The 144,179-nt window shown below is 44.3% G+C and overlaps 3 protein-coding genes, 1 long non-coding RNA gene, 1 other non-coding gene and 1 pseudogene across 10 annotated transcripts; 3 read left to right on the forward strand and 3 right to left on the reverse strand.

Moving 5' to 3' along the window:
• Positions 1–14,012: 14,012 nt before the first annotated feature.
• On the reverse strand, positions 14,013–28,551 carry LOC121273874. The gene is made up of 2 exons (XR_005942097.1): positions 28,343–28,551; positions 14,013–15,148 (listed from the first exon to the last, which is right to left on the reverse strand). It is a non-coding gene; the product is annotated as an uncharacterized LOC121273874 (long non-coding RNA).
• Positions 28,552–33,259: 4,708 nt separating this feature from the next.
• Positions 33,260–46,188, forward strand: LOC121273848 (annotated as a pseudogene).
• Positions 46,189–47,002: 814 nt separating this feature from the next.
• On the reverse strand, positions 47,003–62,069 carry LOC121273868 (zinc finger protein 239-like). 6 transcript variants are annotated; one of them, XM_041181023.1, is made up of 5 exons: positions 61,724–62,069; positions 55,250–55,368; positions 52,075–52,198; positions 51,603–51,991; positions 47,003–48,182 (listed from the first exon to the last, which is right to left on the reverse strand). In XM_041181023.1, exon 5 carries the CDS (start codon positions 47,816–47,818, stop codon positions 47,144–47,146), a length of 675 nt encoding a protein of 224 aa, XP_041036957.1. In that variant the 5' UTR covers positions 47,819–48,182; positions 51,603–51,991; positions 52,075–52,198; positions 55,250–55,368; positions 61,724–62,069; the 3' UTR covers positions 47,003–47,143. The 6 variants fall into 6 exon arrangements, with proteins under 6 accessions (XP_041036957.1, XP_041036955.1, XP_041036953.1 ...); XM_041181021.1 differs by having other exon boundaries at positions 51,603–52,198; XM_041181019.1 differs by lacking the exons at positions 51,603–51,991; positions 52,075–52,198; positions 61,724–62,069 and adding exons at positions 55,502–55,569; positions 57,995–58,038.
• An 853-nt stretch (positions 62,070–62,922) lies between these two features.
• LOC121273864 (zinc finger protein 229-like) lies at positions 62,923–67,276 on the forward strand. The gene is made up of 2 exons (XM_041181010.1): positions 62,923–64,028; positions 65,222–67,276. Exon 2 carries the CDS (start codon positions 65,585–65,587, stop codon positions 66,593–66,595), a length of 1,011 nt encoding a protein of 336 aa, XP_041036944.1. The 5' UTR covers positions 62,923–64,028; positions 65,222–65,584; the 3' UTR covers positions 66,596–67,276.
• A 5,207-nt stretch (positions 67,277–72,483) lies between these two features.
• On the forward strand, positions 72,484–76,392 carry LOC121273863 (gastrula zinc finger protein XlCGF8.2DB-like). Its single transcript, XM_041181009.1, has 3 exons — positions 72,484–72,533; positions 72,941–73,062; positions 75,166–76,392. The coding sequence occupies exon 3, from the start codon at positions 75,255–75,257 to the stop codon at positions 76,269–76,271; it is 1,017 nt and encodes a 338-aa protein (XP_041036943.1). The 5' UTR covers positions 72,484–72,533; positions 72,941–73,062; positions 75,166–75,254; the 3' UTR covers positions 76,272–76,392.
• Positions 76,393–105,108: 28,716 nt separating this feature from the next.
• On the reverse strand, positions 105,109–105,181 carry trnav-uac. Its single transcript has one exon. It is a non-coding gene; the product is annotated as a tRNA-Val (tRNA).
• Positions 105,182–144,179: the final 38,998 nt, after the last annotated feature.

Here is a 144,179-nt window from a genome sequence, read left to right on the forward strand (position 1 = left end):
TAGCATGTTTAGTTCAAACACAGAAGACTTGTTCAGCCAATAACAGCATCGAGTGTGTTAGACATGACCATGAAGTGAACAGTGAGGTGAAATAATGCCACAAGCTGTGGTTGTACAGCTTCCAATTTCCAAAACCCACCAACCTAATCAATGCGGCTCTACTGAAACTTTCAAGGCAAATATTGATTCTTTCTAAGGTGCTGTCCCCAGAACTATACACAGTCCTCCAAGTGTGATCTAACCAGGGCTTTGTATAGCTGTGGCAAACCTTTCCCTCCTTTCTATAACAGCCTCTGTTACAGGTTGAGCAGCAAGGGGAATTCGATTGTATTTATCGGCTGAGAAAAATGGGGACATACTTGATCAGAATAAACGTCATTTAAAAAAGTAAATTGTAAATAATAGCTTAAATAAATATTTTTTGATTGGAAAACAGTATAATAATCCCCAGTCCAACTATTTGTGTCATTGGGTCAAGGAAATTTTGTTAGCACTGAAGAGCTTAGCAGACCGGGAACTGCAGAAGCTCCTACTCATCTTTCAATGCTTTAATTTTTTTCAAACAAGTACAGAGTCAGGGAAAAGAGAGTGGGAAAGGAGGAAGGAACAAACGGTTTTGTGAATGGATGGAAGGCTGGAGTGGTTAAATGACAAAGAGGATGTTGGTCCAAGGCAACATTGGGTGATAATGAAATAAGGAAATAAACTAATGAGACAAGTGAAAGAAAGGACAGGACTAGAGGAGGGATAAATGTTCACAGCAGAAACATAACCAGCACCTACTGTCTGAAAAAAAATTGTAGTGATGGTTATTATCTGTAATTCTTGAAATGAATGTTGAATCTGGAAAGTTAACCAAAGATGTGCTGCTGTTCCTCGAGTTTCCTTTGAGATTCATTGGGACAGTGCAGGAGGCCGAGGACAGAGAGTTCAGAGTGGGACTGGGGAAGAGGAGAATTAAACTGGTAAATGATCAGAAGCTCAAGGCCACAAACACAGACCGAATAGTGATGTCTCACAAAGCAGTCACCCAATCAAGAGTTAGTCTCCTCAGTGTAGGGGAGGTCACACTGTGAGCAGTGAATACAAAATATTAAATTGCAAGGACAAGCAAATCACTGTGTCACAAGCAATTCAGGGTATCTCGGGCCCTGGTACGTGGGGTGGGAGGAAGGGAAATGGCGTTTGCTCCATCTGCTGTGCTTGAATCGAAATGATTCACAGTGTTGTTCAAAAAACACAAGAAATAGGAGCAGGGCTAGACCATACGGCCCCTTGAGCCTGCTCCACCATTAAACGATCTTCCACCTCAACTCCACTTTTCCATCCATCAATTCCCTTAGTGTCCAACAATTCCTGCATTTCCATGTGAATATACTCAAGATGGAGAATGATAGGTTCAATTCAAGTTTTAATACAGGAGATGCACAGTCAGTATGGAGATGACTTCCTAATTCTTCCTCTAACTACTCCTGCTCCCTCTCTCAAAGTTTACATTGTCAATTCTTCCCCCTCCTTCCAATTCCACAGTGAGATTTCTCCCCCAACCAATTCCACACTGACACTCATTCCGCCTCCCTCCAATTCCATAATGAGATTCCTTCCCCCTACCTCTAAATGCACTTTGACACTCCTTCCCCCTCCCTCCAACTCCACACTGACACTCCTCCCCCCTCTCCAGTTCCACACTGACACTCCTTCCCCCTCCCTCCAATTGCACACTGTCACTCCTTCCCTCTCCCTCCAATTCCACACTAATACTTCTTCCCCCTCCCTCTAATGCCATACTGACACTCTTTCCCCCACCCTCTAATTCCATACTAACATTCCTTCCCCCTCCCCCACTTTAATCTCCTGCTGTCACCTTCCTGTGCTCACCATTACTCACCACCTTCTTGATGTGGTTTAAACAACTGATTGCTCCTGCACACTCTGGGAAAGAATTCCTGTACACAATGCGGAGTTGTGTTTAATCACTTGATAGAGCAACAGGAGCAGGCAGGAAACAGCCATGGTGTGTGGGAGCACCAAAGGACAAGGAGAGGCCGGAGCTGTGCTGAGGGGGTGAAGAGCAGCCGACAATGGTGTTTCATGTCTGTGGATGTGTCATGGGCCAGATCAATGGGATGTTTTGTGGACTTCCCTGAACTCAGAGAAATATATTGCTGCAGAAAACTAATGCAACGTTTCATGTTTCAGACAAGAATATTTAAAAAGCTGTACCTCCAGCATTGTACTCAATAACCGACATCAGCCACTGATGTGTTCTTGTGTCATTATGTTAGCTCCTGTTACATGAACAATGAGACAGAGATTTTGCTGAGAACGAGTATCATAAAGTTTATTCATAGGGCAACTACATACATGACAACTCTATCACTGACATCTATAGGTCTGGGCTGTATCACTGAACAGGCTGATTGACAAACTGACTTTCCTGATGGATTCCAAAGTACAGGGGCTGTCATTCAAGGTGGGACTGGTATTTATATACAAGAATGTCACACGGTCTGATGTCACAATATCACTTGGTCTGACATCACAATGTCACATGATCTGATGTTACAATATCGCATGGTCTGATGTCAGAATATCGCATATGTATTATGTGACAATTAGCTCCCTTAAAGGTACACGCCTGTCTGATCATAGATACATGCAATATTACAACATGACCTTTCCAGCATAGATCATTTGGAGAGAATGGTGAATTTGATGTTCAAATTAGCTCGGTCCCCATGCTATAAAATAGATATAGGAACATTGTACAAGGTACAATAAATATTTGCTGGAATGATGCAAGGACTGGCAAGTCAGAACTATCAAGACTGTATATGTTGAATATGTTTTCTCTGTTAAAGAGAGGGCAGGATGGCCTTGTCGAGGCCTTTAAGGTTCTGAAAGGGTTTGACAGGGGAGACAAGTGGAAGATGTTTCTAGTTAATAATAAGCAAAAATAAAAATAAAGGCAAAATACTGCGGATGCTGGAAATCTAAAATAAAAACAAAAAATCCTGGAAAAACTCAGCAGGTCTGACAGCACCTGAGGAGAGAAAGACAGAGTTAATGTTTCGAGTCCATATGACTCTTCTTCAAAATAAAAATAAGTTAGCCACCAATAAATCTAATGTGCAATTCCAAAGCAACTTCATTTAACCAGACATAGAAATAGAAAATGCTTCAATTACTCAACATATTTGGCAGCATATGTGGATTGAGAAACAGAGTTAACGTTTCAGGTCTGTATACTGATGCAGTGCTTTCTGATGAAAGGTCAGAGATGTATCTACAGATACTGGCAGATCTGCTGAGTGCTTCGAGCATTGCCTGGTTTTGTTTCAGATATCCAGTATCTGAAGTACTTTGCTTTTTTTAACTGGGGAATGTTACGAATGTGGAATTAATTAGCAGAAGGTTCCTGTTTTAGCTGGAACTCGGATAAAATCCCGCCATGAAGAGACCATTCAGCAGCTGAAAGTGGAAATAAAATCACTGGATTTACTGACACAGCAGCACAGTCACACCGGAGGGAGACCAATCAGGTGCTTTGAGAGAGATGCTAGCGTACTGGTAATGTCATTATGAGAATTAATAATTGAGAGACCAGCTAATCTACTGTGGATATGGGTTCAAATCCCATCATGGCAGCCAGTGAAATTTTAAATTCAGTTAATTAATTCTGGATTTAAAAGCGAGTCTTAGCAATGGCAATTATGAAACCATTGTCGATTGTTCTAAAAATCTATCTGATTCACAAATGTTTTTTAGGGAAGGAAATCTGCCCTCCCTACTTGGTCATATGAATCCAGACACACAGTATTGTGGTTGATTCTTAAATACCCTCTGAAATGGCCCAGCGAGCTTCTCAGTTCACAGGCAAATCGAGATGGGCTTTAAATGCTGATCCTGCCAGCGACACCCACATCCCATGGAAGTTTAAATGTCTTCATGTGGACCGGCCTGTTAGCACTTCAAGTTTAGACATATAAGGATTTTGATCCCGAATTGGTGCATTATTAACAGGCAAGACACGGTTTAAATGTTCTGTGTATGGGGGGGAAAAAAAATCACTGGTTCATCCCACCTGCTGAGTTTCCAGTGAGTTCACATCTAACTGTAGGGCTTTGTTCTGCTCTTAAGGATACCCAGGGCATATTTAGATAATATCACCACCGTTAACACCCCTTTGTCCTTTTGACTATGACATCTTTGGCAGTCTCTTCTTGGCCTCCACCTATCACTGGCCCCCTATCGAGCTCTCCTCTCCCACCCCCTTCCACTAGCTTATATTTCATCTCATTTCTATATGTCTTAGTTCTGATGAAGGGTCATACGAACTCGAAACGTCAACTGTATCCCTCTCCACAGATGCTGTCAGACCTGCTGAGTTTTTCCAGGTATTTTTGTTTTTGTTCTAGATTTCTAGCATCTGCAGTATTTTGCTTTTAACCCAGGACATAAGTGCCTGTGCACTTTTGTTGCCGTATTCGTGTTTTTAATAATTTTATATCTTGGGCCTATGGCTCCAATCGTAATTGGGTCACAACATCTAATTTTCTATTGAACAAGATGAGGTGTCAATGGCAGGGCTCTTACCCAGCATTCGCGGCGAATCAGAATATGCCCTATCTTCACTACAGGAACGTTTGCGCAGACGCAGTGACGGATTGCAATCGGAGCATGCGCAATAGACGTTCCAATGGGCGCATGCACAGTGTGAGTGCTGCAGCTGCGGGGAGGTAATTGTCTCCGTTCCGGAACCAGAGAAAAAACGGCTGATTTTCGAGGGTAATGGAGCTGGCGGAGTGGGTGGGGGAGGCTCATAAACACCCAGTGGCGATTCAACGACCCGAAAAAAAAAACGAACCGATCCAGCGCTTCCAAAAAAACGGCGACAACTGCAGGGCCCCGTCTCCGCTGACAGTCCCGGGTTAATGTCCGCCATCTTTAGCACTTTGTGCAGCAGGGCGCATGCGCGGTCAATCTAGTACAGGTAGCAGGAGGAGAGAATGTTGTGAATTTCTACCCTGGACTGACGGATGGATTTTGGAAACTCGTTTTACAGGGTGTTAGAAGGGGAGGATTTACACACAGCAAACTCAGACCAAGAGAAATGTTTCTCTCTTCTCAATGTTTGTTCTTGACAGTGCTGTCAAGCACTCCCTCGCAAAAAAACTACAAGTCTCAGAGCTCAGAATCGGCCAAAAGGCTGAGAAACGATTATGTAACACGTTTATCACTGTGGGATGTTTAATATTTTGGGAAAAAAAAACAATCACACTTATTGATATGGAAGTATCTGATCTAACAGAGGATGTTGGAAACACTCCTCTTGTCAGGGTGTATCTGTGGAGAGAGAAGTTGAGTGAAAGTTTCTGTTCAATCATCTTTCATCAGAACATTCCTATTCCCAGCATCTCCACTCTTCTGATTTTCTTTAATCAGTTACAGTTTGATCTTCTGAACATTTATCTAACATCTTATGATCCTTTATTCACATGTGAATAAAATTCCAGTTCAGCAATAGCTAAAGTGAAGCCATAATGAAGAGGAGTCATATTAAACTCAAAGTGTTAACTCTGCTTCTCTCTCCGCAGATGCTTTCAGACCTGCTGAGTTTGTTCCAGCATTTTTTGTTTAAATTTGGATTTGCAGCCTCTGTCGTATTTTGTGTTTATTTCTTTGTGGTTAAGTTAGTCATGGGGAAGCTGGTAGGAGGAATAAGGGACTGAAGGAATGGTTGTTAAATTCGCTTACAACACAAAGGTCTGTTGGAAAGTAAATTGTGAAGAAGACATAAGGAGGCTTCAAAGGGTAAAGTGAGTGGGCAAAGATCTGATAAATGGAGTACAGTGTGGGCAAATGTGAAATTGTTTATTTTGGCAGGAAGAATAAAAAAATAGCTTATTATCAATTTGGTGAGAAATTGCAGAGCTGTAAGATTCATTGAGGGGAATTGATTCCAAATGTTGGGAGGTTAGCTTCAATTGTACAGAGCACAGGTGAGACTGCATCTGGCATATTGTGTACAGAACCAGTCTCCTTACTTAAGGAATGATGTAAATGTGTTAGAAGCAGTTCAGAAAATGTTTACGCAGCTAATACCAGGAATACGTGGGTTGTCTTAAAAGGAAACGTTGGGCAGGTTAGCATTGTATCCGCTGGAACTTAGAAGAGTAAGAGACAACTTAATTGAAACCTTTAAGATCCTGAGGGGTCTTGACAGGGTGGATGTGGAGAGGATGTTTCCCCTCGTGGGAGAATCTAGAACTAAGGGTCAGCGTTTAAAAATAAGGGGCCACTCATTTAAGACAGAGATGAGGAGAATTTTTCTTCTCTCAGAGTGTAGTGAGTCTTTGGAACTCTCACTCAATATGTGGTGGAAACAGTGTAATTGAATATTTTTTAGGGCAGAGCTAGATAGATTCTTGTTTGACAAGGGGGTGAAAGGTTATTGGTGCAGGCAGGAATGTGGGGTTGAGGTTACATTCAGATCAGCTATGACCTTACTGAAGGGCAGAGCAGGCTCGTGGGGTCGAGTGGTCTACTCCTGCTCCTAATTCGTATGTGTGTTTGTATGTAATTTATTACAGTGTGTGTGAAACAAAACTGATTTTGGACATATATCCAGAATTTAAACTCCAGCCCAGTTATATGGAGATTATTAACATCAGCAGCAATAACGACATAAGAAAAAGGAGCAGGAGTTGGCCATTCAGCCCTTGGAGCTTATTCTGCCATTCAGTGAGGTCAGGGCTGATCTTCTACTTCAACAGCATTTTCCTGCACTATCCCCATATCCTTTGATGTTTTAAGATAGAGAAATCGATGGACCTCAATCTTGAATATGCTCAATAACTGACAGTCCACTGCCCTCTGGGGCAGGGAATTCCAAAAATTCACCACCATCTGATTGAAGTAATTACTCCTCATCTCAGTCCTAAATGGCATCCCTCTTAGTATAAGACTGTGTCCCCTGGTTCTAGACCCCCAGCCAAGGGAAACATCCTTCCTGCATCTACCCTGTCGAGCCTCTTAAACATTTTGTTTGAATAAGATCCCCTCTCATTCTTCTAAATTCCAGAGAATGAAAACTCATTCTATTTAATATTTCCACAAAGGACAATCCATCCATCCCAGGAATTATTTAGTGAACATTTATCACACTCCCTTTATAGCAAGTATATCATTCCTTAACTAAGGAGACCGAATCTGCACACAATACTCCAGGTGTGGTCTCACCAAGGGTCTTTATAGTTGCAGTAAGACATCTTTACTCCTATACTCAAATCATCTTGTTATAAAGGCCAACATACCATCTGTGTTCCTCATTGACTGCTTGCTGTACCTGCAATAAACTCCCACTGTCAGAATGAAGATGTTTCAGTCCTGAATGTGATCAACAGCAGCAACAACTTGTATTTATATAGCACCTTTAACAGTCAAACATCCCGAGGTGCTTCACAGTTATCAAATAAACCTCAACACCAAGACAAAAAGAGAGATGAGGACAGGTGACCAAACACTGGGTCAGAGAGGTAGGTTTTAAGGAGCCTCTTAAAGGAGAGGAGAGGAAGTCAGGTATGTGGAGATGGTCGGGGAAGGAATCCAGAGCTTAGCACCCAGGGAGCTGAATGTACATCTGGCACTGGTGGAGTGATTGAATTCGGGGATGTGTAAGAGTCTGGAATGGGAGGAGCAGAAAGATCTCAGAGGGCTGTCGGGCTGGAGGTGTTTCCAAAGATTGGGAGGGACGAGACCAGGGAGAGATTTGAAGAAAAAACAATCTGAGAATTGTATATTCAGTGCATTGCCAGAATGGAAAGAAATGGTGGTAAGCGAGTAATGGGTGAAAGTAACTAACTGCCTGTTAGGATACAGGAAGATGGAGGCAGAGTGACAACGTCACTGGAGGAGTAATCCCAAGGTGCAGGCTGACCTTCTGGGTTCAAATCCCAGCATCGACTGGTGGAATTTACATTAGAGGAATAAAATCTCAAATTGAAAGCTCGTAATTGGACCATGAACCCAACATTGATTGTTGTAAAAACCTATCTGGTTCACTAAAGCCGTTTAGGGAATGAAATCTGCCATCCTCACCTGGTCTGGTCCACATATGACTCCAGACCCACAGCAATATGGTTGGCTCTTCACTACCTTCTGAAATGACTGAGGCAGCCACTCAGTTCAAAATACAATCAGGATGGACAATCTGTCCAATGTCCCATGGGAATTTTTTAATAAATGGACCAGTGTTCTGGACTGACAGTCGGTCGGGGTGGGTGGAGAGGGTGTGGGGGGTGGTGGTGTAGGGGTGGGTGGAATATGCGGGGAGGGTTAGGATAGGAGGCAGAAAAGGTAGGAATGAGGGTTTCAACAGCAAATCGGCTGAAGCAGGAGAAGAGATGGGATGTGTCACAGATGTGGAAGCTGAAAGAGAAAACTGTTCACAATATCAGCTCACCACCACATTCTTAAGGGCAACTCAGGATGGACAATCAATGCTGGCTGAGCCAGCGACACCCATGTCCATAAATGAATAAAGACAAAACAGTGAACATGTGGATGTGAGTGATCAGCTGTTGAGTGTGGGTAGGGAGTTAAGAGGTAGTTTGTCCCGGTGGGTTAGTGGGAGGGAGGGAAGCAGCAGAGGCAGCTGATCGGATTGTCTCAATCTTAGTGTCAAAAAAACTCAATGAGCTCCTCACACTTGTTGGAGGTGAGGATGGAGGAGACAGGGAGAGGGAGAGCCCTTCAAAAAGAACTAGCATGTTAGAGATATTAAAAAAAAACTTGACACCTTGTGTGTTTCACACAAAATTGGTTTATTTGACTTTTGTCAAGAGTAGTAACCGCTATAGTTTTCCTGGAGATAATTAAATCAGCAGGATCAGACACCGAGTAAATGATTCAGTCCTGAATGTGACTAAGAGAAACTGTAGTCACTATAGTTACTTGTGAACTTGTTGATGTCTCAGCAGATTGGATGACTGAGTGAATCTCTTCCCACACTTGAGCAGGTGAACGGCCTCTCCCCAGTGTGAACTCACTGGTGTACAGTGAGATGGGATGATTGCCTGAACCCAGTCCCGCAGTGAGAGCACCTGGACAGTCTCTCAGCAGTGTGAACACGTTGATGGTGCAGCAGGTCCCCGGAACTTTTAAAACACTTTCCACAGTCTGGGCATTTAAAAGTCTCTCATCACTGTGAACTTGCTGATGCATCTGCAGGTCAGATGAATGAATGAATCTTTTCCCACACAGGCAGCAAGTGAACGGCTTCTCCCCAGTGTGAATTCGCTTGTGCGTCAGCAGGTGGGATGACCGAGTGAATCCCTTCCCACACTCAGAGCAGGAGAATGGTCTCTCCCCAGTGTGAATGCGCTGGTGTATAGTGAGTTGAGATGATCACCTGAACCCAGTCCCACACTGAGAGCACCTGAACCGTCTCTCGTCAGTGTGAACACGATGATGGTACTTCAGATCCTGGGAGCTCTTAAAGCATTTCCCACACTCTGGGCATTTAAAAGCTCTTTCCAAGGTGTGAACTTGCTGGTGTCTCAGCAGGTTGGATGACTGAGTGAATCCCTTCCCACAGTCTGAGCAGGTGAACGGTCTCTCCCCAGTGTGATGCCGTTGATGTGTTTCCAGTTCACATGGGTAATGGAATCCCTTCCCACAGTCCCCACATTTCCATTGTTTCTCTCCAGTGTGACTGCATTTATGTTCTGACAGGCCAGATGATCGGCTGAAGCCTCGTCCACACACAAAACACGTGTACGGTTTCTCCCCACTGTGAACGGTGCTTTTTCCTTCCATGTTCACAATCCAATGATATTCAGGTTACGATAAATTGGGCGACTCCATCAGATCCTGATGTGATGTTTGGTTTCAGTTTCCCGACTGCAAATCCTCCCCTTCTAATACCCTGTGAAATTAATTTAAAACAGAAAAAAGGGAGTGAGAGAGAACCCACAAAAACACAAAGGCAGGTTGTGAAATTCAGCTGAATGAATCTGGGAATTTGTGGGGCTGGCACGAGGAAAAAGTGACCATGCTGACTGTCATAAAAATCCAACTGGTTCGCTAATGTTCATCAGGGAAGGGAAACCATCACCCAGTCTGGACCTACACAAAGTTCTGGCCTCTAGGGGAAGAGACACAGAGAGAGAGAGACCGAGAGAGAGAGACAGGATCCGTAGGAGTGACCACCGTACTCATTGTGGAGATGAAGTCGTGTGTTCACATTGAGGACACCCTCCTTCATGTTGTGTGGCACTACCATCGTGCCAAATGGGATATATTTTGAGCAGGTCTAGCAACTCAAGACTGGGCAACCATGAGGCGCTGTGGCCCATCAGCATCAGCAGAATTGTACTCAAGCGCAATCTGTAGCCTCATGACCGAGCTTCTCCCCCACTCTGCCAGTGCTACCAATCCAGGGGATCAACCATGGTTCAGTGAAGAGTGCAGGAGAGCATGCCAGGAGCAGCACCAGGCATAACTAAAAATGAGGTGTCAACCTGGTGAAGCTATAACACAGGACTACTGGTCTACCAAACAGCATAAGCAGTAAGTGACAGCCAGAATTAAGTGACCCCACAACAAATGGATCAGGTCAAAGCTCCACAGACTTGCCACATCCAGTCATGAATGATGGTGAACAATTAAACAATTCACTGGAGGAGGAGGCTGCTCAAATATCCCATCCCCAATGACGGAGGAGCCCAGCACATCAGTGCAATGTTGCTCTTCATTTACAGACCCTCCCTGGCAAGTCACATTGCTGTTCATCTATAGACCCGACCTGAGAAGTCACACTGCTGTTCATTTACAGACCCTCTCAGACAAGACACAATACTGTTCATTTACAGACCCTCCCTGACAATTCATGTTGCTTTTCATTTACAGACCCTCCCTGACAAGGCACATTGCTGTTCATTTACAGACCCTCTCAGACAAGACACAGTACTGTTCGTTTACAGACCCTCCCTGACAAGTCACATTGCTGTTCATTTACAGACCCTCCCTGACAATTCATGTTGCTTTACATTTACAGACCCTCCCAGACAAGTCACTTTGCTGCTCATTTATAGACCTTCCTTGACAAGTCACATTGCTGCTCATTTATAGACCCTCCTTGACAAGTCACATTGCTGTTCATTTACAGACCCCCCTGACCAGTCCACATTTCTCCTTCATTTATAGTCACTCAATAATCAGTCAACAATTCTCCTTGATGTTTGTGAATGGGAGCAGTTTAAAAGGAGTTGTGGTTAAGAGGTGGAAATTTTTTGCTAAAACGTGTCTTCATAATGAGTGGATTTGAGAGTCCAGTGTCAGCAGCATGAGAAACTTATTAAGAAATGTCAGCTGATCAGATTCTCTGTCCTCAACCGTATCATATAATAATCCATCAGTCAGAGTAAACATGCAAGTCTCGTATGTCCACAGCCACTTACACAAGGTCAGCCCGCTGGTTGGAATCTCAGGCATCCTGAGCTTGAACTCCGGTGTCTCCAGTCCCAACTGCCTCCTTACATCAGTATCCCCTCACTTTTATACCCTTTAATGATCCAGCTCTGGCCCCTGACTCTTCTTTGTCTTCTCTGCTATGTTTTGGCAGGAAGTGAAGAAAAGACAGCTGGAACTTCTCTAATCTGTGATTTACAAGGACACATTTCCTGGTTCCCAGCAGTTACTTTTCTTCAGGAATTTTCTCATTCTCCCTAAACTCCCCTGCCCACTGTTAATTCTGTTATTTTGAATAGTTTCACAATTAAAGGCATAAACATCACACATTATAGTCTGGTCTATTGTATTCCTCACTCTGGTTTCAGTTTATAATGTGATTACTAATAGACAAACTCTGTCCTTTTCCCTGATCTGATTCGAGTTTCCAATGAGCCAATTCTGTGCAATGGAATGTCTTATCAGTGTTGCCATGGTGACCTGTCTGCAGTGAAGAGCCTGTTTGTGTTTCTAACTCAGACTAAACTTCTCTATCTCATAATATACATTATATCAGACATTTTACCTCAATGGCTTTTAGCCATGTTACAAGGGGTTCAGATACACACATCTTTAAATTTGAAGGACAAGTTTAAAATGCTGTTTGAACCTGTTACTCCAATTTTCTATGTAAAATTAATTTGTAAATCAATGGTTAGGCTGCATTTAGAATATTGAGTCAAATTCTCGCATCTTATAACAGGAATGATGTCAGGGCCATGGAGAGGGTGCAGGAGAGATTCACAGAGATGATACCATGGATGAGAAGATACAGCACAAAATGAGGCCACTCGGCCCATCGTGCCTTTGCCAGCTCTTTGGAGGAGCTTTCTGAATAGTCCTCTCCCCTGCTGTTTCCTCATGGTCCTGTCAATGTTTTCTTTCAAGCATTTCTCCAATTCCCTTTTGAAAGTTACTGTTGAATCTGCTCCCACCAAACTTTCAGACAGTGTATTCCAGATGATAACAACTGATTGTGGAATGAAATGTTTTCTTATGGTGACCTGTCTGCTGTGAAAATCTTGCTTGAGTTTCTAACTTAGTTCAACTGTTTCCATTAAGGAGAGGCTGGAGAAACTGGGGGGTCTTTTCAATAGAATAAAGCAGGATGAGGGGAGATGTGAGCAAGGAGTTCAAAACTGGATCAAGGACATGGTCCAAAATATTACAGACACTCCTTGTCTTTCAGGATCTGTGTCTAGGGAAGAAGCTGATGGATTTATCTCATCATCATCGAGGTGAACAACTATTGTCAGAATCAAACACTCTCCAGTCAAATACAGCAAGGATTAGATACAGAGTAAACCCATCAGCCTGTCCCCCAGATACAGATACTGAGGGACAGGGAGTTTCTGGCTCAATGACATTTCTCACTCAGTAAGGTAGAAATTGATCCTGTATCTCTCCCCATTAATCCTGAGCTCCACACGGCTCGAAATCTCCTCCTGTTTCCCTCCCTGTAACAGCACTGAGCTAAAGCCAGCCCATAATGAGCAGGGCTCAGGGAGAATGGTTACTAGGCACTGCAGTGATGTCATAAAGCAGCGTCATTCAGCCCAGCTGGTCCTCTCCCTGTCCCTTTAAAGGTGGAAAACTGGGACATCCTGTCTCCAAACACATCCCACCCTGTTCACACTGAGAATCCCAGGGTGGAGAACTGGGACATCCTGTCTCCAAACACATCCCACCCTGTTCACACTGAGAATCCCAGGGTGGAGAACTGGGACATCCTGTCTCCAACCACATCCCACCCTGTTCACACTGAGAATCCCAGGGTGGGGAACTGGGACATCCTGTCTCCAAACACATCCCACCCTGCTCACACTGAGAATCCCAGGGTGGAGAACTGGGACATCCTGTCTCCAACCACATCCCACCCTGTTCACACTGAGAATCCCAGGGTGGAAAACTGGGACATCCTGTGTCCAAACACATCCCAACCTGTTCTTGTGGAGGATCCCAGTATTTGAGAGGTGACAGCACGTTCAAACAGTGTGCAGAAGTGAGGGAGGTTGGAGATGGGGCAGCAGTTTGCAAGTATGGATGAATCAAAGGTTTGTTTTTGAGGAGGGGGTGATGATGGCAGATTTGAAGCAGACAGGGACAGTATTAGAGAGAGAGAACTGTTAACAATTTCAGTGAACATGGGGAAGTTTGGTGATCACTTTAGTGGGATTGGGTCGATGAAGCAGGAGGTGGGTCTGATGGACAAGATGAACACTGGGAGAGCATGAGGGCAGATGGGAGAGATACTAAGAAAATATGTGGGTTCAGGGCTCAGACAAGGCGGGACTTTAGAGACAGTTTGTCCCAGTGGGCTAGTGGAAGGGAGGGAAGCAGCAGAGGCAGCTGATCAGATTGTCTCAATCTTAGTGACAAAAAAGCTTCATGAGCTCCTCACGCTTGTGGTTGGAGGTGAGGATGTAGGAGACAAGGGAGAGCGAGAGCCCTTCAAAAGGAACTAACTTGTCTCAGTGATATTAAACAGACTCAACACACTGTGTGTTTAACAGAAGGCTGATTTATTTGACTTTTATCCAGAATATTGTCCCCTAGAACTGGGCTGGAGTTTATTAACTTCAGTAGAAACAGAGTCCAATGAACATGGTTCAGTCCTGGATGTGATTAACAGCAAAATCCAATCACTGTGGTTACTTGTGAGCTCGCTGGTGTCTCAGCAGTTTTGATGATCGAATGAATCCCTTCCCACACTTGGAGCAGGTGAACGGCCTCTCCCCAGTGTGAATGCGCTGGTGTGACAGCAGGTCAGATGATGTCTTGAACCCAGCCCCACAGTGAGAGCACCTGAATGGTCTCTCGTCTGTGTGAACGCGTTGATGGCGAATCAGGTTCCCAGAACTTTTGAAGCATTTCCCACAGTCTGGGCATTTAAAAGGTCTTTCATCAGTGTGAACTCGCTGGTGTTTCAACAGGCCGGCTGAATCAGTGAATATCTTTTCACACTCGGAGCAGGTGAATGGTCTCTCCCCAGTGTGAACACGTTGGTGTGTCATCAGGTGGGATATCTGAGTGAATCCCTTCCCACACTCAGAGCAGGTGAATGGTCTCTCCCCAGTATGAATTTGCTGGTGTTTAGTAAGGTCGGCTGATCGCTTGAACCCAGTCCCACACTGAGAGCACCTGAACGGTCTCTCATCAGTGTGAGTAAGTTGATGGGACATCAGTTCCTTGGAGCTTTTATAGCACTTCCCACAGTCTGGGCATTTAAAAGGTTTCTCATTAGTGTGCACACGTTGATGGGATATCAGCTCTCAAGAACTTTTAAAGCATTTCCCACACTCTGAGCATTTAAAAGCTTTCTCGTCAGTGTGAACTTGCTGGTGTTTCAGAAGGCTGGATGAAATGAATCCCTTCCCACACATGGAGCAGATGAATGGTCTCTCCCCAGTGTGAGTGCGTCAATGAGTTTCCAGTTCAAATGGGTAATTGAATCCCTTCCGACAATCCCACATTTCCAAGGCTTTTCCCCACTGTGAACGGTGCTTTTTCCTTTCATGTTCAAAATCCGATGATATTCAAGTTACGATAAATTGGACAACTCCTGACTCAGATCCTGATGTGATGTTTGGTTTCAGTTTCCCAACTGCAAAACTTCCCCTTCTAATACCCTGTGAAACTGATTTAAAACAGAAAAAGGAGTGAGAAAGAACCCACAAAAACACAAAGGCAGGTTATGAAATTGAACTGAATGAATCTGGTAATTTGTGGGGCCGGAAATGGGAAAAAGTGACCATGACAGCTGCTAGATTGTCATAAAAGCCCAACTGGTTCACTCATGTCCTTCAGGGAAGGGAACCTGCCACGCAGTCTGGGCCTACACAAGACTCTGGCCTCTCTGGGAGAAGACAACTGGAGAGAGAGAGATATGTGAGAGACAGGGGGTGAAGGAGAAAAACTTCTTATCTCTACAACTCGACCAGAACTTTGACAGAACCACCCAAACCCTCAACTTCCATCCCCTAGAAGGACCAGGGTAGCAGATGTATATGAACACCATCACCTCCAAGTTCCCCTCCAAGTCACACTCTGTCCTGACTTGTCTGACATCCAGAACTAGATGAACAAAAATTTCCTCCATTCAAATATTGGGAAGACTGAAGTCATTGTCTTCAGTCCCCACTACAAACTCCACTCCCCAGATACTAACTCCATCCCTCTCCCTGACAACTGTCTGAGACTGAACAAACCTGTTCACAACCAAACTGACATATTTCACCCCAAGAAGAGCTTCCAACTACATATCCACATCATCACCAAGACCGCCTATTTCCACCTCAGTAACATCGCCCGACTCCACCCCATATTCAGCTCATCTGTTGCTGAAACTCTCATTCATTCCTTTGTTCCCTCCATGCTTAATTATCTTAACACACTCACGGCCAGCCTCCCACATTCAACCTCCCTGTAATCTTGAGGTTATCCAAAATTCCACTGCCCGTGTGCTTACTCACACCAAGTCTTGTTCACCCATCACCCCTGTTGTCACTGACCTACAAAGACTACAAAGACTTCTTTTTAAGAAGCACTAAAACATTAAACTTCCCATCCTAGTTTTCCTCCATGTTTGTGATCATCTCTATCTCTGTAACCCCCTCGAGCCACACACCCCTCCAAGATCTCTACACTCATCTAATTCCAGCCTCTTGAGCATTCCTGATTTTAATCACTCCACCATTGGTGAGCATTCTTTCATTTGCCGAGGCCGAAAGCTCTAGAATTTCTTCCGTAAATCTCTCCACCTCTTTCCCTCCTTTAAGATTCTCCTTAAAACCCCTCTCCTTTAAGATTCTCCTTAAAACCCACCTCTTTGACCAAACTTTTGGTCATCTTGCTCTAATATCTCCTTATGTGACTCAGTGTCAAATGTTACTTTGTGACATTACTGTGAAATGTCTTGGAAAGTTTTAAAATGTTAAAGGCAGAATATAAATATAAATTATTGTCACTGACCTAGACATATATCGTTGTTGTGCCTCATCAATAAGACATTGTAACTCAAAGCGTGAAGCAGTTTGAAGGACAAGTTGTTCCCATTCTGTCAATGAAGATTCCACAAGCATTGCCCCCTACAAAGATGGCGACCGCGCATGCGCCCCACTGCACATTGTCCCCAATAAAGATGGCGGCCGTTAACAACGGGTCTGAAACTGGGAGAAAGCTACGGCCTCGCTTGGTACAAACGGAGCGATGGTCCCCCGGGTACCGGGATGTTCTTTTTCGGGTTTTACGGCTTACACAACATGCTTACGAAGCTTCTCTGCCCACTCGCCAAATCCATCGCTCCCTCCGCCCCCAACATTCATTCCGTTACCTCTTTCAGATTCAACAGCGCAATATCCCTACATCGCCATTGCTTGCACTGCGCATGCTTCACTCCCAGTCTGGCCCCACCCTTCATTCACTTCGATTGGCTGGAGGATCAGCCGCACAGGCGAAATCCTCCAGGTCCGCCCCCTCTTCCTATTGGTCCGAAGGTGCCGTCAATCACCCGGACATTGTGACCGTTTTCAATCACAGGATTTTTCCGTGGCAGAAGGAGGCCCATCGGCCCATCGTGTCTGCACCAGATCTCCAGATGAGCATCATGACTTAGCGCCATTCTCCTGCTTCTTCCCTGCACCATTGCACATTGTTTCTATCCAAATAATCAGCTATTGCCCTCTTGAATACCTCGATTGAAGCTGCCTCCACCACACTTCCAGGCAGTGCATTGCACATTCGAACCACTTGCTGTGTGAAAACGTTTGTTTTTTCTCACATCACATTTGCTTCTTTTGCAAATCACTTTAAGTCTGCACCCTCTCGTTCTTGATCCCTTGGTGAATAGGAAGTTTCTTCATATCCACTCTATCCAGCCCCCTTATAATTTTGAACACCTCGATCAAATCTCTTAGCCTAAGATAAAAGCAAAGAGCTGGAAATCTGAAACAGAAACAGAAAATGCTGGAAAAACTCAGCTGGTCTAACAGCATCTGTGGAGAGAAAAACAGAGTAAAAGTTTTGAGTCCATATGACTTTTCTTCAGAGCTGTTTTTGCTTCTCTTAGCCTCCTCTGCTCCAAGGAGAACAGTCCCAATTTCTCCAACCTATCCTCGTAACTCAAGTTTCTCAACCCTTGAACAATTCTTGTAAACCTCTTCTGCATGCTCTCCAATGTGTTCATAGCCTTCCTATAGTGTGGTGCCTAGAACTGTACACAATGCTCCAGCGGAGGTCTGACTAGTGTATATATAAGCTCAGCATAACCTCTCTGCTCTTGTACTCTGTGCCCTTATTAATCAAGCCCAGGATACTGTATCCTTTATTAATTTTTCTCTCCATCTGTCCTTCCACATTCAATGATCTATTCACATATACACCCATGTCTCTATGCTCCTGCATAGCCTTAAGAATTCCACCCCGTATTTTATAATGCCTCTCCATGTTGTTCCTACCAAAATGCATCACCTCACACTTCTCTGCATTGAACTTCATTTGCCACCTATCTGCCCATTCCACCAACTTGTCTATGTCCTTTTGATGTCCTTTACTACTCTCCTTACACTGCTTCCAAGTTTTGTATCATTCACAAACTTTGAAATTGTCCGCTGCAACCAAGGTTTAAACCATTAATATATATTAGGAAAAGTAATGGTCCCAATACCGACCCCTGGGGAACTCCAATGCAAACCTTCCTCCAGCCCGAAAAATACTCGTTAACCATTGCTCTCTCCTTCCTATTCCTCAGCCAATTTTGTGTCCACATTGCTACTGCCCCTTTTATTCCATAAGCTATAACTTTTCTCACAAGTTGGTTGTGTGGTACTGCATCAAATGCCTTTTAAAAGTCCATGTACACCACATCAACAAGATTACCCTCATTGACATTTTCTGTTACCTCTTCAAAAAAACTCCAGCAAGTTAGGTAAACATGATTTTCTATTTTGAAATCTATGCTGGCTTTTCCTAATCAACCCATATTTTCACATGTGACTACTGATTCTATCCCGAACAATTGTCTCTAGAAGCTTCCGCAACACTGAAGTTAAACTGACTGGTTAGTGATTGCTGGGCTTATCCTTACAACCTATTTTGAACAATTACCCAGTTCTCTGGCATCTCCTCTGAGCTGAGGGAAGACCGAAAGATTATGGCCAGTGCCCCTGTGATTTCCACTTTTACTTCCTTCAATATTCTTCAATACATCAACCAACAGTTTATCCAACACTTTTTCTTTATGCATTTTGAACCCTTCTAGTGAGATAGTTTCCTCCTCTGTCACCTCGGTAGCATCGGCTTCCTTGGTAAAGACAGATGCAAAGTACTCATTTAACAACTCAGTCATACCCTCTGCCTCCATGTGCAAATCCCCTCTTTGTTCCTTCATCAGCCCTAATCCTCCTTTTACCGCCCTTTTACTATTTATGTGTCAATAGGCGATAGGGATAGGGATTGTCAATAGGGATTCCCCTTTTTGTTGGCTGTCAGCCTTTTCTCATGATCCTGCTCTGCTTCTCTAATTTGCTTTTCACCTCCCCTCTGAATTTTCTGTAGTATGCTTGGTTCTCACTTGCATTTTCTACCAGTCATCTGTCACAAGCACACTTTTTCTTTCTTTATCTTAATTTCTATCTCCTTTGTCATCCAAGGAGTTCTGGATTTGTTTGCCCTACCTTTCCCTTCTGAATATACCTTGACTGTGCCCAAACCATTTCTTCTTTGAATGGAGCCCATTGTTCAGCTACATTTTTGTCGCCAACCTTTGGTTCCGGCCTATCCAACCCAGCTCCATTCTTGCCCCAGGAAAGCCAGCTCTCCCACAATTCATCATTCTTACTCTGGATTGCACATTGTCCTTTCCTACCGCCATCCAAAACCTTACAATACAATGATCACTGTCTCCTAAATGATCCCCCACTGACACTTGACCTCCTTGGCCCACTTAATTTCCAAGAACCAGGTCCAACAGTGCATCCTTTCTTGTTGGACTGGACACATATTGCTACAGAAAATTCTCCTGAGCACAATCTAGGAACTCTTTCCCCTCTCCACCCTTTACACTATCACTGTTCCCAGTCCGAATTTGGGTATTAAAGCCCCCCATTATAACTAATCTATAATACCTGCATCTCTCTGCAATTTCCCTGAAGATTTGTTCATCTACATCCTTCCCATTAGTTAGCAATCTGTCGAAACCGAAGAATGCTATTGCATCCTCTTTGTTCCTTAGCTCTAGCCAATGATTCTGTCTTTGAACCCTCTGGGACATCCTCTTTCTCCAGCACTGCACTGCTCTCTTGAACCAACACTGCCACCCCTCCTCCTTTTCTTCCTGCCCTATCTTTTCTGAACACCTCGTAACCAGGATACAAGGTGAGTATTCTTGCAAAAACGTCATATTTCTATATGGCAATCTGCACTTGTAACTCCCCAATCGTATTTACTACATTCTGTGCATTCACATACATGTACAGTCACGCTGATTTAGTCTTCAAGACTTCCTCCCTTACTCCGACTCCAACTATGACCTTTCTCAGCTATCTGCCTCTCCCAGTATTTAGTGCACCCTGGTACTCCTCTCTGATACTACGTCCTGGTTCCCACACCCTTGCCGAGTTAGTTTAAAGCTCTCCCAACAACACTAGCAAAACACCCTGCAAGGAACTCAGTCCCAGCTCTGTTCAAGTGCAGCCCATCCAGCTTGTACAGAGCCAATCCCAGTGTCCTAGGAATCTAAAGCCCTCCCTCCTGCAACATCTTTCCAGCCACACATTCGCCTGTCTTATCCTCCTATTTCTGTACTCACTTGCACGTGGCACTGAGAGTAATTCAGAGATTACTACGTTTGAAGTCCTGCCTGTTAATTTTTGACCTAATTTTCTACCCTCCATAAATTGAATTCACCCAAAACTGCTGCCTATGTCTTAACTCATGCCAAGTACCTCTATCTCCCGCATACTTGCTGACCCATATTGGTCCGAGTCAAGACATGAATTTATTTTAAAATTCTCATTCTTCTGTTCAATGCCCTCCATGCCTTCACCTCTCCCTATCCCTGTAATCTCCCCAAACCCTACAAGTCTCTGAGATAGCTGTGCTCCTCTAATTCTGGTCTCTTGTACATTCCCAGTCAGACTTGTTCCACCTTTAGTGACCATGGTTTCAGTCACAGAGGCCCAAAGCTCTGGAATTCCCTCCCTGAACCTCTCTGCCTCTGTCTCACTTTCCTCCTTTAAGACTCTCCTTAAAACCCAACTCTTTGACAAAGCTTTTGGTCACCTGACCTAATTTCTCCTTATAATGCTCCTGTGGGATGAGCCCAGGTATCTGGGACGGATGTTGGTTGGATGATATTATAGAGATAGTGAGGGCCGAGGTAACTAGGATTTGAAAACAAGGATGAGAATTTGAACATTGAGGTGCTGCTTAACCAGGAGCCTATGTAGCTCAGTGAGCACAAGGGTGTTGGATGAACGAGACTTGGTGCTAGTAAAGACACAGGAAGCACCGTTTTAAATGACACCATCTTATGTGGGTGGCTATGAATTGTCCAGTTTTCGGGAATAAAGGAATGGATGAGTTTCAGCAGCAAGTGAGCGAAGTTAGGAATGAAGTTACACAAAGTCACTGAGGTGGAAATAGACGGCCTTAGTGATATGTATTCAGGAGCTCAGCTTGGGGTGAAATATGACACCAAGATTGTGAACAGTCTGGTTCAGCCTCAAAGTTGTCAGAGAGATGGATGGCAATGATGCTTAGGGAGTGGAGTTTGGCGCAGGAACTGAAGACAATGGCTTCAGCCTTCCCAATATTTAAATGGAGGAAATGCCTGTTTATCCAGCACTGGATGTCAGACAAGTCAGGACAGTGTGTGACTTGGAGGTGATTCACCTGCTACCCTGGTCCTTCTAGGGGGCGGAGGATGAGAGATTGGGAGATTCTGTCAAAGTTCTTGTAGAGTTGCAGATGTGTAACATCCCTCTCCTTCACGCCTTGGCTCTCCCATCTCCCCCTCTTTCCTCCCATAGATTTTGGAGTTTTATATGCGCCCCTTTGGTGGGTTTCCTTCCTTGATGGACATTAGTGAACCCCTTGGGGCTGAAAGCTTTCATGGTCACTTTTTCCTAGTTCCCATCCATCAACTCATTCACCTCAATTTCACAACCTGCCTTTGTGTTATTGTGAGTTCTCTCTCACTACCTTTTGTCTGTTTTAAACTACTTTCATAGGGTTTGCAGTCTGGAATCTCAAATCCAACATCACATCAGGATCTGACGGTGTCGCCCAATTTATTGTTACCTGAATAGCTTTGGATTTTGAACATGGAAGGAAAAACCATACAAGTGTTCTGTGTGTGGACGAGGCTTCAGGCGATCATCTGACCTGTTGAAACACAAGCACAGTCACACTGGAGGGTATCCATGGAAATGTGGGGACTGTGGAAAGCGATTCAATTCCCCATCCCAGCTGGAAATTCATCAGCGCACTCACACTGGGGAGAGGCCATTCGTGTGTTGTGTGTGTGAGAAGGAATTTGTTGATTCATTCACCCTACTGAAACACCAGCGAGTTCACACTGGGGAGAGGCTGTTCACCTGCACTCAGTGTGGGAAGGGATTCATTCAGTCATCCAACCTGCTGACTTACCAGCGACTTCACACTGGGGAGAGGCTGTTTACCTGCTCCGAGTGTGGGAAGGGATTCATTCGGTCATCCTGCCTGCTGAGACACCAGTGAGTTCACAAGTAACTACTCGGGTTGGATTTAGATCCTAATGGTATTCTTGTCTGAAGCCTGTTCATTGGAGTGTGTTTCTGCTGATGTTAATAAACTCCAGCTCACTTACAGATTCCGGATAAGATTCAAATAAATCAGATATATGTCAAGTTTTTTAAATATCTCTAACACAAGTTAGTTCCTTTTGAAGGGCCCTCCCTCTCCCCTGTCTCCTCCATCCTCACCTCCAACAACAAGTGTGAGGAGCTCATGGAGCTTCTTTGAAACTAAGATTGAGACAATCCGATCAGCTGCCTCTGCTGCTTCCCTCCCTACAACTAGCCCAACGGGACAAACTGTCTCTAAAGATCCATCTTGTCTGAGCACTCAACCCACATCTATCTCCAGTTTCTCCCCCATCTCCCCTCATGCCCTCTCAGTGCCCTCTGTGTGCATCACCTGCTCCATTGGCCCTATTCCCACTAAACTACTGACTACACAACTTCCCCATGCTTGACGTCATTGTCAATGGTTCTCTTCTTTCAGGCACTGTCCCTCTCTCCTTTAAATCTTCCATCATTACCACCATCCTGAAATAAAAAACAAGCCCTTCACTCCTCCACCTTTGCATGCTGCCACCCCAAATCCAGCCACACTTTCCCTTCAAAAATCCTTAAACATTTTGTAGTCTCCCAAATCTGTGTCTATCTTTCCCCGAACTCAACATTTGAATTCCTCTGATCAGGTTTCTGCCCCATTACAGTTCCAAACCAGTTCTTTTCAAAACCACAAATAACATCCTATAAGACTGTGACAAAGGTAAACTTTCCTTTCTTCCCAACCTGTATGCGATGGGACCCCACTCCCTGGCCTTGGCTTTCACTTGATGTTCTGAATGAACCTTCTCCCTAACCTGTCCTAACCCTTCTGCCCATTCATTTATTGAAACCAGAGACCCTCCTTGTTCTCATGGTGACTTTCCCTGTCTGCCCATTTATGCTTTGGACTCAGCCCTTAAATTGTTTGTACATTGTTTTAATATGTTCCCACATTTCAGTAACAGATGTTGAAATGTCCACGGGGTTTCATCTGTTTAAAGTCATAAACAGAAAGGTCCAGTTTTCTCCTGGAGTTTGAGACAAATCAGCTTTCGGAATGATGCAGAGTTTCAGCCAACAAGGGAGATCCTGGCTCAGCCCTGCCCCTCATTCACTCCGATAGGTTGGAGGACCAGCCGCTCCCATGCGGTCCTCCAGCCCAAGGGGCCTCCTTCCTATTGGCCTGGAGCTGCCGTCAATCACCTGGGCATTGTGAGAGGTCAATGTTGGGGGACAGGGTTTATAAATCCCGGATGTGGCCCCTGAGCCATGTGGTCCTTGCGGATTCAGTGGTTGGGGAATTTCGAGAGACTGCAATATGGACGAACTTAACAGTCACATGGCCAAATGTGGCTTAATTAAGGACAGCCAGCATGGAATTCTTAAGGGAGAATCATGTTTAACTAACTTCCGGCGGTTTTTCAAAGAGGTAACAGAGAGAATTGATGAGGACAATGCTGTTGATGTGGTGTACATGGACTTCCAAAAGGCATCTGATATAGGGCTGCACAACAGACTTGTGAGAAAGCTCCTGGAATAAATGGGAAAGTGGCAGCATGGATACGGAATTGGCTCAGTGAAAGGAAACAGAAAGTAATAGTTAATGAATGCTTTTCAGGCTGGAGGAAGGTTTGTAGTGGAGTTCCACAGGGATCAGTTTTGGGACCCGTGCTTTTCCTGATATATATTAATTACCTAGATCTTGATGTAAAGGGAACAGTTTCAAAGTTTGGGAGTTTTCAAAAACTCGGAAGTATTGTGAACTGTGAGAAGGATTGTGTAGAACTTCAAAAGGACAGAGACAAGTCAGTTGAATGGGTGGACGGGTGGCAGATGAAGTTCAATGTGAGGTGATCTTGGTAGAAAGAACATGAAGGGGCAATATAAATTAAGCAGTACAATTCTAAAGGGGTTGCAGGAGCAAAGGGGCCTGGATATATTATGCAGTATCCTGGGTTTTCTTAATAGATGCATAGAGTACAAGAGTGAGGAGGTTTTGTTGAATTTGTATAAGTCACTAGCTTGACGTCAAGTTGAGTGTTGTGCCCAGTTCTGGGTGCCACACTTTAGGAGAGACTTGAAGGCATTGGAGAGAGTGCAGAAAATATTCATATGAAGATAAATTGGAGAAATTACGACTGATTTCCTTAGAGAAAAGAAGGTTGAGAGGAGATTTGATAGAGGTATTCAAAATCAAGTGGGGTTTGGACAGAGTACATAAGAAGAAACTGTCCCCACTCGTCTAAGGAACGAGAACGAGAGGGCACAGTTTTAAAGTGATCAGTAAAAGAATCAACAGTGATATGAGGGAAAACATTTTCATGCAGCGAGTGGTTAGGGTCTGAAATGTGTTGTGTGGGACTGTTGAGGAGGCAAGTCCCATTGAAGCATTCAGGAGGGAATTAGACTGTAATCTGAAATGGAAGAATATACTGGGTGATGGCGGAAGGTGGAAGAATGGAACTGGGTTCGTTCTCATTCGAAGAGCCAGTGCAGACATGATGGGCCAAAAGGCCTCCTTATGCACCATACCAATCCTGTGATGTGGTAAAAATTGTTGGTTGATCCTGACAATAAATCTCTATCAATATGACTGCTGAAGCCCAATACACAATTGGCCTCCTAGTTTTACATTCTAAAAGGAAGTTCCAGGTGTTTGTAACACTGTGAGCTTGTGGGGTAGACAATAACATAGTTAATTTTCTCTGTCAATCTTGTGCAGAAGGGCTGATGTAGGTAGAACGACTAGGTCTTCTGTATACAGTCTGTGTGAGTGATTGGAATATGCTTGTGTCATAGTTCAGTGAAATATGATAATTTACTGAGTGAATGAGTCTTTATAAATGTAACTCAGATAGACACAGCTTGTGTCATATTTCAGTGAGACCTGATCACTTACTGAGTGAGTCTGTGTAAATGTAATTCAGGTAGACACAGCTTGTGTCATATGTAATGAACACATCCTTTTTATTTTTCTCTAATTCTTTTGGACTGTGGATTTAAAACTACAATGGCTGCAGTTTGAAAGACATGTCTACTAGAAAAGGAAGAGACGTACATAAAATGTTGCAGTTTTGAAACCGAGTGCGTCATGAAAGATAGGATGTTGCCTGAAAGTAGTCCTGGACCAAGGAAGGTGCCTGACAACAGCATTTTAATTGGCTCCTGATCAAGTGAGCAGGGTTTGTGTGGTTGCAGTGCAACAGAAAGCCCCTGACCTGCAAAGAGAAAATACATAAAATCACTTTTCCTCATATCTCTACAACCTGCTCTCTCTCTCTGAGGAAACTCCTGTAAAAAGGAAAAAGAAAAATCATCGTTAGAAACATTGAAAGGCAAGTGCTAAACCAGTGGACTAAAGGCTGAATGTGCTGGAAGACCAGCTTGTGCCATCAACAAACCACTGAAAGGAATTTGGAAGACACTGATCAAAATCAAGCCATTGAATCCTGTACTCCAGATTGGTGCTAGTGAACTGTTTTATCTCACCATTAAAATGCATGTTTTTGGTGTCATATGTTTGTGTGTGTGGGTGGTGGGGGGGTGGTGGGGGGGGGGGGGTGGTGGTGGGGGGCTGTGTGGTGGTGGTGCGGGGTGATTAAGGAAGGGTTCGAGTTTAAGCTATAGTGTTAGAAATTAACAGTTCATATTTCCTTCTTTTGTCGCTGGTTAAAGACAATTTGTTCCATGAACAGTTATTTGCTTCTTCAGCTTACTAAACTGGTACTTGTATTCTGTTTACCTAAATTAAACAGGTAGAATTGGGGTAATCTGGTGGTTTGGTTAAATTTTTCACAATTGTCGTGGCTTGGGGAACAATGGTGCTTTATATTACAATGCACGATCCCCAGTGAGTCACGACAATTAGCTCAGTGAGATCTGATCACTTACTGAGTGAGTGAGTCTGCATCAATGTATCTCAGATATCACAGCTTGTGTCATAGTTCAGTGAGATCTGATCACGTACTGAGTGAGTCTGTATAAATGAGGGTGAGATTATGCTAACATAGGGATTGCAAAGTAAGAATGGTCAAGGTCCATCTCCTACCATCTGCATCCTGCAATAATGGAGCTGTTGGCCAAGGCTTGGTAATGAATCTGTTTCAATAAGTCTGTCACAGACTAACACTGGTGTGCTTTATATTCTAATGGGAATTATCAATTGTTTTACGACTATGAATTTGGGTAGTGGCTATAATGTCTTCACTCTTCTCTGTTGATCATATCCAGAATGGCCACTGTAGAAAGATGCAGTTGGCCTGTAAGTTACGATCATTGTGAGAGTGATAACGAAACATCTGCATGTCAAAGTTCAGTGACAGCTGATCACTTACCGAGTGAGTGAGTCTGTGAAAATATAACTGAAATAATCACAGCTCCTGCAGGTGATTCTCTGGCGACAGTGAGATAGATAAGAAAGGAATCAGGAGCGTGCAGTCCCACCCAGCTGGACACCGGTGGAAAGGAATTGAAAGAAGGAGGTTTGGACAACGCTGACAACGGCTGCAGATAGGCAGAGAAGGATAGTGAGGGAGAGTTTACCTTTGTCAGTTTCACAGAGGATGTAACCTGTGACTTTGAGAAGAGCTGTTTCGACACTGTGACAGGGGCGAAAATCATATTGCACTGAATGAAACATGGAGTTTCAGGAAAGATGGGCATGGGTCTGGAAGGTGACAGGGATTTTAGAGAGCAAAGGATGTAGAGAGATGGGGAGAGAGTTTGCAAGGATATTAGGGTCAAGATTTGTTCTGATTGATGAGGAATTGATGATGGCAGGTTTGAAGGAGAGGGAGAGCCATTCAAAGGAACTAACTTGTGTTTGACATATTAAAAAGAATCAACCAACTGTGTGTTTAATACAAAGCTGATTTATTTGATTTTATTCAGAATATTAACCAGAATGACAGGGCTGGGGTATATTAACATCAGCAGAAACAGACCCCAATGAACATGGTTCATCCTGGATGTGATTAACAGCAAAATCTAATCACTGTAGTAACCTGTGAACTCGCTGGTGTGTCAGCAGGTTAGCTGGCAGAGTGAATCCCTTCCCACACTTGGAGCAGGTGAACTGCCTCTCCCTTGTGTGAGTGCGCTTGTGTGGCAGCAGGTGGGATAACTGAGTGAATCCCTTTCGACACTCAGACCAGGCAAATGGCCTCTCCCCAGTGTGAACTCTCCGGTCTCGCAGCAGATTGGACAACTGAGTGTCTCTGTTCCCACACACTAAGCAAGTGAATGGTCTCTCCCCAGCGTGAATGTACTGGAGATTTAGAATGGTGGATCAATCAGCAAATTTCTTCTCACACACTGTGCAGGTAAACAGCCTCTCTCCTGTGTGAACTCGCTGGTGTCTCAGCAGGTTGGATGACTGAGTGAATCCCTTCCCACATGTGGAGCAGCTGAACGGTCTCTCGCCAGTGTGAGTGCGCTGATGAGTTTCCAATTGGGATGGGTAATGGAATACCATCTCACAATCCTTACATTTCTATGGTTTCTCCCCAGAGTGGCTACAATTATGTTCTGAGAGGTCAGATGATCGGCTGAAGCCTCGTCCACAAACAGAACACGTGTACAGTTTCTCCCCACTGTAAACGGTGCTGTTTCCTTCCACTTTCTCAATCTGATGATATTCAGGTTATGATAAATTGGGCGACTGTGTCAGACCCTGATGTGATATTTGGTTTCAGTTTCCTGACTGGTTCATCTTCTAATCCTCTGTGCAATTGATTTACAACAGAAAAAAGGAGTGAGAGAGAACCCACAAAAACACAAAGGTAGATTATGAAATCCAGCTGAATGAATCTGATAATTTGTGGGGCCAACCTTACAAAATGACCTTGAAAGCTGACTGACCCAACAGGTTCAAAGATTGTTTTAAAAATTCTTTTTAAGCAGTCTTGATATGTCAAATGGATTCAAAGGCAGTATAGAAATACCTGTCGCTAAAACAGGACTACTTTACATTGAATGGATAGTGTCAGTGCAGAAAACCAATCTCTCCTGGAATCTACCTCCTTTGACAGTTCCACATCGGAAATTGCTGGGCCCGACTGGATTCCACTGTCCTCGGGGTTAAACTCGGCAGCTTCTCCCGCAGCTCCGCTCCAAGCCAAACTGAAACAACAGTAAACACCCACACAGGAGGCCAGGGACCGGCTTCCGCATCCAACATCCCCCCCCAGACTCCAACCGGCTCCTAACTGGTCCGCCTGTGTTTCTAAACTCGGTTACACAAAACAATAAAACAAATGCAAAATTCTGCAGAGGCTGAAGTAAAAAGATAAAATACTAGAAATATTCAGCGGATCGGGCAGCATCTGTGGAGTGAGAAACAAAGTTAAGCGCTCAGGTACCTGACCTGCTGTCAACCTGCAATAAAACAGTCAGGACACCCGCTAAATAGTGGCGGGCACAGTTCTCACATTTCTGTGAGCGCTAGAAACTGCTTTATCTAAAAGTTGTGCGCTATTATTTGGATGTAGGTTGTCACAATTTTATTTGATAACAATCAGGTGGGTAGAGATTAGAATGGGGACAACTGCAGCAAAATACAGTCAGACACAAATAGCTAAAAGCAAATATCGGACGCTGGAAATCTGAAATAATGGAAAATCTCAGCAGGTCTGGCAGCATCTGTGGAGATAGAAACAGCTAGCGTTTCGAGCCAATATGACTCTTCTTCAGAGCAGACACAAATAGGCAAAATAGACATAAATAGGATCGCCAACTAGACTGAGAAACGGAAAATGAAATTCAAAACAGTGAAATGAGGTCGGTTTGCGCTCCTGCTGATGGAGATGGAGCTTATTCTAACCTGCGAGGGATTCTGGGTAGATCATCCGCCATTATTGTAGAACAACAAGCCGCGCTACTGCTCTTGCGCACCCATTCCAAGGCCGAGACTGAAAACCGGAGTCACCGGAACCTGCAGCCTGGAAGTGGGAGTGGGAGAAGCAGAAAGAAAGAAGAGAAACAATATAATCTAACACACAGCAACCTCCAATCCACCACCATTCACGGGATAGTGAGACAGAATTTAGAAACACTCACCAACACGACTCCAGTGAAACTTCCATGAGGAAAGGGGAAGCAGTGACTGTGCTGCTGCTCTGATATAGCCCCAGACCGGTCACTCAAACCCTCGAACTCTGCCCAGTTCACAGCTCAACCTACCAGCCTGCAGCTTCCTGCACCTTGGCTCCGCCCTGCCCAGGTGTGGGACAATCCAAGGTGAGTCGTTTGTGTAACCAGGGGAGTGGTGAATGGGTGACTCCCCCGTGTTATGCTGTGTCTCAAATGGCTTCTTCCTCCCCTCCTCCAGGGGCCTCTGAACACTGCATGCAGAAGGCTGACGGATCTAAGGGGTCCTCACTGACCTGCACAGGTACATTAACCTGCACCCCACCCCGATTCACTCTATGAACAAGTTGCTTTTTTTTTTGCTATGCTGTCGCTTAACTAAGTCTTGTTTAACCCAAGCAGGAATATGCAGGGCTGCAGGATCATTGCAGGAGGTGACATTCGGTAAATTGTTCCATCGGGGGCGGGGCAGACAACACAGGCTGAACAGCCTCCTTCTGTGGTGTAAATATTCTATGATTCTCTGATTAAGATCCCACAGCTTTATTCCCTGTTATTCCCGTCTTCTGATGTTGTCCCTGGCTCCTTGTTTAACCAAGTTTCCCTTTCCCCTGCTCACCCTGTGCAGTGTGTGTCAGACTTCCTCCGGACACCTCCCCCCACCACCACCCAGGCCCTGTTAACCATCAGCAGCTTTCTGCTTCTCTGGTTTTAGTTAAAATTTACAGAATTTCAGGATTTACCTTCCAACTTATTTTAACTGGCTTCAAGAAATCTGAAAATGTTTGTCCTTCACACCAGGATAGATTATTTTGTATAAAGTCAGAATCCAAAATGCAGTTTCTATTCTTAAGCTTCTTCTTTTGATCCACCTGACCCGAAAATAAATGAATAACCTCAGCAGGTCAGGCCTGCACCTGTGAAGAGAGTTAACATGCCAGCTCTGTGACCTTTCATCTGAACTGGGAATAGATTGAAATGTAGCAGTTTATTACCAAGTGAAAAGGGAGCAGTTCACAGCCGTCAGGAATCAAAATTGAGTTGAACAATTTTATATCATATCTCTGCTCCCATTTTTTTTTTATTTCTTTCTGTCTGTGTTTTTCTCTCTCATTGATCTCTGTTTTATTCACTTTGCATTCAGGCAGTTGCTATCGTGACATTCACAACTCATCTAGACATTCCCACCCCCTTTGATCTTACTTCATGAAAGCTTTTGTCAGTTAATCTCTCCCACCCTGCAGTCTTTCACAGACCTTTCCTTCTTTCTTCCCACATCCACCTTTTCGCTTACTCACAGACTGGAAACATTAATTCTGTTTCTCTCTCTACAGATTCTTCCAGACCTGCTGAGTGTTTCCAGTTTTTACTGTTTCTAATTTCAGATTTTAATAGTCCACAGTATTTGTCGTTTCTCCATTCCAAATACCCTGTCTAGCCTTCAGCTGCAATTTATATCTTGTACTCTGATTAATTATTCAGCGACTTATCAGTTATGAGTGTCTTTAAATGTAGTTACAATTTCATCATTTCCCTGGTTTTCCTCAGACTTCCTGGCACTCATATTAAATCCTGACTAATCTTAAATGGAAGGATCAGCCCAGCACCGACAGACCAGTCAGTTTAATCTCGATGTGGGAAAGCATTTAGAAGCTGGGATTCAGGACAAAATCAACAGTCACTTGGACAAATGAGGATTAATTAAGGAAGGCCGGCACGGATTTGTTAAGGGCAAATCATTTTGAACTAATTTGCTTGAGTTTTTTGATGAGGTAATAGTGGAGGATGATGTGGGTAATATGGTTGATGTGCACATGATTTGATAAAGGGATTTGATATGGTACTATGTAACAGGCTTGTCAGCAAAGTTAAAGCCCACAGGGTGGACGCAGCATGTGTACGAAACAAAGACCGGCAAGATAATGGGAATTTCATGTTGTGGTATGAGTAAAATAAATCAGCTTTGTTTCAAACGCAAAGTGTGCTGTTTCTTTGATTTATCTGAAATGTCCATCGTGTGTTCCCCACAGCTTCTCTCCCATGTGTAAATATGGCATCACGCCTACAAACCTGGTTGAGATTTAAATCTGAATCCACTCAGTAAACGCGTTTAACAAAAGGTGAACAAGTAAACAGATCACGTCAAGCAATTGGCAAAAATACAGAGAGCAGAAGAGAAAACAATACTTACTCAGTGAGTTATGATCTGGAATGTACTGCCTGAAAGGTGGAAGCAGATTCAGTAGTGACTTTCTAAAGTGAATTGGGTCTGTAATTAAAGGGAAAAGTTTGCAGGCTTCTGGGGAAAAGAGCAGGGGAATGAAACTAATTGGCAGCTCTTTCAAAGATGATACCAGCCCTTCAATGCAGCTCTATACTGACAGGACACAGTTTGATGTCCAACTCACCTCGAGTAAAGAAAGATCCCAACTTTCCCAGATCCCCTTGGATTCTTTGTCAATATGTTTCGAACGCTGACAGATTCCTTCCTTCTTTTGAAATTCCACTTCTGTGTGCAGGGGCTGCAGACGTTGCTGGACACTGAGGGAGCAGCAATCTGGGCTCAGGGTGGATACACCGGGTTTGTCCTTGAATTGGGCTTCCTGCTGAGTGTGTGCTGGGATCCAGTGAAATTTCACTCTGCTGGGACATTCCTGCGTGCGTCACAGGACCATCAGCAACAGGAGGAAGGTATTCAGCCCTGAAAGCTGCTCCACCGGTCAGATAGACGAGGGCTGATTTGTATCAGAACTCCATTTACCCGCATTCATTCCATATCCCGTGAAACATTTAGTGAGCAAAAATCTATCCATTTCAGTCTCGTAAGCTCCAATTGGCCCTCACCATCAAGCACATTTTGTTGGAGAGAGTTCCACATTTCTACTCCATCTTGTGTGAAGGATCTCTGTTTGATTGTACTGCTGAATGGTCAAGTTCTAACATTAGGTTGATGACCCCTTTTTCTCGATCCTCCCACCAGAGGAAATAGTTTATTTATATCTACCCGATTGGCACATCGAGTATATTTTAGCTGATCCTCTTTAATACAGACACCAGTATAAATTTAATGAGTCAGGGCATGGGGAGTGACCTGAATGGACAATGAACACTCAGTAGCAAAGTCCCCGGTGTTAAGGTAAATTGGGAAAATACTGTGATTACCCACGAGGTGGAGACACCCAGTGTAACGGATGAAGGGAAGAGAGGGAACAGATGTATAAAACTCTTCTTCATCACCCTGCCCATTTCTCTCTCTCATCACGTAGGGATACAGACCAGGCACAGATTCGCCTCCCGTGCACTTGGCTGCTGTATAAATTGACTTAATTTTACATCTGCGCCTCCAATCCAAAGGGGATCACAAAATATGATTCTGTATTCGACTATTTTTCCCCTCAATGGCGGTAACATTACCCAGCATTCACGGAGATAACAAATATGCTCTATCTTCAACAGAAAATACTGGAAAAACTCAGCAGGTCCGACAGCATCTGTGGAGAGAGAAAAACAAAGTTAACGTTTCGAGTCCGTATGACCCTTCTTCGGACTCGAAACGTTAACTATGTTTCTCTCTCTCTCCACAGACATCATGTCAGACCTGCTGAGTTTTCCCAGCATTTTCTGGTTTTGTTTCAGATTTCCAGCATTTGCAGGATTTTGCTTTTATTTTCGATCTTCACGTTGGGTGGTGCTCGCGCAGGCGCAGCAGGGGCTCTAACCGAAGCATGCGCAGTCCGGTGTTGGAAGGACGGAGGCAGCCATGTCGGATCAGCGAGGAGAGCAGAGGAATCGAGCCAGCGGGTGGGTGAGGGAAAATGGAGCCGCCAAGTGAGTGGGGAATTTTCCTTAACACTTGCTGGAGACCTCAAGACGCGAATAAGAAGTTTCCGGTCCAACACCTGCACAGATTTGGCGGCTGCATCGTTTCTCTTGATCTCAGCCCCAGATTAACAGCCGCCATCTTTTTAATTATCAGCGGCGATGGACAGCAGTGCGTATGTGTTTCCGCCATCTTTATAGGGGGCAATGGGCAGCAATGCGCATGTGTCCGCATTCTTTATAGGGGCAATGGGCAGCAGGGCGCATGTGTCCGCATTCTTTATAGGGGCAATGGGCAGCAGTGCGCTCGTGTCCGCATTCTTTATAGGGGGGCAATGGGCAGCAGTGCGCATGTGACCAAAGCTGGAGCAATTAAAATTGGGAATTGTCAGGTATCCGGAATTAAATTAAGTGAAGATATCAGGAAGGATTGTGAGGCTGGAGGACATTACAAAGACATGGAGGGATTTGAAATGATCAGGAGTTCAAAATTTTGTTGCTCCTTTACCCGGAGCCTTTGTCGGTCAGTGAGCACAGGGGTGATGGGTGAACAAGACTTGGTGCGAGTAAGCACATGGGCAGCAGAGTTTTGGATCACCTCAAGATTACAGGAAGATTGAATGTGGGTGGCCGGCCGGGGGTCATTGGGGTAGTTAAGTTTAAAGGGAACAAAGGAATGGATGAGATTTTCAGCAGCAGATGAGCTGAGACTGGGTTGGAGTCGGGCGATGTTACTCAGGTGGAAGTAGGCGGTCTTGGTGACGATGTGGATATGTGGTTGGAAGCTCATCTTGGGGTGAAATATTTCACCATGGTTGTGAACATTCTGGTTCAGTCTCAGACAGTTGTCAGCGAGAGGGATGGAGTCAGTGTCTCAGGAGTGGAGTTTGTAGCGGGGACTGAAGACAATGACTTCAGTCTTCCCAATATTTAAATAGAAGAAATTTCTGCTCATCCAGTACCAGATGCCAGATAAGCCAGGATGGTGTGTGACTTGGAGGGGAACTTGGAGGTGATGGTGTTCACACACGCCTGCTACCCTGGTCCTATTAGGGGGTGGAGGTTAGTGGTTCAGGAGATTTTGTCAAGTTCTGGTTGAGTGATAGATATATGAAATTCTTCTGCTTTACCCAATGCCTCTCTGACCTATGTCTCTCACTCCCTTTTTTTCCCGTATTAAATCATTTACACAGGGTATGAGAAGGAGAGGATTTGCAGTCGGGAATCTGAAAGCAAACATCACATCAGTGCCTGAAAGAGTCATCTAATTTATGATAGCCTGAAGATCATTGGATTTTGAACATGGAAGGAGAAAGCACCATTCACAGTGGGGAGAAACCGTACAAGTGTTCTGTGTGTGGACGAGGCTTCAGCCGATCATGTGACCTGTCAAAACATAAATGCAGGGACAACAGGGAGAAACCTTGGAAATGTGGGGACTGTGGGAAGGGATTCAATTACCCATCCCTGCTGAAAACTCATTGGCGCACTCACACTGGAGAGAGACTGTTCAGCTGCTCCAAGTGTGGGAAGTGATTCACACAGTTATCCAACCTGCAGTCACACCAGCGAGTTCATAATGTGGAGGGGCCATTCACCTGCTCCGAGTGCGGGAAGAGATTCACTCAGTCGTCTGTCCTGCTGAGACATCAGCGGGTTCACAGTGGGGAGAGATCTTTTAAATGTCCAGACTGTGGGAAGTGCTATAAAAATTCCAGGGACCTGATGTCTCATCAGCATGTTCACACTGATGAGAGACCTTTTAAATGCCCAGACTGCGGGAAGTGCTTTAAGAGATCCCAGGAATTGATGTACCATGAACGTGTTCACACTGACGAGAGACCGTTCAGGTGTTCTTACTGTGGGACTGGGTTCAGGCGATCATCTAACCTCATTGAACACCAGCGAGTTCACACTGGAGAGAGGCCGTTCACTTGCTTCAAGTGTGGGAAGGGATTCGCTCGGTCATCCAGCCTGCTCACGCACCAGCGAGTTCACAATGGGGAGAGGCCATTCACCTGTTCCAAGTGTGGGAAGGGATTCAGTCACTCAACCACCCTGCTGATGCATCAGCGAATTCACACTGGGGAGAGACCATTCACCTGCTCCGAGTGTGGGAAGGGATTCACTCAGTCATCTACCCTGCTGACACATCAGCGAATTCACACTGAGGAGAGACCGTTCACATGCTCTGAGTGTGGGAAGGGATTCACTCGGACGTCCCACCTGCTGACACATCAGCGAGTTCACAGGGAACTACAGTGATTGGATTTTGCTGTTAATCACATCCAGGACTGAACCATATTCATTGGGGTCTGTTTCTGCTGAGGTTAATAAACTGAAGCCCAATTATTGCAGTTGTTATTCTGAATAAGGTCAAATTAATCAGCTTTGTATTAAACACACTCACGAACATATGAGTTAGGTGCAAGAGTAGGCCATTCGACCCCTTTAGCCTGGTCACCCAATTAGTAAGATCATGGCTGATATAACTGAGGCCTCAGCTCCACATTCCCTCCTCCTGTTGCTAACCTTTACTCCCTTAGTAGTAACTGGAAAGTACTGTGTAAGCATGCTAAGTTTTTTTTTTCTTGCAGCTTAGACTCATTCTCTGCTGTGAGAGCTGAGTAGTTAATTAGCTAACTGCTTGAATCTGGTTACTCTAGCCCCAGTTCAGTTGGCTATAAAAACAGGCCTCCATAGTGCAGTTAAGGCAAATGAGTGCAGTTAAGGCAAACGAGTACATACTTGGAGTTTGGTGAGAGCGGGAGCTTGGTGAAGTGGAGGGAGGAGATGTTCATTTCCTTTTTCTATCTTTTTCACACTGTAGGAATTGGTTCTTGCTCTATTACGGGGAAAGGAGCTAGCTGCTTGGTGAGTATCTGGTGAGTGCTTAAGGTCAGTTGTATTCTTAAGTTTTCAAATAGTATTCAAATTGGAGGTCAAGATAATAAAATGTATAAAAATGCAATATAAATAATGATTAATATAATTAGGTAATTATTGAAAACACATTCAGGATGGGTGATGTGTGAATCACAGATTTGTTATGGCATTACTGCCGCTGAAACTCCATCAACATCCTGGGGGTTACCATTGACCAGAAACTGAACTGGACCAGCCATATAAATACTGTGGCTACAAGAGCAGGCTAGGAATCCTGTGACGAGTAACTCACCTCCTGACTCCCCAAAGCCTGTCCACCATCTACAAGGCACAAGTCAGGATTGTGATGCAATACTTTCCACTTGCCTGGATGAAAGCTGCTCCAACTAGCACTCACAAGATGGCGACACAATCCTGGATAAAGCAACCCTCTTGATTTTTTAAAAATGATTCTTTCATGGGATGTGGTCTTCGCTGGCTGGGCCTGCATTTATAGCTCATCCTAAGTTGCCCTTGAGAAGGTGGTGGTGAGCTGCCATCTTAAACCACTGCAGTCCATGTGGTGTAGGTACACCCACAGTGCTGTATGGGAAGGAGTACCAGGATTTTGACCCAGCGACAGTGAAGGAACGGTGATATATTTCCAAGTCAGAATGGTGAGTGGCTTGGAGGTGGTGGTGTTTCCATCTATCTGCTGCCTTTGTCCTTCTCGATGGGAGTAGTCGTGGGTTTGTAAGGTGGTGTTGATGGAGCCTTGGTGAATTGACACCCCTTCCACAAACATTCACTCCCTCAACACCAACAGCATGTACCATCTACAAGATGCACTGCAGGAATTGACCAAGACTCTTTATACAGCAGCTTCCGAACCCACGAGCACTCCCATCTCGAAGGACAAGGACAGCAGATAGATGGGAACACCACCACCTGGAAGTTCCCCTCCAAGCCACTCACCATCCTGACTTGGAAATATATCGCCGTTCCTTCACTGTCACTGGGTCAAAATCCTTGAACTTCCCCCTAACATCTCATGAATGAATAAAAGAAATTGTAAAAGTTTCCAGCCAGGATTGAACCGGGGACTTTCTCATGTAAAGTAAACGTGATAATCAGTGCTCTAGGGAAATGAGTGTGAATCCCCCCCGGACAGAGGGGAACTGACCATCCATCTCTAGCTCTAATGCCCAAACAGAAAATGCTGCCAAGAATCAGCAAGTCAGGCTGAGTCTGTGGCCACTCTCACCATCTGAAACCGTCACAATGCCCGGCTGATTGACAGCAGCTCCAATAGAAAGAGGGGGCAGCACTGGAGGACCGGCTGGTCCTCAACCAATCGGAGTGAATGAGGGGGCAGGGCCGGGTTGGGAGTGAAGCATGCGCAGTGTGAGTAATGGCGATGGAGATAAGGTTTTTTCTCAGATCCGCAATCGGTGAGTGGGTGAATGGCGGGGCGGAGGGAGCGATGGATCCAGCGAGTGGGCGGAGCGGTTTCGTAAACATGTTGTGTAAACCGCAAACACCAAAAATCGAACTTCCCGGTTTCCCTGGGGCCGTCCCCCCTTTTGCAGCGAGCGAGGCCGCAGTTTTCTCCCAGTTGCAGCTCCTGATTAACGGTCGCCATCTTTATTGGGGGCAATGTGCAGCAGGGCGCATGCGCGGACGCCATTTTAGTAGGGGTAATGTTTTTGGAACCTTTTCAATGACTGATGGACAAGTTGTTCCCATTCAGTCTGCTTCACGTTTTGAGGTACAATGTCTTCTTGATGAGACAGAAACAACGATATATGTCCAAGTCAGTGACAATAATTTGTATTCATATTTTGCCTTTAAAATAATAAAACTTTCCAAGACATTTCACAGAAATGTCACAAATTAACATTTGATACTGAGCCACAAGAAGAAATATTAGGGCAGCTTGGCTAAAGAGGTAGGTTTAAGGGAGAATCTTAAGGGGGAAAAGTGAGGTGGAGAGATTTAAGGAGGATATTTCAGTGCTTGTGGACTATGCAAATGAAAGAACGGTCACCCTTGATGTAGCGATTAAAACCAGGAATGCCCAAAAGGCCGGAATTAGATGAGGGTAGAGATCTCAGAGGAGTGTGTGGCTGGAGGAGTTTACAGAGACAGGGATGATCACAACCATGGAGGAAAACAAGGATGATAATTTTAAAATGTTGGTGCTTATGAAAAGGAAACCTTTGTAGGTCACTGAGCACAGGGGTGAGGGGTGAACATGACTTTGTGCGAGTAAGCACATGGGTAACAGAGTTTTACATGACCTGAAAATTACAGGGAGGTTGGATGTGTGAGGCTGGCCAGGAGGGTCTTGGTGATGCTGTGGATATGTGGTTGGAAGCTCATCTTAGGGTGAAATATTTCACCATGGTTGTGAACAGTCTGGTTCAGTTTCAGACAGTTACCAGGGGGAGTGATGGAGTCTGACTAGGGAGTGGAGTTTGTAACAGGGACTGAAAATGGCTTCAGCCTTCTCAATATTTAAATGGAGGAAATTTCTCTTTCTCAGTATTGGAAGTTAGACAAGTCAGGATGGTCTGTGACTTGGAGGTGATGGTATTCACATACACCCGCTACCCTGGTCCTTCTCGGGATGGAAGCTGAGGGTTTGGGAGATTCTGTAAAAGCTTTAGTTGCATTGTAGATGTATAAAATCTTTCACCCCCGTCTCTCCTGCCCCTCTCTCCCTCCCTTTCTCTCTAACAGAGGCCAGAGTCTTGTGTAGACCCAGACCAGGTGGCAGGTTCCCTTCCCTGAAGGACATTAGTGAACCAGTTGGGCTTTTTCAACAATCCACCAGCTTTCATGGTCACTTATTCCTAGCTCTGGGCCCACAAATTCCCAGATTCATTCAGCTCAATTTCACAGCCTGCCTTTGTGTTTTTGTGGGTTCTCTCTCACTCCCTTTTTTCTGTTTTAAATCAATTTCGCAGGGTTTTAGAAGGAGAGGATTTGCAGTCTGGAATCTGAAACCAAACATCACATCCAGTTCTGATGGGGTCGCCCAATTTGTGGTAACCTGAATATCATTGGATTTTGGACATGGAAGGAAAAAGCACCGTTCACAGTGGGGAGAAACCGTACACGTGTTCTGTGTGTGGTCGAGGCTTCAGCCGATCATCTGGCCTGTTAAGACATAAATACAGTCACAACGGGGAGAATCCATGGAAATGTGAAGATTGTGGTAAGGGATTCAATTACCCATCCAAGTTGGAAACTCATCAGTGCAGTCACACCGGGGAGAGGCTGTTCACCTGTTCTGATTGTGGGAAGGGATTCACTGATTCATCGTCCCTGCTGAGACACCAGCGAGTTCACACCAGGGAGAAACCATTCACCTGCTCCAAGTGTGGGAAGGGATTCACTGAGTCATCCTCCCTGCTGAGACACCAGCGAATTCACACTGGGGAGAGACCGTTCACCTGCTCCCAATGTGGGAAGGGATTCACTGATTCATCCACCCTACTGAGACACCAGCGAATTCACACAGGGGAGAGACCGTTCAGCTGCTCTGAGTGTGGGAAGGGATTCACGCATTCATACAACCTGCTGACACACCAGCGAGTTCACACTGATGAAAGACCATATAAATGTCCAGTCTGTGGGAAATGCTATAAAAGTTCCCGTGATCTGATGTGCCATCAACGTGTTCATACAGATGAGAGACCATTCATGTGCCCCCACTGTGGGAGTGGGTTTAAGACATCGCCTGCACTCATTAAACATCAGCGAACTCACACTGATGAGAGATCATTCAGATGCTCTCACTGTGGGACAGGGTTCAGGCGATCATCTGAACTCACTGTACACCAGCAAATTCACACTGGGGAGAGACCGTTCACCTGCTCCGACTGTGGCAAGAGATTCATTCAGTTAAATTCCCTACTGAGACACCAGCGGCTTCACACTGGGGAGAAACCTTTCACCTGCTCCCAGTGTGGGAAGGGATTCACTCAGTTGTCCACCCTGCTCACACACCAGCGAGTTCACACTGGGGAGAGACCTTTTAAATGCCCAGATTGTGGGAAGGGCTTTAAAAGTTCCAGCGAACTGATGTCCCATCAACGTGTTCACAGTGACGAGAGACCATTCAGGTGCTCTCAATGCGGGACTGGGTTCAGGTGGTCGTCTGCCCTCATTTTACACCAGCGAGTTCACACTGGGCAGAGACCGTTCACCTGCTCTGACTGTGGGAAGGGATTCCTTCAGTCATCCCATCTGCTGAGACACCAGCAAGCTCACAAATGACTACAGTGATTGGATTTTGCTGTTAATCACATCCAGGACTGAACCATGTTCATTGGGGTCTGTTTCTGCTGAGGTTAATAAACCCTGGCCCAATTCTAGGGGCTAATATTCTGGGTAAAAGTCAAATAAATCAGCTTTTTTCCCCAAAAACACAGTGTGCTGAATCTTTTTAATATGTCAAACATAAGTTAGTTCCTTTTGAAGGGCTCTCCCTCTCTCCTCCATCCTCACCTCCAACAACAAGTGTGAGGAGCTCATGGAGCTTCTTTGTCACTAAGATTGAGACAATCCGATCAGTTGCCTCTGCTGCTTCTCTTCCTTCCACTCGTCCACCGGGATAAACTGTCTCTAAAGTTCCCCCTTGACTGAGCTCTGACCTCACATCTTTCTCTGTCGAGCCTGCATACCCAAGTTCAGATTGGAGAGAGGGTTTAAATGTTTAGACTGTGACAAGAGCTTTAACAACCCACATTCACTAATGGTTCAGAGCGGGGAGAGGTCATTCACATGCTCCATGTGTGGGGAGGGATTCACTGATTCAATCAACCTGTTGACACAGCAGTGAGTTCACACTGACAGAAGATCTTTTAAATGTCTGGATTGTGGGAATGTTATAAAAGTTCTGTGAAACTGACGTGCCATCAACTTGTTCACATTGACAACAGACAGTTTATATGCTTTCACTGTGGGTCTGGGTTCAGGTGTTCATGTGAACTCAGTGTCCACTAGCACACTCATGAGGGACAGAGATCGTTCACCTGTTCTAGGTGTGGGAAGAGATTCATTCAGTCGTCCCACCTCAATACACATCAACTTGCTCACACTGATAAGGAACCTATTCAATGTTCTGGCTGTGAGCGGAGATTTGAAAGCAAGATGGATCTGCTGAAACACAAATACAAATACTGGGGAGAGGCTGTTCACCTGCTTCGTGTGTGGGAAGTAATTGTCTCAGTCACCTCACCTACTGACAGACCAGCAAGTTCATAAGTGACTGAATGAGTTGGATTCTGCTGTGATATTGCTGCTGTTAGTCACATCCAGGACTGAACACTGTTCATTCTGACAATTGGGGTTTGGTTCTGCTGATGTTAATCGTGCTTGTAACCAGGATGGAGTTTAATATTCTGGATAAATTTCAAACAAATCAGCTTTGTTTTGAACACATTGTTGTAGTTTTTAGCCCTACTCACCTGAGTATTTAACAACACATTGTCACCACATTACCAGAAGGATATAGAGGTGTTGGAGAGGGTGCAGAGGAGGTTTACCAGGATGCTGCCTGGTCTGGAGATTATTAGCTATGAAGAGAGGTTGGAGAAACTCGGATTGTTCTCACTAGAGCGACGGAGACTGAGGGGTGACTTGATAGAAGTTTACAAAATGATGAGTGGCATGGACAGAGTAGATAGAAGCTTTTTCCCAGGGTGGAAAAGTCAATTACTAGAGGACATAGATTTAAGGTGAGAGGAGAAAACTTTAGAGGAGATCTGTGGGGCAAGTTTTTTACGCAGAGGGTAGTGAGTGTCTGGAATTTGCTGCCAGAGGAGGTGGTGGAAGCAGGTACAATAGTGGTGTTTAAGAGGCAGCTTGACAAATACATGAATAGGATGGGAATAGAGGGATATGGACCCCGGAAGTGCAAAATGTTTTAGTTTGACAGGCAGTATGATCGGCGCAGGCTTGGAGGGCCGAAGGGCATGTTCCTGTGCTGTGCTTTTCTTTGTTCTTTGTTATCACCTAGTTGGAGCTCAGAAAGGACAATCTGGGTTGAGGATCATACAGCAGGAACAGAAATTCAACCTGGACACAGTCCCCCAGGGTCACACTGAGAGGGACAAACAGCACTTTGGTCTTTCTCCTCTCTCTTCACTGACAGCAAAGTCCCTGTGTGGCTTGACCCTGAGGTGTGTAAGAAATGTGTCCCAGCCACTCTCTTCCATGATTCAGAGCTCCTGGACACAGATCAGAAGGCTCCTTTAGAACTGTGTTTAGGGTCAGGAAGAACAATGGTGAATGCTGGAAACGTGTTGTCAAATCAGAGATTGGTGTAAAACTGTTCCTGACTGAAATTGAAATGGCAGGCTTAAGTTTCCAGGCTGAAAATGATTGTGGTTCACCATTGAAAGGCGGGTGTTAACTCATTTATAATAAATCTATTTTAAATACATTGATTAAACTCTGCATTAAAGTAGCAGATGGACTATTTCAGAGGTACTTGTAAACTGCTGGGAGAATTATACAACATTTATCTCCAGATAAAGAAAGACCTGCTTTGTATTTCCTGGAGTGCTCTGTTTTATTGGTGTGTGTGTCTGTCTGTGTGTGTGTGTTAGACATATATCACCCACAATTGAGGTCTCCCTCAAAAGCAGCCATTAGAGAAAAGATCTTTGGGAAAGAAGGTAGTGAACAGTTGTGGGAATAACAGCAAAGCTTTCCCAGCTCCATCAAGAGTGGGAAGATGGTTAAAGGTGGTTTCGAGCCACTGAAAGACAGTTGAGGACAGATTGAATCAGATTGCCAAGTTATGACTGAGCTGTTAAATGACTGTTTCACATCAGTCTGCACGCCTGTGGATGATGCTCAGATTCCAGCTGTGGGATGTGCTGTCGACAATAACATCATCAATATTAAAATAGAAAGGGATTGTCACCCTGGAGAAAATAGGAAATCTCAAACTAGATGGTGCTCCAGGTCCAGATGATATCCACCCAAGGGGGTTTAAAGAGATGTGACGGGTGCCCTGTGAGCCTCTTGTCCGTATCTTCAGCAACTCAATAGAGTCAGTGATTGTTCCCTGAGATCGGAAAGTAGCTCATGGTGTTCCCACTTTCCAAATCGGGGTCAAATCAGAGCCAGGGAATGACAGGCCCATCAGCGTGACCTCGATCACAGGGAAGATGCTTGAAGGGATCCTAAGAGATTCTGTTTCTGATTACTGGGGAAGAGAAGGATCCGTTAGAGATCCTCAACATGGATTCCGGAAAACAATGTTGCTCCTCACAAGGAATTTGCAAAAGATCTGAGGATAATAATGAGGGGAAAGGAAGTGACCTGGAAAGCAGCAGATATTTCATGTTGTTCCAGGAGAAGTGGGCCTGGTTGTGTTGATGTCAGGTTTTACACAGCACACAGTCAGCCTGTAGTTAAAGAATATTGTCATTGTAATATTCACATCACTCGATGGGATTCTCAAAAGTCACGTTGTCTGTTTGGAGAAGAAGGTTTGCTTTACTGTGAATGAGAAGCAGCACACACACTGACCCAATCACAGAGACCCACATACACTTTGTCTGTCTGTCTTACACACACACACCCTCTCTCCACACACAACACACATACTGACATCTTCACACACAGATGCACACATACAGGCATCCTCTCGCCACACGCACACATGTATACATACTCAGTGACACATTCACACCAATACAAACAGACAGACATGAGGACACTTCCTGTCCTACTGGGTGGACAACACCAACCAAACTGACTAATACTGGGGATAAAGTATTGGTTCTTATGAGATCCACAATTTTTGGCCAATCCTAGTAAACATCACCCTCTATAGCCTGTGAGCAGTTTTGACCATCCAATCCCACCCCTTTCTCTTAACATTAAGTCTATATTGAACCACATCTGGGACAGAGGCAACAGCAAAATTGAGTGGCCTCTTGCCAGCCTTGGTGACAATGGGAGGTAGGGTAAATTTCAGAACAACATCCTGGATAATTACAGCCTCTACTTTCCTCTTGGAATTATTGGAAATGTTAATTCTCCTCATATTGATGGTCTGGTGATGGAAAGAATTCTGAGGCAGGTCACAAGGAGAAAGAATATAATTCTGCTTTGACTCAATAGTTCAATATTCCCCTGAGTTTGTTCATTGTTGCTCCTGGGACATGTATTGCACCATACCTAGCAGTACTGAAGATTTTGTTCCTCTCCATAATTTACAAGACTGTTCCTGATGTTCATGAGCTGCCTCACTTTCCTTCCCATTAATTCCATTTGCTGATCTATCAGTAATGGACTTGCTGCCATCTCGAACAAAACTGTTTTCACCACTAAGGCTCCGCTAGTATTTAATAGTCTTCATGACATCATCGCACTGGGACTGGATGACATCATAAGAGTCCATTGTTTCTTAATGATCCACATCAATAACAAGAGGAAATATTAATAAACCTGAGCACATTATCTAGGCTGACACTCCAGGGTGACATTGAGGGACTGCTGCACTGTCAGAGACAGCATCCTTCAGATGGAACTTGTGGAGGCTCTGGTCACAACCTTCCATTCCTCCTTATATAGTAGTGGTGTCAAAGCACTGACAGATTGTAAATGTTACACCCCTGTTCAAAAACACAGCTATTCCAGGACAATCAGCTTCATATCTGTGGTGGGGAAAGGTTAGAGACAACAATTTGAGAGAAAATCAATTGGCACTTTGAAAAGCATGGATTAATAAAAGAAAAAATCCATGGATTTGTTAAAGACAAATAATTTTTGACCAACTTGATGAAGTAATGGGAGGGTATAAGAGGGGAGTGGGGTTGATACCTTTTACATGGGCATTCAAATGATGTTTAATATGGTACCACACAATAACCTTGTCAGCAAAGCTGAAACCCATGAATTTCAGCCTGGGTATAAAATTGGCTCAGGGACAGGAAGCAGAAAAGTTTGTTTTTCAGAATGGATGGGAGTTTACAGCAGTGTGACCCCAGGGTCTAGTGTTGGCACTGTTGATCTCTTTGATATATGTTACTGACGCAGACATGGGGATACAGGCAAAATTTCAAATTTGCACACAACACAAAACTGGGAAACACTGGAAACTGAGGAAGATAGTAACAAATGTCAAGAGGATATAGAGGGACTGTTGAAAATGGCAGGCACACAGCAGATACAGTATATATACCATGCTGCTTGACACATTTTATATCCTTACCAACTTTGGGAACAAGTCAGAATAGTCAGAATGGAGAGACATAAAGCAAATAGGAAACGGATTTAGAAACAGTAAAGGGAAGAAAATAATAGTGACAATACCAGTGAGAATTATCCATGGAAATAAGAATGGGATCGGCTGAATGCAGGAGCAATAGAAACAAACTGGGAGACAGGTAAGACTCGTTATTAAGATTGTTGGAAGAAATTTGTCTGGGAGACAATCAGCTCTGAGACATTGGACTAAAATAAATGTGTGTGATGTCACTGACATGAAATAGACAAACAATTGCTGTTTATTTTATATTCCTAGCAGGTCAACCAAGGCATGGATCATACTGAGTCAGTGGATCTGTGGTTTTCCAACCGTAAGGTCGTTACGCAATGTTATAGAACATTTCGCAGAGCCACCGGTTTATGTCAGTAAAATCTGTGCATTCCTGTTTTTTGTATGGAAATTACAGCAGCCTTTTAGAGATTCAATTAGAGACATGAGCACAGAGTTGTCAAGAAACCATCTTGTTAATGTGGGGACTGTTACCACTCCTGTGAAGCAGTTTGGGGCATTTTTACTACTGTTAAGGTGCTATATCAATGCAAGTTGTTGTTGAATGTGGGAAGGGACCGAATTCCAGTCTGAGCTGGAAACTCGTGGATCACTCACACTGCAGACTGATCACTCAGCAACTGGATGTGGGAAGAGATGAAGTCGGTTATCTCATTTACTGACAGAGCAACACAGTCACACTGGAGAGAGACCACCCCAATATTTCATGTGAGCGAGGGCATCTCATTGTTTTTCCAATTGTTCACACCCTAATTTTTAGGTTTAGAAGGAGCTCACCAAGCCTAAAGCTAAAAGGCAGCACCTTCCTAAACCATGACCACTACCATCCAGAAGGGCAAAGGCAGCAGACACATGGGAGCACCACCACCTGGAAGTTCCCCTCCAAGCCACTCACCATCCTGACTTGGAAATATATCACTGTTCCTTCTCTGTCACTGGGTGTTAGAATACAGCAGTTGGTAAAGGCTGAGTTGTTTAAATCCAAGAGGGAAACTTGAATAACTGTCATAACCTATATTTTCAATTGGTATGTTTGAGATGCAGCTCTGAATTCAGGAATAAGACCACCAAGCCTCAAAAGATTTTTTTATATATAAAACTAAATTAATCATTTATTAATTTAGCAAGTTAAACACATACACATGTCTACAAATTACTACCATAATAGCCTTTAAACAAATCCCCAAATTAATCACTCCAGGTAAATCTTCACCAAGGCAACAGTAACCCATAGACTTTAAACAGATACCAGGCAAAGCACATTTGACCTTACAAATTAAATATGAGGTTCCTTTCAATTTGGTTCCTTTGCAGACACAGTTGTAGGCTTACAGGCTAGTAAGGTCTTAAATGCCTCTGCCCTACACACACAAATTCCTTTCTGTTTATACCTAGCTTCCCATTTCAATGTAAATTTTCCATTGCATCCTAGGTTTTTAACATCACATCTTCGAACAATAATATTTTCATCCCACTAATTTTATTAGTTATTTAAACACATTGCTTGGCGTCTCCCAGCTAGATGCAAGGTTTTACTCCCACTCTTGAACGCTGTATTGAACAAATGCAAATTTACACTTTACCTTTTAATTTCCTTATGTTTACCTAATTAACATCTTAAAAGTACTATACATCAAAACACCCAGACTAGCTAGCTTTAAACCCCAACTGTCAGAATGAACATGGTTCAGTCCTGGATGTGATTCGCAGCAGCAATAACAGCAAAATCAGACTCCCACAGTCAGTTATGAACTCGCTGGTGTTTCAGCAGGTTGGATGACTGAGTGAATCCCTTCCCACACTCGGAGCAGGTGAATGGTCTCTCTCCAGTGTGAACTCGCTGGTGTTTCAGCAAGTTGGATGACTGAGTGAATCCCTTCCCACACTTGGAGCAGGTGAATGGCCTCTCTCCAGTGTGAACTCGCTGGTGGATCAGCAGGTTGAATGACTGAGTGAATCCTTTCCCACACTCGGAGCAGATGAATGGTCTCTCTCCAGTGTGAACTCGCTGGTGTACTTTGAGGTTGGACCAAGACCTGAATCTCTTTCCACAGGAAGTACAGGGGAATGGCTTCTCCTCAGTGTGAATTCGCTGGTGGTTCAGCAGGTCAGAGGACCCAGTGAAGCCTTTCCCACATACAGGGCAGGTGAACGGCTTCTCCCCAGTGTGAAGCCGCTGGTGAATTAGCAGGTAGGATGACTGAGTGAATCCCTTCCCACACTCAGAGCAGGTGAATGGCCTCTCCCCAGTATGAACTCTCTGGTGTCTCAGCAGGCTGGATGACCAAGTGAATCCCTTCCCACATTTGGAGCAGGTGAACGGTCTCTCTCCAGTGTGAGTACGTCGGTGGATTTCCAGCGAAGATGGGTAACTGAATCCCTTCCCACAGTCCTCACATTTCCACGGTTTCTCCATGGTGCAGGTGTCCCTGTGTCTCTCCAGGTTTGATGATCAGTTGAAGCCTCATCCACACAGAGAACACGTATATGGTTTCTCCCCGCTGTGAATGGTGTGATGTTTTTTCAGGCTGTGTAACTGGTTGAAGCTCTTTCCACAGTAAGTGCACTGGGGCACTCTCACTCGGGTGTGTGTGTGTCTCAGTGATTTTCCAGTCACTCTAATGTTTGAAATCTTTTCCCACAGACAGAACTGACAAACATTTCTTCCTTCACATTCAAATTCCGATGATACTCAGGTCCTGATGAATCGAGTGACTGTCAGATCTTGAAGTGATGTTTGATTTGAGTTTCTCGAATGCAAATTATCCCCTTCTAATTATCTGTAAAAGGAGTTTATAAAAGTCATCACTGTAAGAACAGGATAGAAATTCAGAACAAACAGTTCTAGTTTCTATGGAACATTATTTCCCCAAAGCTGCAAATCCCCATCCCACACACTCTCCCTCCTCCCTGTGCTGAAATCCAGAGTTCTGGACAATTCTTTCTGTATCTTTTTTAGAAATTTGTACAACCAGAGATAACAATTTTTTTGATCATTCACTTCAGTCATTACTTGGGACGAAACATTAATCTGAAACCCCCTGACCGATCATACAGAATAGCAGACGTTAACCTTGTGTGCGAAACCTACTGTGCGGAAATTTAATGAGCGATTGTGAAGGTGGTTTCTCCAAATCTCCCTGGGTTTCCTTCCTTCCTTCTGTCTCTCTCTAACTAAGTTAAACCTGGGATCAGTCTCATGACCCATTCCAGTTCCTGCTTCTCTTCCTGATGACTAATTAACTCCAATTAAACACTGAGAAGACTGAAGACATTGTTTTCAGTCCCTGCTCCAATCTCCATTTCCCAGATACCAACTCCATCCCTCTCCCTGGGAACAGTCTGAGATTAAACCTGTCTGCTCACAACCTTGGTGTTTAAATTGATTTTGAGATGGGCTTCTGACTTCATAACTGTGCCATCACTAAGATTGCCTGTTTCCACCTCTGCAACATCACCCAACCTCACCCTGTCTCAAGTGCATCTGCTGCTGAAATCCTCATCACTGTCGTTGTTACCTCCAGACTTGACTATTCCAACACACTCCTGGCTGGTCGCACACGTTACCCTCTGCAAACTTGACATCATCCAAAAGTCTCTGTCCATGTGTTCACTCACAGTGACGCCCGTTTCCCTAACATCCCTTTGCTTCCTGACCTGCCTTGGCTCCCAGTCAAGAAACAACTTGATTCTAAAATACTCATCCTTGTTTTCAATTCCCTCCCTGGCCTTGCCCCTCCCTATCTCCGTAATCTCCTCCAGCCCCACAACCCTCTGAGATATCTGCAAAGCTCTAATTCTGGCCTTGTACATTCCCTATTTTAATCGCTCCACCATTAGTGACTGTGCCTTCAGCTCCCTTGTCCCCAAGCTCTGAGATTCTCTCCCTACACCTCTCCATCTGTCTGCCACACTTTCCCCCTTTAATGCAGTTGAGTATTGTTAAAAAAAGAGACATTCTGTCAAAACTTTTCATCTTGTACTCATCAGGACAGACACAAGAACATCAAGTTTCAAAGATTATCAGTCAGGCTCATAATGTGTCTCACTTACACTTGCTAGAAGCTACATATATTCATACACAGGGGCCTGTCCTCTGCAGGCAGAAGCATCATGTCCAGGCATGGCACCTTTTGTTGAATTAAACAAAATCACATAATGATAGCTCCTTGGAACATTCTCCATAGCAATAACCAATCAGAACTGACTGGCCAACCAATCAGCATCCTTTTCTCATGCAGTATAAACTGCTGTTCCCTATGAAATTTGATTTATTTTCAGCCCTGCACTCTCACTATTTCCTTTTTGAATGACTCCCACCGCTCTGTAGATTTTCCTACAAGTAGCTGCTCCCAGTCCACTTTGTCCAGATCTTGCCTTTTCATATTAAAATCAGCTTTCACACAATTCAGAATCTTTATTTCCGGATTGTCTTTGGCTTTTCCCACTACTATCTTAAATCTTACTGAGTTATGGTCACTATCGCTGAAATGCTCCCCCACAGGCACTTCTACCATTTGTCCAGCTTCGCACCACTGTCTCTCTTACATGATTTCCTACATGCTGGCTTAAAAAGCTCTCATGGATATGTTTTAAGAATTCAGCCCCTCTAAACCTTTCACACTTTGTCCATCCCAATTAATATTGGGGAATTTGAAATTCCCGACTAGTGTTACCCTATTACCTTTACACTTCTCTGAGATTTGCCTGCACATCTGTCCTTCTATCTTTCCCTGACTGTTGTATAGGACACTCCCAGAAATGTGATCCCCCCCTTTTTGTTCTTAAGTTCTACTTATTTGGCCTCAATTCAGGAGCCTTCTAAGATATCATCCCTCCTTATTGCAGTAATTGACTCCTTGATCAATATTCCGACCCCACCTCCTCTTTTACACCCCCACCCCCGTATCGCCTGTAGATTCCATATGCCGGAATATTGAGCTGCCCGTCCTGCCCCTTCCTCAACCATGTCTCCGTTACAGCAATGATATCATATCCCCATGTGTTAATCAACATCCGCAACTCATCTGCCTTACTCCTTTGGCCTCTTGCATTAAAATAGGTGTCATCCAAGCTTGCCATGCTCCCTTGTGCCTTAACTTGACTATATACGATCTGCCTGCCAGACTGACTTAGTTTTTGTTCTATACCCTGTCTGTGCATCACCCCTACTATACCTCCACTCTGTAACCCATCCTACTGCCAAATTAGTTTAAACCCAAACCCACAGCATGAGAAAGCCCCCTCAAGGATATGGTCCCATTCCAGTTCAGCTGCAACCTGTTGGAATTGTACAGGTCCCACCTTCGCCAGAAATGGGCCCATTAATCCAGAAATCCAAAGCCCTCCCTCCTGCACCAACTCTTGGACAGTGATGGATTTTTTAATGACCTTTTTACAGATTGCCAGATTTTTACAGATTTTTAAAAAATCATTTACGGAATGTGAGCATCGCTGTCTAGGACAGTATTTATTGCCCATCCCTCATTGCCCTTGAGAAAGTAGCGGTGGGCTGCCTTCTGAACCGCTGCATTCCATGTGCCATTAGGAAGGGAGTTCCAGGATTTTAACCCAGCGACAGTGAAGGAACGGCGACATTTCTCCAAGTCAGGACAGTGAGTGGCTTGGAGAACATCCAGGTGGTGGTGTTTCCACCTATCTGATGCCCTTGTCTTTCTAGATGGTAGTGGGTTTGGAAGGTGCTGTCGAAGGAGCCTTGGTGAGGATTTACAGATGGGAATTTCAAACCAAACATCACATCAAGATTGGACAGAGTTACTCAATTCATCAAGACATGAATATTATCGTTCCACCTGCACCACCCCTCTTAAACAGTATGAAGTCCATGATACTTCTATTTCTCTTTAGCTCTGAAGAAGAGTCATACGGACTCTAGATGTTGACTCTATTTCTCTCTCCACAGACCTGCTGAGGTTTCCCAACATTTTGATTTTTTTGCCCCTATAAAGATGGCGGCGGCGCATGCGCCTCGCTGCACTTTGCCCCCAATAAAGATGGCGGCCGTTACCCCAGGTCTGTAACTGGGAGAAAGCTGCGGCCACGCTCGGTGCAAACAGGGATACGGTTCCCCGGGTAAAGGGAAGTTGTTTTTCCAGGTTTGCGGATTACACAACATGTTTACGAAGCCGCCCCACCCGCCAGATCCATCGCTCCCTCCGCCCCGCCATTCACTTCCTTACCGATTCCAGTTCCAAGACAGAAGGGTCTCCCCATCGCCATTACTCCCACTGCGCATGCTTCACTCCCAGCCCGGCCCCGATCCTCGTTTACTCCGACTGGTTGGAGCACCAACCGCTCCACTCGGTCCTCCAGACCCTTCCTATTGGCCGTCAGCCAGCCGGGCATTGTGACGGTTTCAGATGGTGAGAGCGGCCATAGACTCGGCCTGACTTGCTGATTCTTGGCAGCATTTTCTGTTTGGGAATTAGAGCTAGAGATGGATGGTCAGTTCCCCTCTGTCCGGGGGGGATTCACACTCATTTCCCTAGTGCTCTGATTATCACGTTTGCTTTACATGAGAAAGTCCCCGGTTCAATCCGGGCTGGAAGCTTTGTGTTTACAATTGTTACTGAGGAGGAATTAACAGTGAGTTTAGTTTATGTCAAACAGGGGGACAGTTATTGTCTCATTCTTTAAAAGCTCCTTCTTCACCTTTAAACAGGGAACGATAAGTCAGAGAAAACTGATCCATTGTGAACCCAAAACAAGATACTGCAGATGCTGGGAATCCGACATCAAAACAGAAAATGCTGTAAACTCTCAGGTCAAACAGCTTCTGTGGAGAGGGAAACAGAGTGAATGTTTCAGTTCTGGAATAATTTAGAGATTTAATAGTTTACAAATAAGTACTGGGTCAGGGAAAAGCCTCTCTTTGTCCTCTGGAGAGAAAGAAAGGACATTGTGATAGGATGGAAGGCTGAGGTGATTAAATGAGAAAGGGGATGATGGTGCAAAGCAACATTGGGTGATAATGAAGGAAATAAACTAATGGGACAAGTGGCGAAACAAAGGACAGGTCCAGAGGAGGGATAAATTGTAACAGCAGAACCACTACCAGCACCAATTGTCTGAAAAAATGGGAGTGGTGTTTTGATCTGAAATTGTTGAAATGAATCTTGCATCTAGGAAATTGTAAAATGTCTAATCAAGGATGAGCTGCTGTCCGTAAAGCTTCATTGGAACAATGCAGGAGGACAAGGACAGAGAGGTCAGAGTGGGATTGGGTGGAGAATTAAACTGATAAGTGTCTGGGAGGTCAGGATCACAATCTCAGACTGACAGCTGATGTTCCACAAAGCAGTCACGCAATTGGGATTTAGGTTAGCGGGTGTTGCATCTGCTGTGCTTGAATGGGAATGATTCATAAGAACACAAGAAATAGGAGCAGGGGTAAACCGTACTGCCCCTTCAGCCTGCTCCACCATTAAATGTTCTTCCACCTCCACTCTATTTTCTCGCCCTATCCCAATATCCATTGAGTGTCCACATATTGATGACTTTCCATCTTGAATATACTTAAGGTGGAGAACATTAGATTCAATTCAAGTTTTAATATGGAAAATGTACAAACAAGGTGCACAGGAATTGCAAATTCACCTCCTTAATGCTTGGAAATCATATTAACTGAACTTTACCCTGGCCTGGTGCCGAAATCTAGCCATTCCCTGACAGTTATTCTTAATGGTATAAATGGTGGACTTATGATGAAAGTCGCTCTCCGCTCATTGGATATGTCATTTCATCTCATCTTATTTTAAGCTAACTGGAGAAATGCTGAAATAAAGGCTGGTGAATAACAGCTCGAAAACACAGTTCTCCCTCCCACTGAGATACTGATCCTTTCAACATACAGGAATTTGGGGCAATAGTGATGCTCAGATTTGCTCTGTTTCCATATTTTAAGATGGACCAAGAAGCACTTGAGCAGGTGCAAAAAAAGATTTGCTAGAATTATGCCAGAATTGGAAATTTATATCAATCAACAAAGATTGAACAGTTTAAAAAGGTTTTGGCTGAAAAAGAGAGTGAGGGATGACCTGATTAAGGCCTTTAAGAGAATGAAAGGGTTTCACAGGGTAGACAAGTGGAAGATGTTTCCACTTGTGAATGGGTGAAAATAAACATAAGTTAGTCACTAATACATCTAATGCTCAGCACATCTGGGAACATCTGTAGATTGGGAAACAGAGTTAAGTTTCAGGTCTGTGCACTGATGCAATGCAGATCTGATAGAAAGTCATAGCCCTGTAATTTAAACTATGTTTAGCTCGATACAGACGCTATGTTTGTCCCTTCACAGCCTCCATCAGATCTACTGAAAATTCCAGCTTTTCCCTTTTTTATTTCAGATTTACAGTAACCACTTTTCGATAAAGGTTGAGTATGTAGAACTCGGTATCAGAAGGATTTGAGATCCCAGTGTGAGCTGGAAACTTAGGGATAAAATCACACTGTGAAAGAATTGTCCATCAGCTGAATCCTTACTTTCTTAGTGACAACAGAGTTTAAATGTTCTGTGTATGGAAAGAAAAAAACACTTGTTCACACTGCCTACTGAGGCTCCAGTGAGTTCACATCCAACTGTAGGGACTTGTTCTGAATCATAAACGTTTACAGCAAAGAAGGAGGCCATTCGGCCCATCGTGTCTGCGCAGGTCAACAAAGATTGACTTCACTAATTGGCACATAGCCCGGGAGGCTATGGCAATGCAAGTATCTAAATAATTCTTAAATGTTATTGAGAGTTTCTGACTCAACCACCCTTTCAGGCAGTGAGTTACAGACTCCCACTACCCTCTGGGTGAAAAACTTTCTCCTCAACTCCCCTCTCAGCCTTCTACCTCTTACCTTAAATCTATCCCCCTTGGTTATTGATCCCTCTACTAATGGAAAAAGTGCCTTCCTATCCACGCTATCTATGTCCCTCATACTCTTATACACCTCTATCAGATCCCCTCTCAACCTTGTCTGCTCCAAGGAAAATAACCCCAGCCTTTCCAATCTTTCCTCATAGCTCAGACCCTCCAGCCCAGGCAGCAGCCTGGTAAATCTCTTCTTCATCCTCTCCAGTGCAATCATTCTTCCTATAAAGTGGCGACCATAACTGCACGCAGTACTCCAGTTGTGGCTTAATCAGCATTTTACACAGTTCCAGCATATCCTCCCTGTTTTTGTATCTTAGGCCTCAGCTAATAAAGGCAAGTATCCCATATGCCTTCTTAAAGACCTTATCTACCTGCCCTGCAACCTTCAGGGATCTTTGGATATGCACATCAAGGTCCCTCTTATCTTCAGTACTTTCCAGGGTCCTACCATTCATAGTGTAATCCCTTGTCTTGTTAGCCCTCTCCAAGTGCATTACCTCACTTTTCTGGGTTGAATTCCATTTGCCACTGCTCTGCCCACCTGACCAGTCCATTGATATCCTCCTGCAGTTTACGGCTATTCTCCTAACTATTTACCACCCTACTGATTTTTGTGTCATCCACGAACTTCTTGATCATACCCGCTACATTGAAGTCCAAATCATTTATGTACACCACAAACAGCAAGTGCCCCAGCACCGAGCCCTGTGGAACCCCACTGGAAACAGACTTCCAGTCACAGAAACATCCCTCTACCAACACCCACTGCTTCCTGCCTCTCAGCCAATTTTGGATCCAACGTGCCACTTTGACTTGGATCCCATGGGCTTTCTTTCTTGATCAAAAGCCTTGCTAAAGTCCATGTAGACCATGTCAAATGCATTACCCTTATCAACATTCCTGGTTACCTCCTCAAAAAATTTCTAAAGATTTTATAAGTTTATTAGACAGTGATTACTTACAGTCCATTACTTGGATTGAACTTGTCTCTATTCCCGTGCTGATAGGATTTCTGTACCAGGTGGGAAGGGTAACATATGGGAACTCTCAATTCTCCACTGATTCTCATTCCCCTTCTTTCCTGTGGATAATGGAGGTATCACTGTGAGTAATGTGCAAGTCAGTAAGAATTGTCAGCAAGAGTTAATCAGCACTTTCTAATTGGAGATGTTAATCAGTGGAGACTTTCAGACATTGAATTGCAGAGTTCTTACCAAAGATTGGTTTAGTATTGAAGTAAAAGTTCAGAATCTTGTCGTAAACTCATTTCTGATGAGAGTTCCTGAATTATGGGGAAAGATCAGAGACAGTGGTTCTTAAAGGGACACTGCAGCCTCGAGAACACAATCAGCTACAGATCCAGAATATCTAACTCCAGCCCAGTTAAAGGGACTAGTAACATCAGCAGAAACAAACCCGAGTATCAGAATGTCCTTCTGTCCCTCCAGGTGGAATGTTCAGTTGAATCCTCATCCACAAACAGAACACGCACAGTTTCTCCCCGCTGTGAATGTTTTTTTCAGGCTGTGTAACTGGTAAAAGCACTTTCCGCAGTCAGTGCACTGGAACACTCTCACTCAGGTGTGTGTGTGCCTCAGTGCTTTTCCAGTTACACTGGTGTTTGAAATCTTTTCCTACAGACAGAACCGACAACCATTTCTCCCTCTCTCTCTGCTCCTGTCAGTCAATCAATCGTTTTCTCTCCTGGTCACTGGGACCCTGAGGTCCCACCCACTTTCTGTTGCTTCACCAAGATGGCCGCTCATTAAGCAAAAAGCCCCCAGCTGCAAACACGGGAGCTGCAGCTTCTTATATGAAAGCAAAAAAATGCAGATGCTGGAAATCCAAAACAAAAACAAAAATACCTGGAAAAACTCAGCAGGTCTGACAGCATCTGCGGAGAGGGACACAGTTAATGTTTCGAGTCCGAATGACCCTTCAACAGAACTAAGTAAAAATAGAAGATAGGTGAAATATAAGCTGGTTTAAAGTGGGGGGTGGGACAAGTAGAGCTGGATAGAGGGCCAGTGATAGATGGAGATAACCAAAAGATGTCACAGACAAAAGGACAAGGAGGTGTTGAAGGTGGTGGTATTATCTAAGGAATGTGCTAATTAAGGGTAGAAAGCAGGACAAGCAAGGTACAGATAGCCTTAGTGGGGATGGGGTGGGGTGAAGGAATCGAAAAAGGCTAAAAGGTAGAGATAAAACAATGGATGGAAATACATTTAAAAATAATGGAAATAGGTGGGAAAAGAAAAATCTATATAAATTATTGGGAAAAAAAGGGGGATCGGAAAAGGGGTGGTGATGGAGGAGAGAGTTCATGATCTAATAGTGTTGAACTCAATATTCAGTCTGGAAGGCTGTAAAGTGCCTAGTCGAAGATGAGGTGCTGTTCCTCCAGTTTGCATTGAGCTTCACTGAAACAATGCAGCAGGCCAAGGACAGACATGTGGGCATGAGAGCAGGGTGGAGTGTTGAAATGGCCAGTGACACAGAAGTCTGGGTAATGCTTGCGGACGGACCGAAGGTGTTCTGCAAAGTGGACATGCTTTCAGTCTGTCCACAAGCATTACCCAGACCTCCCTGTCGCTGGCCATTTCAACACTCTACCCTGCTCTCATGCCCACATGTCCGTCCTTGGCCTGCTGCATTGTTCCAGTGAAGCTCAACGCAAACTGGAGGAACAGCACCTCATCTTCCAACTAGGCACTTTACAGCCTTCCGGACTTAGTATTGAGTTCAACAATTTTAGATCATGAACTCTTTCCTCTATCCCCACCCCTTTCCAATCCCCCCTTTTTCCCCCAATAATTTATATAGATTTTTCTTTTCCCACTTATTTCCATTATTTTTAAATGTATTTCCATCCATTATTTTATCTCTACCTTTTAGCCTTTTTCGATTCCTTCACCCACCCCAACCCAACTAGTGCTATCTGTACCTTGCTTGTCCTGTTTTCTACCCTTAATTAGCACATTCTTTAGATAATATCACCACCTTCAACACCTCTTTGTCCTTTTGTCTGTGACATCTTTTGGTTATCTCCATCTATCACTGGCCCTCTATCCAGCTCTACTTGTCCCCCTGCCCCTCAAACCAGCTTATATTTCACCTATCTTCTATTTTTACTTAGTTCTGTTGAAGGGTCATTTGAACTTGAAACGTTAACTGTGTCCCTCTCCGCAGATGCTGCCAGACCTGCTGAGTTTTTCCAGCTGCAGCTTCTTATCGGGTTTGCGGCTTCCACTGGGTGCTTCTGAACCTTCCCGCCGACCTCCTAGAGTTTCTTTCCTTCCCAAGGATCAAGATCCTCATTGATTTCAGCCCAAATGTAACCTCTCATTGATTGTCCCCCTTCCCCTTTAAGGAGCAAAAGAACGAGGGGCGGGCCTGGAGGACTAAGACGTTCGGGTGGTCATCCAATCAATCACAGTGAATGAGGGGCGGGGTTAGCCGTCCGCCCCAATTGGCTCCTTGGCTCAGGGTTGCCGCGCATGCGCATTGCCGCACAAGGCCTCCTCTCAAGATGGCGGTCGTTAACCCGGGTCTTTAATCCGAAGATCTACAGCTGGGGCCCAGGCGGGAAGAACGGGCGTACGATGGCTCCATATTCAGGGTTTAAGGCCTCCGCTAGGTGCTTACGAAGCTTCCTACCCGCCCATTGCATCCATCGCTCCCTTTCGGCCACCCAATAAACTTACCGGTTGCAGAGAGAAACAAACAAGCGGCTGCACATCGCCATCACCCGCACTGCGCATGCTCCGAACGGCAATGAACGGCACATGCGCACTGCTCTCCAGCAGTGTGGATAGGGATTGGAATGCGGGAGCAAGAGCTCCAGGTTCTGTAGATGTTGTTCATCTTCATCATTTACAACATTCAGGACAGGCAGCAGGGATTATTAGAGGGAATAAACACAGTGTAGTGAGCAAGGAAATTCAGCGTCTGGTTTGGGGAGCTGGGACTTGTAACTGAAGGTTTGAGAACTGAAGTAATCACAGAATCACAGTGCAGAAGAGGCCCTTCGGCCCATCGAGTCTGCATCGAAACACCTGACCTACCTTCCTAAGCCTATTTACCTGCACTTGGCCCATAGCCTTGAATATTATGCCATGCCAAGTGCTCATCTGGGTACTTTTTAAAGGATGTGAGGCAACCTGTCTCCACCACCCTCCCAGACAGCACATGCCAGACTGTCACCACACTCTGGGTAAAAAAAAGTTTTTCTTCACGTCCCCCTTAAACCTCCTGCTCCTCACCTAACTTTGTGTCCCCTTGTGACTGACCGTTGGACTAAGGGGAACAGCTGCTCCTTATCCACCCTGTCCATGCCCCTCATAATTTTGTACACCTCAATCAGGTCGCCCCTCAGTCTTCTCTGCTCCAACGAAAACAACCCAAGTGTTTCCAACCTCTCTTCATAACTTAAATGTTTCATCCCAGGCAACATCCTGGTGAATCTCCTCTGCACCCCCTCCAGTGCAAGCACATCTGAAATAAGAATCTGGAGTAAGAAAGGAGAAATTGACAAAAAACTGAATAATCAGTAATAGGACATCAATTAGTCTCCTCGTATCAAGGAGAAATCAAAAATTCATCACAGCAGATGTGATACATAAGACCGTAAGACATAGGAGCAGAAATTAGACCATTCGGCCCATCGAGTCTGTTTGGCCATTTAAACATGGCTGATAAGTTTCTCAACCCCATTCTTCTGCCTTCTCCCCACAACCTTTGATCCCCTTACAAATCAAGAACCTATCTATCTCGGTCTTAAGTACACTCAATGACCTGGCCTCCACAGCCTTCTGTGGCAATGAATTCCATAGATTCACCACTCTCTGGCTAAAGAAGTTTCTTCTCATCTCTGTTCTAAAAAGTCTTCCCTTTATTCTGTGGCTGTTCCCTTCGGTCCTAGTCTCTCCTACTAATGGAAACATCTTCCCCATGTCCACTCAATCCAGGTCTTTCAGTATTCTGTAAGTTTCAATCAGATCCCCCCTTATCCTTCTAAACTCCATCGAGTATAGACCCAGAGTCCTCAAACGTTCCTCATATTTTAATCCTTTCATCCCTGGGATCATTCTCGTGAACCTCCTCTGGACCCTCTCCAGGGCCAGCACATCCTTCCTGAGATACAGGGCCCAAAATTGCTCACAATATTCTAAATGTGGTCTGACCAGAGCCTTATAAAGCCTCAGCAGCACATCCCTGCTATTATATTCTAGTCCTCTTGAAATAAATGCCAACATTGCATTTGCCTTCCTAACCACTGACTCAACCTGCAAGTTAACCTTAAGAGAATCCTGGACTATGACCCCCAAGTCCCTTTGCACTCCAGATTTCTGAAGTCTCTCCCCATTTAGAAAATAGTCTATGCCTCTATTCTTCCTACCAAAGTGTATGACCTCACACTTCCCCACGTTGTATTCCATTTGCCACTACTTCGCCCATTCTCCTAACCTGTCTAAATCCTTCTGCAGCCTCCCCGTCTCCTCAATACTATCTGTCCCTCCACCTATCTTTGCATCATCTGCAATCTTAGCCAGAATGCCCTCAGTTCCTTCATCTGGATCATTAATGTATAAAGTGAAAAGTTGTGGTCCCAACACTGACCCCTGTGGCACTCCACTAGTCACCAGCTGCCATCCTGAGAAGGACCCCCTTATCCCCACTCTCTGCCTCCTGCCAGACAGCCAATCTTCTATCCATACTAGTTCCTTGCCTCTAACACCATGGGCTGTTATCTTACTGAGCACCCAACTGTGCGGCACCTTGTCAAAGGCCTTTTGGAAGTCCAAGTAGATAACATCCATTGGCTCTCCTTTGTCTAACCTGCTCATTACTTCCTCAAAGAATTATAACAGATTTGTCAGGCATGACCTCCCCTTGATGAAACCATGCTGACTTTGTCCTATTTTACCATGCACTTCCAAGTATTCTGAAATCTCATCCTTAATAATGGACTCTAAAATCTTACCAACGACTGAGGTCAGGCTAATTGACCTGTAATTTCCCATTTTTTGCCTCACTCCCTTCTTAAACAGGGTTTAAACATTAGCAATATTCCAGTCCTCTGGGATCCTCCCTGACTCCAGTGATTCTTGAAAGATCACCACTAACGCCTTCATTATCTCTTCAGCTATCTCCTTCAGAACTCTGGGGTGTAATCCATCTGGTCCAGGTGATTTATCCACCTTCAGACCTTTCACTTTCCCTAGCACCTTCTCCTTGGTAATGGCCACCATACTCACCTCTGCCCCCCAACTCTCTTGAACTTTGGGGATCTTACTCGTGTCTTCCACCATGAAGACTGACACAAAGTACCTATTCAGTACCCCCGCCATTTCTTTGTTCCCCACTACTACTTCTCCAGCGTCATTTTCCAGCAGCCAATTTCCACTTTTGCCTCTCTCTTACCCTTTATATATCTAAAAAAAACTCTTGCAATCTTCTTTTATATTACTGATTATTGAAACAAAACTGATTTATGACATTATATCCAGAATTTTAAACTCCAGCCCTGTTAAACAGATTATTAAAATCAGTGGCAATAAACTCTCAAAGTCATAATGAAGATGGTTCAGTCCTGAATATGATTAACAGCAGCAATAATAACTGTGTTTATGTGGCACTTTTAACACAGTCAAACATCCCAAGGTGCTTCACAGGAGTGTTATCAAACTAACCTCAACACCAATACACAAATGGAGATATCAGGACAGGTGACCAAGCACTGGGTCAAAGAGGCAGGTTTGAAGGACCCTCTTAAAGCAGAGGAGATAAATTTTGAGAGGTGGAGATGGTTAGGGAGGAAATCCAGAGCTTTGCACCCAGGCTGCTAAATGCACGTCTGGCACTGGTGGGGTGATTGAAATTAGGGGTGTGTAAGAGTCCAGAATTGGAAGGGTAAGTAGATCCTGTCGGCGGTGAGGGGGGGGGGGGTGGGGTGTCAGGCTGGGGGTGGTTAAAGCGATAGGGAGGGGCGATACAATGGAGGGATTTGAAAAACAATCTAGGGATTGTAAAATCAATGCATTGCCAGATTGCGAACCAAATGTGGATCAATGAGTGTAGGGGTAATGGGTAAATGGGACTAACTGTGAGTTAGGATACAGGCAGCTGTGTTCTGGATTTACAGCAGGTGGAATACGAGAGGAAGGCTGAGGGGGCTTTGGAATAACCGGGAGAAAAAACAGGAATGAGGGTTTCAGCAGCAAATACGTTGAAGCAGGAGAAGAGATGGGAAATGTCACAGAGGTAGGCAGCCTTGGTGATGGAGCAGATATGGGTCAGAAAATCAGCTCAGGGGTGAAATCGGGGTGAAAATTGAGGTGATGAACATTGAGGTGATGAACAGTTTGGTTCAGGCTCAGACAGTGGCCAGAATAACAGCAGAATCCAACCAATACAATAAGATGTGAACTCACTGGTGTGTCAGCAGGTTGAATGACTGAGAGAATCCCTTCCCACATTCAATGCTCATCACTCTCCAGTGTGAGTGCATTGGTATTTCATCAGATTTTTCGTGCTTTTAAAACGCCTCTCAAAGTGAGAGTAATAAAATTGAGGTGAGACAAACATTTCTCTTGGTTTGAGTTTGCTGTGTGTAAATCCTCCCCTTCTAATCCTCCTTTAAAAGGAGTTTCCAAACACTCGGTGTAAACTGGGCTCCGGGAGTTTCTAATCCGGGTTTGGAGTCCTACACCGGGTGTTTGTGAACCCTCCCTGTGCACCCTCCGGCTCCATTCCTCTCCCGCTGGGTTTTCAACCCGACCGCCTTCAACCCCGTGCCCACCGGCACTGCGCATGCTTCATTGCCAGAGGGTTCCGTCTCTCGTTCATTCCAATTGGCTGGAGGACTTCCCTGTCCTTCCTATTGGTCCGGAGCTGCCGTCAATCATTGAGAGCGGGAACATGCGCAGACCCCGGAGACAGGCGGTAAGTGAGTTGTGGCGAACGGATTTAAAATGCGTGTTTTACAAAGACTGAGTGCGGATTCAGAGCCGAAAATAAATTCCTTCATAGATAGAGCCAGTGGGTGGGTTGGAAGGCTTCATAAACTCACGGTGTCGGCCCAGAACACTCAATAAGGAGCCATTGGTCCCGCGTTTCACGAAGCGGGACAACAGCTTAGGCCTGTTCTCCAGAAGTAGGCCCGAGTTAACGGCCGCCATCTTTATAGGGGGCAATGAGCGACACAGGCATGTGCGATCACCATCTTTATGGGGGGCAATGTCCAACAGGGCGTATGCGTGGGCGCCATTTTTAGAGTCTGCAAATCCAGATGAATAACCCTCAGGAGGAACAATAAATCAGAGATAGAGTTTGGTGTGAAATCAATGGGTTGTTGTAAAACAGGAGATCAGGGTAACCGTCAGAAACAACAACTTCTATGAACATCATAAATCGTCCCAGTGACTTTCTCAGGAAAATTATAAAACAAAGTGTGACACCCAGACGCAGAAGGAGATATTAGGACAGGTGACCATAAGCTTTGGCAAAGAGTTTTCAGGATAGTTTTAAATAGTCTCTTGGTTGTACAGAACTTGAGCATTACTGAAAAAAGAGACAAGCTGTTAAAGCTTTTCGTTTTGCACTCATCAGGACAGACGCAAGAATCCCAGATTTCAAAGGGAACAACAATTTATACTGCATGAGAAAAGGGTGCTGATTGGCTGGCCAGCCAGCTCTGATTGGTTCTTCCCATGGAGAATACAGCAGGGATCAATTGTTTCCTGTGCTTTTGTTCAATTCAACAAAAGGTCCCCAGCCTGGATTTGTTCCTTTTGCCTTCTGCAGTGTAAATGAGCCACATTATGAGCCCAACTGATAATCTTTGAAACTTGGTGTTCTTTCATTTGCCCTGATGAGTGCAAGATGAAAAGTTTGGCAGAATGTCTCTATTTATTAATGCTCAAGTATCTTAAAAGGGGAAAGTGTGGTTGAGATGGGGAGAGTTATTGGGAGAGAATTTCAGAGCTTTTGGATGAGGGAACTGAAGGCACACTCATTAATGGTGGAGCAATTAAAATAGGGAATGTACAAGGCCAGAATTAGAGCAGTGTAAATATCTCAGAGGGTTGTGGGGCTAGAAAAGATTGCAGAGATAGGGAGGGACGAGGCATGGAGAGATCTTAAAACAAGGATGAGAATTTTAAAATCAAGTTGCTACTTGACCGGGAGCCAAGGCAGGTCAGAAAGCGGAGGGACTCGCAGCGAGTGAAGACACAGCAGATGTTTGGATGGCTTCAAGTTTACAGAGAGTGAAATGTGGGAGACCAGCCAGGAGTGTGTTGGAATAGTCAAGCCTGGAGGTAACAACGGCAGGGTGAGGATTTCAGCAGCAGATTCACTGAGACAGGGTGAGGTCGGGAGATGTTACGGAGGTGGAAACAGGCGATCTTAATGATGGCACAGATATGAAGTCAGAATCCCATCTCAAGATCAAGTGTGACACCGAGGTTGTGAACAGACTGGCTTAATCTCAGACTGTTCCCAGGGAGAGGGATGGAGTTGGTATCTAGGGATTGGAGCAGGGACTGAAAACAGTGTCTTCAGCATTCTCAGTGTTTAATTGGAGTTAATTAGTCATCAGGAAGAGAAGCAGGAACCAGAATGGGCAATGAGACTGATCCCAGGTTTAACTGAATTAGAGAGGGAGAGAAGGAAGGAATGAAACCCTGGGAGCTTTGTAGAAACCATCTTCATGATCACTCATGAAATCTGCACACAGTAAGTTTTGGACACAAGGTTGACATCTGCTATTCTGTATGGTCGGTCAGGGGGTTTCAGATTAATGTTTTATCCCGAGTAATGACTAAAGTGAAAGATTGAAAAAGTTGTTCCTTCTGGTTGTACAAATTTGTTAAAAAGATCCAGAAAGAATTGTCCAAAGCTCTGTTTGGATTTCAGCACAAGGAGGAGGGAGGGTGGTCAATGTGGTCTCCTCTACACTGGAGAGACCAAACGCAGACTGGGTGACCACTTTGTGGAACACCTCCGGTCTGTCCATAACCATGACCCAGACCTCCCTGCCGCTTGCCATTTCAACTCTCCACCCTGCTCTTATGCCCACATGTCCATCCTTGGCTTGCTGCTATGTTCCAGTGAAGCTCAACACAAACAGGTGGAACAGCACCTCATCTTCCGACTAGGCACTTTACAGCCTTCCGGACTGAATATTGAATTCAACAACTTCTACCATGAACTCTCTCGTCTATCTTCACCCCATTTTTAATCCCCTTTTTTTCTACATTCATTTTTATTTTTTATCCACTTATTTTCATTTTACTTTTATTCATTTATCCATGGTTTTATCCCCTTTTTGATCTACCCTTCTATCCTTTTTCTCCCAACACCGCCCCTCCCCAACCCCCATCTCCAAAAGGGCCATCTGTTACTTGTTCCATGTTGTTCTTTCACATAATGCTACCCTTGTTCTGCGATTATCACATTCTGCATTCTTACCTTTATGCCACTGTCAGCACATTTTTTAGCCCTTACCACCACCATTAACACTCCCTTTGTCCTTTAGCTCATGACTTCTTTGTCAATCTCTTTGTCCCCACCTATCGCTGGCTTTCTATTCAGCTTCACCTGCTCCACCCCCCCTTAAACAACGTAAATTTTATCACATTTCCACTTCTCTTCAGCTCTGAAGAAGGGTCATACGGACTCGAAACGTTAGCCTCTGTTTCTCTCTCCACAGATGCTGCTGAGATTATCCAGCATTTTCTGTTTTTATTTCATATTTGCAGCATCCGCAGTATTTTGCTTTTATCAGGGAAGAATGAGAGTGTGTGGGACAGGGATTTGCAGCTTTGGAGGAACTTAAGCAGAAAAAATGTTCCATAGGAACTAGAATTGTCTGTTCTGAATTTCTATCCTGTACTGGCAGTGTTGAATTTTGTAAACTTCTTTTTCAGAGAATCGGAAGGGGAGGATTTGCAGATGGGGAACTCAAACCAAACACATCAAGATCTGACAGAGTCACTTGATTCATCAGACCTGAATATCATCGGTCTATGAATGTGGATGGAGAGTGTTTGTCTGTCCTGTCTGTGCAAAAAGATTTCAAACATCTTTGTGACTGGAAAAACACCAAGAGACACACACACACCCGAGTGAGAGTGTTCCAGTGAACTGACTGTGGAAAGAGGTTTAACCAGTTGCACAGCTTGAAAAAACATCACATCATTAACAGACGAGAGAAACTGTACACGTGTTCTGTTTGTGGACAAGGATTCAACTGATCATCAAACCTGGAGACACACAGGGACACCCGCACCATGGAGAAACCATGGAAATGTGGGGACTGTGGGAAGAGCTTCAGTTGCCCATCCCAGCTAGAAAATCATCGACGCAGTCACACTGGGGAGAGACCGTTCATCTGCTCCGAGTGTGGGAAGGGATTCACTCTGTCATCCCACCTGCTGAGACATCAGCGAATTCACATCAGGGAGAGGCCATTCACCTGCTATGAGTGTGGGAAGGGATTCACTCTGTCATCCCACCTGCTGAAACACCAGCGAATTCACACTGCAGAGAGGCCGTTCACCTGCTCTGAGTGTGGGAAGGGATTCACTCAGTCATCTGACCTGCTGAGACACCAGCGAATTCACAGTGGGGTGAGACCATTCACCTGTCCTATATGTGGGAAAGGATTCACTCAGTTATCCAGCCTGCTGAGACACCAGCGGCTTAACACTGGAGAGAGGCCGTTCAGCTGCTCCGAGTGTGGGAAGAGATTCACCGAGTCATCCCACCTGCTGAATCACCAGAGGTCTCACTCTGGGGAGAGACCATTCACCTGCTCCGAGTGTGGGAAGGGATTCACTGAGTCATCCCACCTGCTGAGACACCAATGGATTCACACTGGGGAGAGACCGTTCACTTGCTCCGAGTGTGGGAAGGGATTCACTCGGTCATCCCACCTGCTGAGACACCAATGGATTCACACTGGGGAGAGACCGTTCACTTGCTCCGAGTGTGGGAAGGGATTCACTCAGTCTTCCGACCTACAGATACATATGCGGATTCACACTGGGGAGAGACCATTCACCTGCCCTGTATGTGGAAAGGGATTCACTGGGTCCTCTGAACTGGTGAAGCACCAGCGAATTCACACTGAGGAGAGGCCATTCAGCTGTACCTCCTGTGGAAAGAGATTCGGGTCTTCAGGCCAGCTCAAAACACACGAGCGAGTTCACACTGGGGAGAGGCCGTTCACTTGCTCTGAGTGTGGGAAGAAATTCACTCAGTCAACTAACCTGCGGACACACCAGCGACTTCACAAATGACTCCAGAGTTTGGATTCTGCTGTTATTCACACCGAAAACTGAACCATCTTCATTCTGATAGTTGGGTTTGTTTCTGCTGATGATGATGATAATCCCTGTAACTGGGCTGAAGTTTAAAATTCTGGATCTAAAGCTGATTGTGTTTTTGGGGCTGCAGTGGACCAGGAGGCTCCATAAGTATCCCCATCCTCACTCCAGGATAAGTTAATTGTGACAGTTAACACAGCAACAAGAAAACAACATTCCCTGATGAGGGCCAAACCCGGGTAGCAGGAGTGGGAGCGCCGAATAATAGCATGTTTAGTTCAAACACAGAAGACTTGTTCAGCCAATAACAGCACCGAGTGTGCTGGATATGAACATGAAGTGAACAGTGAGGTGAAATAATGCCACAAGCTGCAGATGTACAACTTTCAATTTCCAAGACCCACCAACCTAATCAATGCGGCTCCTCTGAAACTTTCAAGGCAAATATTGATCCTTTATAAGGGGCCGTTCCCAGAACTATACACAGTCCTCCAGGTGTGATCTAACCAGGGCTTTGTACAGCTGTAGCAAATCTTTCCCTCTTTCCTATAACAGCCTCTGACACAGGTTGTACAGCAAGGGGAATTAGATTGTATATATCGAATAAGAAAAATATGGAGATGCTTCCTCAGAATAAAATTCCTTTTCAAATTCCATTTGAAATGAGCTTGATTTTTTGGAAAGCTGTATAAGAATCCCCAGCCCAACTCTTCATGTCATTGGGTCAGGGATACTTTGTTAATTTTCACACACTGAGCATGGACACTGCAGAAACTCCTGCACCTCTTTCAGTTTTGTTTTTCTTAACTCAGAGTTTTCAAAAGGGAATTGGACACTGACTTGAAAGGAAAAATAAAATCAGTGTTGTTGAGAGAGAGTAAGACATTAAGTCTAATTGAAAGAACAATGTAAAAATCTGGATATTGGTATGATGGGTTGAATGGTCTCCTCACGTGTTCTGCCATTTTATGATTAAATATCAGATTAATTTGATGACAACATTTCTAACTCTGCCACCCGAATTCCATTTCTGTAAAACAAAGACCCAAAGTGCTGCTGCAGGGCCTCACAGTTTAACATGATGTGCAGGTGCTTCTGGCTTTGTCAGGTATTGCTGTGTAATGGAGTGGTTATTACATGTCCCAAACGGTCCCCACTTGGAAACTGGGCAGAAACATTATCAAAATTCCTTCCTTTAATTGTGAGAAAATGTCCCAAAATTCACATTTGATGCTAAATATTAAGGGAATATAATATCTCACAGCCACGTGTCCTCAATCAACGTCACAAAAACAGATTGTCCGCTCATTGTGACATTGCTGTTTGTGGGGGTGGAGGGGGTGTTGCTGAGCGGTGATTGGCTGTTGTGTTTCCTATATCACGACAACGGCGACACTTCAAAAAGCCCTTCTTTGGCCGGAAAGCGTTTTGAGACATCCACTGGCCAGGAAAAGCGCTAAATAAATGCAAGCCCGTCTTTCTTTAATTATCTTAAATTCCAATGTCTGGTTACTGACCCTCATCAGTGAAAACAGTTTCTACCTATCTGCTCTATCAAACCTCCCATCCCCACCGCCCTCCACCATCTCCCCACCCTTTCCCGCCAAGCTGCGTGAATCTTTAGAAACTCTTTGGGAACCAGAATCCGAGGAGAATGAAGGGTGAACTGTCCGACTGACCAGAGACAGTCAAGGCACCTTTCCCTTCTTTAAGACGCTGGAACATTGACTTTGATGTTCTCAGGGAAATTAACTGACCTGAGACATTGAAAGGATTCTCATTACTGCACATCAGGAATTCAAACCTAATATCGGCTATGGGACAATCAGAATACTTGGTAACGGACAAGACAGCCAAAGACTCGAAGTGAGACGGCACCGGTTGTAGGAGAGCTGGTTCCCGGTGACATGGATTTGTCTGCAGTGGGTGGGATCAGACTGTTTCCATGTACCCACAACAAATGTCCCACCCTTTATTTTGGAAGAGTAAAACTGATAGAGAACAATTGCCATTCCGGTAGCAGCAATCTGGAGCTTTAACTCACTAACACCCTGGTTTAGGATATCTTGCAGACTGGTTTTATATCAGTTGCTGTGGTGCAATTGGTCAGCGCGTTCGCTGTTAACTGAAAGATTGGTGGTTCACAACACATCCAGGGGTGAAGCCTTCATTGTTTTCTACCCATCATCAGTCGTTGATACTCAGGTCTGGGTTGTCAGTGGGTACCTGAACAGCAAGAAAAGATTCCCACAAACATTGCCAGCTCTACTGTTATCCAGTGAGTTCCCTGACAAGCAAATTTTCAAATATTCATTTCAAATATAACGAGAGAACAATTAGACCAATCATGTAACTGTGTCTCACGTATTAGAAATTATGAAAATATTGGATTCAAACAAACCCATCAGTGATTCGCTTTTCCTCAGCTCCACAGTGAGTGAGACAGGGAAAAGCAGCAAAATTCCAGCCCCGCGCTCTCCAAGCACCCGCTGCCAGCAAAAAGCAGTGACTGCAGCTTCAATCAGCGGGTTACTGCCCATCCCTGGGACTCAAGATACTCCAACCCGGGCCAATACCCGAGTGAGTGAGTCACAAATAAAAGTCACACAAACTTTCAAAATCTTTTCACTGAAAAATTCATTTATTTTATTGAAAAGCTGATTGTTGTGAATCTGAAAATGAGCACCATGGGATTTGTGTTACAGAGTGACTTGTTTTCCATTGTTGTCCATCAGGTTTGCAATTCAATTTGTGTTGGATGTTGCAGCAAATCTGATTTCAAAACGAGGTCACAAAGCAGGTAAATATTAAATTCAGGAACAAACCCTGAGGAAAATGGATCACAATGTTTGGAAGGAGGTGCAGCTAAGAAGCAGAAGCTGTGAATGATGATTGAGTGGAAAGCATTGGACCCGTGGGCATCTGCTGGCCAATTCCCTTCTCTGCCATTTTATTCAGACAGTTATCTCACTGTGACAACAGATATGGATATGTTCTTTTGGTATGTCTGGCTCACGCAGTTGGTCGAGCATGAGACTCTTAATCTCAGGATCGTGGGTTCAAGCCCCACATTAGATCCCTTTTTAAAAAACTTTGCTGCTTTCATGGGCGATCCCCAGCTCTCCATTCCTCCTGCAATATCACCGCTCAAACTGAGTCTTTCTCCTGTGTGCTTTTGTTAATATCACAGCTGCAAGTACATACGTGAAAACTATCCTCTGCTTCACTGGAAGTGCGAGAAACAAGTGTGTAGGTGCGGCCTAATTTACAATGAGTGATGGCATTTTAAAAACTGCAGTTCCACTCTAGCCCCTGTACCAACAAAACTGTTCAGAGTCACAGAATTAGAATGGACACTTCCTGAGGGACTGATAAGGGCGGGTCCACTTCAAACAGGATCCAGATGAGAATGATCTGATTCATAAGATTAGGGGGTAGTATTCGGGAACTCCTCCTGAACCTTATTCACTTCAAAATGAGCTTTGAGGAAACATTGGATAGGATGGGGTTTGTTTCCTTTGGTACATAGGAGGCTGAGGGGAGATTTAATTGAAGTGTATAAAATTATGAGTCACCGAGTTAGTGTGGATAGGAAGTACCTATTTCCATGAGCAGAGGAATAACCAGGGACATAGATTCAAAAATAAAGAAATCCTCACATTGATATAGCGCCTTTCCCCACTACCAGAATCCCAAAGTGCTTTCCAGCCAATGAGATACTTTGGAAGTGGATTCACTGTTGTAATGTAGGAAACACAGCAACTCCCACACACAGCAATGTCACAATGAGCAGAGATACTGTTCTTGTGATGTTGATTGAGGGATAAGTATTGAACAGGACATGGGACCCTGCTCTTTGTGAAATAGTGACATGAGAAATGTTACACCCACCTGAGAGAGAAGGGGGGGAGGGGGGTGGCTCAGTTTAAAATCTCAAGGAAATACCTCCGCAAGTGCAGGACTCACTCATTTCTCTGAGGGAGTGTCAACCTAAATTGCTGTGCTCAAGCTTTAGCAATGAGATTTGACATCATAGCCTTCCAACATAAAGGAGAAAGTGTTAACATCAGAGCCATGGCAAAACCAACAATTCAATTTAACAGAATTAATGGAAGGATTAGATGGGAGTTGTCAAATAATTTGTTTCACTCAGTGGGCTTAGGGGGTCTGGAACTCACTGCCTGAGCTGGTGGTAGAGACAGAACCCCCCATTGGACTAAAGAAAAGAACACATGGAAATTCATTTGGGATTCAGTCAGTCATCCCACCTGCTGATACACCAGAGAGTTCACACTGGGGAGAGGCAGTTCAACTGCTCCGAGTGTGGGAAGAGATTCACTTGGTCATCAAACCTGCTGATACACCTGCGAGTTCACACTGGGGAGAAGCCATTTACCTGCTCTGAGTGTGGGAAGGGATTTGCTCATTTATCCAATCTCAACCGTGTCCGGCCCATCTCCCGTGCATTCGCCCTCACACCTTCCCCTCCCTCCCAGAACCATGATAGGGTCCCCCTTGTCCCCACCAGCCTCTGCATTCAAAAGATCATCCTCCACCATTGCCTCCAACTCCAGCATGATGCCACCACCAAACACATCTTCCCTTCACACCCCCGGCGGCATTCCACAAGGTTTTTTCCTTCCTGGACACCCTGGTCCACTCCTCCATCACCCCCTACACCTCAACACCCTCACACGGTACTTTCCCATGCAACCGCAGAAGGTGCAATACCTGCCTCTTTACTTCCCCTCTCCTCACCGTCCAAGGGACAAACACTCCTTTCAAGTGAAGCAGTATTTCACTTGCACTTCCCTCAACTTAGTCTACTGCATTCATTGCTCCCAATGCCGTTTCCTCTACATTGGAGAGACCAAACGCAGACTGTGTGACCACTTTGCAGAACACCTTTGGTCTGTCCGCAAGCATGACCCAGACCACCCTGTCATTTGCCATTTCAATACTCCATCCTGCTCTCATGCCCACATGTCTGTCCTTGGCCTGCTGCATTGTTCCAGTGAAGCTCAACACAAACTGGAGGAACAGCATCTCATCTTCCGAATAGGCACTTTACAGCCTTCCGGATTGAATATTGAGTTCAACAATTTTAGATTATGAACCCTCTCCTCCATCCCCACCCCCTTTCTGATCCCCTCCTTTTTTCCCCTATAATTTATACAGATTTTTCTTCTCCCACCTATTTCGGTTATTTTTAGATGTAATTCCATCCATAGTTTTATCTCTATTTTTAACCTATTTTGATCCCTTCCCTTCATCCCACCCCACCCCCACTAGGGCTGTCTGTAGCTTGCTTGCCCTGCTTTCTACCCTTAATTAGCGCATTCCTTAGATAATATCACCACCTTCAACACCTCTATGTCCTGTTGTCTATGACATCTTTTGGTTATCTCCACCTATCACTGGCCCTCTATCCAGCTCTACCTGTCCCACCAACACCTCCCCCCCCTTAAACCAATTTATATTTCACCTCCTTTCTATTTTTCCTTACTTCTGTTGAAGAGTCATAAGGACTCAAAACGTTAACAGTGTTCCTCTCTGCGAATGCTGCCAGACCTGCTGAGTTTTTCCAGGTATTTTTATTTTTGTTTTGGATTTCCAGCAGCCGCAATTTTTTGCTTTTATCTTAGTAGTTAATAATTTTATATCCTTCTGCTATGGCTCCATTGCAATCAAATCCCAAAACATTATCTATTCAACACGATCGCGTTTCCATGGCGGGATTATTACCCAGTATTCCGAGCGATACAGAATGTGCCCTATCCTCACTGCAGCGGAGGCTACGCATGCGCCGTGGCTTGGTTTGAATGGAGCATGCGCGGTACGTGGTCCACTTGGCGCATGCGCAGTGGGTGCTGCTGCTGTGGGGTTTCTGGTCATCCCGGCTCCACAATGAGTGAGAAATAACCGACCATAGGAGGGTAATGGAGGCGGCGGAGTGGGTGTGGCGGGTTCATGAACACCCAGTGGAGGCGCCAAACCCACAGTAGGAATGTACAGGTCCCACGTTTGCTGCGTATCCGGCGGCAACTGCGGGGCCTCGTCTGACCTTCATATTTCCGCATTTATCGGGGGCAACGTGCAGCAGGGCGCATGCGCGGTCATTCTGGTCCAAGTAGCAGGAGGAGAGAATATTGGGAATTTCTATTCTGGACTGACAGGGATGGATTTTGGAAACTCCTTTTCCAGGGGCTTAGAAGTGGAGGATTTACACACAGCAAACTCAGACCAAGAGGAATGTTTGTCTCTTCTCTATTTCTATCCTGGACATACAGTGATGGCTATTCTAAATTTCTATTACAGGACATTAGAAAGGGTGGATTAACAGACGGGAAACTCAATTCAAAAATCACATCAAGAACTGAAAGATTCGCTCCGTTCATCAGGACCTGACGATAATCAGCATTGAATGTGGAAGGAATAAGGTTTGTCTGTCCTGTCTGTGGGAAAAGTTTTCAATCATCACAGGGACGGGAAAAAACAGAGGGGGAAACTGTTGAGGGATTTGAAAGCAAGGATCAGAATCTTAAAATTGAGGTATTGCTTCACCAGGAGCCTGTGTAGGTCAGTGAGCAGAGTGGTGATGGGAGGAAGAGACACAGTATAAGTAAGATTTACTTATGATTTTGAATACCTCTATCAAATCTGAAGGGTCTGCTCAGAGTAGAGAGGGAGAAACTGTTCCCATTGGTGAAAGGATAGAGAACAAGATGGCACAGATTTAAGAAAAAGTAATCAATGTAGACATGAGAAGAAACTTTTTCACACAGCGAGTGGTTAAGATGTGCGGCCTGAGAGTGTGGTGGAGGCAGCTTCAATCAAGGCATTCAAGAGGATCAGGACCTGAAAAGGAAGAATGTGCAGGTTTATGAGGAGAAGGTGGGGAAATGGCACGAAATGAATTGCTCATTCAGAGAGTTTGTACAGACAGGAAGGGCCAAATGACCTCCTTCAATGCACTCACAATTATATGAGTCTGTGATAGGCAGTGAAGTTTTGGATTATCTCAGGTTTATGGAGTTTGAATGTGGGAGGCCAGATAGGAAAATGTCAGCATAGACATGTCCAGAGGGAGCAAAGGAATGGATGAGATTCACAGAGTCAGAAAGGTCTACAGCACAGAAACAGGCCCTTCGGCCTACTGAATCTGTGCCGGTCAAACAAGCACCTAACTATTCTAATCCCATTTTCCAGCACTAGGCCCATAGCTTTGTATGCCATGGCATTGCAAGTGCACATCCAACTATTTCTTAAATGTTATGAAGGTTTCTGCCTCTACCACCCTTTCAGCCAGTGAGGTCCAGATTCCCACCACCCTCTGGGTGAAAAGATTCTTCCTCACATCCCCTCTAAACCGCCTGCCCCTTACCCTAAATCTATGCCCCCTGGTTATTGATTCCTCCACCAAAGGGAAAAGTTCCTTCCTGTCTATTCTATCCATAACCCTCATAATTTTATATACCTCAGTCATGTCCCCCCTCAATCTCCTCTGCTCCAGGGAAAATAACCCCAGTCTATCCATACTCTCCTCATAACTGAAACTCTCCAGCCCAGGCAACATCCTGATAAATCTCCGCTGCACTCTCTCTAATGTAATCACATCCTCCCGATAATGCAGATTCCAGAAATGCACGCAATATTCTAGCTGTGGCCTAACTAGCATTTTAGACAGTTCCAGCATAATCTCCCTGCTCTTATATTCTATTCCTTGGCTAAAAAACGCAAGTATCCCATATGCCTTCTTAACCACCTTATCTATCTATCCTGCTACCTTAAGAGACCAGTGGACATGCACACCAAGGTCCCTCTGATCTTCGCTACTTCCCAGGGTCCTACCTTTCATCGTGTATTCCCGTGCCTTGTTTGTCCTGCCCAAGTGCATCACCTCACATTTATCTGGATTACATTCCATTTGCCACTGATCAGCCCATCTGACCAGCCTGTCGATATACCCCTGTTATCTAAGGCTATCCTCCTCACTATTTACCACCCCACCAATTTCCATGTCATCCGCGAACTTACTGATCAACCCTCCGACATTCAAGTCTAAATCATTTATATGTACCATAAACCGCAAGGGATCCAATACTGATCCCTGTGGAACCCCACTGGACACAGGCATCCAGTCACAAAAACACCAATCGACCATCACCCTCTGCTTTCTGCCATTCAGTCAATTCTGGATCCAATTTGCCAAATTGCTTTGGATCCCATGGGCTCTTACCTTTGTTAAAAGTCTCCCACGCGGGACCTTTTCAAAAGCCTTGCTGAAGTCCAAGTATCCTGCATCTCTCACTCTTTCTCCCTTCTCCCCTAGAAGCCCGAATCTTGTGTAGGCCCAGACCGGGTGGCAAGTTCCTTTCCCTGAAGGACATTCTTGAACCAGATGGGTTTTTATGATAATCCAGCAGTTTTCATGGTCACTTTTTCCTATTTCCGGCCCCACAAATTTCCAGATTCATTCATTTCAATTTCACAACCTGTTTTTGTGGGTTCTCTCTCACTCCCTTTTTTCTGTTTTAAATCAGTTTCACAGAGGATTAGAAGGGGAGGATTTGCAGTCGGGAAACTGAAACCAAACATCACATCAGGATCTGACGGAGTCACCTGATTAAACATGGAAGGAAAAAGCACCGTTCACAGTGGGGAGAAACCATACACGTGTTGTGTGTGTGGACAAGGCTTCAGCCAATCATCTGACCTGTTGGGAGAAAATCCATGGAAATGTGGGGACTGTGGGAAGGGATTCAATCACCCATCCCAGCTGGAAATTCATCAGCACACAAACACTGGAGAGAGGCCATTCACATGTTCAGTGTGTGGAAAGGGATTTTCTGATTCATCCAACCGACTGAGACACCAGCGAGTTCATACAGGGGAGAGGCCGTTCACCTGCTCCGAGTGTGGGAAGGGATTCACTCAGTCATTCCACCTGCGGAGACACCAGCAAGTTCACACTGGGGAGAAACTGTTTACCTGCTCTGTGTGTAAAATGGGATTTGCTGATTCATCCTCCCTAATGAAACATAAACGAGTTCACACTGGGGAAAGACCGTTTACCTGCACTGTGTGTAAAAAGAAATTTTCTGATTCATCCAGCCGACTGAGACACCAGCGAGTTCACACTGGGGAGAGACCATTTATCTGTTCTGATTGTGGGAAGGGATTCACTCAGTCATTCCATCTACATAGACACCAGCGAGTTCATTCTGGGGAGAGACCATTTACCTGTTCTGATTGTGGGAAGGGATTCACTGATTCATGGACCCTGCTGAGACATCAGCGAGTTCATACTGGGGAGAGACCATTTACCTGTTCTGATTGTGGGAAAGGATTCACTGATTCATCCATCCTGTTGAGACACCAGAGAGTTCACACTAGGGAGAGACCATTTACCTGCTCCACATGTGAAAAGGGATTTGCTGATCCATCCACCCTACTGGAACACCAGCAAGTTCACACAGGGGAGAGACCGTTCACCTGCTCCGAGTGTGGGAAGGGATTCACTCAGTCATTCCACCTGCGGAGACACCAGCAAGTTCACACTGGGGAGAGGCCATTTACCTGCTCAGAGTGTGGGAAGGGATTCACTCAATCATCCAATCTGCTGAGACACCAGCGAGCTCACAAGTAACTGCTCTGGTTGGATTTAGTTCCAAATGATATTCTTGTCTGAAGCATATTGATTGGAGTGTGTTTCTGCTGATGTTAATAATTTCCAGCCCAGTTTCAGATTCTGTATAAAATTGGAATAGATCAGCTTTTCGATAAACAGTGTGTTGAGTCATTTTGATATCTCTAATACAAGTTAGTTCCTTTTGAAGGGCTCTCCCTCTCCCCTGTCTCCTCCATCCTCATCCCCAACAACAATTGTGAGGAGCTCATGCAGCTTCTTTGTCACTAAGATTGAGACAATCCGATCAGCTGCCTCTGCTGCTTCCCTCCCTTCCACTAGCCCACTGGGACAGACTGTCTCTAAATTTCCCCCAATGTTTGAGCCGTGAACTCGCATCTTTTTCCAGTTTCTCTCCCATCTCCTCTCATACCCTCTGTGTGCACCACCTGCTCCATCGACCCTATTTCCACTAAACTACTGACCACCCAACTTCCCCATGTTTGCCGTCATTGTCAATGGTTCTCTCTTTTCAGATACTGTGCCTCTCTCCTTTAAACCTTCCATTATTACAATGTCCTTAAATAAAAATAACCCTTCACTCTTCCATCTTTGGATGCTGCCACCTTAATCTCCAGCCTCACTTTCCTTTCAAAAATCCTGAAACATTTTGTAATCTCCCAAATCCGTGTCCATTTTTCCTAGAACTCCCTGTTTGAATTTCTCCAATCAGGTTTCGGCCCTGCTTCAGTTCGAAAACAGTTCTTTTCAAAGCCACAAGTGAGATCCTATGTGGCTGTGACAGGACCCTTCTGGTCCTTCCCGACGTGTCTCACCTGGGAGAGGAGACAGCCAGACCTGTGAGGAACACTTCTACTCGGGCAGTGGGCTGAGTTTGAAAAAAATCCCAAGAGTGACATTACAGGAAAACTTGGTTGGTGAGAAGTTGCTGTTAGGGATTGTGTTGAAATAGCTTAAAACTAGAAAAAAAAACATAACATTTATAAAGAGGTAGCTACCTGGATTTCAACAATAGGGAAGTAACGTTAAATCAAGTCAAAGTGAAATATAGTCATAAAGTAAACCAAGGTAAGGTAAAGTTAGGAGAAATGTAGCAAAGTGAAGTTACTGGTAATTTATTCTACTCATCCTCCTATAAGTGTAAAATTAGAAGGAAGTAAAATGGGTAACAGGGAGTAGTAGTGAGGCTACAAGGCAGGAGAAACAAAGCAAAGCATTGAGTAAGCTTCGAATGCAGAATTATGTTAAAAAGGCAAGATTAAAGGCGCTCTCCCTGAATGCGCACAGCATTCGCAATCGATGATCAAAAGGCACAAAAAGTAAGATCCTATCGGGGTAAGATATTATTGCCATTATGGAAACATGGCTGCATGGTGACAAAAACTGCGACCTGAATATTCATGGATACTGGAAGTTTAGTAAAGGCAGTCAAGGAGGTGGAGTTGTGCAGATAATAAGGGATGAGATCAGTGCATTAGTAAAAGGGGATCTCAGTTTGGAAGAACAATGTGGAATCTGTTTGGGTGGGACTAAGAATTAGCAAAAGGCAGCAGACATTTGTTGGAGTTATTCATAACCTACCAGATAGTAATGGTAATGGTAATGTATTAATCAGGAGATGATAGAAGCATGTAACATAGGCTATACATTGATCATGGATGACTTCAATCTACATGTACACTGGTAAACCAATTGAGCACTGATGCTGTGGAAGGTGAATTTCTGGATTATGTTGGGGATGGTTTTCTAGAGCAGTATTTGAGGAGCCGACTCGAGGACAGGCTATTTTAGATCTAGCATTATGTAACGTAAAAGGACTAATTAATAATCTTGTTGTAAAAGAACCTTGAGGGGCGAGTGAACACAATATTATAGTATTTTATACTGTGTTTGAAAATGCAGTAGTTCACTCTGAAGCAAGGGTGTTAAAGTTGAATAAAGGAAATTATGAAGGCATGAGGGACAAATTGGCTGAGATAGAATGTGAAAATACATTAAAATGTACAGAGGCAATGTATTCAAAGAATTATTACATAGGTTACCGCACCTTCCTTCAAGGTGCAAAACCCCCCAAAAAAGTCAGTCAACCGTGGTTGATAAAGGAAGTTAAGGATGGTATAAGATTTAAAGTTAAGCTTATGAAGTTGCCAGAAGTGGTAGTAAACCTGAGGATTGGGAGGCTTTTAGAATACAGCAAAGGAAAACCAGGAAACTGCTAAAGAAAGGGAGAATAGCATATGAATGCAATCTAGAGAAAAGATAAAAACAGACACTAAAAGCTGCTTTAGGCAAATGTGGGTCCATGCATGCAGAGTCGGGGAATAGAGAAATAGCAGAGAAGCTAGATGATAATTCTGAGTCTGCCTTCACCGGGGAAGATACAAGAAATCTCCCAGGTTTAGGGATCCAAGGGAGTAGGGAGAATAAGGAGTTGAAGGAAATTAATAACAGGAAGAATGGTATTGAAAGTTGATAAGTCACTGGGACCTGTCATATTAATTAGTAAAATAAATCCACATGGGATAGGAGGCAATACACTGGCATGGATTAAGGATTGGTGAACAGGCAGAAAACAGAGAATAGGAATAAAAGGGTAATTCTCGTGTTGGTAAGCTGTGGCTAGTGGGGTATCGCAAGGATCAGAATTGGGTCCCAGATGATCACAATATATATTAACGATTTGGATGTGGGGACCAAATGTAATCCTCCCAAGTTCGCAGATGATACAAAGCCAAATTGTGAAGTAGATGTAAAGCAGCTATGGGAGGATTTGGACAGAATTAGTGAGTGGGCAAGACCATGGCAGATGGAATATATTGTGGAAAAATGCGAGGTTATCCACTTTGGTAGAAGGAACTGATGTTCCGAGTATTTCCTAAATGATAAAAGATTAGAAAGTAGATGTGCAAAGGGACCTGGGTGTCCTTGCCGATAAGTCACTGAAGCTAACCTGTAGATGCAGCAAGCTATTCAGAAGGCTCGTGGAATGTTAGCTTTTGTCACAAGAAGATTTGAGTACAGGAGTGGTGAAGTCTTGCTTCAATTGTTTAGAATCTTGTTTAGACCACACCTGGAGTAGTGTGTGCAGTTTTGATCACCTTGCCTCAGAAGGATATTATTGCCATAGAGGGAGTGCAGCAAAAGTTCACAAGCTTGTCCTGGGGATGGTGGGACTGTCTGATGAAGAGATATTGGACAAACTGGGCCTCTCTTCTTTAGAGTTTCGAAGAACGAGAGGTGATCTCATTGAAATCTACAAAACATTTTTAAAAATAGACAGGGCAGATGCAGGTAAGATTTTTCCATTGGCTGGGGAGTTTACAACCAAGGGACACAATTCAAAATAGGGGGGAAGCCACTTCGGACCGATAAATTTCTTTGCTCAGAGGGTTATGAAACTTTAGAACTCTCTAACCCAGACGGCCGTGGAAGGTCAGTCACTGAGTATATTTAATGTATAGAGTGGGAGATTTCTGATTAACAATAATGTAAGGGGTTATGAGGATAGTGTGGGTAAAAGGTATTGAAGTGTTTGATCAGCCATGATCTTATTGAATGGCAAAGCAGGCTGGACGGGCTGAATGACCACCCCTTGTTCCTATTCATTGTTTATGCCCAGCTGTTAGCCTATTTCCGATCTTTCTTCCCATACTGTCCCTTCCCTCCAACCCACCCCCGCATGGGCCATCTGCCACTTTCCAGAGTGCTTACCCTGGTCCTGCTATTATCACATTTTGCTTCCTTAATGGCACCATTTGCACCTCATTTAGCCAGTACCACCACCATTAACTATTCTTTGACCTTTTGTTCATGACATCTTTCACCATTTCTCCTTTGCCTCCACCTATCGCTGGCCTTCTATCCAGCTTCACTGGTTTCACCCCCCCCTTAATCAGTACATATTTCACCACATCTCTACCTCCCTTTAGATTTGAAGAAGAGTCATACGGTCTCGAGACGTTATCTCTGTCTCTCTCTCCACAGATGCTGTCAGACCTACTGAGTTTTTCCAGCATTTTTTGTTTTCGTTCCCCTGTTCCTATGTCTGTGGTGGATCCCACTCTCCCAGGCCTTGGCTTCCATGTGATGACAGTGTTAACCTTCTCCCTGATCTATCCTAAACCTTCTGCCCGTTCATTTATTGAAACCAGGGATTCCACTTGTTCTAATGGTGACTTTTCTTGCCTGGCTAGTCATTCCTTGAAGTCAGCCCTTGAATTGTTTGTACATTGTTTTATCATGTTCCCACGTTTCAGTAACAAATGTTGAAATGTCTGCTCCATACCCACAGGGTTCCATCTGTTTAAAGTCACAAACAGAAAGGTCCAGTTTTCTCCTGGACAAATCAGTTTTCAGAATGATACAGAGTTTCGCTCAATGAGGGAAATCCGGGCTTAGCCCCGCCCCTCATTTACTCTGATTGACCGGAGGAGCAGCTGCTCGCATTCGGTCATCCAGCCCCACCCACTCCGCCTATTGGTCCGTAGCCGCCGTCAATCAGCCGGACATTGTGAGCTGCCAGGTCAGTGTCGGGGGGCGAGGTTTACAAATCCCGAAAGCAGCCCCAGAGCCGAATCTGAACCAATGAACATTCTCCACTCTCACCATCCGCCGCTCCCGGCTTCTCTCGGGCACCAACCTCAAGCAAAGAGAACAGGAGACTCCGAGCATGCGCCATCCACGTGAACAATCCGCGGCAGATAGAGCGGTTTCTGAGGCGCAGAGGAATGTGGGAATTCCGGCCGCCATTAGAGGCCGCCTCTCAGTTAATCTTTGTCTGAATCTGGGAAAGCAAGGGGAAGATTCTATCTGTGGAAAGAAATAAAAAACAATTGATGTTTCGAGTCCGTATGATATATGGACACGAAACATTAACAGATTTTTTTCTCTCTCCACATATACTGTTAGGCCTGCTGAATTTTTCCAGCATTTTCTGTTTTTGTTTCAGGTTTCCAGCATCCGCAGTATTTTGCTTTTACTTTAAAGTTGTGAAGTCACCTGAGCCAAATGAGATGCACCCAAGGGTACTGGGAGAAATAAGAGTGGAAGTTACAGAGGCACTGGCCATAATATTTCATTGTGCCTTAGACTCAGGTGCTAAAGGACTAGAAAATTGCAAATGCTCCACTCTTGTTCAAAAATAGGTGTAAGGATAAGCCCAGAAGCTGCAGGCCAGTTAGTTTAACTTCAGTGGTGGGAAACGTCTAGAAATTATAATTTGCACGAAGTTAACATTCACATGGACAAATGCAGGTTAATTAACGGAAGACAGCATGGACTTCCTAAGGGAAAATAATGTTTTACTAACTTCCTGGAGTTTTTTGAAGAGGTAACAGAGAGGGTTGATGAGGGCAATGCTGTTGATGTGGTGTACATGGACTTTCAAAAGGCATTTGGTACAGGGCTGCACAACAGACCTTTAAGCAAAGTTATAGCTCATGGAATAAATGGGACAGTAGCTACATGGATACGGAATTGGCTCAGTGGAAGGAAACAGAAAGTAGTGGTTAATGGATGTTTTTCAGGTGCGTTGAAGTTTTGTAATGGTGTTCGCCAGGGGTCAGTGTTGGGACTCGGGCTTTTCCTGATATATATTAATGACCTAGATCTTGATGTAAAGGGAAACATTTCAAATTTTCAGAAGATGCAAAACGTGGAAGCATTGAGAACAGTGATGAGGACTGTGTAGAACTTCAAAAAGAAGTAGACAAGTTGGTGAAATGGGGCAATCATATGGAAGATGAAGTTCAATGCAGAGAAATGTGAGGTATACATCTTGGTAAAAGAACATGAAGGGGCAAAATTGTTTAAGGGACACAACTCTAAAGGTTTTGAAGGAGAAAGGAAACTGGGTGCATATGCCCATAAGTCATTGAAAGTGGCAGGAAAGTTATTGAGAGGGTGTTCATTAAAACATACAGTATCCTGGGTTTTATTCATAGGGGCATAGAGTACAAGAGCAAGGAGGTTATGTTGAATTTGTATAAGTCACTAGTTTGGCCTCAGATGGTTTATTGCATCCCTTTCTGGGCACCACACTTCAGGAAGGATGTGAAGGCATTGGAGAGGGCACTGTAAAGATTCACAAGCCTGGCTCCTGGGAGGAAGAACAGCGCTTAGGAAAGTGAATTGGAGAAATTAGGACTGTTTTCATTAGAGAAAATAAAGTTTAGAGGAGATTTGATAGGTGTTTTCAAGTGGGGGCTGGACAGAGCAGATAAGGAGAAACTGTTCCCGCCGATCAAAGGACTGAGAACAGTTTTAAAGTGATCAGTAAAAGAATCAACAATGATATGAGGAAAAGCTTTTTCACGCAGGGTCTGATATGCTTTGTGTGGGAGTGTGGTGGAGGCAGGTCCAATTGAAGCATTCAGGAGGGAATTAGGCTGTTATCTGAAAAGGAAGAATGTACAGGTTTATGGTTAAAAGGCAGAAGAATAGGACTGGTTGAGTTGCTCATTTGGAGAGCCAGTGCGGACACGATGGTCCAAATAGCCTCCTTCAGCACAAACCAAATCAGTGATGTGGTAAAAACTGATAATATTCAGTAAAAGTAAAAATTGAATTGAATGTGTTAGAGATATCAAAATGACTCAACACACTGTGTTTAACGCAAAACTGAATTATTTGAATTATATACAGAATCTGTAACTAGGCTGGAGTTTATTAACATCAGCAGAAACACAGTTCAATGAATATGCTTCGGACAATAATATAATTGGCAACTAAATCCAACCAGAGCAGTTACTTGTGAATTCGCTGGTGTCTCAATTGACTTGATAAGTGTACAAATCCCTTTCTACACTCGGAGCAGGTGAATGGTCTCTCCCCAGTGTGAACTCGCTGGTGTGATAAAAGATGGAATGACCGAGTTAATCCCTTACCACACTCGGAGCAGGTAAATGGTCTCTCCCCAGTATGAACCCGCTGGTGTCTCAGCAGGGTGGACAAATCATTGAATCCCTTCCCACAATCAGAAATTGTCTCTCCCCAGAATGAACTCCCTGATGCTTCGGTAGGGAGAATGAATAAGTAAATCTCTTCTTGCACACGGAGCAGGTAAATGGTCTCTCCCCAGTGTGAACTTGCTGGTGTCTCAGCAGGCTGGATGACTGAGTGAATCCCTTCCCACACTCGGAGCGGGTGAATGGCCTCTTCCCTGTGTGAACTCGCTGGTGGTTGGATGAATCAGAACATGCGAGTGGCCTCTCTCCAGCATTAGTGAGCTGATGAATTTCCAGCTGGGACAGATAATTGAATCCCTTCCCACATTACCCACATTTCCTTGGATTCATTCCAGTGTGACTGCGGCTGTGGTTCGACAGGGCAGATGATTGGCTGAAGCCTCGTTCACACACAGAGCACGTGTATGGTTTCTCCACACTGTGAACAGGACTCTTAACTTCCATATTTAAAATTCAATGATTTGTGGGTTACGATAAATTGGGTGACACCATCAGATCCTGATGTTATGTTGGATTTGAGATTCCGGACTGCAAACCCTGTGAAAATAGTTTAAAATAGGCAAAAGGGAGTGAGAGAGAACCCACAAAAACACAAAGACAGGGTGTGAAATTGAGCTGAATGTGTGGGGCTGGCATGAGGAAAAAGTGACCACGAAAGCTGCTGCATTATCATAAAAACTCAACTGGTTCACCAATGTCCTTCTGGGAAGGGAACCTTCCACCCAGTCTGGGTCCACTCAGCTCTGCCAGAACTTTGGCAGAATCTCCAATCCCTTATCCTCCACCCCCTAGAAGGACCAGGGTAGCAGGTAAATCACCTCCAAGTCACACACTGCCCTAACTTGCCTGACATCCAGTGCTGGATGAACAGGAATTTCCTCCATTTAAAGTTGGGAAAACTGAAGTCATTGTCTTCAGTCAGTCCCTGCTACAAACTCCACTTCCTAACCATCAATACCATCCATCTCTCTTGCAACTTACGAGGCTGAACTAGACTGTTCATAATCTTGATGTCATATTTTCACCCCAAGCAGAGCTTCTGACTACGTATCACAAAGACCATCTATTTCCACCTCAGTAACTTCACTCCTGCCCCAGCCCATCTGCTGCTGAAAGTCATCAATTCCTTTGTTACCACCAAACTGGACCATTCTGAGCTGGCCACATAAACGATGGGGGTCATTTAAAACTCTGCTTCCCTTGTCTTTACTCGCAGTAAGTCTCGATCACCCAACACCTCTGTGCTCAGTGTGCTACATAGGCTTTTCATTAAGCAGCACCTCAATGTTCAAATTCTCCTCCTTGTTTTCAAATCCTTCAGTGACCTTGTCCCTCACTATCGCTATAATATCCTCTGATCTCCATCCCTCCCAGATATCTGGGCTCATCTAGTTCAGGCCTGCTGAGCATTCCTGATTTTAATTGACTATTGGTGACCAAGCCTTCAGCTGGCCGGGCCATAAGCTCTGTAATTCCCTACTTAGACATCTCTGCCTCTCTCTCTCATCCTTCAAGACTCTCTTAAAATCATACCTCTTTGATCAGGCTATTGATCATTTGCCCTGATATCTCCTCATGTGCTTCAGTATTAAATATTCCAGTATAATATGCCAGTGAAATACTTTGGAACATTTTATTCCAATCAGTGTGCTACATAAACGCAACTTGTTGTTGATTTGGACATTTATCATCGCTCAGTGAAAATCCTGTTACTCCTTACCAATCAGCATTGTGGGAGTATCTTCACCAGAGTGACTGCAGCGGTTCAGGAAGAAGGCCCACCAACACCCAACTAACACACAACTGGGGATTGACAATATCTGCTGGTCTTGTTAGTGACGCCCAAATACCAAGAATGGAGTTAACAAAAAAAATCTCAGATAAAAGGGCACCGTAGAAATGCTTGTTACTAAAACAACGCTCTTAAATTGAATGGACAATGTCTGTTTGTCAATCTAATCTCCCCCAAGATCTACCTCCCTTGACAGTCTCACACTGGAAATTGCTGGGCCTGACTGGGTTGCAAACTCCTCAGGTTTAAACACAGCAGTTTCTCCTCCAATTCCAACTCCAGCTCAAAACTGATGCAACAAAAAAGTCCCCCATCCAACACCCGCCCTAATTCAAACCGGCTCCTAATTGGCCTGCCTGTCTGTGTTTCAAGACTCCATTCTAAAAAACAATACATGAAAGCAAAGCTCTGCAAGGCTGGATCAGAAATTAAGAGATAAAATATATTAAATATCCAGCAGGTCAGACAGTATGAACAGATTAAGAAACATAGGTAGGGGCTCAGGTCACTGACCTGCCTTCAGACTGCACGATAACTCGCGGCGACAGCCACCAACTAATGGCAGGCAATGTTCCCACAATGCTATGCGCTCCAGAAACCGCTCTATCTAAAAGTTGTTCATTTCCTGATCGAAGGTCGGTTGCTGCAATCGGCAGGTGGCAACTATGGCGCCGTGAGAGTCAAGGAGGTGAAGAACTGCAGCAAGATACAGGAGGACGATCACCCGCTATTATTACAGAACAATAAGCCGCGCATCTGCGCTTGCGCACCCACACCAGGGCCGGGACTAACAACCGTCCCGCATCCAGAATCACCGGGACCTGCAGCCTGGAACTGGGAGTGGGAGAAGCGGGAAGAATAAGGAGAATCAATATAATCCAACACTCACAGCAACCTCCAAACCACCTCCATTCCCGGGATAGTGAGACAGAGTTTAGAAACACTCACCAACACGACTCCAGTGAAACTTCCACGGGGAAAAGGGGGAGCAGTTACTGTGCCTGCTCTGATATAGCCCCAGACCTGTCACTCAAATCCCCAACTCCTCCCAGTTCACAGCTCAACCTACCATCTTGCAGGTTACTGCACCTTGACCCCGCCCGGCCCAGGTGTGGGACAGTCCAAGGTGAGTCCTTTGTGTAACCAGGACAGTGGGGGAGGGATGACCTCCTGCCTGTCTGTGTCCCAAATGGTTCCATCCTCCCCTCCCCCAGGGCCCACTAAACACTGCATTCAGACAGCTGAAGGACCTTGGGGATCCTCACTGACCTGCACAGGTACATTATGCAGCTCCCCAACCCCGATACACTCTGTAAACAAGTTGCTTTTCTTTTTTTCTGCTGCCCCTTTGCGTAAACATCTTGTTTCATACAAGTTTTGTTTAAGACTTGTTTAATCTTGTTTAATTGAAGGGCTATGGGGCAAAGGCAGGGACGTGGCATTAGTTAAATTGTCCCTTCAGGGGGCTAATACAGACACGACTGGCTGAATGGCCTCCTTCTTTTGCTGCAACCATTCTGTGATTCTCTGACTTGTCTCTATCCCGCTGCTCCATTCAAAGTGATTCCCACCTTCTGCTTTTGTCCCTGGCTCCCTGTTTAACCAAGTAATTATCTCTGCCCTCATTTGTTCCTGATTTCTTTGAGTCCTAGTTTTCCTTACTCATTTCTCTAATTTTCTTCACATTGCATTCAGACTGTTGTTATTATCGTTTAATTCACACCTCATCTAGACACAGATTTGTGTTTTTAATGGTCCCATTACCATTCCCTTTGACTTTACCTCATGAAACCTTTTGTCAGTTAATCTCTCCCGCCCTGCAGCCTTTCACAGACCTTTCTTTCTGTTCCTCTTCCACCTCCCCCCTTTCAATTGCTCACAGACCTGAAACGTTAATTCTGTTTCTCTCTCTACAGATTCTTCCAATCCTGCTGAGTGTTTCCAGTTTTTAATCTTTTCTTTCATGTTTTAAGCATTGCAGTAATTTTCATTTCTCCATTCCAAGCTCTCTACCTTATATTATTAATAATTCAATTCAGTTATTCATAAATTAATTTATCTGTACTTTGTCTTGAAAACTGATTATTTATGGAGCTATTTATCAGTTATCAATGTCTTTAAATGTTACAGTTTCACAACTCCTCACATTTACCCCACACTTCCTGGCACTAATATTAAATCCTTAGTAGTCTTAAATGGAAGGGTCAGCCCAGCATTGACAGACCAGTCAGTTTAACCTCTGTGTGGGAAAGCATTTAGAAGCAGCAGTTCAGGTCAAAATTAGGACACTTGTACAATTTGCTCAGGCCAATCGTGTTGAACTAAATTTCTTGAATTTTTGATAAGGCAACAGAGAATGTTGATGAGGGTAACACGGTTGATGTGCACATGAACTGCTAAACAGCATTTGATACAGTGCCAAGTAACAGGCGTGTCAGCAGAGTTAAAATCCATCAAGCAGAGGCAGCATTGGCTGTGTGACAGGCAACAACAGGCATGGTGAACGGTTACTTTTTAAAATTGAGGAAAAGTATACAGTGGGATCACAAGGGGTTGGTGGTCAGACCACTGATTTCTTGATATATATTAATGATTTAGACTTATGTGTGCAGGGCTGCATTTCAAAATTTGCAAACAACACCAAATTTTCAAGTTGTGTTTACAGTGGGGAAGATGGTGATAAACCTCAAGAGGACATAGAAACGATGGTGGAATGGGCAGACAGGTGGCAGAAAAAATTTCATTCAGAGAGTGAAGTGATTCATTTCGGTAGGAAGAACAAGGAGAGGCAATATAAAATAAAGGATACAAGTGCAAAAAGGTGCAGGAGCAGCGTAATCTGGGGCTTTATGTGCACAAATCATTGAAGATGGCAGGGCAGGCTGAGAAAGCAGTGAATAAAGCATGTGGAATCCTGGGCTTTGTGAATAGGGGAATAAAGTACAAAATCAACCAAGTTAGAATAAACCCGGATAAAACACTGGTTTGGACCCAACTGCAGCATTGTGTCCAATTCTGAGCTTTAGGAAAAATGTGAGAGTGTGGAGGAAAGATTCACGAGAGATCGGACCTTCAATTAGGTGAGGTGAAGTTGGTTTGTTATCCTTGGAATGGGAACCGTGCTCTTGCATCTTTTCTGGACCCTCTGTCTTCACTTCCTTCCGAAATTGTAGCCATTTAGTGGCAGTGGTGTTAAAAACTTTCTTTCATGGAATGTGGGCAGGGACAGCATTTGTTGCCCTTGAAGCAAGTGCTCGCCACACCATTTCATAGGGTACTTAAGAGTAGCCACATTTCAATGTGGATCTGGAGTTACATGCAAGACCAGGTAAGGATGACAGATTTCCTTCCTGAAAGGACATTAGTGAACCAGGTGGGTTTTTATGACAATCGACAAAGGCTGAATTGTTGGCCTTATTGAGACTTGCTTTCAATTCCAGATTTAATAATTGATTTTAATTTCCACCAGCTGCTGTTGTGGGATTTGAACCCCTGTCCCCAGAGCATCAAGCTGGTTTTCTGGATTATTAATCCAGTAACATTCCCACTGTGGCACCGTCTCCCCCGATATATATATTTATTTATTTGTAGCCAACAGGTTAGTATTTGTCAGTATTTAGTTCCATGTGGTTTCTATTCTGAGTCTCAGACAGTTTCTGTGCCAAGTGGACGAGGTGTTTAAAGTTCATTCATTTGCCCCTTTTCCATCTCCAGGTCCTGGAAAGACACAGAGAATAATGTCCCCTCATTAAGTATCTATTGACGAGACTGAGATGGACAATTCCCACTCCCCATCTTTCCGGTGGATAATGGATGTTCTGTTACATTTGGTTTCTCTATAATTTCATCTCTAATTTTATTGAGTTTTTTTATTTTTATCTCCGAGACCCAGACCCAGTATAACGGCCGCCATCTTGTTTCAGCGGAGAGCAGGGCGCATGCGCAGCCCACTTGTTGCTGCAACCGTGAGTGGGCGGAGCTTCACGGTCCCGTTTCCCAACTGGGTCCTTGTGCCCGGACAGATATTTTTTGGGGGCGGGGTGGGGTGGGGGTTGGGGACAGGTTTTTAAGCAGTTTTACCCACTCCCAGTTTGCAGGTGACGTTTGTGGCCTAGAGGGGTCCATGGGCCATATATATATATATGTTCAGAGTGAGAGGCTGCAGCCCCTATGGGGCTGATTCGCAGCCTTTGGTGACACTTCAGCCCCACAATCCTAATCTCTGGTTGCCTAGTGTAGGAGGGTGGTGGGTGGGGTGGGGAGAGGGGCTGCAGTAAGACAGCAAATCTTTTCCTGTAACTGTTCATGGGCCTGTTTAAAACAGGAATTTGTAGATCCAGGATGGGTGACGCACATGGGGATGGTCACACTGGCTACCGATCTCTCTTCCGTGATCCTGTCCATGCCCAGGTGTCCCTGGAGAGGGAACATGCAGTGTCCACCGGTACGTTTGATACCTTCCACATCCAGCGGACACCTCAGGGTACAGAGTGTCTCATAGACCCTGGAAACAACATTCTGGTTAAGTTAGTAATGTTTCCTTTGCTTTTACTGGGGCCTTGTTGCTGATTTGAACTTCTTTCTGTTTGACTGGACCACATTTTTGGGGAAAGCATGTAACAAATAACTCGAATTGTCTGTTTTGAATTTCTATCCTGTACTTACAGTGATGGTTCTTGTAACCTCCTTTTACCGGATGCAGGAGGGGGATGATTTGCAGATAGGAAACTCACAAATATCACATCAAGATCTGACAGTGTCACTCAATTCACTGAAACCTAGAAACATAGAAATAGGAACAAGAGTAGGCCATTTGGCCCTTCGAGCCTGCTCCACCATTCATTATGATCACGGCTGATCAACCAACTCAATAGCCTTCTCCTGCTTTCTCCCCATATCCTTTGATCCCTTTTGCCCCCAAGAGCCATATCGAACTCCTTCTTGAAAACATACACTGTTTTGGCCTCAACTACTTTCTGTGGTAACAAATTCCAAAGGCTCACCACTCTCTGGGTGAAGAAATTTCTCCTAATCCCAGTTCTAAATGGTCTAATAAATGTATTCTCAGGCTGTGACCCCTGGTTCTGGACTCCCCCACCATCAGGAACACTTCTGCCTGCATCTACCCGGTCTAGTCCTGATAGAATTTTATAGGTTTCCATGAGATCCCCCCTCATTCTTCTGAACTCCAGTGAATATAATCCTAAACAACTCAATCTCTCCTCATATGTCAGTCCCGCCATCCCAGGAATCAGTCTTGTAAACCTTCGCTGCACTCCCTCTACAGCAACAACATCCGCCTTCAGACAAAGAGACCAAAACTGCACATGATATTCCAGGTATGGTCTCACCAAGGCCCTGTATAATTGCAGCAAGAAACCCCTGCTCCTGTACTCAAATCCTCTCGCTATGAAGGCCATCATACCATTTGCCTCCTTTACCACCTGCAGCACCTGCATGCTTACCTTCAGCAACTGGTGTACGAAGACACCCAGGTCTCGTTGCACATTCCCCGCTCTCAATTTATAGCCATTCAGATAATAATCTGCCTTCCTGTTTTTGCTACCAAAGTGGATAACCTCACATTTATCCACATTATATTGCACCTGCCATGCATCTGCCCACTCACTCAGCTTGTCCAAATCACACTGAAGCATCTCTGCATCCTCCTCATGGCTCACCCTCCCACCCAGCTTTGTGGCATCTGCAAAGTTGGATATTACATTTAATTCCCTCACCTAAATCATTAAAATCATGTGAAAGCTGGGGCCCCGGCACAGATCCCTGAGGTACCTCACTAGTAACTGCCTGCCATTCGGAAAAAGACCCATTTATTCCTACTGTTTGTTTCCTGCCTGCCAATCAATTTTCTTTCCATCTGAATACACCATCCCTAATCCCATGTACTCTAAATTTACACGCTAATCTCTTATGTGGGACTTTGTCCAAAGCGATCTTAAAGTACAAATAAACCACATCCACTGGCTCCCCCTCATCAACTTTATGAGTTACATCCCCGAAAAATTCCAGTAGATTTGTCAAGCATGATTTCCCTTTGTAAATCCATGTGGACTCTGTCCCATATTGCCACTGTTTTCCAAGTGCTCAACTATTAACTCTTTTATAATGGACTCTAGAATTTTCCCTACAACTGACGTCAGGCTGACTGGCCTATAATTCCCTACACTGGATCTGAATAACATTGATCTTTGACTGTGGAAGGAGGAATATTTGCCTGTTCTGTCTGTTGGAAAAGATTTCAAACATCTGTGCGACTGGAAAAGTACCGAGACACAGACACGCCCAAGTGAGAGTGCTCCAGTGAACTGACTGTGGAAGGAGCTTTAACCTGTTACACCATCTGAAAAAAAAATCTCACCATTCACAGCAGGGAGAAACTGTGCAATTGTTCTGCCTGTGGACAAGGATTCAACTGATCGTTCAACATGGAGAGACATGGGGACGACACCATGGAGAGACCGTGGAAATGCGGGGACTGTGGATTCAGATCCCCATCTGAGCTGGAAACTCATCAGCACAGTCACACTGGGGAGAGGCCGTTCATCTGCACTGACTGTGGGAAGGGATTCACTCAGATAAGTACCCTCATTTCACATCAACTTGTTCACTCTTACAAGAGACCTTTTAAATGTTCTGACTGTGTGAAAAGCTATAAAAGCAAAATGGATCTGCTGACGCACCAGCGAGTTCACACTGGAGAAAGGCCATTGACCTGCTCCGTGGGTGGGAAGGGATTCATTCACCCATCCCTCCGGCTGAAACACCAGTGAGTTCACACTGGAGAGAGACTGTTCACCTGCTCCGTGTGTGGGTAGGGATTCAGTCATTCATCTACCCTGCAGATACACCAGTGTATTCACAAGTGACTCCCGGGGGTTGGACTCTGCTGTTATTGCTGCTGTTAATCACATCCAGGACTGAACCATGCTCTTTCCAACAGTTGGGGTTTGTTTCTGCTAATGTTAATAATCCCTGTAACTGGGCTGGAGTTTAATATTCTGGATAAAGGTTAAATAAATCAGTTTTTGTCAAATATTGTCAACATATTAGTTGATGCATTGAATGCAAGGGCAGGGTGTTATGATGGAGCAGTATACAGAATTAGTTAGGCCACATTTGGAGTACTCTGTGCAGTGCTGTTTGCCACACTATAGGAAGGATGTGATTGCACTGGAGAGGGTGCAGAGAAGATTCACTCAGGATGTTGCCTGGGCTGGAGCATTTCAGCTATGAAGAGAGACTAGATAGGCTGGGGTTGTTTTCCTCAGAGCAGAGAAAGCTGAGGGGGGACCTGATAGAGGTTTGCAAAATTATGAGGGGCATAGATAGGGTGGGTAGGAAGATATTTTTCTCTTTAGTGGAGGGGTCAATACTCAGGGGGCATAGATTTAAGGAAAGGGGCAGAAGGTTTAGAGGGGATTTGAGGATTTTCTTTACACCCAGAGGGTGGGGGTTATCTGGAAGCTGCCAGCAAAGCCTATGTCCCATGAATGAATTTTAAAAAAAGACAACACTTTCCCAGAAATCAACTGAGTGAATCTTCTCTGAAATGCTTCTCATACAACTCTGTCCATCCTCAACATTATCCCATAACTATGTTATCATAAGGTGCGAATGGTACGAGCTGGAACTTGGTCTTTCTTATTTTTCAATCCATTTGCTAACAGAATCTCCCCCTCCCTTGCCCAGTTTGGACAGGGATTAACTGAGACTCAGTCTCTAATGGCGGCCTTAAAAATGGATAAATCCCAGGCCCAGGTGAAATGAGGAACTCAGTGTCTGAGCGGGTGGTAGAGGCAGGAACCCTCACAACATTTAAGAAGTATTTAGATGAACACTGGAAACACCACAACTAACAGGGCTACAGGCCAAGTGCTGGAAAATGGATGAGAGGAGATGGGGTTTGATGACGAGCACTGTAGGAATTCACCAAGGCTCCTTCAACAGCACCATCCAAACACATAATCACTACCATCTAGAAGGACAAGGGCAGCAGATAGATGGGAACACCACCACCTGGAAATTCCCCTCCAAGGTGCTCACCATCCTGATATGGAAATATATTGCCATTCTTACACTGTCGTTGGGTCAAAATTCTGGAATTCCCTTCCTATCAGCACTGTGGGTGTACATACACCACATAGACTGCAGCGGTTCAAGAAGGCAGCTCACCACCACCTTCTCAAGGGCAACTAGGGATGGGCAACAAATGCTGGCCCAGCCAGCGAAGCCCATATCCCATTAAGGAATAAAAAAAAAACAGAACATGAGTGATTATTGTGGCCAGTAGAATGAAACAACACTTTAAATTATCAAGGCAGTAACACATATTCCAAAGAAAAGTTGTCTCTCAAACATTCAGGAAAGAATTAAACACATTGAACATATCAAAGCAAATAAACTTAATTTGAAGAGGGAAATAGAATAGGATTTAGAAAACATCCACAAGGTGGATGCAGGTGAACAAAGCTGGAGGATCTTTAAAGTCCGTGCATGAACTTTTGTTTGAACCAGATGTAATTTCAACATGTCTATAACTTAAAATTGTGTGAGACGATCAGCAGAGGAAGATGAATATAAGTTGATAGTTATCACATTTAGTGGAAAAGTTTTGACATTTATTCTTGGTGGCACCTCAAAGGTTTGTGTGGCTGATTCTGATCATTCTAGTAGCTTTAGTGTGTTCTCTATGGTTTGTCCAAGAAATTAGGAAAACAAGCTCGTAGCTTAGAAATAGTGAGGTTAGTCAGAAATCAGTTGTGAGAAGTCAGTAAGGATTTTCCCTTCTCAAGGTAGGGAGATCTGTGAGAAATCACTGTCTAATTAACCTTATAAAATCTTGAGAAATTTATTCATCATTACAGAAATAGCTCTCTCTCCCTCTCTCCCTTGTTTAGGAAGAAAGATTCCTGGCTTGAAAAACATCGGACAATCTATCCCTATGATAACTCATAGGGATGGTCTCAGTAGTTACAGGATGGAATTTGTAGTAGAGATTGAAGACAATGGCTTTGGTCTTCCCAATTTTTAATTGAGGAAATTTCTGCTTATCCAGTACTGGATGTGGGATAAGCAGTTTGATAATTTAGTAACAGTGGAGGAATGGAAAGGGATGGTGGTGAGGTAGAGCTGGGTGTTGTCAGTGTACATGTGAAAACTAACACGGTCTTTTTGGATGATGTCACCTAGTGGCAGCATGTAGATGAGAAATAGGAGGGGACAAAGAGAGATCCTTTTTTTAGGATGGGTCAGGACGGCGGATTTAAAGGTGAGGGGGACATACCAGAAGAGAGAGAGAGACAAAACTGAATAATATCAGCTAACATGGAGAAGTTGGGTGATCAGTAGTTCAGTGAGAGTGGGGTCAGTACAGCAGAAGGGGGATCTCATGGACAAGATGAGCACTGAGATGGCATGAGGGGAGATGGGAGAGAAACTGGAGAAAGATGTGAGTTCAGGGCGTAGACAAGGGGGAATTTTGGAGACAGTTTGTCCCAGTGGGCAAGTGGAAGGGAGGGAAGCAGCAGAGGCAGCTGATCAGGTTGTCTCAGTCTTAGTGACAAAGAAGCTCCATGGGCAGAATTTTGCCCTTGGGGTGCGGGCTTGGTGGGGGTGAGTGGGGCAGTTGGGAAGCTGACCGCTGCCTGCAATCAGGCTTGGAAGGCAATTTCATGCTGGGGGCCAATTAAGGCCTGCGCTGCGTGAAACGTGAGCAGCAGTGCTCAGCGCTGCCTGTGCGGCCGGGGGGGAGGAGTGCGAGCTGGGCGAGTGTGACCTTTGTGCATGCACACGAGAGCGAGCTACATAATCTCCCTGAGGCAGAGAGCTGTCTCAGGGAGATGGAATGACTTGAAAAAAATATATACTAAAGATTTTATACAGGTTATGAAACATGTCCCCTCATGTCACTCTGTCACATATTTTTTATTAATAAGATAAAAGCAAAATACTGCAGAGCAGTACTTCTTCAAGGTCGGCATTCCTGGAAGAGAAGTGGCAGTGAATTAAATAAGATAAAAACAAAATACTTTTGCAAAGAAGCAAAACTCTGTTTGTCTCTCCAGAGATGCTGTTAGACCAGCTAAGTTTTTCCAGCATTTTCTGTTTTTGTGTCATGCTTTTAATTCAAGTGTAAAATTTGATTTGCTTCAGGTGACCTCGTCCTGCCCTTGGATGAGGTTTCCTGAAAAAGGTAAAGGCCGCTTGGTCTTTTCGCCCACCCACCAACCATTAGGTTCGATGGGCAGCGTGAATTTGAATTTAATTAACTTCTTAGTGGCCTTACAGGCTTCTTAATTGTTGGTGAAATATTGCGGGACTGCGCGATGACATTGAGACACTCGCTTGCCGAGCGTAATTTTCTGCCCCATGAGCTCCTCACACTTGTTGTTGTAGGTGAGGATGGAGGAGACGGGGGTGAGGAAGAGCCCTTCAAAAGGAACTAACTTGTGTTTGAGAGATTAAAAACACTTGACACACAGTGAGTTTAACACAAAGCTGATTTATTTGACTTTTATCCAGAATATTACTCCCTATAACTGACCTGGAGTTTATTAACATCAGCAGAAAGAGACCCCAATGAACATGGTTCAGTTCTGGATGTGATTTCACAAAAACATCCAGTCAGTGTAGTTACTTGTGAACTTGCTGGTGTCTCTGTAAATGGTATAAGTGAGTGAATCCCTTCCCACACACGGAACAGGTGAATGGTCTCTCCCCAGTGTGAACTCGCTGGTGTACAGTGATGTGAGATGATCGTCTGAACCCAGTCCCACACTGAGAGCACCTGAATGGTCTCTCGTCAGTGCGAACTTTTTGATGATGCATCAGTTCACCAGAACTTTTATACCGCTTCCCGCAGTTTGGGCATTTAAAAGTCCTCTTGTCAGAGTGAACACGTTGATCGGACATCAGATTCCCAAGACTTTTATAGCACTTCCCACAGTCTGGACATTGAAAAGGCCTCTCCCCAGTGTGAACTCACTGGTGCATCAGTAGGTTGGATGAGGTAGCGAAGCCCTTCCCACACTCAGAGCAGGTGAACAGCCTCTCCCCAGTGTGAACTCGCTGGTGTCCTGTGAGATGAGATGATCGCCTGAACCCAGTCCCACAGTGAGAGCACCTGAATGGTCTCTCGTCAGTGTGAACACGTTGATGACGCATCAGTTCCTCAGAACTTTTATAGCACTTCCCACAGTCTGAGCATTTAAAAGGCCTCTTATCAGTTTGAACTCGCTGGTGTGTCTTCAGGCTGGATGACTGACTGAATCCTTTCCCACACTCGGAGCAGGTGAACGGCCTCTCCCCAGTGTGAGTGCGGCGATGAGTTTCCAGCTCAGATGGGATCTGAATCCCTTCCCACAATCCCCACATTTCCACGGTGTCTCCCCACTGTGAACGATGCTTTTTCCTTCCATGTTCAAAATCCGATGATATTCAGGTTACGATAAATTGGGCGACTCTGTCAGATCCTGATGTGATGTTTAGTTTCAGTTTCCTGACTGCAAATCCTCCTCTTCGAAAATCCTGTGAAACTGATTTAAAACAGAAAAAAGGGAGTGAGAGAGAACCCACAAAAACACAAAGGCAGGTTGTGAAATTGAGCTGAATGAATCTGGGAATTTGTGGGGCCGGCACGAGGAAAAAGTGACCATGAAAACTGCTGGATTGTCATAAAAACCCAACTGGTTCACTAATGTCCTTCAGGGAAGGGAACCTGCCACCCAGTCTGGGCCTACAAAGGAGGAGAGGGAGAGAGAGGTGGGAGAGGCAGCGGGTGAAAGGATACCTATAACACAACAAGAACTTTGACAACGTCTCAAGAAATCTCAACCTCCACCACCTAGAAGGACCAGGGTAGCAGGTGTATGTGAACACCATCACCTCCACGATCCCCTCCTAGTCATACACTACCCTGACTTGTTTGGAGCAACAGAAATTTCCTCCATTTCAATATTGGGAAGACTGAAGCCATTGTCTTCAGTCCCCGCTACAAACTCCACTCCCTGACCACCATCACTCTTCCTGACAACTGAGGCTGAACCAGACTGTTCATAGGGACATAGGAGCAGGAGTAGGTCATTCAGCCCATCGAGCCTGCTCTGCCATTCAATCCAATCAAAGTCTTTTTCCCACACTATCCGCATAGCCCTGTATGTAATTGCTCAATCCGTCATCCATTCCTTTGTTCCCTCTAGACGTAACTATCCTAACACACTCCCAGCCGGCCTCCCACATTCAGCCTCCCTGTAATACAAAACTCTGCTTACTCGCACCAAGTCTTGTTCACCTATCACCCCTGTACTCACCGACTTACAAAGCCTCTGGGTTAAGGAGGACCTCAATTTTAAATTTCTCATCCTCGTTTTCAAATCCCTCCATGGTCTCTCCCTCCCTACCTCTGTAATCGCCCCCCAGCGTCATAACCCTCCAAGATATCTACACTTCTCTGATTCCGACTTCCTGAGCATTCCTGATTTTAACTGCTCCACCTTTGCTGTCTCCCCGAGCAGCTGCCAAGGCCACAGGCTCTGGACTTTGCTCCCTAAACTTCTCCAGCTCACTTTCCTCCTTTAAGATAATCCATAAAACCTACCTCTTTCAGTGAACTTTTGTGAATCTGCCCTGATTTCTCTTTAGGTGCCTCAGTATCAAATGTTGCTTTCTAACACTCCTGTGAGACACCTTGGTACATTCTATTACACAACAGAATTAATTAATTACCATTTTAGGGTGGGCAGAATTTGATGTTTAACATAGGCGCCAAAGTGGAAGGGAAATGGACTATAGCTCAGGAAAAACAATTCCTGAAAGATACTGTGGGAAGATAAAGCTGGTGAGTCAGCAGCACATGGTCAGGGGATGGGCAGCAGTGGAAACCTCATTTTGACACAGTTGACAGAAGGAACATTAAAATCCTAAACATAATTAAAATACACCCATTATTAGAGACAGAGAAAGTTAGACAATGGCAGAGAGGTGATTAGGGAGGGCAGAGGTGAAACAGAGTAATAGATGGACATGGATTTAGATCCACAGTAAAGGAGTCACACCAGCCCCAGAGCTATGAAGCCTCTGATAGGTAACAGAGCACAGGACTAAAAGCTCTAAACTGTGGATGAATAGTCAAGATACTCAACTCTGAAACAATTTCAGTTTTTAAATGTAAACTCTCCTGCTGGAGCCTGCAGCTGGAAAGATATCAGAAGCACTGGAGTCAGCGAAAATTCTCCCAGTTGAGGAAATACCGGCGGAGCGGGGCGATGTCACCATGTAATTGTCGATGTGTGATGATGTCACACACATGAACACAGAACATCTGGGTCAGTGCAAACCAGTGATCACTACACATTATGGAGGATGTGACTGTCCTTGAGAGGGGCCAGAGGAGTTATACCAGAATGGTTCAAAGGATGAGGGATTTTGGTTGTAAGGTTTGTTTGGAGAAACTGGTGTTGTTCTCCTTGGAGTAAAGTAAGTTGAGGGGACATTTTATGGAGGTGTATAAGTTTATGATAGGTTGAGATAAGGTAGATAAAGATGTTCACATTAGTTGATCATAAAAGGGTTACAGACACAGGTTTAAGATTTGAGGCAAGATCAACAGGAGGGGTGTGAGGAAAGGAATTTTCACAGTGAGTGGTTGAATGAGCTGGAACTTAATGCTTACAATCAGAGGCCGATAATATTCAGATCCTGATGAATCGAGTGACTCTGTTAGATCTTGATGTGATGTTTGGTTTGAGTTTCCCCTTTGCAAATCCTTCCCATTTTACATCCTGTAAAAAGATAATTAAAAAAATCCATCACTGTCAGCCCAGGATAGAAGTTGCGAATTCACAATGTTCTCTCCTCCTGCTACTTGGACCAGGATGACTGCGCATGCGCCCTGCTGCACAGCCGTACCCCCGGGCCGAGCAGAGGGGGAGATGCAGCCATTTCCGGTCTGTTCGCTGCAAACGCGGGACTGGTAGTTTCTTATTAAGGCTCTGCGGCCTGTACCAAGTGTTTATGAAACCTCCCTGCCCACTCCGTTGGCTCCATTCCTCCTGCCCACCAACTAACTGTATTATTCTGCTGTAGCCGCCAATTTCTCACCCGCTCTCTGCGGCTCCAGTCACAGGACAATACTGCGCATGCTCAGACGGAAGACCGCAATGCGCATGTGCCAATCACATGCCGCAATGCACATGGTGGGTGACAGGTCGCCATTAGAAGCTGATACTGTTGTATGTACAATTATTTTTGATGATCCGATAATGACTGGAGATTTAGGGTCAAAATATAATTTTTTAAAATCAATTGAGGCAACAAAGTGCACACGCCTCTACCATACTTCTGTCCTGGGTGTAATTAACAGCAGAATAAACTCCTACAGTTAGATGTCAATTCACTGGATTCTTAGCAGGTGAGGTGAAGAAGTTATTTTTCTTTCCACACATTGAACATTTAAACTCAGTCTTGCCAGTAAGAATGTGCCTATTGCAGATTAAATCTTTTGAACTTTTAAAGCCCCTGGTGACTGGTGACCAAACTTTGCACACATGAACTACCTGAATTTTCTCCATCAGGTGTGACTGCTGCTGTGTCAACTCATCAGATGATCCAGTGAATCATTTCCACATTCAGCTAGTGAATGATGTTTTCACTGTGTGACTTTACCCAGGAGTGTGCAGCCCAGACTTGGATCTCAAATCCTTCTGGAAATGAGTTCTACATTCTCATCCAAGGAAAAGAGAACAGCGATGTGGTAAATCTGAAATAAAAACAGAACATTTTGGAATTCGAAACAGGCCCGGTAGCGTCAGTGGAGAGAGACATATTTTTCCTTTCAGGTCTGTGACTTTTCAGCAGAACTGTACTGAGTTAGTGCACAGATCTGAAAACATAATTCTGACTCTCAATCCACAGAAATTCCCAGATATGCCAAGTATTTCTATCATTTTCAGCCTTTATCTCTGGTCAAAGACATTGCTTCTGAAATGGACATTGGATTTATTGGTGACTAAGTTATATTGATTCTTGTCTATCCACAAGTGGAAACATCTTCCAAACACTTTTCTAATATTAGCAACTTCGATCAAGTCATCCCTCACCCTGTTTTCCAGAGAAAACCTGTTTAACCTGTTCAATCGTTCTTGAATGTTATAACTTTTCAGTTCTGGCATCACTCCAGTAAATCTTTCTTGCAACTGTTACAGGGCTTCTGGATGAACTTAATGATATGGAGATGGAGCGTCCCTTTCAAAATAGGCACATTTATCATGAGCCTGTTGTGTAACTTCTTGCAGTACATCGACTGAACACATTGAAATCCAGTGTGAAAATATTAACAATTTCAAAGCTTAACAAGGTGCACAAGACTGAAAGGAGAGTGTGGCTGTGGATAATTGATACTGTGCATAGTCCTGTAATTAGTATCTCGGACAATCAGGAAAATGAGCCCCTGTAAACCCATCCTGACTCAAAGCCTTGTGTCTTACATTCCCTGTCCCTGCTTTCCAGGGAAAAGTGGGTTTGTGAATTGACTTTGCCTGCATCAAGCAACTAATTGACCTGGGAGCTTGACGGGCAGAGGGAGCTGGAGGCGAGGCAGGGACAGAAGCAGAAACAGCTGCAGAATGGAAGTGTTTAGAATTTGACGTGTGTAACTTACTTTCAGTGATGAATTTCTGCCATGTGTTCCCCTGTCAGCTTCACAGGAGCCACAGTGATGAGGTAAGTGGGTTTTGGAAATTGAAAATTGTACATGAGCAGCTTGAACAGCAGGTCAAACAAGTGCCAGCTGAAATTTTATTTCAGGATATGTGTGCAGTGATTCATTTTAACAGGAAGGATGAGGAGGGACAGAATCGAAATATATTGCTGTGGGGAAAAAGGTGGGATTATGTAATTAGTTAAGTTGCTCTTCCAGAGAGCCGACATGGACAGGATGGGCCGAATTTGCTTCTTTACTGTAGGCATTTATGATTTTATACCAACAACATTAAACTGTGCAGAGGGTCAGTTGTCGTGGCCGAGTAGTTAAGGCGTTGGAGTCCAAGTCCACTGGGGTTTTCCGCTTCCCATTTTCCCTGGTTTCAACTCTCTGTCTACAGAGTTAATTATCAGTTAATTTGAATCTAATCCATCCAAACACTCAAGAGTTTTCATATTTCCGTTCATTCATTAAAACAGTCATGAAACTTGCACTGGGAAATAGAACAAAAACAAAACCAGGTTGGTATCATTCTTGCTTCCCTAAAGGACATTAGTGAACCAGATGGGTTCTTATGACAATCATTCCATGGTCACCATTAGACTTTCAATTCCAGGTGGGATTCCAACCCTAGCCCCCAAAGGATTACGCTGTGTCTCTGGATTACTTGCCCAGTGACAATACCACTAAGCCACCACCTCCCTGAGTCTTCACCCTTTCTCAAAATAAAATTCAGCAAAATAATAATAATTTTTTAAAAATGTTTCTTCTGGCAGCGGCTGATTGGAGAGTGTTGGGCTGGAAAATTGCTGCATTTTCCTGTCTCACTCATTGTGGAGCTGAGGAAGAGAGAAAAATTGATGTGTTTGTTTGAATCCAATAACTTCATTGATTTCTATTGGGCTAAATGGAGGTACATGATCATTTATTTTCTTCAACATGAATATTCGGAATAATCTTTGAAATGAATGTTCAGAAATGAAGATTGGTGCGGGAACTCAGAGGGTAAAAGTTGAGCTTGCAACATTTGGTGATATTTTCCTGTAGATTCAGGGCCACAGAGCCAGCCAGACCTGTGTGAGAATGAATGATGATGGGGAGAAAACGACGATGGATTCACCCTTGGGTGGCCTCAAACCACCGATTTTTTTTAGTTCACAGCTGAATGCACTGATCAATTGTACAACAGAGACTGGTGAAAGTTCACTCTTTGCGATACCCTAAAGCAGGGGGTCAGTGAGTTAAAGCTTCCGATTGTTCCCTATCAATTTTATTCTTCCAAAATTAAATTTGGGACATTCATTGTGGATACATGGAAACAGTCTGAACCCACTCACTGCAGACACATCCATGTCACCGGGAACCAGCTCTCCTGCAACCGGTGCCATCTCCCTTTGAGCTTCACGGTGTTTTGTCTGTTATCAACTATTCTGATTGTCCTGAAGCCGATCTTTCTAAAGGGGTTTCTCTGTTACACAGCAAGTGGTTAGGATCTGGAATGTACTATCTGAGAGAGTGGGGGAGGCAGATTCAATCTTGGATTTCAAAAGAGAATTGGACAGAAAATGCAGGTCTCTGGGGAAAAGGTGGGGGAGTGGGACCAGGTGAGTTAGTTTCCAGAAGAGTAAGAGATCTTCCTTTTCAGGCGGAGATGAGGACATTTTTTCTCTCTCAGAGGGTCGTTAGCCTGTGGAATTATTTTCCCCAGAAAGAAGCAGAGGCTGGGTCATTGAATATATTCAAGGCAGAACTGGACAGAGCCAAGGGTTAAGGGGACAGACTGGAAAGTGGAGTTGAGACCACAACCAGATCAGCCATGATCCTATTGAAGGGCAGCCCAGACTCAAAGGACTGAATGGCCTACTCCTGCTAATGTTCCTGAGTCTTATGTCCCTATGACATGAGCCGAATGGCCTCTCTCTGCGGCATAACCTTGGATCTGATTCGATTATACTATGAGGGGCTTCTGGGGTAAAATGGTTTATCCTGCCCCTATTGGTTATGTTGTAATTCAGTGCCATTACCACTCAAGGCAATGGTTAGTGTGCATTGAGTGGAGATAGCATGGCCGAGTGGTCTCAGGGGGTTGGGTTTAGACTCCAGTTTCCTGTGTGTGTTGCCCTTTCAGTCATGTCATCTCAGAATGGGCTCGAAGTAGGTGTCATTTTAAGATCTTTATTTTGGTAGGAAGAACAAAGAGAGTCAGTGTAAATTGCAGGGTGACTGGGAAGATGTGGAGCCGAATGCTCTCTATTGCCACTAGGATGCTCTCTATCATTCTGAGATGTTATATGAACAACATTAAAATCACTGTAAGGCCTTTAGTTGGGGCAAAGTGTTTAAAGTGATGGGCTTGAAATCCATTGGGGTCTCCTGAAGCAGGTTTGAGTCTGGCTGACTGTGCATCTTCCCTTAGATGCCTCCAGGGTTAATTATTGGTTAAATTGAATAAATACCTTCCAAACTCTCCCATGTGCTCTGCCTGCTTCCCTTCTGCGTGTCTTCATATCTGTCCATCTGCAAACATTCACTAAATTTGGAGTCTGGAAAGGAACAATAATTGGCCAAATTGGTGTGACCCTTGCTTTCTTGCTGTTTGCCTCTCCTTCGGCCTCTGTCACTTTTGTAAATGTCTATCTGTGTTCCTTTGTGTGTGTCAATGTGCTTCGGTTCACCGAGGGGATGGGCACATTTTTACCATCACAAACTTTATTCACATGAGTTAAACTCAGAACAAGCTGAGACACCAACTGGAAATCAGGATTTCTATCCCTGTATTTTGGAATATGAACAGTTTTACTTGCATGTCCGGTGAGCTCAATCACAACGGAATGAGCCTCTAAATTTCTGGAGCGTGTGTTCGAGCCCCACGTTGGGTGCCATTGTTTCTGAAAATGTTGCAGGTTTCATGGATGAGCCCCAGCTCCCCATTGCTCTGGCAGTGTCACTGCTCAAATTGAGTCTCTCTCTCCAGCCTACTTTGTGAAAAATAGACTTGTTTGTGCCTGAGTGAAAATTGCCCTCTGCTTCACTGGAAATTGTGAGTGTTTAGTGCTGAGGATTTTGTGCTTTCACTAGCACAGCCTATGTTCAATTCCCAGTCAAAGAGAACCTTTTCCTTACCACTGTGTGAACTGTCACAATGAACAGGAATTCCTTATTAAATGAAACCAGGTCTGGCAGCGTCTGTGGAGTGAGAAACAGAGTTAATCAGCCAGTTGGATGATCTTTCATCAGAGCTGGAAAAGTCAGAGATGTAACAGGTGGAAAACAAGTCCGGGGCGGAGGGAAGGGAGTGAAAAGACAAAAGGGAAGGACAGGTTACAAGGCATGAGAGAGAAACTGACTAAAGGGATGATGGTGTAAAACGTGGGTGGGAATGGGACAGATTTATCTTCCTGCTGTTCAAACTAGCAAACATATCACTTTTGATCAACCAATCACAACTGCTCTTTCAAAGCAACACGCAGGGCCTAATGGCCACTTTCTGTGCTGAAAATTTCTATAATTGTTTCATTTCCATCCCCACTGCTGCTGCCTTCACATTCAACATCTTACAACCCTTTCCAGCAAAATCCACCTTCTTCCCTTGTGTTCAGCTCCTCTGACTTCATGGGACTGAATAAATTCAGTGAGAATTATTTTTTGTCATTTGGCACGAGATTTGGAACCAGACCTGGGAGATATTTGTGTCGGTGTAAACAGTGAAATCTCCGCTATTGCCGCTATATCTTGCCATGAACCACCATCTCCACAGTCAGTGATTTGCAGCCTTTCACAGCCCTTCTCTCATTCCCTGTCTTCACCTCTGTATTTGTTCGCGACCTGTTGCACAAATGACATTTCCAGCTCGGATGCAAAACTCCAGCTCTCACTCCACTGATTTAGGTGGAACTGATTTGCGTTTTCGGTTTTCAATCAAGAAGTAATGCATATTTATATAAATCATTATTATGACATTTATAAGTGCTGAACCCTAACCACTAGACTCCCAGGCTTGCAACTTCACAGCCCAGCTTATCCACACTATCTGTGCCTTTTATTTTCATTTCACATCTCTTTCACCAGGGACAGTTTTCTCCCACAAAATAATACGTTCATACAAGACACAACCGACTTCTTCAGCCAAAGACAGCAGCGATTGCTGTTAGCTGGAGCAGCATTCATTGTCACACAGTCCTGGGTTGTCATTGGGTGCTTAAATGACAGAAAATGCCAACTCTCCTGTTACCTGGCGAGTTCCAACAGATAAGGCAAAGAGCAAGTGCAATCCAGTTGTGAGACACTGCATTCAGCTAATATTCAACAACAAGAAGGAAAGAGGCAGCTTTTCCTCTTATTTAAATGAGCAAGTTTCGATAATGTTTCTGCCTGGTTTTGAACCAGGGACATTTTGCATGTAAAGTGAATGTGATAACCACTACACTACAGAAACTCCATCCATAACGAGCCTAGTATACCTGACTACAATGCAGTTCCGCAGCAGCACTTTGGGTCTTTGTTTTGAAGAAATGGAATTCAGCTGTTCTCATTAGGAATGCTGGAGACAGACTGATCAACAATGTCATCATCAAATGGTTGGTAGGTCATTGGATCATCGCATCTATGCCAGAGGAGGAACCAATCAGTCTCAATATACTTCTCTCTCTCCATAAGCCTAATTTTTCTCTATTTCAAGTAACTGTCCATTTCACTTTTGAAGAAGGAGTTTCTGCAGAATCCATGCACAGTTTTCCTTAATTAACAAAGTTTTCCCAACCTAATAACATGAAGATTTGGACTTGGGTTCCTTCCAGTCCCTAGAGGAGTGGATCCAAATCCCAGCACTGCCATAGTTTAAGTCACATTCCCACTTTAGGAATTCCCTTTCGGAGAACAAGAGGGGATTCTAGTTTAATATCGGGTGGGTTGTGATCCTTTATTTTGTTTGGAAAAACACGGAGAGGCCATACAAATATAAATTGTTGTGGGAGAAAGGCGGGTATGTGGAATTGGTTGAGTTGCTCTTCCAGAGAGCCAGCACAGACACAATGGGCTGAGTGACTTATTTTGCAGCCATCTCTAATTTGACAAGAATACATTTGAGCTCGAAAGCTGTGGTTAGTCGCAGCTGAATGTTTAAGGTGACGGATTTGAAATCCATTGGGGTCTCCCCCTGTAGGTTTGAATCCTGCTGCCTACAGTTCTCGTTATTCCTCATTTTAACCAGGTGCCACCAACCTCATCCCTGCGGCTCCTGTGAAACTGACAAGGCGACACACGGCAGAAATTCACCACTGAAAGCAACTGACACACATCAAATTCTGCCGCTTTCATGTCGCATCTTTTAACTTCCTGTTCTCTCTCTCATTCATTTCCAGGTCTATCAAATGTCATCCACCTGGAACTTCAGCCTCTGCCTCATTTTACTGAATATGGTCGATTTTCCATGTGCTTAAGTTAGCAGGTAGCTCCATAGCTCACCAGTTATAGCACTGCCTTTGTAAGCCAGGGGCAATGAGTTCAATTCTTGCTGGAGCCCATGGATAACCTTCAGTTGAGAATACCAAGTTATGAAGAAAACCAAGAAAATGCAGAACAATACAAAAGAAGCAAAATACTGCGGAGAAGCATTTTACTTTTAAGTTAAAACACTGTGGATGCTGGAAATCTGTATTAAGAACAGAAAATGCTGGAAAAGCTCACCATCTGACAGCATCTGTGGAGAGGGAAACAGAGTTAATGTCTCGAGTCAATGTAACTCTTCTTCAGAGCTGAAGCGAAGCAGAACTGTGATGGAATTTATACTGTTTATGAGGGGTTGGGTGGATCAGGTGGGAAGGTCAGCGATAGGTGGGGGCGCAGGAAGGGTTGACAAAGGAGTCAGGGACACAAGACAAAAGGAGTGTTAACGGTAGCGGTAAGGGCTAAAAAAGGTGCTGATTGTGGCATAAAGGCAAGAAAGCAGAAATTGTGAAAAGCAGAATAAGGATCAGCACTCAATGAAAGAACAACATAGATAAACTGACAGATAGCCCTTTAGAGACATTCCTCCTCACTTTCCAAGGGCCAACAAAGCAGAATATGTTTCAAAAGGTGAGAAAGTTGTGCTGATGTTCAAAGAGACTTGGCTGTATCTGTACAAAGAGCACAGAAAGTTGCATCAGTGTCTGTAGCACAATTGGTCAGCGCGTTCGGCTGTTAACTGTAAAGTTTGGTGGTTCAGAGATGAAGCTGTTAATGTTCTTCCCCCATCAACATTCAGTGTCACTCAGATCCTACTTGTCAATGGCGGCAAGACCATTTTCCACAAATGTTGCAAGTTCTGCTGTGAGTTTCGATTCAGGGAATTCTCGGTGTGTAAAGCAAATGTCATAACCACTAGACTACATAAACAACACACAGCTCCTTGCAGAACCACCTAGAATGTCAAACCGTGCTGTCTTATTGCACTTCAGAACCTTGTTTTGTGAAAGTACAATTTGGCTGAAAACCTTAGCCATGCGGCAAAGAAATTGATCTAACATTAGAATCATCAGGTGACAGAGCACATTAGCAGCTCATTCAACACCTCACACATGTGCGAACGACCTTACAGCAAATCTGTCCCCATATTTCCCTCTTTCTTCCGAGCCATGCATTTTTCAGAATATTATTCAAAACCTGGAGAAGTATAACTGTCACATGGTTTTGAAATGATTTATCCAGTTATGTTTAAGAACAAATGGGAACGATGCAACCTTTCCTCACACTTAATTCTGTTAATGCTTCTGCCCCTTTTCGTGCGGGGAAACTTTCCGTGTGTGAGAGACCGTGATACCTACTACCCTACACAAACCCTGCAATGTGAAGAACCAAACTGAACACTCAGGAGACAGAGAGTGGGGATTTTTCAGGATGGAAAGACATAAATAGTGGAGTGTCACATGGATCAGTCCTGGGGCCGCAATTATTTATTATCTAAATTAATGACTTGGAGGAGGGGGCAGAGTGTAATGTACCCAAATTTGCTGATGATACAAAAATATGTGGGAGGACAGGTTGTGATGAGGACATAAGGAATCTGCAAGGGGATATAGATAGGTTGAGTGTGTGGGCAAAAACTTGGCGGATGGAGCTTAAAGTAGGAAAGTGTGAGGTCATGCACTTTGGTAGGAAGAATCAAAAGGCAGGCTATTATTTAAATGGAGAGAGACCCCAAAAATTTCAGCACAGAGGAATCTGGAGTGTTCCTGTGCATGCAGGTGCAACAAGTAATTGAGAAGGCAAATGAAATTTTGGCCTGTGTTGCTTGCGGTTGGAGTTTAAACAGAGGGAAGTCTTGTTACAATTGTACAGGGTGTTGATGAGGCCACACCTGGAGTACTGTGCATAGTTTTGGTCCTCATATTTAAGAAAAGATATACTGGCACTGGAGGCAGTTCAAAAGAGATTCACTAGGCTGATTCCTGGGGTGAAGGGATTGACTTATCAAGAACGACTAAACAGCTGAGGCCTTTATTCATTAGAGTTTAGAAAAATGAGTGGTGATCTTATTGAAACGCACAAGTTTCTGGTGTGGGCTTGACAGGGTTGATATTGAGAAGATGTTCCCGCTAGTGGGAGAAGTTCGAACTGGGGGGTGGGGGGGTGGTTACAGACTAAGGGGACACTCATTCAAAACTGAGATGCAAAGGAATTTATTCTCCCAGAGAGTAGTAAATGTCTGGAATTCTCTACCCCAGAGAGTTATGCAGACTAGATCACTGACAGTATTAAAAGAGGAGGCAGATAGATTTTTAAAATATCGGGGAGTTGAGGGCTAAGAGGAGCTGGCACATAAGAAGAGTTGAGGCCTGGAGCAGATCAGCCATGATCTTATTGAATGGCGGGGCAGGCTTGAGGGGCCAAATCGCTGTCTCCTGCTACAATTTCTTATGTTCTTGTGTTCTTATGAAACGTGTCTCTGGTGAAAGGTGTCGGAAATGAAAATAAAAGGCATGGGTAACAGAGATAAACCAGGCTGTAAATCTTGTGCGCAGCCACCTTGGTGGTTTCGTGGTTAGGCTTTGGCACTTTCATCTCTGCTGCCTGGACTCAATTCCCGGTCCCTGAATGATGATTTACTGACCTCGTGCAAACTGTTAAAATTTGCTTGAGATGTTTCATGATTAAAATTATCAACTCTGCCTGAATCAGTAGAGAGCTGGAGTGTTGCATCAGAGCTGGAAATGTCATCCGTGCAACAGATCAAGAGCAATTACAGAGGTGAAGCTAAGGAATGAGAGAACGGTTAGGCTGCAAAGCACTGACTGCAGAAATGGTGATGCAAGGCAAAATATAGGGGAAATTTTGCTATTTACACTGACGCAAGTATCTCCTGGACCTGGTTCCAAATCTCATGTTAAATGAGAAGAAAACTTCTCGCTGAATCTTCCACTTCTTAGCTGCACCTCCTTCCAAACATTGCGAACACCTCCTGCACCTTCCATCCTGATATTTTTCTCTGTGTCATTTTGATATGAAGCTGCATAACTGATGTGAATTAAGTTTGTGATTGTAAAAATAAGTTCAAATCCTCGGGGAACTGAACCGCATTGACACATACAGAGGAACACACCCAGACATATACACCGAGAGTGACAGAGGCCTAAGGAGAGAGACACACCCAGAAAGCAAGCATCACACCAACCTGGCTCTGTTTTTGTTCCATTTCCTGCTGGAAATTTCATGGATGTTTTCGTCAATGAACAGAAATAGGGAAACACCCGAGTGTTTGGATGGATTTCATTCAGTTTAACTGCTTATTAACTCTGTAAACATATAGTTAAAGCCAGGAATAATGAAAAGTGGGAACCCCAATAGATTTGAACTCCATCGCCTCAACCAATCATTCATGACTACTGGCCCTGTGGATAGGTTACTGTTGCTGGGATATAAGCATAGATTGCTAAAGCATAGAAGGAGGGCCGTGCAGGTTGTCTGGAAGAGCAACTCAATTACTTCCACGATCGTGCATTCCCACAAAGGCAATAAACATTTATACTGCTTCTCCCCCTTCTTTCGGTTAAATTGAAACCCAATACACGCCTGCATTCACTTTGAGCTGGCACTTTTTCGTCAGAAGAGAGAATTAAAATTGACCCACAGGTAAACCACCTTTAACTTTAGCAACTGATCCACAGAGGCTGGAACCTGAATCCAGCACCTGAGGCCATTTGGCCAAGCTACCACGTTCAACCTGCTGTTTCCCATCGCCTTGATGGCTTTTTCACTGAGCTAGGACATTAAAAATATCAAAAAGTGAACAGGAATTGGCCATAAGCCCCCTTGAGCCTTCTCCACCAGTTCATGAGATCATGTCAGATCTGTAGCTTTAACACCAGTTTCCCACCAATCCCAATAGCCCTTCATTCCCTTAAAGTACAAAAATCTAGATCTCAGCCTTCAATATGCTCATCGACTGAGGATCCACAGGCCTCCGGGCTACAGAATTCCAAAGATTCACAAGCCTTTGAGTGAAGAAATGATTCCTCACCTCAGTCCTGAATGGTGGACACATTATCCGGAGAATGTGAGCCCAGTTCTAGGCGCTCCAGCCAGGGGAAAACCGCGTCTCAGCATGTTCACTGTCAAGCTGTCACAGAATGTCAGACTTTTCAATGAGATCGCGTCTCATTATTCTAAACCCTAGAGAGAACAGTGACACCCCACTTAAACAAAAACAGAAAATGCTGGAAAAAACTCAACAGGTGTAACGGCATCTGTGGAGAGAGAAACTGAATTAATGTTTCGAGACTGTATGACTCTTCTTCAGAGCTAAAGAGATGTAAAAATGTGATGAAATTTATACTTTTTAAGGGTGGATGGGGATGGGGGGCGGGGGTGGTGGAGCAGGTGAAGCTGGTTAGAAGGCCAGTGATAGGTGGGGGCAAAGGAGAGACTGATAAAGATGCCATGAACAAAAGGACAAAGGTGGTGTTAATGGTAGTGGTAAGTGGCCCCATTTGTACTGTCCTCCTAGGACGATCGCCTCATCTCAGGAATCAGCCCAGTGAACTTTGGTTGCACTGAGAGAATAGTGAGAGAAGAGAGGGAGCAATGAGCTAAAGAAGGAAAACAACGTGAAGAAAAAGGCCATTGATTGATTGAGCAGAAATTATATTGGTGCCAGTGTAAACAGTGGGCAGTAAAACCTGTCCCATTTCCATCCAGATATTGCCCTTGCACCAGGCTCTCTATAGCCAGTGGTTTGCAACCTTTCACATCCTTTCTCTTTTCCGCTTTCGCTCCCTCGCTCCACCTCTGTATTTGTTCTCGGCCTGTTGCATGGGCAACATTTCCAGCTGGTGTGAAACTTCAACTCCCAGTCCACTGATTCTGATCAAGCTGTTATAGATTTCCTTTACTCAGCCATAAGTGATTCCTCTTTTGTTTTAAGAGTTTGGATTCCCTGAACGGGAGTTGACGCTGGGCTGTGGTGATGAAAGTGCTTAAGCCATCACCATCAGACCACCAGGTAAACGATTGATAAACCTGACAACTTGGCTTAGCCAGCCTTTTGCCATGATTTTTTTTCATTCCAGAGAGATGTATTTTCTCTTTTTTACCATTTACACCAGAGACATTTTTCTCCTACAAAATTAATTTTTTTTAGTCAGAAGACAAAGGATTGCTTGAGCCAATGACAACAACATTTAGTAACTATAGCAACCGGATTCCATTACCTCACAACAAAGACCCAAAGTGCTGCTGCATGACGTCACAGTTGAACATTCCAGCCAGCTCCATTGAGCTTTTCCCAGCACAGGGTTTGTGTAGGAGAATGGGATGTGTGGTCACCTCACATGCCTGGAGTCCCAACTTCAAAACCTTGTGAGCATATTATCAAAATTTTCTCATCTTATGTGTGAAGAAAAATTACATTATTCTTGTTTGGTGTTCAATATTAACCAAATGTATTTCCTTTCAGCAATGTGACTTTTGCACTTCCCCAGGCCTTGAATGATATTCTGCAAAATGAGCCACTGTGGAGAAAGAGATGAAAACTGGGATGAATTGCTGCAAGATAGTTCACACATCTGTGAAGTGTTGAATGACCTGCTAATGTGCTATGTTATTTTTGTGATTCTAATGTCTGATCAATTTCTCTGCCGCATGGCTGTTTTTCAGCTGAATTGTACTTCCATAGAACACGGTCCTGAAGTGCAATATGACTTCATGGTTTGCAAATCTCAGTCAGTCTCTGTCGTTTTGCATATTTTTTCTGTAGTGTATTTTTAATCACATACATGCAAAAGGACCTGGAAGAAACATTATCTAAATTTAGTCAACTAAGTGTGAGGAAAGTTCCAGAATTCATGCTTGTTGGCGACTATTAACTGTACATAGTATCTTACAGCCATACGACATTTTCTCTGTCCTCTGTCCCAAAATGCATTCAGCAAAATTGGAAAGGCTGAATTTAACTGTGCTGAAAAATCCCATGTCTTAATGTACCTCACCCTTGCATCTTAAAAAGAAAAGTGGCTAGTGAGACAGTTGATGCATTGGTTTTAATTTCCCAAAATTTCCTAGATTCATGCAAGGTTCCATGAGTTTGGAAAGTAGCGAATGTAACTTTTTTGTTCAAAAACAGAGGGAGACAGAAAGCAGGAAACTATAGGCCAGTTAGCTTAAAATCTATCATAGGGAAAATGTTAGACCCTATTATTCATGATATTATAGAAAGACACATAGAAAAAATCAAGGTAACCAGGCAGAGTCAACATGGTTTTGTGAAAGGGAAATCATGTTTAACCAATTCTTCTGAGTTCTTTGAAGTAACATGCGTTGTCGATAATTGGGAACCAGTGGATGTACTGTACTTAGGTTTCCAGAAGGCATCTGATAGTGTCCACATCAAAGATTATTGCAGAAAATAAAAGTTCATCACGTAGGGGGCAACATGTTGGCATGGCTGGAAGATTGGCTAGCTAACTAGAAACACAGAATACACATAAATGTGTCATTTTCTGGTTGGCAGGGTGTGATGAGTGATGTGCCACAGGGATCAGTGCTGGGGCCTCAACTCTTTGCAACTTATATAAATGAATTGCATGAAGGGACCAAAGTATGGTTGCTAAATATGCTGACGATTCAAAGATAGGTAGAAAAGTAAGATGTGAAGAGAACATAAGGTGGGAAAATGTGAAATTGAACATTTTGGCAGGAAGAATAAAAAGGAAGCACATTAACTAAACTGTGAGAGATTGCAGAGTTCTGAGATGTAGAGGATCTGGGAGTCTTAGTGCATGAATTGCAAAAGGTTAGTTTGCAGGTACAGAAAGTCGTTAGGAAAGCTATTAGAATGTTATTGTTGATTGTAAGGGGAATGATTGAGGTTTACCTGGCATTGGTGAGGTCACATTGAGGGTATTGTGTATAGTATTGGTCTCCTGATTTCGATCATAAGACCATAAGATGTAGGAGCAGAAGTAGGCCATTTGGCCCATCAAGTCTGCTCCGCCATTCAGTGAGATCATGGCTGATCTGATAATCCTCAACTTCATTTTCCTGCCTATTCCCCATAACCCTTGATTCCCTTACTGATTAAAAATCTGTTCAAGTCAGCCTTGAAAATGCATAATGGCTCAGCCTCTACAGCCCTCTCCAGGGAAGAATTCCAGTTTCACTCCCCTCTGAGAGAAGAAATTCTTCCTCATCTCTGATGCCCCCTTACTCTGGGTTTATGCCTTCAGGTCCTGGTCTCTCCCAGAAGGGGAAACAACCTCTCAGCATCTACCCTGTCAAGCCCCCTAAGAATAATTTATGTTTCAATAAGGTCGCCCCTCATTCTTCTAAACTCCAATGAGTACAGGCCCAACCAACTAAAGCTCTCCTCATAAGAAAATCCCTCCATACCCAGGATTGACCTAATAAAACCTCTCTGCACTGCCTCCAATGCCAGTATATCCTTCCTTAGATAAGGGGATCAAAATTGTTCACAGTATTCTAGGTGTGGTCCAACTAGTGCTTTGTATATTTTTAGCAAGGCTTTCCTATTTTTGTATTCCATTCCCTTTGCAATAAAGGCCATCATTCCATTTGCCTTCCTGATTCACCGTTGAACTTGTACGTTAGCTTTTTGGGATTAATGCACAAATCCTTCTGTGCTGCTGCCTTCCGCAGTCTTGCTCCATTTAAATAATATTCAGTTCCTCTATTCATCCTGCAAAAGTGCATAACCTCACATTTTCCAACATTATATTCCATCTGCCAAGTTTTTGCCCACTCACTTAACCTGTTTATATCCCTCTGTAGACTCCCTGTGTCACCCTCACCACTTGCCTTCCCACCTATTTTTATGTCATCCGCAAACTTGGCAATAGTACACTCACTTCCCTCATCTAAATCATTAACATGTATTGTGAATGATTGAGGCCCCAGCGCTGATCCCTGTGGCACTCCACTAGTTACAGGTTGACATCCTGAAAATGCACCCCCTTATCTCAACTCTCTGTCTTCTATTAGTTAGCCAATCCTCCATCCATGCTAACATACTACCCCCAACATAATGGGCTCTTATCTTATTAAATAGCCTTCTGTGTGGTACCATAACGAGCGCCTTTTGGAAATCCAAATATATTACATCTACTGGTTTCCCTTTATCTATCCTGCTTGTTACCTCCTCAAAGAATTCTATTAAATGTTTTAGGCATGATTTCCACTTCATAAAGCCATGCTGACTCTACTTGATTAGTTTATGCATTTCTAAATGCTCTGCTATTGCATCCTTTATAATAGATTTCAACATTTTCCCAATGACAGATGTTAAGCTGGCCCATGGTTACCTGTTATTTGTCACCCTCCCTTTTTGAATAAGAGTGTTACATTGGCCATTCTCCAATCCTTTGGGATTTTTGAAGAATCTAAGGATCCTTGGAAGATTACTACCAGTGCATCCACTATACCTGTAGGTACTTCCTTTAATATCCTAGGATGCAACACGTCAAGTCCAGGGGACTTATCGGCCTTCATCTCATTAGTTTCCCTGTACTTTTCCTCTAGTGATAGTCATTGTATTTATTCCCTCCTGCACCACCACCCCCTCCCCCTTTGCACCTTGATTATATCGTACTTATTGGAATGCTATTAGTATCTTCTACCATGAAGACTGAAGGAAGAGTTTTATCAATTCCTCTGCTATTTCCTGTTCTGCATTATTATTTCCATAGTCTCATTCTCTAAGGGGCACTATGATCATTTTGACTTCTCTCTTCCTTTTTATATATTTAAAGAAGCTCTTACCGTCCATTTTTATATGACTTGCTATTTCACCCTCAAAATTTATTTGCTCCCTCTTCATTTTCTTTTGGTTATCTTTTGTTGGTTTTTAAAACTTTCACAATCCTCTGTCTTGCACTAATCTTTGCCACATTGTATGTTTGTTCTTTCACTTTGATACTGTCCTTAACTTGCTTAGTTAACCATGGTTGGCTTATCCAGGAACCCTTCTTTCTCACCGGGATATATCATTGGTGAGCATCATGAACTGTTTTCTCAAACATCTGCCATTGTTCATCAACCATCTTTTCTGCTAAACTGCTTTCCCAGTTCACTCCAGCCAACTCTGCCCTCATTCCATTGTAATTACCCTTATTTAAGTTTAGTACAGTTGTTTCCAACCCAAGGTTTCCAACCCAATTTAAGGAAGGATGTAAATGCATTGGAGTAGTTTGGAGAAGGTTTCCTAGACTAATACCTGGAATGGGAATGATGTCTTATGAGGAAAGATTGGACAGGCCAGGCTTGTATCCATTGGAGTTTAATAGAGTAAGAGGCAACTTGATTGAAATGTCTAGAATTCTGAAGGGTCTTGTGAGGGTGGATGTGGAGAGGATGTTTCCTCTTGTGGGGGAATCTAGAACTCGGGGTTCTAGAATAAGAGGTTGCCCATTTAAGACAGAGATGAGGAGAATTTTTTTCTCTCTGAGGGTTGTGATTCTTTGAAACTCTCTTTCTCAAAAGGCGGTGGAAGCAGGGCCTTTGAATATTTTTAACACAGAGATAGATGGATTCTTGATAAGCAATCAGGTGAAAGGTTACTGGGGGTAGGTGAGAATGTAGAACTGAGGTTACAATCCGATCAGCCATGATCTTATTTAATAATGGAGAAGGATCAAGGGGCCAAGTAGCCTACTCTTGATTCAAATTTGTTTGTTCACATGTAAACTGACTTAGAGATATTAAAAAGACTTGACACAGTGTGTGCTTAACAGAAAGTTAATTTATTTCACTTTTATCCACAATATCAACTCCTATAAATGGGATGGAGTGTATTACCATCAGCTGAGACAGTCCTGGATATGATTAACACAAAGTCCAATCAGTGTAGTTACTTGTGAACTCACTGTTGTGTTTACAAGTGGAACAGTGAATCCCTTCCCACACTTGGAGCAGGTGGATAGCCTTTCCTCAGTGTGAATTTGCTGGTGTACAATGAGATGAGATGATCGCTTGAACCCTGTCCTTAATGAGAGCAGCTGAATGGTCTCTCATCAGTGTGAACATGTTGATGGGACATCAGTTCCTAGGAACTTTTATGGAACTTCCCACACTCTGGGCACATAAAAGGTTTCTTGTCAGTGTGAACTCTTTGATGTGTCTTCAGGCTGGATAACTGATGAAAGCCCTTCCCACACTTGGAGTAGGTGAATGGACCCTCCCCAGTGTGAGTGTGCTGATGTTTAGTGTGGTCAGATGAATGCTTGAACCCAGTCCCACACTGAGAGCACCTGAACGGTCTCTCGTCAGTGTGAACACGTTGATGACGCATCAGTTCCCCGGAACTTTTATAGCACTTCCCACAGTCTGAGTATTTAAAAGGTCTCTCATCAGTGTGAACTCGTTGATGGGACATCAGTTCCCAGGAATTTTTATAGCACTTCCAACAGTCTGGGCATTTAAAAGATCTCACGTCTGTGTGAACACGTTGATGGTGCATCAAGTCCCCTGAACTTTTATAGAACTTGCCACATTCTGCGCACTTAAAACGTCTCTCATCAGTGTGAACTCGCTGGTGTCTCAGCAGGCTGGATGAAGTAGTGAATCCCTTCTCACACTTGGAGCAGATGAACGGTCTCTCTCTAGTGTGAGTCCGTCGATGAGTTTCCAGTTCAAATGGGTAATTGAGTCCTTTCCCACAGTCCCCACATTTCCATGGTTTCTCTCCATTGTGGCATTTATGTTTTCACGGGCCAAATGATCGGCTGAAGCCTCGTCCACACACAGAACACATGTATGGTTTCTCCCCACTGTGAAGAGTGCTTTTTCCTTCCACATTCAAAATCCAATGATACTCAGGTTACGATATGCTGGCCGATTCCGTCAGATTATGATGTGATAGTTGGTTTCTGTTTCCCTCCCCTTCTAATACTCTGTGAAATTGATTTAAAACAGAAAACACAAAGGCAGGTTGTGAAATTGAACTGAATGAACCTAGGAACTTGTGGGACCAGCACGAGGAAAAAGTGACCATGAAAACTGTTGGATTGTCATAAAAACCCAACTATTTCACTAATGTCCTTCAGGGAAGAGAACCTGCCACCTGGTCTGGGCCTACACAACACACTGCCTCTGTGACAGTAGTGAGAGAGAAAGAGATGTTGGAGAGACAGCGGGTAAAGGAGAAAGATTTCATATTTTGATAAGGCAACTAAAACTTTCAAAGAGCCACCCCCACCCCCCTCCAAGACCTCCACACTCATCAAATTCCTGATTTTAATCGCTTCACCCTTGGTGACTGTTCTTTCATGTGCCTAGGCCACAAGCTCTGGAATTGTCCCCTTAAACATCACCACCACACTTTCCCTGTTTAAGACACTTTTTTGACCAAGATTTTGGTCACCTGCCCTAATACCTCCTTGTGTGGCTCACTGTCAAATGTTACCTTGCATCATTTCAGTGAAATTGGAATCTTTTTATTATATCAAAAGCACAAAATAAATCAAAATTATTGTCACTGACTTGGACATATGTTGCTGTTCTGCCTCATCAATAAGATATTGTAACTCAAAGCGTAAAGCAGTTTGATGGACAAGTTGTTCCCATTCTGTCATTGAAAAGATTCCAAAAACATTGCCCCTAACAAAGATGGCGGGGGCGCATGCGCCCCTCTGCATATTGCCCCTAATAAAGATGGCGGCCGTTAACCTGGATCTGTAACTGGAAGAAAACTGCGGGCCCACGCGGAGCAAACCGGGAGACAGTCCGCCAGGTCCCAGAAATTCCGGGATTTGCTGCAAACACATAATGTTTACGAAGCCTCTCCGCCCACCCGCCCGATCCCCTTCCACACCGCCTTTAGCTGCCATACCAATTACAGGCCCAAGAAATAAGCTTTTCTCCGTCGCCATTACTCACACTGCGCATGCTTCACTCCAGCTCCGCCCCGCCCCTCGTTCATTCCGATTGATCGGAGAACCCGCCGCTCCGGCTCGTTCCTCCAGTTCCGCCCCTTTTTCCTATTGGTCCGGATCTGCCGTCAATCAGCCGGGCACTGTGAGCTGTGAGAGGTCAGTGTCGGGGGCGGGGTTTACAAATCCCGAAAATACGGCCCCAGAGCCGAATCTGAACCAATGAATATTCTCCACCCTCACAATCCGCCACTTCCGGCTTGTCTCCGGCACTAACCTCCAGCAAAGAGAGCAGGAGGCTCCGAGCATGCGCCATCTACCCGGACAATCCGCGGCAGATAGAGCGGTTTCTGAGCCGCATGGAACTGTGGATAATTCAGCCGCCAATAGAAACCGTTTCAGTTAATCATTGCTTGAATCTGGGGAAGGGAGGGTGAGATTCTGTTGGCATAGGGATTGAAAAATGAGGAATATCAAGTTCCAGCTCCTACTGTTTGCACAATGTCATAATATAGTTGTGGGATAATATTGAGCAAGGATTTAATTGAATTTGATGCCGTTCAGAGGAGCAATTGACTTCGTTGATTCCTAGGATGGTACTGTTTTTTAATGAAGAAAGTTTGAGCCTCTGGCCATGGAGTTTAGAAGAATGAAAGGTGATTGAAAGCTATTGAAACCTGTAAGAGTTTGAGGGCATTTGACAAGGTCGATGCTGTGAGGATGTTACCCCTCTTGAGGGATTCCACAATGAGGGAGCACAGTTAAGGGGCCATGCATTTAATATGGAGATGAGGAGGAATTTGTTTTCTCAGAAGGTTGTTAGTCTTTGGAATTCTCTTCCCAGGGAGCAGTGGAGGGTGGGTGATTGAATGTATTCAGGATTGGGTTAAGTAGATTTTTGATCAATGAGGCAGTTACGGATTTTGGGGATAGGCAGGAAAGTGGAGTTAAGGAGACAATCAGAACAGCCAAGATCTTATGGAATGGCAAAGCAAGTTCGCTGGGCCAAATAGCCTACTCCTGTTTCTACATCTTAAGATCTAATGATTGATAATACATCACTATCGATAAACCTGTAGCAGAACAACACTTCTGTTGTGCTATATTTTGAATTTTATTTGGGATCATCAGATTTTTTTTTACCACAATGATCTTTGGTTATGGACTGTAACATCTTCACTCTTCTTTGGTGATCTTATGCAGAAGGGCTGGTGTAGATAGAAACACTTGCTCTGCAAGATACTGTCACAGTTAGCATAATAATGGAACAGTTACCTGTCAAGGTTCAGTGACACCTGATCATTTACTGAGTGAGCCTGTGAAAATGTAACTCAAATAATCACAGCTATTGCAGGTGATTCTCTGGCTATAGTGAGATAGATAAGAAAGGAAGCAGGAGTGTGCAGTCCGACCCAGCTGGACACCAGTGGAGAGGCATTAGAGGGGGATGGTTTGGTCAATGGTGTCAAAGACTGTGGACAGACTGAAAAGGACAATGAGGGAGAGTTTACCTTTGTCACATTCATATCGGATGTAATTTGTGACTTTGAGAAGAGCTGTTTCGAGACTGTGGCAGAGGCAGTATTCTTATTGGAGGGATCGAAACATGTAGTTCTAGGAAAGAAGGGCATGGATTTGGGATGTGACAAGAAATTTGGAGAGGAAATGGAGATTAGAGATGGGGTGGGGGTTTGCAAGGACATTGGAGTCAAGGATTGGTTTTATTGAAGAGATGATTGCAGATTTGAAGCTTAGAGGGGCAATACCTGAAGAAAGAGAGAACTGTTAACAATTTATCGAAAATGGGGAGTTGGGCAGTCAGCAGCTCAAGGGGAATAGTATCAATGGAAATGGAGGTGGGTCTCATCGACATGATGAGCTCTGAGAGGGTATGAGGGGAGACAATAAAGGAAGATTTGAGTTTAGGGGTATGGAAAGAAGGAATTTTACAGACAGTTTGTCCTTGTGGGCTTGTGGGAGGGAGGGAAGCAGCAGAAGCAGCTAATCTGGTTGTCTCAATCTTGTGACAAAGAAGCTCCATGAGCTCCTCACACCTGTTGTTGTATGTGAGGGTGGAGAAGACAGGGGAGAGGGAGAGCCCTTCAAAAGGAGCTAATTTGTGTTAGAGATTAAAAAGACTTGACACACCATGAGTTTAACACAAAGCTGATTTATTTGACTTTTATCCAGAATATATTAACACCTATAGCTGGCCTGGAGTTTCTTACCATCAGCAGAAATAGATAACACGGAGCAGGTGAGTGGCCTTTCTGCAGTGTGAAATCACTGGTGTCTCTGTCGGCTGGATGAAGTAGTAAATTCCTTCCCACACTCAGAGCAGGTGATTGATCTCTCCCCAGTGTGAGCTCGCTGGTGTGTCACTAGGTCAGATGACTGAGTGAATCCCTTGCCGCAATCAGATCAGGTGAATGGCCTTTCCCTGGTGAATTTGCTGGTGTACAGTGAGTTCAGATGATCGCATGAACCCAGCCCCACAGTGAGAGTAACTGAACAGTTTCACATCAGTGAGAGCACGTTGATGGGACATCACTTCCCCCAAACTTTAATAGCACTTCACTCAGTCTGGACGTTTAAAAGGTCTCCCGTCAGTGTGAACTCTCTCATGTCTCAGCACTTGAGATAATTGAGTGAATCCCTTCTCACACGTGGAGCAGGTGAACAGTTTCTCCCCAGTGCGAATTCGCTGGTGTACAGTAAGTTCAGATGATCACTTGAACCCGGTCCCACAGTGAGAGCACCTGAACGGTTTCTCGTCAGTGTGAACATATTGATGGCGGATCAGTTCCCCAGAACTTTTATAGCACTTCCCACAGTCTGGGAATTTAAACGGTCTCCCACCAGTGTGAACTCTAATGTGCCTCAGAAGATTGGATGTCTGAATGAATCCCTTCCTATACTCGGAGCAGGCGAATGACCTCTCCCCAGTGTGACCTCACTGGTGTGTCAGCAGGTTTGATAATCGAATGAATCCTTTCCCACACTCGGAGCAAGTGAATGGCCTCTCCCCAGTGTGAGTGCGCCGGTGAGTTTCTAGCTCAGATGGGTAACTGAATCTCTCCTCAGTCTCAACATTTCCATGGTTTCTCTGCACCGTGAATGATGCTTTTTCCTTCCACGTTCAAAATCCTGTGCTATTTGGGTTATGATAACTTGGGTGATTCTGTCAGATCCTGGTGAGATGTTTGTTTTCAGTTTCGTGACTGCAAATCCTCCCTTTATAATAGCCTGTGAAATTGATTTATAAAATGAAAAAAGGGGAGTGAGAGTGAACCCACAAAAACACAAAGGCAGATTGTGAAACTGAGCTGAATAGATCTGGTAATTTATGGAGCCAGCACTAGGAGAAAGTGACCAAGAAAGCTGCTGGATTCTCATAAAAACCCATCTGGTTCATTAATGTCCTTCAGGGAAGTGAAACTGCCACCCACTCTGAGCCTACACATGACTTTGACTTCTATGGGAGGAAAGAGACATAGGAGAGACAGAGAGAGCGAGGGAGGGAGAGAAAGAGCAAGGGGAAAAGAGAGAGGTGGGAGCAGCAACTAGAACTTTGGCAAAACTTCCCAAACCCTCACCATCCACCACCTAGAAGGAACAGGGTAGCAGGTTTATGTGAACACCATCACCTCCAAGTTCCCCTCAAAGTCACACACCGTCCTGACTTGTCTGACATCCAGTACTGGGTGAGCAGAATTTTTTTCCCATTTAAATATTACCAAGATTGAAGCCATTGTCCTCAGTCCCTGCTACAAACTCCACTCCATCCCTCAACTTGGCAACTGCCTGAAGCTGAATCAGACTGTTCATAACCATGGGGAAATATTTCACCCCAAGATGAGCTTCCAACCACATATCCACATCATCACCAAGACCGCCTATTTCCACGTCCGTAATAACATCAGAAAAAGTCAAACATACTCAGCAGGTCAGGCAGCATCTGTGGAGAGAACAAGAGTTAATGTATCATGTTCCGATGACCCTTCCTCAGAACTGGAGAAAGATAGAAATGTGATAGGGTCTGATTCAGTGAAAGGGGGACTGGAGGTGAAGAATAAAAAGAAACATCTGTGATCAGTTGGATCCACCTCAGTAACATCACTCGACTTTACCTCTGCCTCAGCTCAGCCATTTCTGAAACTCTCATCCCCTCCTGTGTTCTCTCTAGATTTGATTATGAGACACTTTCCTATCTGGCCTCCCACATTCAACCTCCATAAACGTGAGATCATCCAAAAGTTCATTATCTGTATCACAGAATCGTTACAGCACATGAGACCATTCGGCCAGTCCTATCTACACCAGCTCTGCAAATGAGCAGTTCACTTAGTGCCATTCCCCCACTATCTCCCCATAACCTGCACATTCTTCCTTTTTGGATAATAATCCAATTCTCTCTTGAATGCCTCAAATGAACCTACCTCTACCATTCTCACAGGCAGCACATTCCAGATCCTAACTACTCACTGTGTGAAAAAGTTTCTCCTCTTGTCTCCATTGATCCTTTTTTCATACCTAAAATCTGGTCCCTCTCGTTCTTGATCCTTCCACCAATGAGTACATTTTGTCCCTATTTACTCTGCCAGAACCATCATGATTTTGAATACCTGTATCAAATCTCACTAAATCTTACTCACACCCTCATCACCACTCTGCTCATTGCCCTACACAGGCTCCTGGTGAAGCAACATCTCAATTTTAAAATTCTTATACTTATTATCAAATCCCTCCACGGTCTCTCCCTCTGTTTTTCCAGTCTCACTGTTTTTTTAAAATCTTTTCCCACAGATAGAACGGGCAAACCTCATCCCTTTCATGTTCAAATGCTGATGATAGTCAGGTTCTGATGAATAGATAGATTCTGCCAGATCTTCATGTGATACTTGAATTAAGTTTCGTGTCTGTTAAACTGCCCCTTCTAACACCCTGCAACAGATGTTTAGAATAGTCATCGCTGTCAGTCCAGGATAGAAACTGGGATGAGAAAAACATTTCTCTTGACTTGAGTTTGCTGAGTGTAAGCCTTCCCCTTCTAACCCCATGTGAAAGGAATTTCCAAAATCCATCTCTATCAGTCCAGGATAGAAATTCGCAAAATTCTCTCCTCCTGCTATCTGGACCAGATGATCGCGCATGCGCCCTGTTGCACGTTGCCCCCTATAAAGATGGCAGCCTTCAACACGAAAGTGTGAGGGGCAGACGAGGCTGTTGTTGCTGCTCGATTGGCTACAAACGTGGGACCTGTATGTTCCTACTGTGCGTTTCAGGCCTCCACTGGATGTTTATAAATGCTATCCACCCATTCCGCCGCCTCCATTAACCTCCAACAATCAGTTATGTCTCACTCTTTGCGGAGCCCAGATGACCAACGGACGGCCGTTGCATCACCTGGTGAACATGCGCCAGGCGGAACACGCACTGCGCATGCTCCAATCTAAGCACGCCATTGCGCCTGCGCACCGGCTCCTGCAGTGCAGGTCAAGCATATTCTCTATCGCTCCGAATGCTGGAAATCGTTCCGCCATGCAAAGGCGATGTTTTGAACACATAATTAGGTTTTGTGATTTGATTACGATGGAACTATTGGGAGCAGATATAAAATTGATAATTGATTTCTAAACTAAAGTGCACAATGGTTGCACCATACTTTTGCCCTCAATGTAATTGCCAGCAGAACAAACCACTATAGTTAGATGTGAACTCACTGGAGTCTCACCGGATCGGGTGAACAACTGATGTTTTCCCCCATACATGGAACATTTTAAATGTGCCTAGTCATTAAGAATCTGTTGATTATGGATCAATGCTTCCAATTTTTAAAGATAAATTGTTAATATCCCTAAACAGCAAATGAGCCAAATGAATTTTTATGACAATGATCATCAACCTTACTGACACTGGCTGTCAATTAACACATTTAGTGATTCACTGAATTTAAATTCCACCCGCTGCTATCCTGGGGTTTGAACCTCGGTTGCAGGATTATTACTAGAGTGATTTTACCACTATGCAACCTTCCCTCCATAATAATTTAAAGGCAAAGCTTCCATGCAGCATCACGTGGTGGATTTTATATGTAAAGCAAACGTTATGACTGCTACAAAACAGATATCCGTCTCAAGCAGGAGAGAGGGGAAGTAATAGACAGTTAATGGTTCAGGTCACCGACTTTCCATCGGAGCAAAAAAGGCCAGAACTGTAGTAGATTTAAGTACACAGACAGGGAATGGCGAGGGTGAAATAGAAGAAAAGATTTGTGGTTGGATGATTAGAGAGATTAAATATCGAAAAAGATGAGGGTACAAGGCAAAAGTGATTGTAATGAAACTAGTAAATAAACTAAAGGTGGGAGAGTCATTCTGTGTCTGTCATCTATTTCTGCTCTGATTGGAATTGTGTTTCTTCTCTGTTGATGCATTTCACACCTGTCCCACACTGAAAATTCTTAATCCTTCTCCACCGTTATCTTTAACAAAACATTCATTGAGCGAACAGACATAAATCACCAGGAAAATCTCATCATTTTAAGCACAGAAACAAGGAAACGGGAATATTTACGACCCAGAAGGAGTCCATTCGACCCATCATGTCCATTCTGGAAGAAAATGACCAGTCCAATCTAATCCCACACCCTACCTGTTTCTCTGTAGCTCTGTAGGTTACGGGACTTCAACTGTTTTTTTCAGGTGTTCTTTTACTTAATCCCATGAGAGTTTCGCCATCAACCGCCAGCTCAGGATAGCCTGGTCCACTCCCCCATCATCCCCAACACCTGATCCCCTTCCCACAACACCTTCCCATGCAATCACAGCAGGTGCAAAACCTGCCCCTTTACATCCTTCCTCCTCAACTTCACTTGCACCTCCTTCAATTTAGTCTACTGCACTCCCTGCTCCCAAGGCGGGTTCCTCTACATTGGTGAGGCCCATTGCAGACTGGGTGACTGCTTTGCGGAACACTTTCAGTCTGTCCGCAAGCATGACCCTGACCTCCCTGTCACTTGCCATTTCAACATCCGTTCCTGCTCTCATGCCCACATGTCCGTCCTTGGCCTGCTGCAATGTTCCAGTGAAGACCAACACAAACTGAAGGAACAGCACCTCATCTTCAGTTTAGGCACTTTACAGCCTTCCAGACTTAACATTGAGTTCAACAACTTAAGCTCATGAACTCACTCCTCTATCCTCCTCCCTTTTTTACCCCTTTTTCTCAATATTCATTTTTACTTTTTAATTATTATCATTTTTATCCATTTATCATTTTTATTCTTATTTATTTTCATTTTTATTCATTTATTCATTGTTTTATCCCCACATTTTATCCTATTTTCGATATTTTCCCCAACACCGTCCCCTCCCCCACCCCACCCCCACAAGGGCAACCTGTCACTTATTCATGTTGTTCTTTTCAGAGTGCTACCCCTGTCCTACAATTATCACATTCTTCTTTATTATCTTAATCATCAGCGCCTCCGTTACCCCTTAGCATTGTCATAAGGACCCCACTTTGTCCTTTGGTTGATGAAACTTTTGACAACTTCTCCTTTGCCCCCGCTTATCACTGGCCTTCTATCCAGCTTCACCTGCTCCAATGCCCCCTTAAACAATATAACTTTAATCACATTTTACTTCTCTTTAGCTCTGAAGAACAGTCATATGGACTCGAAACGTTAACTCTGTTTTTCTCTCCACAGATGCGGTTTGGCCTGCTGAGCTTTTACAACTTTTTCTGTTTTTATTTATAATGCACCTGAGTTTTCCTGAACCTGCACTCGGTGTATTGGGAGGTTTGGCCGGGGTTGGAGTATCTCACGCATTAACCAGCTCATTGCTGCTTTCTGTTAGCAGCGGGTGATTGGAGAGTGTGGGGCCGGAATATTGCTGCTTTTCCCTATCTCACTCACTGTGGAGCTGAGGAAAAGAGAATAATTGATGGGTTTGTTTGAATCCAGTGACGCCATAGTTTTCTGATGGGTTAGATGTAGGTACATGGTGTGTCTAATTGTTTCCTCATTATATTTGAAACGAATATTTGAAGGAAAGCTGCTTATGTGGAACTCACTGGATAACAGTAGAGTTGGCAACGCTTCCTTGCAGCTCAAGTATCTAATGACAACCTGGAACTGTGGTAAATTTAAGTTGAGAACAAAACCAGAGTCGGAGTGAGGGAGTGAAAATAAAAGAGAAGGGCTGTGATAGGTTACAAAGCACTCATGATAGAGCTGGTGGTGCGGGGCAGAATATTATTCCTGTATTACCCATGTCACGTTCAGTTCTAATTTCCTGATATATCCCATGCCAACATTACCACTACAGTTTGGTGGCCTATAAACAACTCCCACCAATTGTTGGGGGGAGTTGCCTCCTTCCCTTTCTTAGTTCCACCCAGACTGATTCTACACGTTGATCCTTCAATCTAATTTCCTCTCTTACTAAAGTACCGATCTCGTCCATTATTATCCCACCTCCTTTCCCTTTTGGCCATCCTTCCTCAGTGACGAAATCCCTGAATAGTCACACTGCTCTTTGAAAACAGTGCACCAGACCAAATGGCCTCTTTCTTTATGTAACTTTATGTCATTTTATGTTTCCTAACGCCACGGTTGCAACTTTTACTGCTATTCTACCATTTCATAACTCACTCTAGCAAGATATACCTTCTTATCGTCTACCTGGTGCTTTGAATTCAAGACACTGAGCAAATTCAGCGAGTTTTGTTTTCATTTCTAGCATTGAATGTGGAACCAGACTCGCTGAATGGCAATTTAATGGTCTCAATCATTCAATGCAGCTCACCGAGCCCAAACAGACACTATTAACATCAGCCTGTTATGTACCTTCTTGCAACATCTTCTGAGCGATATAAGCTGATCACAACTTCACTTTCTGCACATTGAAAGCCAGTGTGAAAATATGCACAACTTAAAATATTGACAACGTGTATATGTCTGTGTGTGATCCTCCGTGTGGTTCAATTACCCATTTTTACCATCCAAACATTATTCTCCTTCCTTGTGTGGCTTCATATTAAGATGGTACAGAGGAAAAAATATAGAGTTTTAAAAGATGGAAGAGGACATTTCTTTCTGTTTATTTTTGAGTGCAGACTGTTCAGCTACTAAATGCCTGGGTGTTACAAAGCGGAGGATGATTGAAGTTTTTATACGAACTTATTATCTGAGAAGTATCTGAGAATGCTCGAGGGGCCAAATGGACTATTCTTCACCATAGCTTTTTATATTTTAATTCAGTGCCAGTACCATTCAAGGCTTTGAATATGAACATGGTAATGTGGCCAAGTGGGTTCAGGTTCTCACCTCAATGTTGATTTGGGCTCGACTCCCACCACTGTCAAACTTTCAGGTGGCTTGCTGTTTGAGGCACTTGAAAAAATTTCTATGTGTGGTGACAAGACAGCTGACCTGTGCAGTGTTGCATTTGGTTCCGCAGAAAGAGGAAAGGCAGCCTAAATTACTGGGGAAAGGTTGGGCACTGGCAAGGGCAGAAAGGCATTTTTTTATCTGCAAATCACTGTATCCATTATATTATTTCATATAAACAGTATAAAGTCACCAATAGCTCATTGTGGCCGAGTAGTTAAGGCAATGCATGTACAATCCTTGGCGATTTTACAACGTGCTTCAAATCTGACCAACATCCCTTCTTATAACTCCTGATTGCAACAAGCTGCCTGCAGAATTAATTATCGGCCAAATGTAATAAAACCCATTCAGACACCTCCCTGATTCTTATGTCAGTTTATCTGTAAACATTCATTGAATCTGTAGTCTGAAATTGAGCAATAATTGGTCAGGATGGTGACATCTCACTTTCTAAGTTTTTGTCTCTCCTTAGGCTCGCTGTACATATCAGGTATGTGTTCCTCTGTTTGTGTCAATGTGGTTCAGTTCCCCGGGTTGGGGGGGGGGGGGTTGCATTTTTACCAGACCAAACTTTATTCACATTAATCGTGCAGCTTCATATTAAAATTTTATAAAGAAAAATATCCAACTGAAAGACGCAAGAGCAGTTTGCAATGTTTAGGAGGTGCAGCTAAGAAGTGGAAGGACATAAATGTTCTGTAAGAGTGCAGCGGAGATTTATCAGAATGTTGCCAGGGCTTGAAGGTTGTGGCTATGAGGAGAAATTGGATAGGCTGGGGTTGTTTTCCTTAGAACAGAGGAGGCTGAATTGTGACCTCATTGAGTTGTACAGAATTATGAGGGGCCTGGATAAGGCAAACAGGAAAGACCTGTTTCCCAAGCTGAGCGGTCAATTAACAGGGGGCATAGATTTAAGGTGATTGATAAAATAATTAAAGGGCACATGAGGAAAACTGTTTTCACCAGAGAGTGGTGAGCGTCTGGAATTCAGTAAAAACGCACCAATTGTAGATCAAATCATTTGAACTTTTAAAGTTGTATTACTCAGAGATAGGGAAACTGAGTATTTCCCTTTGCACACATGAAGTATCTGGTGCGATTGTGTTGTTGTGTCGGTAAGGGATTGACCAAATAAATTTCTTTCCATTTTCAACTGACCTATTAACACTGTTATTCTATACATCAGCTTGCAGCCCAGGTGGGCATCCCAAACCGCTCTGAAGAGAAACAGGGACTTGAAACGTTAACTCTGTTTTTCTCTCGACAGATGCTGTTAGCTCTATTTTTATCTCCACAGATGCTGTTAGACCTGTTGACTTTTTCCAGCATTTTCTGTTTTTGTTCATCCCAAATCGTTCGTCCGATTTAACAACTTCCTCTTTCAATGGCGGCGCGCGTACCCAGCAAGCCCCGGGGATCGGAATGTGCCCTATCCTCAGCACTGGAACGCCGTGCGCAGGGACAGTAACAAACAGAGACGGGTGCATGCGCATTACCCGGCAGAGACTGGAGCATGCGCAGTATCAAAGTCAGGAGCCGTTGAAATGGTGAGTGGAGTCGGTAGGTGGGCAGGAATGGAGGGGCCGAGTGGGTGCCGAGACTTAAGGAACACCCAGTGGAGGCCTCAAACCCGCAATAAGAAACTCCCGCCGTTACACCGAGCGGCGGCTGTTTTGCGGGTGAGAAGCTGCCAGGTGAGCGGGGAGGGATGGAGCCGGCGGCTGGGTTAGACAGGAGGGTTCACAAATACCCGGTGTGGATCCCAAACCCCCAGTAAGAAGATCCCGGGCCCGGGTTTGAACCGGCGCCGCTGCTCGGGCTTTTCCCGTTGACAGACCCAGATTAACTGCCGCCATTTTTCTTGGGGCAGGACGCATGCGCAACCAGGTGCGGCGACCCGGACCTAGCCCCGCCCCCCATTCACTCCGATTTGTTGGAGGACCAGCTGCTCCTGCAGGCCCGCCCCCTCTTCCTATTGGTCCAGCGCTGCCGTCAATCACTCCGCTACCAGTGTGAGCTGGATTATGCGCAGTGATGGCGATGGAGAGGCGCTTGTTTCTCATATCCGCAGAGGAACAAAGGACTGAGGAGCAGGAGGAGGCCATTCAGCCCTTCGAGCCTGTTCCGCCTTTCCATAAGATCATGGCTGATCTGATTGTGGCCTCAATTCTTACTTTGCTGCCTACGCCCAAAGAAGATTGAAAGTTTGAACAAAAAGATGCAGAATTTTGGTAGTAAATAAGACGGTTAAATCAATTTAAAAAGAGTAGTGCGGACTATCCTGTCTCTGAGCTAAATGCTCCGGGTTCAAGTCACACTTTACATCTTGGTTGCCAAGGAAGGTGCATTTGCAATGTGAGCAAACCGGTTTATATGAACTTGTAAATCCTTCCAATACACACCAAGAGCAGATGGTAAGAGTGGGAGAGATTCCTGGTCAGCAATGTGTCGGAAAGAAACTGCAGCCGGTAGAGGAAGCAATGGAGCCAGTGGCTGGATGGGGAGGATTTGGAAACACTTTGTGGAGGCAGTAATCCCTTATTCAGATTTGGCAGCTCCCTGTTTGCAGCTTCTCCCTCCCAGGAACAGGGCCAGGTTAACGGCTGACATCCTGCTAAGCAGGGAAGCGATCTTAGTGATGCAACAGAGAGTGGGTGGGGCTTGAGGGTCCCAGTGACCAGGAGAGAAAATGATCAATTCATTAATTTTATTCTCACTGTAGAGGAGCTTGAGAACTGAACCCTCCCTGGGAGTGGAGGAAAGTAATTGTTTGATGGGTTTGAATTTCAGTACAGAGAGGAGGGCGAATGTGTGGGATGGGGTTTACAGCTTTTGGGGAACAAAAGAAGAGGAAATGTTCCATGGAAACTAGAATTGTCTGTTCTGAATTTCTATCCCGTACAGGCAGCGATTAATTTAGTAAACTCTTTTTGTAGGTAGAAAGGAAGGATTTGCAGATGCAAAACTCAAAAACAAACATCTTAGTTGTGTCAGTTGATAATTCAGCACCCAAATATCATTGGCCTTTGAATGTGGAAGGAGAAATCTTTGTCTGTCCTGTCTGTGGAAAAAGATTTCAAAAATCATTGGGACTGGAAAGGCACCGAGACAGACACACACACTCGAGTGTTCCAGTGAATGGACTGTGGAAAGTGCTTTAACCAGATACACTGCCTGAAAAAACATCACACCATTCACAGCAGGGAGAAACCGTGCACGTGTTCTGTGTGTGGACAGAGATTCAATTGATCTTCCAAACCTGGAGAGACACAAAGACATTGGCACCGTGGAAAATCTGTGGGAAAGGATTCAATTATCCATCCTGGCTGGAAAACCACCAATGACTTCACACTGGAGAGAGGCCGTTCACCTGCTCCATGTGTGGGAAGGGATTCATAAGGTCCTCCAACCTGCGGACTCACCAGCGAATTCATAGGTGACTGCAAAGTTGGATTCCACTGTTATTGCTGCTGTTAATCATGTCCAGGATTAAAAGTCTGACAATATTTGGTTTGTTTCTGCTGATGTTTACAATCCCTATAACTTGCAGGAGTTTAATATTCTGGATCTGTCACTGATTTTCGGGGCTGCAGTGTCCCTTTTAAAAGCACCATCTGTGAGCTTTCCCCTTAATTCAAGATCTCTCAACAGGAACTCAATTTCAATAAAATTATGAACTTTTAATTCAATCCTAAATTGATCTTTGGTGCAAAATATACAATTCAGTGTCTTAGAGGTTCCACTGATTAACATCTCCAATTAGAAAGGGCTGATTAATCCTTGTTGACAATTCTTACTGACTTGCACATTACTCACAGTGACACCTCCGTTATAAAATTAAATTATCAGGAAATTTATGTAAAGTGGTTGTTTTATTGATGAAAAAGAGACATTCTGTCAAAGCTTTTCATCTTGCACTCATCAGGACAGATTTGCAAGAAATTACCAATTGTATATTGCATGTGAAGAGAGCGCTGATTGGTTGCTTAGTGGACCCTGATTGGTGGTGTCATTGCTATAGACAATGCAGCACAGAACAGTTAACTGCCTAGCTTTGTTCAGTTTCAAATCGGGCAGGTCGACTTTGATTGGTCAAAGCATTGCCCTGGGCAAGGAACAAGGGAATGGCTGTTCCCTAAGCTTTGTTTAGTTGGAAAAGGTGCAAAGTGTGCACATGTTCCTTCTGTCTGTGAAGAACAGGACCTTGTGTGTGAAAATATGTGGCTTCTAGCATATGTAAGTGAGCCGCACTGCAAACCCGACTGACGTATGAACATAGATAGAAACAAACGCATTAGGATCAGGAATAGGCCACTCGGCCCCTCGAGCCTCAATAAATCAATGGCTGATCTGACTGTAACCTCAACTCCACATTCCTGCCTACCCCTGATAACCTTTCACCCCCCCTTGCTTATCAATAATCTATCCAGCTCTGCCTTAAAAATATTTTAAAAATCTGCTTCCATTGCTTTTTGAGAAGAGAGTTCCAAAGACTCACAACTCTCTCAGAGAAAAAAGAAATTGCTGTCTTCAATAGGCAACCCCTTATTTTTAAACAGTGACCCCAAGTACTAGATTCTCCCATTAGAGAAAACATCCTCTCCATATCCACCATGTAAATTGCCCTCAGGATCTGATATGTTTCAATCAAGTCGCTCTTGCTCTTTTAAACTCCTGTGGATACAAACAGAGCCTTGTCAACCTTTACTCATGAGACAACCACCCATTCCAGGTATTAGTCTGGTAAACCGTCTGACAATCCTAAATCGGTTTTCAGTGTAATTCTTAGCACAATCAGGATTGTTCAGCAGGTGTTGTCCAATTGCAGAGTGACATCTGATGTTGGACCCTATGTATTGAATTTTGGAAACGCATGCTGCTTAGATATGGTCAGCACATGGCCAATGGGACATGCTGTTTGATACGATCTGCCAGTCACTGGCATATACCCAGCATCACACCAGCACTGAAATTCATTGACCACATTGCTTCATGGCCTCCTGCTCCTCTGTTGGAGGGTAGGATCCATTCCAGAGGACATGTGTGGTGCAAAACTCATCACAATTTACAAAAATAATGGTGACAGAGGAGATCTGAAAAAGGCATCGAAAAGTTTGATTCCCTAAAGATAAGCTTCAGCCTTGAGGTTATGATCTGGAGTTCAGAAGCTGTGGGAAGCACCACCCTCTTCAACTTATTTTAGTCTAAGATGGTTGAAGCTTTTGTTTACCTGGGAAAGTGAGATTTTTTAGTTTTATTTTTCTTCAGTTTTATTACAGACACTTGGAGAGGTGCCTGAAAGAACAAAACAAAAACAGTAGAATAAAAGTTAAACACTGCAGATGCTGAAAATCTGGAATAAAATAAGCAGAGTGCAAGTGGATTGAACCAAAGGGAGGGCCAGGGGATTGAGGGGCTCTGCTAGTGCTGGCGCTGTGGCAGGCCACATGCAAGATAATTGGTGGGAATGAGGCAGAATGGCTGCTGCTGTCTCTTCAGTGCTCATCCTGATCATCAGCATCTGCATTTCCTGTTACCAAAGGGTGAGGATCTCACACACTGTGCAAATGGTAATGATGTCAAACAGGCGATGTGCCTCAGTTGCTGTCTCAGCACCACCTCTAGAGAAGGGAGGGCAAGACAATATTTATAGTGTTTAATCTGACTCTTCCTGCTTTAAGTTGATATGGACATTACTGGGATGTCCAGCAAAGCTGTAAGGGGACTTCAAACTGATGCAGGATGTAAATAGCACCAAGGACATGGTGCCCTCGGGAGTCCAGTAGGATCACTGGAAAACCCTGTCAGCTGAGGGTCGTCAGACGAGCCGTGTCTGCATGGTCAGATGTAACATGTTCTGGGGCTTACAGGAGGGATTGATGTGGGGAATAAAGGGATAATCCAATTAATATGAGTTATAAAGTGAGTTATATTCATGAAAGCTGCCTCTCTCACTTAGTTTTTGCACCACATCCCTTGGTCCACACATCTGCTGTTGTTTTTTCTATATGTGTATAAAGATGAAGTTACTGTAGCTGATAAGCCCGATGTCTTATCTGTTTTTTCACATTTTGTACCACCTCACTAGCCTGCTTATCTGTGAGAATATGATAGGATGTGTTTAAGAGAACATGAAGGCCATAAACAGACAAAACCCACTCGCTCGTGCGGCCAGCTGAAGCTGTGTTGTGTATAAATGTATGTTATTGTAACTGCTCTTTGAGATGCTTCAGTTTGTTGAAGCTTTCCCCCTGCAGGCTTGGAATAAACTTTCCGACTTTGTTTGCTCCAGACTCTGAGTGGTTTGTCCCACAACAATATCGTTGGTGGCTTTGAGAAGAGCTGTTTCAACACGATGGAAACCTGATTGCAGGGGTACAAACATAGAGCTCCAGGAAAAGTGAACGTGGATTTGGGAGACTATAAAATGTTTAAAGATTTTGGACAGAAATGTGAGGTTGGAGATGGGGCAGTAGTTTGCGAAGACGGGAGAGCTGAAGGGTTTGTTTTTTTGAGGATGGGTGTAAAGATGACAGGTTTAAGGAGAGAGAGACAGTACTTGAAAAGAGAGATTTGTTAACAATGTCAGGGAACATGAGCAAATTTAATGGTCGGCAGTTTAGTGGGAATAGGGTCAACAGAGCAGAAGGTGGGTCCATTGGGCAAGATGAACACTGAGAAGCCACGAGGGGAGATGGGAGAGCAACTAAAGAAAGATATGGGTTCAGGGCTGAGACAAGGAAGGACTTTAGAGACAGTTTGAACCGGTGGGTGAGTGGAAGGGAGGGAAGCAGCAGACAACTAATCGGATTGTCTCAACCTTAGTGACAAAGAAGCTCCATGAGCTCCTCACACTTATTGTTGGTGAGGATGGAGGAGACAGGGGAGAGGGAGAGCCCTTCAAAAGGAACTAACTTGTGTTAGAGATATTAAAAAGACTCAACACTGTTTGTTTAACACAAAGTTCATCTATTTGTACTTTATCCAGAATATATAACTAGGCTGGAGTTTATTAACATCAGCAGAAACAGACCCCAATGAACATGATTCAGACATGAATATCGTTTGTAAACAAATCAAGCTCCTGCAGTTACTTGTGAACTTGCTGGTATTTCAGCAGGTTAGATGACTCAATGAATCCCTTCCCACACTCGGAGCAGGTGAACAGTCTCTCTCCAGTGCGAACTTGCTGGTGTCTCAGCAGGTTGGATGACTGAGTGAATCCCTTCCCACACTCGGAGCAGGTGAATGGCCTCTCCCCAGTGTGACCTCGCTTGTGTTTCAGCAGGTCAGAAATCTGAGTGAATCCCTTCCCACACTCTGAGCAGATGGATGGCCTCTCCCCCTTGTAAATGGGCTGGTGTCGCAATAGGGTGGATGAATCAGAAAATCCTGTCCCACACACTGAACACATGAATGGTCTCTCACCAGTGTGAGTGTGCCAATGAATTTCCAGCTGGGATGGGTAATTGAATCTTTTCCCACAGTTTCCACATTTCCAAGGCTTCTCCCCAGTGTGACTATACTTGTGTTTCAACAGGTCAGATGATCGGCTGAAGCCTCGTCCACACAGAACACATGTAAGGTTTCTCCCCACTGTGAACAGTGCTTTGTCCTTCCATGTTCAAAATCTGATGATAATCAGATTACAATAAACTGGGCAACACCGTCAGATTCTGATGTGATGTTTGGTTTCAGTTTCCCAACTGTAAATCCTGTAAAAATAGTTCAAAGCAGGAAGAATGGAATGGAGTACCCATAAAAACACACAGGCAGGTTGTGAAATTGAGCTGAATGAATCTGGGAATTTGTGGGGCCGGCACGAGGAAAAAGTGACCATGAAAACTGCTGGATTCTCATAAAAACCCAACTGGTTCACTAATGTCCTTCAGGAAGTGGGACTTGCTAACTGGTCAGGGCCTACAGAAAAGCCCAGCATCTCCGGGAGGAGCGGGAGAGAGAAGTGGGAGAAGCAGGGATGAAGGAACAGGATTTTATACATCTACAATTCGACCAAATCCATGTTCATTTTTTCTGGAACTTTGACAGAACCACGGAAACTCTCAAATTCCACCCCCTAGAAGGACCAGGGTAGGTGTATGTGAACACCATCATCTCCAAGTTCCCCTCCAAGTCACACACCGTCCTGACTTGTCTGACATCCAGTACTGAATGAACAGAAATTTCCTCCATTTAAATATTGGGAAGATTGAAGTCATTGTCTTCAGTCCCATTGCAAACTCCACTCCCTCATCAATAACATCCATCTCTCTTGTAACTTTGAGGCTGAACTAGACCGTTCACAATCTTGGTGTCATATTTCACCTCAAGCTGAGCTTCTGACTACATATCACTAAGAGCACCTGATGTGGGGAATAAAGGGTCAATAAGATTAATATGAGGTATAAAGTGAGTTATGTTCATGAAAGCTATCTCCTTCGCTGTATTTTCCCAACAGATCCCTTGGCCCACACATCTGCTGTTGTTTTTCTATATGTGTATAGAGATGAAGTTACTGTAGATGATAAGTTCAAGCTGTTTTTTCTGTCTATTTACATTTTGCACTGTCCCACTAGCCTGCTTATCTGCAGCAGGAAGTTAAACTGGCTCGTTCTCTTCAGAGGGTCCATAGAAGAGGCAGGATGTTCAAACTGCATGACCAGTAAGGGGCACAAGAGGCTGGAGGAAGTTTAATATTCTGTATAAATGTCAAGTAAGTTAGCTACATTTCAAACACATGGTTGTAGATTTCCGTCTTTTCCACCTGAGTGTTTAACACCACCTAGCTAGAGATCAGAGAGGATAATCTGTGGGGAGGATCATAGAGCAGAAACTTCACCCTCGACACAGTCCTTCAGGGTCATACTTAGAGAGAAAAACAGCACTTCCATAATTCTCATCTCTGAAGTGACTGCAAAGTCCCCATGTGGGTTAATCCTGATATATGTAAGACATGTGTCCCAGCTGCTCTCTTCCATGGTTCAGAGCTCCTCGACACGGAACAGAAGGCTCCGTTACAACTGTGTTCAGAATCAGGAAGAACAATGGTGATTGCTGGAAACGTGCTGTCAAATCAGAAATTGATGTAAAACTGTGATCTGATCCTGACTGAAAGTGAAATGGCAGCTTTAAGTTGAACAGATAAAATTGTGACCAGGGTTTCACAATGAGTCAACGCAAGTTCCAGCCCTCCAGCCCCACGATTTGTTACAGAACTCACTACTCCCTTGGTCCTTCAGCCTTTGAGTTCCCTTTTTTTTGGTTTCCAGAACAATTAATGACCACTCACCAACATTACACTGTCAGGTGGAATTCAGGGTCTGGGAGGAAGAAAAAAATTGAAAGCATGAATTTGAGTTGGGAAATAAACTTAGATAAACATGATTATAATTTTTAAAAATAAAAATAATTATTAAATATTCATATATACATTTTGCACAGGATAGGTAATGAGTGGGAGTAACTAATATTCACTGCTTTGTACCATTTTATTTTTCAGTGATTATGACACGTGATCTTTCAATCTCTTGATTAGATAAATGGCGATCCCTTGTACCTAGAAAGCTCAGGGTGGGTGAATATGGCCTATTTCCATCAGAAGTCCACAAAAGAACATGCCGGGCAAGGCTCCGCCCCCAGTGCCTGCTCCTCTCCGCGGAGCATGCTGAGGCTGCAGGGAGCTGAGCGCTGCCTCAGAAGCTGCAATTAAATACAATAATTATTAACTGATGGAGACTTCCAATGGCGGCGGCTTTACCTAGAATTCCCCGCGGTGGTGAACGTCCCCTATCTTCACCTCAGAGAACCTGTACATATGCGTTGCGCCGGCTGCTGTTCTGAGCATGCGCACGTGAGTGTTGACGATGGGGAGATCTTTCGTTCGGCAGCCGGTAGGAAGCGGCGGCGAGAGAGGGGAACCCGGCGGGTGGACGGGGTATGTTCAGTAACTCCGGCGTAGGCCACAACCTCCCATAAGGATGTGCAACTCCCGCATTTGCAGCTCCGGGGCTTTTACCCAGGCCCAGGTTAACGGCCGCCAGCTTGTTCCAGCGGGGAGCAGGGCGCATGCGTGGCTATCAGGTGACGCGCAGACAATGGGCGGGGATTCAGGGTCTTAGTGACCAGGAGAGAAAATGATTGACTCATTGATTTTATTCTCACTCTGCACACAGGGGCTGGAGAACTGAACCCAGCCAGAGGAGAAGGAGGAAGAAAATTGGGGGAACTCAACGGTGGAACAGGTGTGATGGGTTTGGATTTCAGGGGAGGGAGGAGAGAGAATGTGTGGCATGAGAAAGAAATGTTCCACAGAAACTAAAATTGTCTGTTCTGCATTTCTGTCCTGCACTTGCAGCGATGACTTCTGTTAATTCCTTTTACAATGTATTAACATTTAGCGACAGGAAACTCAAATCAAATTCACATCAAGATCTGATTGAGTCGCTCATCATATCAGGACATCAATATGATCAGCCTTTGAACGTACAAGGAAAGATGTTTGCCTAATCCGTCTCTGATAAAAGTTTTAACTTCAGTGTGACTGTCTCCACCTGTGTTGTGGCCTTGTATGATTCTATTCCATTATAAAAGCACACATACCCAAGAGAGGGTTTTCCAGTGCACTCACTGTGGAAAGAGCTTTAACCAACTACATGATCTGAAAGAACATTGCACCATTCACAGCAAGGAGAAACTACACACATATCCTATATGTGGATAAGGCTTCAACTGATCATCCAACCTGAAGAGATGCAAGGACACTGGCACCATGGATAAACAGTGGAAATGTGAGGACTGTGGTAAAGGATTGCACACCAGCGAGTTCACAATGGGGAAAGACCATTCACCTGTGTGTGGGAAGGGATTTACTCAGTCCACCAGCCTCATGTTACACCAGCAAATTCACACTAAGGAGAGACCCTTCAGCTGCGCTTCCTGTGAAAGGAGGTTCATACAGTCTTCTGACATCATTGCACGCCAACAAGTTTACACTGGGGAGAAGCTGTTCACCTGCTGTGTTTGTGGGAAGGGGTTCATGCAGCTCTTACCTGCTGACACACTGGGGAGCGGCCGTTCACCTGCTCCATTTGTGGGAAGCGATTCACTCAGTCACAACACCTGCTGTCACATCAGCGAGTTCACAAGTGACTGCAGGGGTTTATTCAGCTGTTATTGCTGCTGTTAATCAAATCCAAGACCAGTGATCTGGCTATGTTTGGTTTGTTTCTGCTGATGTTCGCAACCCCTACAACTCTCCCAGGTTATTATCCTGGATATGTCAATAATTTTTGGAGCTGCAGTTTTGAAAGCACCAACAGTGATTTTTCCCCTTAATCACAAATTCTCAACTGAAACTCGATTACAATAAAATTATGAACTTTTAATTCAATCCTAAATTGATCTTTTGGACGAACTTTACAATTCAGTGTCTGAGAGGTTCCACTGATTAACATCTCCAATTAGAAAGTGCTGATTAATTCTTGCTGACATTTTTAATGACTTACACATTACAGACAGTGAAACCTCCATCATGAAATTAAATTATCAAGAAACATAAATAACACAGTAAAAAGTTTTACAGACACATAGATAAAAGGGGAAGTCTGTGATGAGAATTGGATTATTAAAGGACCACACAGGTAATGACAGAGAGATGGCAGGAATATTCAATCATTGATTTGCCTTGTTTTTTTTTTCCCCAGGGAGAGAGAACATGGAAACAAACATTGCATTATGAAGTGAGTAATGAGATAAGTGCATTTAAAGTCAAGAAAGGATGTGTTGAATGAACAAATAAAACTGAAAGAAGGTAAAGTGGTCCAGATGGATTGAATCCACATTTAAAAAAAAAATGTCTGGTAGAGATAGCACAGGCAGTACAGTTCCTGATTCATTCATAAAAGGTGTAGTGCCAGAGGACTGGAGGATAGCTAATGTGATTCCTAGACTTGAGAAGGGGGACAGAACATGCCCAGCGAAATACGGACCAGTCAGCTTGATATCAATTGTAGGAAAAATAATGGAATCCCTACAATAGGAAAGAATAGAAGAATGTCTATAAATGAGAAATATAACAATGAATAGAATGGATTTCAATCGGAAAAATCTTGCCTGACCAACCTCATTGAAAGTTTTTAGGAGGTAATGGTAATGTTGTCAACGTAATTTATCAGTATTTTCAATGGTCTTCGATAAGATGCCACATAATAAACTGAAAAATAAGGTTAGTGACTGGAGTAGGCAGACAAGTGGCAGAATGGATTGCTAGCTGGCTGCAAGACAGAGAACAGATAATGGGAGTAAAGGGTAGTTATTCAGAGTGACAGAAAGTGGGAAGTGGTGTTCCACAAAGATCAATGCTCGGACCACTGCTGTTCACAATTTCCGTTAAGAATTTGGAATGAAATGCACAATTTCAAAATTTGGGGATGACACCAGTCTCCTCAGTACTGAGGAAAACTGCAACAAGTTACAGGAGGACATTAATAAACTGCAAAATGGACAATTAATTGAAGGGGATGATGTAGAGAGAATGTTTCTACATGTGGGGAAGAGCACAACTAGAGGCCATCAATATGAGATAGTCACCAAGAAATCCAATAGGGAATTCAGAAGAAACTTCTTCACTTAAAAGTGCAGCGAATGTGAAACTTGCCACCAGAGGAATTGGTTGAAGTGATTACTGTGGATGTTTTTATGGGGAGGCTTGACATGTATGTGAGGGAGAAGGAAATATCAGGTTACAGTGATTGATTTAGAAGTGGAAAGGTGAAAGGGTGTTCGAGTGAACTTAAATGCCAGCAAGGACTGATTGGGCCGAATGGCCTGTCTCTGTGCTGTATATCCTGTCTAAAGCCACTCCTATATTAAGGTTCAACTGATTGTACAACCTGGAGAGACATAGCGACACCTGCAACAGGGAGAAACCATGGAAATGTGGGGATTGTGAAAAGGGATTCATTTCTCCATCCCAGCTGGAAACTCATTGGTGCAGTCACATGGGGAGAGGCCATTCACCTGCACCGTGTGTGGGAAATGATTCACAAATCATCCAGCTTCCAGAAACACCAGCGAGTTCACGCTGGGGCGAAACTGTAAAACTTACTAAATGTGTGGGAAGATATTCAGTCAAATATCCAGTCGCCAGATACATACATGAGTTCATACCAGGGAGAAGTCATTCATTTGCTCCATCTATGGGAAAGGATTCACTTGTGCATATGGCCTCACTTCTTTTTATCGTGTCCACGGACAGTCTATGCATGGCCCAGCCAGAACTGGACACACTTTTGCGCTTTGTTGTTGAATTCAGCAAGATCTGCAACAGTGCAGGGTTCCTTTAGCGATAGACATTGCAGGAGATGTTACATAGTCTGTGGCTCAGTTCCACATTCACAAGTTGCCGGGCTGATTGTATATCCACCTTTGCTTAGTGACACCTTTGAATGACCTACATCAGTCCTAAGTCTGTTAAGGCACCTCCAGGTTGCCCAGTTGCAATTAGCTCCTGGGGGAAGGCTTTCATCTGGTAGAATTTCCATCGCTGACGGTTGTTCGAGACTGGCGAGCCGGTCTTTCCACAAGGCGATGCGGGCTTCAGATGGGGTTGATTGTAATGGAACAACACTGTTCATGAAGCTCTTCCTTGACTTTAGGCTGCTGGGTGTAGGTGTATAACCATGTAGAGGGTGCCTCTCTTCTGTTGTTTGATAGAGTCGCTCTTTCTTGCAGGCTACCATTCTTCTTATATCAGGAGGAACGATACCTGCCAGGATATATAGGCTGTTGGTGCTTGTTGGTTTTAGACAACCTGCCTCACTGTCCATCAAGTTGTTCACTCTGATAAGAGACATTTTACTTGTTCTTACTGTGTGTAGAGTTTTTAAAGATCTGATGAAATACCAACTCACTCACACTGGAGAGAAACCATTCACCTGTAATGAGTGTGGGAAGGGATTCACTCATTAATCAGCCTATTGACACACCAGTGGGTTCACATCTGACTGGATTGGTTGGATTCTGACATTATCCTGGCCACTGTCTGAGCCTGAACCAAACCGTTCATCACCTCAATTTTCACCCCAATTTCACCCGAGTTGATTTTCTGACCCATACCCGCTCCATCACCAAGGCTGCCTACATCCACCTCTGTGACATCTCCCATCTCTTCTCCTGCTTCAGCCTCTTTGCTGCTAAAACCCCCACTCCTGCCTTTTCTCCCTCCAGACCCGACTATTCCAAAGCTCTCCTGGCCTTCCTCTCATATTCCACCCACTTAAATCCAGAACACTGTTGCCTGTGTCCTAACTTACAGTTAGTCCCATTTATCCATTACCCTTAATCTCACTGACCTACATTGATCCCCGGTATGGCAATGCATCAATTTTACAATTCTCAGATTGTTTTTCAAATCCCTCCATTGCCTCACCCCTCCCTATTTCTGTAACCACCCCCATCCTGACATCCATCCAAGATCTTTCTGTCTGTCCAATTCCAGACTCTTACACATCCCTGATTTCTATTACTCCATCAGTGTCAGACATGCATTCAGCTGTCTGTGTGCAAAGCTTTGGATTCCCTCCCTAACCATCCCACCTCTCTGACTTTCTCTCCTTTCCTTTAGGAGACTCCTTAAACCTGCCACTTTGACCCAGTGTTTGGCCACATGTCCTAATCTCTCCTTTTGTGTCTTGGTGTTGGGGTTTATTGGATAATCCTCCTGTGAAGCACCTTGAGATGTTTGACTGCGTTAAAGGTGCTGGATAAATACAAGTTGTTATTGCTGCTGTTGATCACTTTCAGGGCTGAACCATCTTCATTATGACTTTGAGAGTTTAATGCTGCTGATTTTAATAATCTCTCTCTAACTGGGCTGAGGTTTAAAATTCTGGATAAATGTCATAAATGAGTTCTGTTTCACACAGGCTGTGATGAATTTCGGATTCCTCTTTGATACGAGGAGACTAATTGATGTCCCGTTACTGATTATTCAGTTTGTTGTCATTTTCTCCTTTCTTAATCCAGATTATTTCACTTCTCAAACCTTCAGTTACAAGTCCCAGCTCCCCAAGCCTCACACGGAATTTCCTTTCTCACTAAACTGTGTCTATTCCCTCTAATAATCCCTGTTGTTTGTCCTGAATGTTGCAACTGAAGATGCACAACATATGCAGAACCTTAAGGTCTTGTACCCAGCTTTCCAATCGGTGGAGACTGTCCCCTGTCCACAGCACAGTCGAGCAGTGCGCATGTGCAGTTCAACCCAATGTTTGGAGCATTTGCAATACCACGCAATATTCAGCGCATGCGCAGTGCAGGTGATGGGGACGTGCAGCCGCTTGTTCGTTTCTTTCTGCAGCCGGTAAGTTTCTTGGGTGTCGGAAAGGGAGCGATAGATGAAATGGGCGGGTAGGAAGGCCTCATAAGCACATAGTGCAAGTTGTAAGACGCAAATTAGGAGCCAGCTGCCCTGATTTTTCCCGCCCGGGGCCCCAGCTGTGGATTTTCTTCCGATCAGAAACCCGGGTTAACGGCCGCCATCTTTATAAGAGGCTGTGTGCGACAGGGCGCATGCGCAGACTTCCTGTGCCAAGGAGCCAATCAGGGAGAGCCTGGAGAGGCCCCGCCCCCTCACCCACTCACTGATTGGTTGGTGGACTGCCGCCTGTCCCAGTCCTCTAGTCACGCCCCCTCATCTATTTGGTCCGGATAGGGGAATATTGCACAATAATTCGTGCTCAAATCAATGTGGATCCTGATCTCTGGGAAGGAAGCAAACCCCAAAAAGAAGCTGCAGCTCCAGCGTTTGCAACTCCGGGGCTTTTTGTGTGGTCATCTTGATGACGCAAGAGAGGGTGGTTGGGGCTTCAGGGTCCCAGTGAACAGGAGAGAAAAATGACCGATGGGACAGTAAATCAGAGATAGAGTTTGGTGTGAAATCACAGGGTCGTTGTAAAACAGAGGTCAAGGTTGCAGTCAGAAACTACAACTTCTACTTGTATAGTGCACTTAGCATCATAAATCATCCAAGTGATCTTTACAGTCGACTTAGAAAACAAAATGTGATGCCAGACACATGAGATATTAGGACAGACGATCAAAAGCTTGGGAAAGGAGGTAGGTTTTAAAGAGTATCTTAAAGGAGGTTAATGAGATAGATAGAGAAGTGTAAGGAGGGAATTCCAGAGCTTGGGGCTGAAGTAACTGAAAGCATGGTCACCAGTTGTGGAGCAATTACAATTGTGAATTCACAAGAGGCTGGAATTTGAGCAGCACAGATGTCCCGAAGAGTTTTGGGGCTGGAGGGGACTGCAGAGATAGTGAGAGACGAGGCCTTGGAGGGATTTGAAAACAAGGATGGCAATTTTAAAATCAAGATGTTGCTTGACTTGGAGTCAAATGCACATGAGGGAGCACAGGGGTGATAGGTGAAGGGGACTTGATGTGAGTGAAGACAGTGCCATCAGACTTTGGGATGGCTTCAACTTTACAGTTGGATGATAACATATTGTTATCTCTAGTTGTACAAATTTGTTAAAAAGAAACAAAGAATTGTCCAACATTTTATTTGAATTTTAGCACAGAGGGGAGGAAGAGTGCATGAAATGGGGATTTGCAGCTCTGGATGAACAATAGAGGAAAAAATGTTCAATAGAAACTGGAATTGTCTGCTCTGAATT

This window comes from Carcharodon carcharias, assembly GCF_017639515.1.
Source record: "Carcharodon carcharias isolate sCarCar2 chromosome 27 unlocalized genomic scaffold, sCarCar2.pri SUPER_27_unloc_2, whole genome shotgun sequence".
Taxonomy (NCBI): domain Eukaryota; kingdom Metazoa; phylum Chordata; class Chondrichthyes; order Lamniformes; family Lamnidae; genus Carcharodon; species Carcharodon carcharias.

Coding starts and splice junctions, on each gene's coding strand:
- LOC121273864 (XM_041181010.1), top strand. CDS start 65,585: ATGGAGAAACCATGGAAATGTGGGGACTGTGGGAAGAGCTTCAGTTGC.
- LOC121273868 (XM_041181017.1), bottom strand. CDS start 47,818: ATGGAGAAACCGTGGAAATGTGAGGACTGTGGGAAGGGATTCAGTTAC.
- LOC121273863 (XM_041181009.1), top strand. CDS start 75,255: ATGGAAGGAAAAAGCACCGTTCACAGTGGGGAGAAACCATACACGTGT.